This window comes from Drosophila tropicalis, unplaced genomic scaffold (assembly GCF_018151085.1).
Source record: "Drosophila tropicalis isolate 14030-0801.00 unplaced genomic scaffold, ASM1815108v1 contig_593, whole genome shotgun sequence".
Classification (NCBI taxonomy): Eukaryota; Metazoa; Arthropoda; class Insecta; order Diptera; family Drosophilidae; genus Drosophila; species Drosophila tropicalis.
This window is the reverse complement of record NW_027173070.1, coordinates 21,764,498-21,887,244: the sequence shown is the minus strand read 5'-3', so window position 1 is coordinate 21,887,244 and position 122,747 is coordinate 21,764,498. Positions and strand designations below refer to the sequence as shown.

The window sequence follows — 122,747 nt, the reverse complement described above, 5'->3', positions numbered from 1 at the left end:
GTGTTGGTCTCGTGAAATTAAAAGTGTTCAATAAGATGGTTTCTTTTTCTTTTATTAATAATTAAATAAAAATGATAAGCTAAGATACATACATAAAAGCAAAGTGGTGTGAAGTGTATATTTTATTCTGGTCCAGTGGACTCAGCCTTCCTACATTTATGTAAACGAGTTTTTTATGCGAATTTTCTGCATTAAGTATGCGCATTTCGTTGAAATTTTACTCTGGTCCTGGTTATTGGTTGCATTTTGCTTCAGAAATTTTTACTTATATTGAATTTTAATGAAAATAATGGAATTATAAACTTTGCAACAACGAAGATTTTAAATTTGGAAATGTTGCCATTGGGAAATGTTCATTTTCTTTGCTTTTGGGAAACCCGACATATTAAGCTTAATTTACAACGCCTGAAACTTATAGATAATGAAAATTTTTAAAATTTGAAATTTGGCTTAAATAACAATTAATTCACCCATTGTACAGAAAAGGGGCGCCAAGAGAGAGTGAGACAGAGAGCGCGTGCTAGAAAGCTTTTTCATCTGTTGATTGGTATGCCAGTATGTGTGTGTGTGTGTGTGAAAGAAAAGAGAGTGTAAAAGAGAGCCTTTATGATGTGTCAGCTGATTAAAAATCATCTTTTGATAATAGAAATAAAACTTTTTATGAAGGCGAATATATACGCACTTTGGGTTCAATTTATCAATTCACCTTCAATTTACAACTCAAAAGTAATCGAGTAAACGCATCTACATAACTGATTTCAATTTCAAGGATCTGAGCGTTAAATTCAAAAATAAATACTAAGCACACGTGTGCGAATTTGGCGCACATTTCAAAAACAAAAAAACTTAAAAATCACTTTTTTCAATTGCATATACATAGATAAATATTAAAGCAATTAAATAATTTTTAATGTTCAAATACTGAAAATAGTGCAAACACGAAAACGTGTTGTGACGCCTATTTTGATCTATTAGCATTTTCATTTGTGTCTGTCTAATTTTAACATTGTATGTAGATTTCCCCTCCCGATTGCTAAGCCTAAATCAAGCGTCCCTGTCAAAGAGATGAGCCGCATCATATGGACAACAGCATGTCCTGTTAAGCCTTTAACTCGCTAACTGGTGGGGCGTCCTTCAAAAAAGATGCAGATTTCGTTTCGATATTTGACCAACATCGACGGCTGCAAGCTTTTTGGCCTATTGTCTTATCTAGTCTATAAAAAAAAAAAGAAACTATTTACATGCATTAAATAAAAATAAAAAAAAATGTAAATTATAAAAATAGATATTAAGTAACTATTTTTAATTTCTTTTTTTTATATTCTGAATCGAAATGTTTATGAGTTTAAAATGACAATTGACAATTTTAAAAGTAGATTATTTTATATATATTGTTTTTTTACCTAATAGTGGCTTTTTACCAATGGTGATTATTTACCAATTATTTTTCTTATTTGAGGAGCGAATTCAAGTTTCCCACCCGTGAGTGCTCGAAAACACGCAGCGAATATTACTCAGAACTCATATAAGCGAGGCGAATTGCAATTTCATACACTACGGGCATCATATAAGCGAAGCGAACTCAAGTTGTGTTTTTTTTTAAACATATGGAATATTTTTGGTTTAAAAGTGCGCTTTCTTCCGATTTTTTATGAAATCAAATCAAGTTCGATATATCACCATCGATAAATTTACACCGATCTATCGCACTATATAAATTCCATCGATGGATTTCCCAGCTCTACCGCTAACATTTTTAACAACATAGGACCAACACCGACGCGACGCGTGCATTAGTATTGGTGTATCCTTTGGCATTTCTGCGAGCTTGGTTAGAGTTGGACGTGTGTGGCAAACGAGATAAAAACGATAAAAGTAAACGCGTAAGCTGCTGCTGCTGCCAAATCAAAAAAGCATAAACAAGTGCAAGTAGTTGTGCCTTTCACAGTGTCAACTAGAAAAAGATAAAAGAAACGCGAAACTAAACGTTTCCTAATACAACCAACTAACTTAAGTATAAGCAGCCCCCAAGCCGCCGTCGCCGCATTGCAATGGAGAAGAGAATAGAATTGGAGCGACGCGCACGCAAAGCAAATCAGGTAAGTTTATTTTGTGTGCTTGTGTGTGTTTGTGTTTTTGTTGTTGATATTTTTTCCTTTTGTATGGAAAGTATACGTAAAAGTGGAGAAATATGTGGGAAACTAAAGGGAAAAAACGCGCAAAATGTTCATGTTGTTTTTTTCTTCTCCCATAGCTTTTCTTCTGATTACACAAATTTTCTTTCTTAGCAAAGACTATGTCTTTGTATGTGAGTTCAGCAGCAGCGGCGACTAACTACGCCATCATGTAAATCTAGTTTCAATTTGTGTCGTCGACGCCGCCGCTGCTACGTATGTATAAAAAAATTGATCGCCATAAGCAAATTCTACACACACACATGTGAGATTACATGCCCCTCTGCGTGTGCCCGTGTTTGTGTGTGTGAAAGAAAGAGAGAAGAGTGAGAGGGAGTGCGAACAGCGTTGCCATGTGCGCGCATTTTTGCGCTTTGGCTTTTGTTCAAAATTTTGCACATTTTCCGTTTTTTGCAATTACCAATTTTTGCATATAATAGACATGAGTTAGAAACAGGTGAGACGATCGAGAGAGCGAGAGAAAGAAGAGACACAGAGGGAGGAAGCGAGACAGCCCGATGCTTTGGCTTATTCGCTTTGTTTTTGTTGCTGCTAATTCAGCCGGCCTTCAATTGTCACAAATAGTGAGTGTGTATGTGTGGCTGTGTGTGTAGTACGTGTGCTGCATGTTGTAATTTCAGGTTATTTGATACCAAAATGTATCTATAACAACATTATAGCGCGCGCATCATCATCCATACGCAAGAACCAAACACACACACACACAGTACCTCATATTCACACACTCACATGCATACGCACAAGGGGCAGCCCAAAGGAAGAAAAAAAAACGTATGCACAAAATAATCGACACATGACAAGAAGGAGGGAAACAACACAAGACCAGACCAGAGCACAACATATTGACTGCGCAGTCATAATACCCTATAACCTAACGCCGCCGCCGACGACGACGCCTCCACTAACAGCAGTAGAACAAAAAAAAAAAAACCGGCCCTGGCCTCCCCAAATGGCGGACTCTCTCTTCAAACCCCCTCACCCCACACACACTCCAACTGTTTAAATGCAATGCTCTTTCAGTGCCCCTCTCTCTCTCTCGCTCTCACTTACACTCCCTCTCATCAGCAAAAGTAATGCAAAAGAAGATGGAAAAGAAAAAAGACAAACATCCGCTCACTTTGCCTCCTTACTGATTAATAAACATGCGCTCTCTTCTTGCACAAGGCCTACTCAATCAGTAGCCTACCGCGCTCCCTACTCCTTCTACTCAGCCCACCCACCCACTTAACCGCTCAGGCATCTCTAAGCCTAACGGAACTCGCCACATAACTGTTTGTGTGAGATGGCAGAGAGAAAGATTGCGAGAAGGCAACGTGACATTCTGCCCCAATACAAACTCATAATTGGGTAATCAAAAATCAATCACGACCTCTGCGAGTGAAGGCGGGTGGGGTGGGGGCCGCTAAGAATTCAAAAAATCACAAAAACAACAAACAAATAAATGTTGCAGCAGCAACAGCAAAAATAAATACCTACATATAGGCGCAACAACCCAACTACGTCACGTTCAAACATGTTGCCTTTTGCCGGCTTGTTTTAACCTCACAGCCACCCCCAACGGCACCCCACCCCACCACCTCTTCTTTCACGAATTGCTCTTTGTGCTGTTACACGACGCACACAAATACACACACACTGGAGGCGGCACACATACATACATACATACTGCATTTGCACAGATACAAAAAAAATTCTCTGGGCCACCACTTTTCATATATTTTCTTTTTTGTTTTCGTTGTTGTAGCTGCTCCTTGTTACGCAATTTGTTTGCAACATTTATAACGTGTGTTTTGTTGTTTTTGTTGCTTAACATTTAGCATTTTCTTGGTTAAAAAAAAAATTGAATGTGGAGAAAATCCATTTTGTTTCTGCCATTGATTTTTTGGCCGCCAGTGTGACCATAAAACGTTAAATTTAAAAAACTAAATACAAATTTATTCATGGTTTTTCTTGGCCATTTTTCAGATCACAGAACTGAATTTGGATAATTGCCGGAGTACAAGCATTGTTGGCCTTACAGATGAATACACCGCCTTGGAATCGTTAAGTTTGATCAACGTGGGTCTGACCACACTCAAAGGTTTCCCCAAATTACCCAATTTAAAAAAATTGGAATTATCCGATAATCGTATATCCAATGGCCTCAATTATCTGACAACCAGCCCAAAATTGCAATATTTGAATTTATCTGGTAATAAAATTAAAGACCTGGAAACTCTGAAACCCTTGGAGGAATTCCAAAAATTGGCCGTCTTGGATTTATTCAACAACGATGCCACCCAAGTGGAAAACTATCGGGAAAAAATCTTTAAGATGTTGCCTTCGTTAACCTTCCTCGATGGGTGAGTTGCACTATGATCGTTCATCTATATCTACATATTCACTAATTAATTCTTTTCATTATCAAGATTCGACTGCAATGATGAGGAGGTGCAATCGGAGGGTGAAGATGACGAGGAAGTGATTAATGGAAATGATTCAGATGAAGGTACGTCTCTCCAGGGTATCTTAAATTTCTCATACGCATCATTATTAAGGTGGCAAATGCATTAAACATTTAATGGAAGGAATTGTCAACATCTTCCTTGCATTATTATACAGGGTGGGCCATTTAAGGTGGAAGCATCTGGCAACCCCATAACTTTTGACAGAGATGTCAGATTAACAAATGTCATACCGAAATAACTTCTCAATACGTCGATTATATGCCAAATTTATATCGTCTGGTAGTGTTCGTAATGCCAGTCATCTGTCCAGACAACGACCAAGACGTTCCGGCGAGAATATGGATGCCGTTCGAGCCAGTGTTGCAGAGACTCCATCGACATCAGGTCGCCATCGTTCGCAAGAGTTAGGCATCGTTCATACCAAAATTTTACTTTGCTATTGCAAAAACAAATCCATCCACTTTAAATGGTTCACCCTGTACAGTAAAGGAATTACTGAAATTTAATATGAGAGAGGACACTCAAACGAGTATGAAACTTCAAAATTATGTTGCCTGATCCTGAATATGATCATAGACATTTAAACTTAAAAAGTTACAAATCAATTTGCTATATCCGAAAAGGATATACATAGTTCCAAAAGAAATTACAGAGGCCTTATGTTTAGGCTTATGATCAGATTTTTCAAACATTTCAAGACAACCTAGAAATACATAACTCATCTGTTCTTGTGTAGTTAAGGTGAAGAGATTTTTCGCTTTTTTTTTTTTTGAAAGTGTATGTATTTACGTTTATACGAGCACTTTCATGCTGATCAAATTTGTTTGAATTCCGAACTATTCCTCTCATCATCTCTGGGTCCATTTAAATTCAATAAACCGACCACATTGTTAAACAGAAAAGTGATTTACAGAGCTAAAGAAATGTTTTGGTGTGCAATGCACCTCATGTACATATACATTCACATTTATTTATATAATTTATCTATATACTGCTGTTGTTTGTCCTTCAATCAATTGCCTGCAACTCATCACACCAAAGCACTACTTTCTGTTGTCTGTCGCCTTTCAGATAAGCGAAGCAGCAGCAATGCCTTCTGTTTAAATGGTTTAGAATTCGATTTAGACGAACTTGAGATATTGGAGGAGCGAGTTAAGGCTAAGAAGCGTTTGCAAGAGGCAACCGATGAAACAAAAGCAGATGATCATAATCATGATCCTGGCAAAGGTGTTGGTGATGGTGCTGGTGCTGGTGGTGATGCTGATGAGGTTGACGAATTAGATGAATATTTGAAAGAATTGCAATTGAGAGAGACAACAACTGTACAACAGCTGCAGCCAGCAAAAACAACGACAACAACAACAACAGAAACAACAAATCAAACCATTCATTTTACAATTTTACTATATTGGTTTTTAGGCATATTAAATCTGGCTAATGCGTTATATTGTAAGCATTTGGATAGGATCTTAAACGAACAAGATTTTATTCCCATTCTAATTTGAAAATTGCTATTTTGCTTCATTACAGTTTCAAATGAAACAACAGAAGGCGAAACCGATGACAGTGATGAAGAGGATAATGGGGATGTCTCGCTGTCGGAAGTAAGTTATTTTCGGCCCAAGATGAATATGTAAATTAAAATTTCGTTTATATTTATAAAAGGTATACAACGATGACCTCGAAGAGGATAACTCCGATTGGGAGGAGGGTGAAGGTGGCGCCGGGGATGATGACGAAGATGAGGACTCTGATATCGATGAAGCCGATGGCGAGGCAAATGAATCAGCTGCTTCGGTAAAGGAAGCTGGTGATAAGCCAGGTAAATACACAAGAAGCTAATTACTTGATAAGTTTCTTTTTATTGTTTGAGATTAAAATGGTTTCATATTATGACAGTTTAACTATTAGTTAGATTGATCCCTTTTAATTTTAAAATCACTCGTCGTCAAATTTGTGCAAAAACGATTTAGTTTCATTGAATTTCTAAAATTTACCTAGAAAATATTCGTCATAATTATAACATAATAAGTTTAAAACAGACCCAACACAAATTCAATCAGTTTCAATCTACGTTTTGTCTCATTCTCCAATTGAATTTCTAATACCAACATGTTACCTTTTTTATATTTTTCAGATGAGTCGCAAGCTAGGGGCAAGAAGAGAAAGCATGATGGTTAAAAGAACAACTCCCGATGGATATAACAAGTTCTAAAATTTAAACAAAATACACACACACACACACACACAAACACACTTACATACATACAAGAAAAAACAGCCACATAAGCATCATATTTTGATAGAAAAGAGAATTGATATGAGAAAAACAAAAAAAAGAAATAAATACTGACAGAATTTTGTTTTTTTTTTTTAACTGTAAGCTTATAAATTGGAATTCCAAAATCAATACACACAACACACAAACAGATAGAACCAGAGAAAGTTATAATCAAAAAAATCAGCGTTAATTTTAAGTCAAATAACTAGAGAAGATGAAAGAAAAAGGCGATGAGATATTTAATTTAATCCAATCATTTCCCAAAACAGAATTTACACACACACATCTTGGCAGTTGTTTTTGCGATTATGGCAAAATACATTGTAAAATTGCTTAGCCTTAAGTTCAACAAAAGAAACAAAAACAAGTGAAAAACATTGTAAAACACACACACGAACACATACATATAAGCCTCTGTTGCTGTTAAAGAAATTTTTGAAATTGGTTTTCAGTCTCTTATAAAAAATAAAAAATTAATAAAATATACAACAAACAAAAAAACACAGACACACACACACACAAAGAAACAAATAATTTAAATGCTAAGAAGAAATTTTAACTTTTAACTCTTAAGTCATTCCTCTTTATTATTTTTATTCTTTCTTTGTGTAATTAATTAAGTTAAGCGCAAATTTTTCTTCATTTTCCTATAAACATAGTTTGTGAGTATAGAAAAAAGCTAAGGAAACTCACTTTAATTACATTATTGTTACGCCCACCTCAAATCTATATCTATCTACATATTTTCAAAAAAAAAGATGAGCAAATTGATTCAACTCTATTTGATTGCTTAATTTTAAGTATCATTATTAGTTATTGCTCGTGTTTTAAACCAAATTGTTTCTTTGGCATTTTCTCTAACAATTTCTCTTCAATGGCAGTAGCAAGTTTTCCATTAAAATCTATGGCAAGATTGTAAAACTATAAAAGAAATACAACAATTTTTAGACAAGAATTTTCATTTAATAAAAAAAAAAAACAATTATGCAACAACTATTATAAAAACCCGAAAATGAGAATGTATTACATTTTGGTTGGAAAATACAAATTAAATGGTTACTAGACCAGAGAAAGTAATTTGAATGTTTTAAATTATAACGGTTACTCAATCGATAGACATGTTTCTCAAAAAGGCGATAACGATACGTAGTTAACATCACGATGTCCCACTCAAAAATGTCGATACCGATAACTCCACGCACCGCAACGCTGTATTTCAACCCGCCAATGCAACTTAAACAAACAAAAACAAAAAACGACGCACAAAACGATCGGTGAAGTTTTATTAATAAACAATTTTTAAATAACAATATGTCGAGTGATATAGAAAAGCTATTGAGGGGTACACGTCAAGATATAAAAAACGCTGCCGAAAAAATCGAAACACAGTTTAAGGAATTGAGAAAAGGCAGCAGCAAGGATGGGGCCTACCGGGCGTTGCGACTGGAGCTGTTAGTAATGCGGCAGATATGTTTATCACTGCAGGAACAAAAGCATGCAAATGCGGATATATATTGCGATATAATGAGCACAATGCTACCCGTAGAACCGCAGGAAGGACAATCTAGACTGTGGAAGGCACATTTGGACAGTGTGCGGTTTATTCATCATCATTTCGCTCATCAAAATCTCATAGAGAGCCAAAGGATCTACAAATTGATAAATCAAGAAGAGTGTTGCCTGCAATCGGAAACGGACTACATAATTTATTTAGGCATACATTTGACGCACTTTGAGTATCTTCAGAAATCCGCAAAAGTCGCCCCTTCACTTGTATCAACTATGGAGGAGATTAATTTTTGTGTCCAGAATGTTGGTCGGCTCTTTGATGTTATGCTTAAGCAAGCGCATTTAAACTATCATAATCTGATAGTGCAATTGAATGAGCTATTATTGATAAAGCGTAGCTCCTCCTTTCATAAATCTCTAGCCACTTTGCCTCCAACAGTTCTCGAGAAGATGGTGAATCCCATGCTGAAATTGCTCGCAAATGCCAAGCAATGTCAACCTGATTTCTCCGAGTATTTGGGAGCATTTCTAGCTTTACTACAAATTGATTTAAACTCGCCCAAACAATTGGAGCTGCAATTTGGTTTGCAATTATTACGAATCTCTCGAGATCTTTTCAAGACTCATTCAACACAAACTTATGCGATAGAATTGCTCTATTATTATGTGAAATTGTTATACCTAAAAGAGCCACTGGCGAATTTTCATAGCGTGTATATTGATATTTGTAAGAAATTTGTATGCTTCTTGGAGAGGAAGATCACAGCCGATCAGGCGAAAGAGCAATGGTTTATGGATTTCATAATCACCATGCAGCGAATGCAAATGCATTTGAATCAACTTGATAGCAAAAAACCTAGTTTTCCCACATTTTGGCAACATTTCAAAGAGGATGGGTCTGCGGATTCATATGCTGGTCACTTTTTGCTCCTACAAACGTGCGTTCGCTTGGCTGTTAATGTCCAGCGGAGTCCCTTGGCCGGTACATGCATCAGTGAGGGCTGCAAAAGTGTCAGAAGGCATTGCATTATCTCTCTAGTCAATAGTGCTCTGTGCTCTTGCGCCACTTGGGAGCCAAAAGAGGCAGATCGTAAAAATAAGGTGAGCCTGTCAAGATTATTTCTTCGTTCTCTAATCAAGTCATTATTTTACATTTCAGTCCTACCACAAACCTCTGGTGGAAAACCTAATTTATGGCATGGAAATAGCCAAAGTTATGAAATGTATGGGACCCGATAGTCCAGATTTAATACGTTTTATACGTTTTTTAGCATTTTTAGTCAGTAAAGTGGCCGGCCCTGAACAGTGGTGCCTTATCCAACCTCTGTTGGAGCCACTGAAGCCTCTTCTTTCCTTAATAGGAGCAGAATACCTGCATTATCTCTTGCGACGCTTGGCCAAGGCAAGTTTGGCTTTCTGTCCAAAGCCGGAATTGGCCATTTGCTTGCAAGCCACCTACATAGCCAACCAATCTAACGCTTTGGCCATGCGTTCGCTACTGTGTTTGCAGTATCAATCTGCAAAATCGGGTCCCATAGTAGACAAATGTCTATATGAATGGTACAAATTGAATCCCATTGCCCATCTCACCCGACTCACCGAAGCTCAACTTGAACAATTCTATGATATGAATCTGTCGGTTATTTTGCTATTATTCTCAACACCACCCTCAACCCTAGCACAGTCGTTAATACGTTGCCGTCGCACTGATTACCACTGGATACTTATTGCCCGTCATATGCGCTCGGACAAGGATATGCTGGTCCAGTGTCAGGAGCTATGCAACAAATCCCGTCGTGCCACACTCACTGGACAGAAGCTAAGCCGCATGGAGAACTTATGTGCGGGTCATGCCTGTGCCCATTTATTGCTCGATGCTTTGGAGGCCCAAAAGATCAAGGCCTCCATAAGGGACACCAAGGAGTTAGAACTTGCTGCTTTTTTCATTAAGAACAATCTAATGGATTTCAATATACAACGCGAAAGTCGCTTGGTGGAGCTATCAGTGAATGTTGTCGAATACTTTGGTGCATTCTTCAGGAGGGTAAGTCAGCCGTGTCTTTGATATGTGGATAAGTATATAGAAATATTTATATTTAATCGACCTATACTTATAATTTCAATTATTTGCAGGCAGATGCAGAACCATTGGAATCAAACGAAACAGCCATTGACTGGGAGGCTTTGATTGATGATGGTATTACGGCTGCCGTCTCTCTATCCAGTATGGGCTACATGACTCAAGCGGATGATGCCTGGTTTTTGCTCTTGGAGATTGGAAAATTGCTTGATGATCGATTTACCTATTTGCGCGCCCTCACTTACTTCTTGTCATTGAATCGTAATAGCCATGTGTTCCGTCAGCTGCAAATTGCTGAAGAGCTGGAAAAATCTCAGGAAATGCTCGATGATTTGTGGCCACAAATGACACAACGATTCTACAAACGTCATCATACGATTGTGATGCTCTGCCTTTGCCACATGGCCTATTATTATGCTAAAATCGATTGCAAATGCCATGCCCAGTTGCTCATCATGCTGGTAGAGGATCTCCGAGAGGAATTTCCCGAAAGACAAGACAAAAAGGACATCGTTTTGATTACACTACAAACAGTTAAATTTCGCATAGTGAAGCATCAGAAGCAGTGTGAGATTATACCAAAAATGTCGCCATTGCGTCTTCTCGACACAGTGCAGGACAGCGTATGCAAGTTTACTCATTTGTCCAGTGTCGATTTGGGTGCACTGCATTTGCTTCTCGGAGATTTGGTCAAAGAGGGTACCGAGTGCTCATCTAATCGTCTGACCGAACGTTTCTCCTTCTCCAACATTCTGTTAAATGTGTCGATTCAAAATGGTCTGGCCTTTAGGGCAGTTGAGGTGTTAACCTCTTGGCTGTGGACTAATCTGCAAATGGAGGATCTGGATCGTGCCCAGGTGAAACTTAGCCTAATTGAACATTTATTGGGCATTAAGTCGCTAAGTAAAGATCTTGAGCAGCCGATGCAAAAAGAAATACAGAAAAGTAATCTCAAAATGATTGCCGATGAGTATATCAAGAGTCAAGCGGGGGCTATGCCCAAAAATCAAATAATACCCATGATGCAGCAGGTGGAACCAATAAGAAAACAAGCCTCTTTGGAAATTGAGGTGCGTGACTAAAGTTCTTCACCTACAATTTTAATTTCATAATTTATTCTCGCCTTTCAGGACACTCATCATCTGCTGAAGGAAACTCTGCCACCCACAAAATACCAATTACAATGTTATCTCAGTCGATCGGATAAGCTTTTGATTCAAGATTCCGAGCAGTTGCAGTATATATACTTTACCATCGGTTGCCTACATGCTCGTTTGCTGTTCCTCAAGCGTGAGAATTACGAGCAACTAGACTATTTCTATGAGCAGGCCAGCATTTGGCTAAAAGAGCAACAATCAAGACAGCAGCAATCCCTACACAGTCTGCCGCTCATGTTGCACATGCAGAATATGAACTACTTGCGTAAGAGAAATAAAATCCAATTGGCTATAGCCTATGGCAACGAAGCCATCAAACTGACCTCTGATCAACCGCAGAATTATTTAATTGATTTGAATTATAGTCATAATCTGTTCTCCCAGCTAATGGGAGCCTATTCGGAGTTAAGACCACCATCACCCTTACCAGTAGCGAAAATAAAAAAGGTAACGTTGAGACGTGCCTTGACTTATAACATTTCCCCAGAGGAGAAATTGAAATCCCTGACCACTTTGAATCCAAAAACACCAAAGTTTACCATCTACTCGGAGCAGAAAAAATCGCCACCATTGCTAGCATCTCCAGAGGGTGAGGATGATCTCGATACTTGTCAAATAATAGAGATTGCGGACACAAGTGATGAAGAGAATGCTGTCCCCTTGAAGCCTACCAAATCCGCACCTGTTTCAACGCGAAAAGGTCGTCCACCGACACGTACACCAATTAAACCACAGATCGTTGTAATGGAGGACAACTCTCCTCCGAAGACCGAAACTAAACCAACAAGAAGTCGAAGTGCTAAACCACAAGAGGACAGCAACGAGAAGTTATCGTCTAGAAGTACGCGCAGTCGAAGTGCGAAACCATCCATTGAAATTTGTGAAAAACCACCCAGCACTCGATTACGTCGAAAAGTGATGGGAGAACAGGGACAGCAACTGGAGCCAATAAGCTCAAGACGTCGGAATAGAGATTTATAAGTCGCATCAGTTTATTCTTATTTAATTTGTAGTGTAATTTGTTTTTATTTTATTTGTCTGTTATCGGAGAGGCATAAGGGAACTTTTGCATATGTCGCCCATCCAATTCCCAAGTTGTACGCGCTGACCAGAACTGTCCAGATGATAGTAGAGGCCACTTCCCGATTTGCAACCCTTCTCAAATTCACCTACGTAGCGATTACCATTTGCTGTAAGAAATTATAAATGGAATGGAAAATTATATGCTGTGTTTAGTCTAAGATTTTTGTTGTATTTAAAAAAAAAATAATAGAATTTTTCTATATCCTAAGACCCACAAATATGAAATGTACGTTTAGTAGTGGAATGTGTTTTAAGTATATATTTATTATGTTGGACAAGTGTGTGTCATTTTTGTAAATCTATGACAAAAATAAAATTCAAATCAAAATTAACTCACTCAGAAACACATTTCGAAATATAGGCAAAAAATATGCCCCTGACTTAAAATATTTCAAATTATAACTATACAATAGTTTTCAAATAGGTAGTACATTTGACATTAAATAATATAACGATTTGAAGACATCGATTCTGCCAAATTGTTTCCCTTTTTTTATGTCCCTCTATAAAGATTGCAAGTATATTACGTATTTCTAAATCCTTTATATAGAAACTTTGCCAAATCCATGTTTTCTGTCATGGTTTAAAAATGCAAAGTTCCATCTTATAAAACTCAAACTATAATTGTTTGTAAAATTAACAAAATTCGCGATATAAAAATATACATATTTTTCCTATAACTTCAAAACCAGTAAGCCATTTTACTTCTTTTTGCGGTTTAGTCTTGTGATGGCGATATAAAAGATTCAAGTTAAATTCCCCTAGTTAATACAGTTATTTATACATATGTACATTTGTTTTAAGATTTATCCAACTTTAAATGCGACACTTGGATAGTTTTCTATGTCACTTGTTCAAAATCTATGTAGTTTATTAAGTAGCGACTTGTAATCAGCTGCTAGTAAACACGTTAGTTCAATTAGATCAAGCTATCACATAAAAAACCAAGTGAACCTGTCGATGTTGTTTGTTGAGATATCAGACATGATAAGATTTTATGTCTAAACATTATTTCCGGACTGTATTGATATTATAATTCAACCCGTATGTCGCACTATGCAAAATATTGTCCTATTGCCTCTGATACCTAATATCTTATACCTACCCGAAAATAGCACTCCCTTGCCATGCATAGCATCCTGTTGCCATTCACCTATGTAGATGCGTCCATCGGAATACCAGTGTATGCCACGACCATGCCGTTGATTCAAATCCCATTGGCCAAAATAGATAGAGCCATCGTCATAGAATTGTTTACCCTCGCCACAGCGTTTATCGCTTTGCCATTGACCCACATAGATGCGTTCACACACTTGGGAAGATTCGCGTTGCCGCCGCAGTGTGCCATAGCCATGCCGTTGTCCCTTTGACCACTGTCCCTCATAGATAAGGCCACGTTTGGTGGCTTTAACACCGAAGCCATGATGCTGATTGTTTAACCATTTGCCTTCGTAGCGAGCAGCACCACCTGGATAGCGGAGACAGCGAACACCACTAGCCACACTGCCACTCGTATGGCACGACATTGTGTCGGAGACTAAAAACCGCAAGCATGGAGGATGACATCTTTTTCGCAAAGCTACATCAGGTATTACCATGTGCCAGTCGCCAATATGGGAATAGAATGGAATGGGATGGCTTGGATTGGATTGGGTAGTCGTATCCGTGCGTGCGGTGTCGCTTTTCTAATCAACCTACTTAACATGTCTTCATTTTTTCTTTTGCGGCGGCGGCGGCTCTACTTGTTCCTGGCACGCAAACTTATGGTTTATGTTTCGTTGTTGTTGTTTTTTTTTTCATTTCAAGTGAAAGTGACTTGAATGTTGTTTTGTTTGGTCTAAAACATATGTAGAAAAATAGTTCGATTTAATTTTTCATTAGCATTACACAAAGCGAATTTTTCACTTAAACGCTAACAATAATACAATTTTAATATACATATATGTAGTTGGAAGAGTTCTTTTTGTTGTTGTTGTTATCTCTCAAGAATATAATATCTTTATATAGGTCTAGGTCTAACACAAAGAAAATTCATTAAATTAACATATTGTAATATAATTATAAATATAAATTTTTTTGTTTCATCACATTTCGACCAATTAATTGCATGGTGATGGGAGATTTGTATTCAATTAAACTAACTTATAAAAAATTTATTGAATTATTGTTTAAAAACAAACCACATACTTTGATCACACATTTGTAGTGGAAAGGAAATAAATTACTTTAAAAATTTCAAACTAAACAAAAAAAAATTATTGCTTTTCTCTAGGATGGATGGTTTCTTGTTAATTCTCCGGAACACATTAACAATGATGAAAATTCCAATATCGGAAAGAAATTTCTATTGCCCTATGCGTATCACAAGATGCATTGGAGATTTGTATATAAAGAAATACACTGCTTAATTCGATATATGGAGATAACGATTTAAAAATACATAAGGCTCTCGATTTTCAGTGTCCTGAAGTAAGTCTTAAACCAAATGAACAGTGTCCTTTCTCTTTGATCTCGTTGATTGCATCAAATTTACAAAATTTACAATATACGTATATATATTATATAGTATGTATTATATATTAGACGATACATACATAATTTTAAGTCTGTCGCTGTCTTTTTCCCATATGAAGATTGCAATTTACAAGGATTGGCAATCCGCTATCAAATAAAAATTCTTATTGCTAAACAATATCGCCAGAAGCTCCATAATGTAAACCATTATTGCGCGTATTATTATGATGTTCCAGGTGATCCTGTTCCATTTGCTCCTTCAGCATCTCCAGTTCACGTATTCCAGAGACAGTCACTTCGTATTTGTGCGTCACCAGGGATCGATAGAAGTGCACGGCAAAGGCCAGAAATATAATCATTACGGGTATCAGGACAATGCACGCAGACCAAGCAGCCGGTGGACTTAGGTCATAGAATTTCACCCAACAGAGTATGGCTATCTCCAGTAGGAAGAGTATCAGACCCAATAACGTGGAGAAGGCCCACGCCGTCTCAATGTACCAGTGTAAACGTTCGTGCGGGGATTCGTGGACCAGTGAGATGCTATGCAGATTGCAAACTGTCTCAATATTTGGCAAGATGCAAGTACTGATCATTAAGGCCAACATGTGAACGGCCACCAACATGGTGGTGCAAATGGCAAAGGCGACGAGCATTCCATTTGGGACTTTAGTATCGTTGTTCAGCTGCACCTCCACCATGGCCACCTGTGTGAGAGCGAGGAGAGAACAAATGAGTATAATTTCATCGTACTAAATGCTATGTGTTTCTGCAGTGTCTTTCCCCCTTATTAATATTATTATTAGCCATGTTTTCTACATTTTTTGGCAAAAGCAATGCTCTATCGCTAGCTAATTCTCAAAACACATACATCTATAGTATATTGTGTATCTGTATATGAAGATATCTATAGTACATGTGAATGGGCTAATTTATTTGATCTGTGCCACCTTCCTTCATTATGTTTGGCAACTAAAATCACGTATTCGACTATTTACATGCCTATTAATTAGAGGTCTATAGCCTGTAAAAAACCTAAAGTTTATTAAAATGCCATTCTAATTACTTTAATTACTTGGTTTTCTAAATATTGTATGGAAGTATCTATTTGGTAACAATTTGGTTTTATTAAGGGTATTATAGATTGAACAATTTGCTACTTAAACTTTGTTTAGGTTTCTAAAGACTTCTATAAGATTATGTTGTTCTAATAAAGTTTTTGTAGCATCAATTACTTTACTTTCTTAAAAAGCAGCGGAAAATTTTCGAAGGAAATGTGTCTCTTACATATTTTCCCTGAAAAAACTATATTTAGGAGTATAAAATTTACATGTCCAAGAACAAATTTCCCCCAAAGTCTGCCACTTCCATAAGATTCAATTCCAACACTCTGTTTCGTTTTTTAAATCTCTTTTTTATAAGTTATTGCTTTTATTGAAAAAAAAACATAGGCGGAACATGAAAAGGTTCTTTTGTTGACCAAAGTAACACGCGAGGGGATTACAACTAAAAACTGGTTAAGGTTCTCCTAACAAACATTTTTTTGGGTTTCTCATGGTTATAAAAATGTTGGGCAAATTTTATGTCTCAATATTGTTTGGAAATTTTTTATTCATCGATCAAAATAATAAATAGTTTAATGTTTTTTCATATTGTATTCCTATAAAAAAAAAGAACATGTGGTCGGCAATTTGTTTAAGGGGAGAAAACAAACAATATATATGTAAATGTATATATATGCTCTTGCGTGAAAATCTTTTGTTTTTTTTTATCGTCTACCAACTGGAGAACAGTATTCACGCCACCACGACGGCTATATATGTACATATATTCTTTAGCGATAAACTTTTGTTTTTAGCTTTGTATTTGTTTTTTTTTTTTGTTGCTAGTGGTTTTCTTGTAACTTACCATGGCAAAACCACTGAGTAGGGCGGATGTTTTGCTGGAGGCCTTCAACTTGGCTCTGCTCAATTGTAATTTGCGCCACGACAAATAGGTGGGTGAATGTAAATCCTCGCCAGATTGCGACATACTGCTGCTGCCGGTGCGATGATGACGGGGCTGAAAACGGGATACTTGATTTTGTTGTTGTTGTTGATGGTATTGTTGGTGACGTAAATGATAGGGTGGATATCCACCGCCCGATGAGGATACTGATTGCTGTGCTATGGATAGAACTGGTGGTTGAGGTGGTGTGGCTACTACTGCTGTTGGCTGTGGCAATGGAATTTGTACTGGTTGCCCGTTGAACCGTCTCGAGCCCGCTTGCGGTGAATTCGAATTGAAATTGTGGCCAAGATAGCGCGACGAACCGATATGGCCCGTATGCACGGGTCGACTGAGATTGCTGTGACTATGACCGTGATAGTGTTGGTGGCTATAACGTAACGGGCGACACGAATCACATAGACTATAATCTGCTACGGCTGCTTGTGCAGTGGCTGCTGCCGCATAAGCATCAACGCTGGCAGCTAACTTGGCTGTGGCATGCAACGCACTGGCCAGGGCCGAGGGCTGCTGCTGCTGTTGAAGCTGATGAAATGTGGTGCTGCCGCCGCCTCCGCCGCTGCTGCGTGACAACAGACGTGTGGCCGCTGTTGTGGGAGTATTATTGTGATGCTGGTGGCCCCTTCTCGTGATATTCAATGGCACATCGAGCGTCTCACTGCTCTCAGTGCGCTCAGCTATTGAGGCGGGTGCGCTGCTGCCATCAAAAGAGTTTTGTTGTTGATTCAACAAGAGGCTGCTATGGCTGAGATTTGTGCGAGCATAACGAAGATTTGAGTACATGTCAGCAGCAGCAGCGACAGCGGCAGTGTCAGCAGCAGCAGCGGATTGGGGAGTCGTCTGGGGTGGCAATAGATGTTCGTTCTCCTCTTCTGTCTCTGTTTCTCCGCCAACGGCTGTTATTAGTTTTAGTTGTTCTCGTTGTTGTTGTTGTTGCTGGTTATGGTAGTGGTGCTTACGTCGCGGCGGTTTTAACGGCACCTCCTCGTCGTAGGGATACGTTGATGATGATGAACGCATGTGCAAGAGAGCGTCGCGTTTGCTTAATTAATTATTTATTAGGCCTTGCCAACACTAACAACAACAACGACAACAACAATGTCAAGAAAATGTCTATAAAAATTTGCAAATCTTCACTGTCTCCTCTCTTTGCCTTATCATTGTAGCCGTAGTCTCTCGTAGGGCTTTTTGCTCAGCTTGAACTGTACTTGATCCCGTAATCTCTCAAGCTCTCTCTGCCGCTCTCTGGCGCTCGCTCTCTCACCCACACGCTCTCGTGCTCTATTCTTTCGCTGTCTATGGCTTGTTTTTAATGAAAATTAATTTCCGTTTCACTTGGTTGATTTTGCACATGACAATTGATCAGATCAGATCAAACAACAGTAATTCCCGTACGACTCCTCCTCCTCTTTTTATTGTTAATGCTGCTGCTGCTGCTCCTCCTCCTTTTTCACCACTTTTTCGTGTCAATTTTGTTTTGTAGAAATATTTACTTTTATTTATTTATAAATATTTTTTATGATTCCGAATATAAAACAAAAAAAAAACATGTAGTGTAAATTTAAGATACATGTGTCAATAAAAACCGAAAAGAAACAAACAGAAACACGCACACGAATTTGGAATACGGGTTAAGTTCACGAACGTTGAGAGAACGTTGCGGCGGCGACGGTCGCTGCCAACGCAGTTTTCTGTGTTTTTTTGATGTTTTTATCTAAGTCTTTTTTGCCACCAACAACACTTCCGTGCGCCGTGGCGTGCCGCAAAACAACTAACAAGAAATTGAAATTGAAAAGTAATTCGCTTTTTCGACACATTTAATTCATGTCTTCTTGTATGTATATTTTCTTTTACACTCGGTTCTGTTTCTGTTTCCTTGGCTACGCGCGGGCGACAAGCAGTAGCAGTAGCAGCAGCGACGACGACGACGACGACAGCGACCGACGACGACGTCAAGTTAACAACTAAAAACTGATACCGCCGCGCACACACAGGGCAGAGACTTTTGGGGTGCGATTCGTTGTGTGGGTGGGAAGGGGAATGCGGTTTGTCGGTGGGGAGATCGGTGACGATGATGACGACGACGTCGCGACGTCGGCAGCGGTGCGATATTCAAATTCGACAATCAATTCGGCGAACAATAATAACAACAACAACAGACGAAAACAAAAAAAATGGCAATCAAATTACTAATGCCATTTGAATGAAAGCATTTAGAGACATGGGCAAACAATAGGTAAGAGGACAGTAAGGCAGGAAGAAAGAGACACTCTCAAACCCACTAAAAGCAGAGAGAGCGAGAGTGAGAGAGAGAGAGACAGAGGTAGAGAGAAAGATATTGATTGCTTTACGATCGAACGAACGATTCGGTTCACTTGAGTTTGATGAATGAATGGGGAAATGATTTGACGACCCGCAAATTAACAAAGGTCAAGGTCATTAGCAACATAACCAAGTAGTCACTTGTTCTTCTTCTTATTACACCACCACCACCTGCCATTATGTCTTGAATGAATTTCACATGTCTATATACACTGCTAAATGCAATGGGTTAATAGCCAATGCATTGCGATATATTAATTAGTCCGCCCACGCCTTAGAGTACGTTGATCGGACTACCAACATCTCCCTGTCACATGGGACTCCAAAAATCCAAACTAACTGTGCGGATCGAAGGATTCGCCATATTGTCTTACACAATATTTCCAAATCAATGGTCAGTAATTCATTGGAAAAGGTTCCATGCTGGGAAGGGGTTTCTAATAGAGTTGACCCTCTTACCGGATACAAACGTCCCCAGCCTATAGTGCGGAATCGCGTAGGCCTGTTTTTGAACTTAGCAAATATTTCTTAACTTCAATAAGCTGATTTAGCAAAGGCGTTGATAAACGTTCGATTATTCCGACTGCAACAACTAAACTTTTATGACCCTTAGTGGAAGTTACTTGAATCTTGGAGACGACACAACATTCCAAAGTGATAACCACCAACCAGTGAACAAAAAGCCTACACAAAAATGGTTATCGCCCCAATAAAATAAACGATGTCCCGATCGTATTGAAACCACATGCTGGATAGCCTTTAACATTGCACTTTTCATAGGATTTTTTGTTTACCTTTGGTATATCTCCGCGACAGGTAAAGAACAACATGAAAAGGAGGAGGAGGAGCAGCAGAAATGTAGTCATTTTGTTTTTTCAGAGACATTCCGGTGACATTGATGATAACGACAAATGCTTCGATTTCTTGTTGGAAATCATTATAAAATTCTCGAAGAATCTCACAACAGCTGTCTTTAATTCCATGGAACAGGAATAGAGATAAGTCTATGTAGTAAATGTTAGAAATAATACACATACATACATACATATGTACGTTAATTATTAATCAACATGACTAGTGTTCCAACTGATATCGGAAACCACATGGATTTTTGTATAGCTTAAGCACACGAACGAGGCTAAACTTTGACACATTGTAATCATTATTAATTGCATAAAAGTTATAAACTTTGAAGAATTAAAGTACTAGGACCACTGAGACAATAAGGTGAATTTAGTTCCCCAAGAACAAAATGTGACATACTGATTGATTCTTATTGATCAGAAAATTAGACAAGAAATTAAAATTCAACAAAAGGAGGACTCTTTTTATACTTTTGCAGGGGGTATTACTGGACATTTCTGACCACATAATTTATATATATATACATATGTATGTATACATATGTATGTATATTCTTGAGTATTAGGATTAGCCGTGTCGATATAGTCATGTCCATCTGTTATGCCATGCTTAAACCCTCAACTTAAGAGGTTCTGAGAAGAAACTTGGTATTCATGCTTTTTATTAGACAAACAGCAAAGGAAAATTGTCCGGATCGGATGATATACATATAGTGATTTACGAGAAATCGGTCAGAAAGTTTTTCTACGAAGTTTATTATTTATACAGTTAACAAAGGTTTATACAAATTCCGAGACACTTTTCCAAAGAAAAGTCAAACAATCCTAAAAATAAAGCAACTTGAAAAATCGAATAATTGAAATACTTCGTCTTGACGGTTTATATTTGTTATATAAAGCTAACTACCGAGAAATTTTTGTCAATTGGCCAGAAGGTTTTAAAGTTGCAATTTTCATAAATGTGATTTGAAGAAGTTTACAACATGTTTTTGGGTTTTTTTCGCCCCCGACTGAAAATCTTGTTATCTCGAAAGGTTTTTTTTTTAATGTAATATATATTTGGTAATTGACTTCCGCTAATAAAAATCATGCATTAACGTCGGGACAAAACGAGTGCCGCAGAAAATAATAATAAAAAAGAGGTGTGAATGCGTGTTCAGGGAAGAAAGGTGCGAATACGATTGAGATTGCTTTTAGGGATTGCCCAAGTAGGCGGAACGAACGAACCAAATAAGACCCAATTTTAATTTTTGTTGTTGCTTATGTTCTTTAAACAAATTGATAAGCAAAAATGCAAACAGAAAGACAATGTGGGCAAGCTAGAAAACGTTGAAAAAATGGGCAAAACGAAGAAGGAAAGGGGGTTCCATGGGCCATGACGTCATGGCGAGATCAAAAAAGTCAGCCAGTTAGCCAGTGATCAATAACAATTCCAACAGGTAGTTCAAAAACAAATGTTTACGCAGAGACAGACAGAGAGAGAGTGAGTGAGAGAGGCAAAATTGAGTGTGTGTGTGTGTGCGTGTCTGAGGTGATCTTGTTCGACTTGAAACTGAGGTCGTATTTTCTCTCGATTGATTGCCAACGCGTCGTCAAGCTTCCATTACACAGAATTTCAGTTTTTATTTGTTTTTATTTTTTTGGTTATATGTACATATACATATATATAAATGAAAAGCAGTTGTTAATGAAATGAAAGCAAATGGATGGTGGTGGGTGGTGGGGGGCGTGTTTGAGAGTGTTCATAAACTTACCTTGGGAAGATTTTGACCCGTGGAAGAGGGTGGCGGCGGCGGTGGGAATTGTACTAGGGAGTTGCTTAGGCTAGAACGCTTGAAGCCACTGTTATTACTGCTCGCCGGACTGCTCGAGTGACTGCAATTCTGATGATTGTGTGGGAAATTTGAATGCGCCTGGTACTGATGGTGCTGCTGGTGATGATGTTGACCGGTAGCCACTGAGGTAGCGGCTGCAACAGCTGCGGCCACAACGTGCTGGAAATGTTGAGTGGTTGTCGCTGTACCGAATGATGAGGTATTTAAGTTAAAAGTTCCTCCTCCGGTTCCTCCGCCCACGCTATTAAGTTGTTGGCGTTGTAACAAGACAGCGTTAAGGGTTTTCGGTGTATTTGTATTTGTTGACGGTGTTTGTCTCGTAGTGTCTAGGCCAGCCGGGTTTGTTGTTGTTGTCCAGACAGACATTTTGGCAAGTTTATTGTGACTTGGAGTCCTTGCAGGGCAACATGGAATTTTTGGGACAACATTTTGGCAAAATTTACACACAAAGTTAAAACAAAAATATAAATAATTAAAATATGGACAGTAACAGCAACACGACAAACAAATTGAAATGTGTTTTTTAGGTAAATTAAGTACGTGAAACGACAAGCATTCAGTCTTTGATTTCAGTTTTCAACCATTGTGTTGTTGTTAAAACGTCAAGAGTTGCCAGACTGAGTTGCTTTAAGCCAAAACAAGAAAGTAGATAAAGAGACGCATGTAAAAGGCTTATCTACCTAAGCACATTGATCTAAAACTAAATATTTTGCCACTGAATTCAAAGAGTAGACTTTTTTACCTAAAAGTTAGAAACCCAATTTCAACAAATTTTTTACATATTTTCATATTGCCGATCATTTTGACATTTTTAATAAGATACAACTTTTTAGAATATGTTGGATTTGCCTTTTAGTATTCACACACATTTGCAGAAATCTCTTTTGAAAGAAATTCTAATTTATTATAAAAAAAATTTTAATCATTTACGTATGTATACATCTAAATCTGGTAGAAATTCATATTTATATGACTTGCCGGTACTGTCAATCCATTTGACACATGTTCAATATGGAAGTAGATAAAAAGATGCATGTAAATAACTCATCTCTATCTGTATAAAGCTAAAAATTTATCGATAACATAAAAAACGCGCCTATTAATTTCAAACTCAAAATCATGAACTAATACATTGAAACTTTTAGTGTAAAATCTTTTCCACTTTCTGCCTCTTAATTGTTTTTAACGGATTTTCAACTATTTCAAATGCGAGGGTCACTATTTAATATTATAGTTGTTTTGTTTCACAGCAATAAATCAAATACACCCCCGCAACATAAAAATTGCACTAATTAAATTTATTTATAACACAAGTTAAGTGCACTCTTCCCCTGGCCACATCCACAACAGAAGCAGCTGTGACATACATTTGTTTATTTTAGCTTCTGCTTTTTCGTTACAGTTTTGGTTTTGCTTTTGTCTTTTCTTAGAGGCCTCTAACACTTGCGCATCGCCTTGAACTTGCATTGGTGTGTGTGTGTGTGTGTGTGTGCCTGTATCTGAGTGTGTTTTTATGTTTGTGTGTTTGTGCAGGTGTAAGTTCGCGTAGGTGACAATAGCTTTGGCGGTTTCGATATTGATACCCTACATTTAAGGGGTAAATGGGCATTTTACAAAAGATTTTCCAATTATTTTTAATTTTAATCCATTTTGATAACTAAAATGATTTGGTGATTAATATGTTCATTCATTTTTATTATTTCTTCAAGTTTTTTTAATCAGCTTGCAATAAATTTAAAGAATTACAAAAATTCGTCAAATTACATTTTCCCTTTGACAGTTCTGCGATTTTTTACTTTCTTTTGGGCTGAATTCTGGGGTTCCCCATAATGTGTGTTTATTTTCTTCTTGTTAATATGTGTGACAGAAACTACATATGTATGTGAAAGATAAATGTTTAAATAAACTAAAAGTAAATACTCAAAATAAAATTTACAAATTTGTTCTTACATTTCTCCTACATTAAATCGCAAGATAAATATAAAAACAAACTTCATGTAAATATTAATAATAAACTAAACTGTTTGTGAAAATAAATTTGTGATAAATAGTTGCCTCTGTTTCTGTCCTAAAGGGTGTCGATATTGTTGTTTACATTTCATTTGTTTGCTGCCTGAGACGTCAAAAATCTATTATTAGTGCTCAAATATTTACCTCATAGTTGGCTGTAAAATGTATCTCATTATTGCATTTTCAATATCACGTATTTGTGATGGCATTTCTGGTGTCACATGGGTCAAGTGGTAACTAAACGTGCAAAATTCATGTGACTGGGCAACCCTTGAGCCCTGAAGGGTATCTTGTAATCGACAATCCCAAACTTAAAATAGAGAATTTTTTTTTTTTTTGAGGGGATTTTTTTTTTTGTTTTGTCTCTTCTTTTGCGTATGTACTTTTCTTTCTGCTTTTTGCCTTTTCGGTTTTTTGTGAATTAATTGAGCAAACAAATTGTATGGCCATAGAGTTTCGTGAGGGCGATAGATATCAGGCTATATACAAAGAGTCATGTGCCACGTTTATCGGTTGAATTTATTTATTAGATACAGAGAGATACCTATAGGTACCCACACCCATCTTCCCATTCACCCTCCCGAGCACACCTTGAAAAAATTGGGTGTATTTTCCGTTACACTATGCGAAGGTGTTAGAAAGCCTTATCAGTGTGTGTGTGTGTGTGTGTGTTTGATTGTTTGTGACGTGTTTTGGTTGCCATATTTGTTTATTTGTTTGGAAATTCAAAAAAAAAAAAAAAAGAAAAAGGTCCCGTCTAGGGGTCAAGCAAAATAGTAGTAAACTATAAGCTAGTGTTACCCAACCTCCCCTCCTCCTGCTCGCCCTCACCCTCACTAATGATCGACCATTGCGCCGCATGCCAAATACTCGTGAATCGCAAACAATTCTCAGTCTCTGTGTGAATGCGAATACTATAATTAAAGGCAATTGAAATCAATAAATGATCGAGTACAGAAAAAGTACAAAAACAGTAATCCCTATTCTAGCAATTGGGGCAATCAAATGGTGCGGTGGGGGCGGGGAAGTTGGCTTTCAGCCGTCAGTTCGATGGATCTCAGCTCTGATTCTCAGCTGTATTTTGTTATGTTCCAAAGACGCCAAGTCATGGGCTATTAATAAACCTTTTCTCAGAAAATTTACTTTCGATAACAATACTAAGATATATACATACATATATGAACATATATGTATTGTATGTATGGAATACATACATATGTACATATATAAGCTTCAACTTCAATGCTTTGACTTTGCCGTTGTCGTTTGAAAAAAAGAGGGGTATGTAAATATCTACTTATATGGCAAATGAATTTGTTTGCCATCGTAAACTCTGCCACTGGGCGTAGTCTTGAAACTTAGTATATGCAAAGGGTTAAGTCTAAAAGTCTTTGTTTTCTTTTAATTGAACCGGGGGGTTCGGGTAATTGAGGTAATATCAAACTTTTTGCGCCGTGCTTGCTGAATCATTTCTTGGCAGTGGGAAAACCACAAATTAAAGATAAACAATTCAATATCGAATTTGACCTTATGCTTCATTTACCTGTTTTTCAAGGATGGTCTTTATAGGAAATGTTACAGAGTGGGGAAAGTAATGGGTTTGATAATGAGTAATTTAGTTTATGGGGATCTTTAACTACTAAGGGAGGCCTTTTATAAGGCACTTAGAGGACTAACTTGACTGAAATACCAATTTTTGATTTCCCATTATAAGGAATCTAAAGGAAATCACAAAATTTTACGTTATATCCATTGGTTATTCGTTATATCCATTGGTAATTTGTTCTCATTGCCTTTTCCAAGGGACTTAATGACTCTCTATATTGAGATTTTTATTATAGCGAAGTTTGTTATACCGAAAATCCCACATTATAAAGTCAATCTGATAAAAAATGTCTAGCTTAGTTTATTATATCATTTTGTCATTGTTACTTGGAAAATTTTGATATTAACTTGCAATTTTCCCAATAAATATTTGAGGAATTTGCAACAGTTCACATAGTTTTGGAGAAACATATTTTAGTTCATTCAGCAGCTTTATCTTTTCGGGCTAGCCATGTTCATTCTGTTCCACGATTCGCGAGAAAAGGGTCTTTCAAAACTCTGCTACGCCCCTGCACTTGAGGAGTACAAATGGTTCAAATTTGTTGTTGCCACTTTGACTGCTGATGCCAACTTACATACAAATGAACATTCTATACACAAATGTTGGTATCTTTATGGGGCCACATTTGTGGTATATTCAATTTTTAAATAAATATTAATTTAAAGCTAAAATTCTGTAGCCAATGAAAAACAAGCATAATAAAGACTTGAAACTTCTTTTAGAACACACAAAACTCAAATAAGTTAAATCTGAACCGATTCAATGAGGATTATTAGAAGTCTAGAAGTCATATCTGAACAAAGAAACAGAAGATCCGATTTTCGATGGGAGGGCAAGAATCGAGAGATTATTTGAACTTCTTTCCCATGACATACAAAAAGAATGTGGATAAATTTGCAGAGTTCCAAATGGACTTAGGCTCTTTAATGCTTAAATAAATAGAATTAACAATAGTTCAAATACAAGTACATATGTATATATAAAAGAGTAAACAGTTTGCTAAGTACGCGGCATTACTAACATCTAATGGACAAGATCAACATCACAAAAAATTTGATATAATCAACAAAATTTAAAACTAACTAAAAAATATAGATAATAGTATATAATAATCTTTGTCAGCGTATCGTCTGGCCAATGGAACCCATGGACTGTTTACGCTGATTATTGACCTCGAAACGCTCCATAATTTTGGCCACAATCGATGAGGGCGGTTGATCCGGATTGCCTGTTAGACCACGATAGCCCAGAACACTGGAATCCGCCAGGGAGCTGGCCACCGTGAGCCTCTTGACAAATGCCTCCGTATCGATGCCCGGCACTTGAGAGGGTTTGAGAAAACGTTTTGGAATACGCGAAAGCATGTCCTCCGAACCGACAGCAGGGCCGAAACCCAAATTAATTAGAATGGCCTCGGGATCTGGTTTGCGTGACTCCAACAAACTGTCGACACTCGAGTAGCGGCTCGAGTCCGATTGTACCGATGTGGAGGAATCTCTGAGTAACAGGCTACTAAACCGATGTTGCCGCAAAGCCTGTGGACTCAGCTCGGGAGCTGTGCTACTACTGCGGCAGGAATCAAAGGACTCTTCATGACGTAGACAACGTCGGGATATGTGTCGTTGCAGAGCCAAGATAACATTTTGACTCTGCTGTGGCAAGACATGGGCACAACGGGCATGAGTAAAGGCATTCTCCATCTCTGAGGCGTCTGGCTCTTCCTCGTCTTCCTCTTCGACATCACCAGCATAGGCCAGACACTCGCATTCGCTTTTCCTCTGGCCGACAACGTGATCATCATCACAATTATCATATTCATCGTCCACTTCAATGGCCAATTGTTGGCGTTGTAACCTTTTGCGCTTACGCAATGGTTTTGTGGGGGAAAATGCACTTCCATTGACTGCAAGTTGTCAGTGCTGCCGGCCAGAGTCTGGCCCTTAATGGGAACTGTGGAAGCCAGAGACGAGGTTGCGGCTGCTGCTGCTGATGCTGCCGCTTCAACTGACTTGGCCTCGAAATTGCTGCAACTGTGTGAACGCTCCATGATGGCTAAAAGTGTCTGTCTTGAGTTTCGGTCACGGCAGCTTGAGTTACTTTAGTTTGTTAGCCGAGTGTGTGCGTGTGTGTGGGGCTTTTGCTCATATTTGGCTTTAAAGAGGGAAGTGGGAACTGGTAACTGGCTTGCTTCTCTATATATATATTATTTAATGTTATTTTATGTTTTTTTATTTAAACGTTTTTCTCTTGAAAACAAAAAACAATAAACGTGTTTTGCTAAATTCCGTTTTGTGTGTGTTTTTCGTGTTTGTTCGATTGTTTTTATTTTGCCGTTCGTTTTACGCTTATTAGAGGAATTGTAGCTGGTAATCAGTCAACGATTCGTTGATTCGACCGTTTTCAATACGAAATTCTATGACCCCGGATTTAAAATAACAAAATAAAGTCGTTTCAGGCACTGCCACTTGACATTGATGTTATTGATAGGTATCGTTTCCTTCTGCAATGCCTTCACTTAATTCATTTATTTGTTATTTTTTGCGGTTGAATTCCTCCTCTCACTCTCTCTCTCTTTGTTATAATTTTCTTATTTAATTATATTTATTTATGTATTAAGTACAACTTTGGGAATTAATCATGTATGGACGAGGCGGTTCACAGAGACTGAGACAGTGGAAATATAAAGAGAGAATATCGTTGAAATTCCAGCGAACTGTTTTTCGTTCCGTTCAAAGTGATCTTCAAAACAAAACTGAAATCGCACGAAATCGCCGAGCCGAAGTCAAAGCTCCAAAACGTTCCGTTCCGTTCGTTTTTACTCTCTTGGGGGAGGGGGAGCAAGTTAAAAATTATTTTGCGGGGCCATTTCCTCAAGCACGACAACGAGCGAGAAGCGCGCCAATCTATTAAAACTTTTGATTAAAAGCACAGTCACAAAGAGAGCTTCCCCACACTACGCCCCCAGCTGGAAGACCCAGTGCGTGTGTTTACTGAGGGAGACAGAAAGAGAGAGAGAAAGAAAGAAAGAGAGCGATCAGTGGGGGAAAAACCTTCGTTAACATGCAGATTGGAGCATTCTTATACCCTACAAGCAAATGGTAAGTGGGTATACATAAGATGATCACTTGTAGAATTGGTTATAACAGTTCAGCGCACACTGAAAAGTTGCCTACTAGAGGTAGAAGACTATCGATAGTGTAATTGATAGTTATTTATCTAAACAAGCATATAATCACAGGGTGTTCCTTATCAGCATAGAATAGAGTGGTACTAAAGACGAGAAAGTATCAATGGCAATTTCACCAAGTCGATAGCTTTATCGACATTTTTCCACCTCTAGGTGATACGTACATTTGTACATGAAGATCACTTGTTGCTTATCAATGGAAGAGGGAGATCTATTCTTACTGAGAAATGTTTAAATTACTGAAATTTACATTTCGATTTTGTATATGGTTTAAAAATTCATCAAAGAATCCATTATTATAATAAGGTTCACAGTTTCACAGGGTATCCAAGAGTCAGCAAATCAATTTGTAAAAATTTATCACTTTTATTTTTTGTTACTTCAAACACGTTAAAAGAGATCTTAATGTGAGAGTGCTAAAGTGCGATATCTTTAATATTATTGGCACGTTTGTTTCTTCTTTCTTGTTCTTTTTGTGTATTGTTTATAACCATAAATGTGACTGTGCTCACACATCTCGCAATGAATCTTTCGGGTCATAAACATCTCTTTAGCTGATTAAGCTGCAGCGGAATGCAATTTAAGATGGTTTAATTGTCGACTCTTTTGATGTTCCACAAGTTGAGGGCATGCGGAAGAATACGAAATCGAAATTGAAACCGAATCAAATTCAGCATCAACAACAGAGTCAAGTGTCGATCGTTTTGCCACACTGTAAACAATTTCATCTTTTTAATCTATATTGAATCGATTTACAGAAGCTTTTTGGTAAAGCTTATTACAGCACAGGTAAACAGCTGATGAAGCTTTCAACGGTAATATTGCAAAGCTTAGACTAAACAACCGTAAAACGTAGCACGTACCCCAAGCACTCAATTTCAGACTCTTGACACGCTTCTCCCATATATGGATTTGATCACACATACGTACGATCGGCCGTCTGGAAACACGGTTGGTTTAACAGCTGTCGCACACACAAAACAGACTCAAAAAGTTAATTGTTTAGCCATGATATACATAAATGAGGAAAAACAAATTTACACAAGTCTTCAAAAGATTGAATTCTGATAGGTGGGTACAGGTAGATCAGGTAGACTGCTCATAAATATGCCTCACAAAAGTGACTTTCGAAAATTTGTTGTTGCCAATTTGATTGTACATATTTTGTTGTTGTTTATTTTTATTCTTTAATGAATTCTAATAAAAATTTGTAATTTTCAATTTGTATATACACACACACACACACACACCTACAGGGAAAACAACAACAACAACAGCAAAATGCCATAATCACGTTGTATAATTAACTTGAAGTTAACTTCAAGTCCGCCGCACTCATCAATAAGTACAACAACAAATAAATGCAACCCGCCACCAGCAGTAAATCTGAATTGAGTAATAGGTTATAACAAATCAAATTTGATTTATAAGTGCACACGAAAAAAAAAAGGAAAAGGTAAAATAAAAAACCCAAAAACAAATATTGATTCGTTCGCAGGTCCGGAAGGGAAATTTTAAAGCTGTTCAATCCACACTACGAAAACTATTTTGAACCGCCCAAAGCCGGTTCTTATTTAGAAACAGATGTAGAAAATCAGATTAGTCAAAGATATTTTTCCATTAATTCCATTTTACATAATATTTCAAAAAACATTTCAATATAATAAGATTACAACACAAGATCTGGTGAAAAATTGCATTATACTATGTATAATCAAATTAGAAATGGTCTTTCAAGATTTCGAGTATTATATTTTAGATAGTTATGTAATAAGTTCCTAATCTTAAAATACACTGAAACTTTATTTTGATTATCAAACAATTTTGCTAAACATTCTAAGCAAAGGACATATCAATACTATATATACTATATACTGAAATATATTGTTGAGAATATTTAACAAATATTTTCCATTTTAAAACAAAGATGTTAACTGACAAAATGTTTCTTTTTCTTCTATCTATAGACGTCTGAAAAGAAGTCACCTATTTGACCTGCCATTTAGACCAGAAACGGACTGCTGATTCCACCCCCGATTCATGATTACCTTTGGCAACATTTGCTTATTCTCCATTAAGGATAGATCGCAAATATATCAAAACAATTATTCTCTCTTTCTGGTTGATTTTAAAAATCTAATTATATTCTTGTGTAAAAATATATCCATGTCCATTGAATCTCATTCTGGCCAGGAACAGCCAATGTCTCACAAAGAAAGAAAACAAATTATTTAAAAAAAAAAACCTAAATATGTAATTAGACCAGGAAACAATTTATAATTTAATTAAAAAAATGATGAATTTAACTCCCTTTGTCTTAAAAGAATTTTCAAAAGTTATGAAAGTTAAAACTAATTTAGAAATTAATGAATAAAAAATAGTTGTTTTATTTGATTAAGTGAATATTTAAAATAAATATTGCTTTGACTTTGTCTTTATATTTTAATTTTCCTTTGTAGCCTTGATGTTATTTTATGCAAGTGGCTCAGAACAATCAAAATTTAAGTTATAATTAAAACAGTCAAAACAGAGCCAAAAAAAGTAACAATACTTTCTGCTGTAAATTTTTAGAGTTAACGTAAGTTGTCTCAATTTTAATATAACAAATTTCAATTTTAACTTCACAAAGTTAATATATATAAAAGAGGGTCTGTTTCAGCAGACTTTTTTTTCGTTTTTCTAGGGTGAAATGGTATATTAAAGTCGCCAAAATGTATGTAACAGGCAGAAGGGAGCTTTTCCGACCCCATAAAGAGTAGGTATATGTTGTTGATCAGTATCAACAGCCGAGTCGATATAGCCATGTCCGTCTGTATAAAGCAGCAGATCTCGGAGACTATAAAAGATAGAGCCACCAAATTTGGTATGTAGACTCGTGTAGTATGTAAATTGGTCAAGTTTATTTCAAACTTTTGCCACGCCCATTTCCGCCCCCGCAATTATAAAAAACATTTGTCTCAAAGACTATTCTAGCTAGAGACTCCATATTTGGTATATATATTTCCTTAGTAAATGCGCACATTTTATATGTGTAAAGATTTTGCCACGCCCATTTTCGCCCCCGTAATATGAATAAACTCGATTATCTCCGGTAATTTTTTACCTCGTGCAATAAAATTTGGCGCCCTTAAATTTAATACTAATATACAGCAAAATACCAAATTTGATCAAAATCGGACAAATGATAGTCGAGTTATGCGTATAAACGGAGTTGGCCGTTGGCTGGTGGGGGCGCTATGGTGCTCATATGCTTTTTTTTTCAATTTTTTTTTCAGATATTTAGATATTTTCATAAAAGTTCTCCCATTAGAAATAAATTGTTCTATAAAACTGAATTCTCTTTGAATTTTTATCGTCTTTGATTGATAGAAATGAATAAAAGAATCTGAGCACTGATTTGGCTAATATTTCATAATCAAACAGAACTAGAAAGAACAACTCACACAACTTTTCTCAGAGTGTATGCTAATTACTCCTTCAACAATGACTTTAGGGTCCATAATCGTGATGGATCGGTCGTTCGGTAACGTTAGTTAAACAACCAAATTGACTTGGCTATCTAATAGTCATATACATGCAATTAAAAAAAAAAATACTTGCACAAATAATGATAAGAGTTAGTTAGATACTCGCGTCAGATTAGCAATTAATTTTCTTTAATTGCAAAATAAAGCACAAATTTTTTGATTAGATATATTTTTCCACAGAATCAGAGACACGGAGGCAAACAGAGATTTCTTTTTTTGCGTTGCACAACGTGAACCGTGAAATATGAAACACGAATTGGTATAGAAAAATAACAGTTATTAGTTATTACACACTGACACAATAGAAATTACACCCACAACACAAACAACAACAACAAAAAAGTACACACAAAATAAATGAAACTATTTAAAAAAAATTACCACCAGCGATCCGAAAGCTTGCGTGCCGGGAATGTCAATGAGCCTACACTATACTAGATATATATATATATACACATCAGTGGATATAGAAGTGCATACAAGCGAAGGGGGGTGTGTGTGGGGGGGAACACAGCCTTGATCTGGCTGGATGGCCCTTTTCAATTGGTTGTAATTGGTTTCAAATCAAAAAGTTATAAATAATACATAAAGACTGTGTAAGGGAAAGTGTCAATTGCAATTGCAATGTGTTAAATGTAATGCATACATCGAATTCCGTATAGAATCTGAGAGGCATATTGACTTACCTGTTCAGCGACAACGACAACGTCTCAATCACTCAATGTGTGATGTAAATTTTTTGACTGGGCTCGTCCTCTCTCCCTCTCTCTCTCTTAGTTTCTAATGCACTTTCTACACTTTACCTTTCTATGGTAGCTTAAAATTCTTGAATTGCATTTGAGACGGCGACGCAACAACGATATAATAATTTCACGACCGACAACAGCAACACAACGGCAGCAACACGGCATCAACAGCAGCAACACGGCATCAGCAGCGGTAGCGGTAGCGGTAGCAACAGCAACACACAACCGGCACGAATCACTTGAGGCAGAGAACTGGTAGTGCTGAATGGTTTTTCACTTGGCTTTTGTTATGATTATATTATAATATATATCCCACCTCTCTACACTTTTTTTCTCTTCTTGTTTTTGTTTTTTTTTTTTGTCTCTGTGGCGTACACAAAAAATTTGTTTGTAAACTGTTTTTAGCTGGGTTTTCTTCACAACACGGCCACACAGTCTGACTTTTGTTATCTATTGTGGCATTTTGACATTCTTTTCGGATAGCCGATCTCATTCAGTCTGGGGGCTACATTTATCTCTGTTCATATCAGCCTAGTCAGCGCCCTAAGCGTCAGTGCTTAGTAATTGTTAGTGAAGAATAAATATAGTTGATATATTTGCGAGTTCTTGTTCTTTTCATTCGTTCAACGTTGTTTGTAGTTTTGTATTTTGTTTCATTAGGTAAATGTTAAGGCAAGTCATCCAAAACAGAGATTCAAATATACGACACTGGCGTGGCTTTCGGTGGGTGCAAAGGTGTGATCAACAGCAGATGCGGGTCTGAAACACGTTCGAAAGTCTGCCAGTGGCTGGCACACTCTGTGAATGAAAATGCAAAGTCAAAAACCACTATAAACCAAAAGTCAGACTCAAAGCCAAAGTTAAAACTTGTTGTTGCTGCGGCTGCGGCTTTGGCTTCTGCTGCTGTTGCAGCATAGGCATCTGGTCCAGCAGTGATGCCAATATTTTTAGCTTTTTTCTGGCCGCATCATAGAGTTGGAGTCATTCTCATTTTTGTTGGCAATGAATTAGTAAAACTGCGTAAGCAATTCGAATTAGAGCTTTAATAAAAGAAACTTCATGAATATTCACTTTTTTTTTTTAAATTAAAATTTAAAAAATTGTTTTAATATTTTGAGGGATGTCTAAGTTTACTGTTTAAAACACGGGAAATGGGTTAAGCACTCTGTCAATATGTTCATATAAATTGAAAGGTTAGGAAGTCTTTACAAGCTACGAAAGTCTAATTAGAAAACATTTACGACTGAGTTATAAAATTACAATGCGTTAGTTGAGTTTAAAATTGTAATTGAGAATAAGAAGAGAATATGTTAGAGAACAGTCATGTCAGACGAAACTGAAAGTTTCTTTCCAGTGCAATTTAACAGACATTAAAAAATGTTGAGTGTATTATAATTCAATAATTATTGGCTATGATAAAGTACTCAATTTTCAGGAGATTTTAACTCACTCACAGTCAATCACTTGTTCATTTGTCGCATTACTAACAATAAGTAATGATAACTTGTTTAATTACTCACCTGTTTGTGATCAACTGATCACTGACTCACTTGCTAGGTTTTAAATCGTTCACTGGCTCATGACTAAATTTTACGCTTCTTCTACTACAAAATGGCATTTTAGTGTGACACACTTACAACAGCTGTACAATTGTAACAATCTTTAATCAGATCTGTGAGTGGTACATATATATAAACATATAAGCATACATATATCGGACAGCAGATGGAACAAGCAAACATATAGATACCTCTTATCTTTCAATTTTTTCAAGGTTATAGAAATGTTATTAAAAATGTGCATGAATGACAGAAATTTCAAATCAAAATCGAATCGAAATGAATCAATTGATCGAGGGTGAAAATCTAGTTTGATTGATTGAATGACCTGAACCATATTTAAACGATACAAAAACGAATTCTTTTGAATGTAAGTTGCTATATTTCGAATGCATTCAAATCCCAATTATGATATTATTATTTGTTTTACTGTATATTTTTTAAAAATATGTGGTTACTGTTTTCTAAAGTTGATCTCGTCGGTGGCTCAGTTGAGATATATTCAGACTTTAATACTGAGTATTCTACTTGGTTCCAACTTATGAGACAATACTGAAAGTTGCGTTCCATATGATAGTGAAATAATCAAGATGGAGTTTAATATCATAGTCATATTAGTTTTTTTTTCTTAAAAGTTAGTCAGGGATCAAGTAATTAAGTGAGCCAGTGTGTAAATTAACGCGTAAAAGGTTATTAAGTAAACTTTTTTCGAAACATTAAAGTTAAATATTTACAAAGCATCCCATGAAAAGTCAAAAAGTTTTTTCTACTTAAACAAGACTCTGATCTAATCATTCGTTAGCAACATTTTCAAACTTGATGAAAATATAATAGAAATAAATAAAGAATATTTATTTCACAATTTATAATTCATAAATTGTTAGCCAGATTATCTAAAAGCTTTTTAAGGCTAGTGCAACAACAATAAATTTTAAAAACTAAATTACTAAACCGTAAGTTTTCACTAATGGACAGTTGTTGCTCTTATACTAAAATGTTGATAAATATGAAAGTGTAGGATCATCTGCCTACAGCAGGGTAGCTTAGGCTCTTTACGTCACAAATGTAATGAGAAAAATGGTGTTGAATATTCCAATCCTGCCAGCTTTTAAATATCACTTCGAGATTCCATCTCATTCCAATCTGATAAGTTAACTATGTATGCATGTAAAATCAGGCTAAATGTATTTTTATGACTGATTTTATTTATAACCCTTGACAGATAATAATTAAACCGGTTTCATGTGGTGCGGTTCACAAGTTCAAGCAACTCGAAAATAAGTTTTGAGGTCAGAAAATGTAAATGATATTTTCTATAAAAACATTTTATTATTTATTGCAACTTGTTAAGAATAAAGTGTGTAGCATACTTTTCAGCGCCTCGAATAATAGAAATGCCATGAAAATTCAAATTGTCAATGAAATGGCTTAAAAACTGCACAAATATCCAGCTAGAAGTCCATTAAAAAATGTTTTTTAGTTCCAGATTATATAGCTGTAGCCTAAGACCCTTTAAATTTGTTTTGAACGACATTAAATGTTTATTTTTTACTATTAAATACTCCACTTTTTAATCGAGTTCTAGTTAATTGAAGCTGACCTTAATAATGCAATAATACAAATTCATTTTTTTTTTACTTTTTGTTCTTTATTTAAATTTTGTGTATTCATTACGATTATATTGTACAATTTGTTTTTTTTTTTCATTTTATATTTTTCCACTTGTTTCTGCTTTATAATCAGTATTTTCTTTTCTATTTTTCGCGGAATTCTTTCCAACAGTAACAAAAAATAAATTATTGGCTTTTGTTTTATGTCTTTTTTTTTTTTTTTGATGTTTTGTTTCGTTTGTTTTGTGTTTTTTAAATATATGTATATACGCATTCTTGTATATATATATAGATATATAGAGACAGAGAGCATAAAACTTATAAATTAAGAACTAAACATTAAAGATTCATAACATGTGGGCAAGATTTTTCGATTAACTCTTTTCAATCATCATCATAATTATCATATTTAAAAGATATTTTGTATTATTTATTATCATTAGGGTTTTGTTTTTTTGTCTAACACTAGAAACAAATTGTGATTGTACAACACTACAAAAAGTGAGAGAGAGAGTTATGAGAGAAAGTGTGAGCCAAGAAGGTGTGAAAGATTCAAGGTGAGTGGCAAAAATAGTTTATTAAAATTAAGAAAACAAATTATAATTATAATATTGAGCATTCAATTTAAAAAGTATTATTTATATATGTGTATTCATATATATTTAAAATGTATTTTAAAACTTGTAGCAATCTGTTGCGGAGTATTCGTTGTGTCTGACATTACAATTAACATTTAAATGGAAATCTCTACTATGGAAATTGTACAGTTTCGTTTCGTTTTTTTTTTTTTTTGTTCTTTCTATTCCCCCCGTCAGCTTTTTGCTGTTTTTTTTTGTTGTTGTTGTGTTACGTTTTTTTAATTAAATTAATCTGTTAATTATGGCAAACAAAGATTGTAAAACGCTCTGGCGTTATGCTATGCGATTCTATATGTATCTGGATAACTAACTTCTATGATCTGTCGTCCTTCGACTTCTATATGTATTTTGTGGTGCTGCAGATTTCCCTTTCTTCGTTCTTCCTTCCTTTTTTTTTTTTTTTGTGGAGTTTTTTTGTTTTCATTACATTTTGTTTTAAATCAACAAGATTTGTAGATTGGTTTTGTTTGTTTTACAACAAATGCACACAATTTTTGTATGTTCTTTTTTTTTTGTTGTATCTTGTATGGTTTGCTTTTGTTTTTGTTTTTTTTTTTTTTGCCTTAAACTGGTTCTTAATTTTAAAGATTTATCAACATGTTTTTATTGCAGAGAGTGTGTCCTTATATATATTTATGTATATAAAGTATAGATTTATTAAAGTAAATAATTATTTTGTTTTTTACCATTTTTGTTTTGCTCATTTTTGTAATTTTTTTGTTTTTTTGTTTTTCATCAATCAGAGATCCTAAACATATATTTATATATATTTTAAATAGCCAAACACAATAAAGAGATTGAAAAGAGAAATATAGAACAAACGATTTGTGTGTGTGTGTGTGTGTGTGTGTGTGTAGGTGTAGGTGAGTGATAATAATTTTACAAATTTATATTCAACAATCAAAATGCTTAAGCCAAATTTACATAAGTTTTACAATAGAGTTATATAGACATTATTTATATATATATAAAGTAAGTATAAAATAAGTAATAGTTCCAATTAGATTTAGATTTCGATTAGAAACTTGTTTAGTTTAATCCAACTGTGGACCTAAGGTCTCTAGCATAGCGCAGATGGAAAGTAAAAGCGGAAACGGAAGCCAACTTATGTTTTACTGGACAGATGTTTTGCACTATATTCGATACATATACATACATAGACGATATACATACACATATAGAGATAAATTAATTCAAGGCTTATGCAAATATTGTGTATTCAAGTTAAATGTTTAAATTTGATCAAACAATTTCAATTGATGTAATCTCATTGTAGCTAAATTACTAAACAAAAACGTGTTTAATATATGCATAAAATAATAATCTTATGCCTTCTGCTTGTTGTTCAATTTCAATTAAAATAAAAACTTAACAACTAATTGAAAATGGCTTATTGAAACAACTTCACTTAGCGAAAATTGTGTCCATAGATTTTGTGCTTGCTTGGTTCTTGATTCTTCCTCTGTGTTTTGTCTGCTCTGCCCTCGCCTATTGGTTGGGCAACTCCGTCAGCGTCACATCGTACAGATCATCCTCAATCTGTTGGACTTCCAGCAAAAAGATATCCTCATTGCAGTAGAAGGATATCATATCATCATCAATTTTCGCCGTAATCCTAGAAGAATAATCAAAGTAAACATATTAAGTATCACCGACTAAGGCTGAGAGTTTCAGAACCGAACCCAAACCTAAACCTTAGGCCAATTAGAGATTATTATATCAAGTTGGTTTGGGGGAAAAGGGTTTATCGGGTAGGCATTTCACACAAGGCACCCAAGTAAAATAAAATTACATAATTAGCTCACAATGAACGCAGGTTAGTTAAGTACTAAATCAACATGTAAATGTATGATGGGGCGGAGATGGCAGAGTCTCAGAAGATCTTCCATATTGATGGGTATGATGGGAATTTTGATAACACTTTGTGTTTTCTCTATGTGCGTGGTGTGTTTGTGTGTGTGGGTGTGCGTGTGTGTGTGTGTGTTTGTTTGGCACTTTCATCCTTCTAAAACTGTTTACTTACCCCTTTTTATTTGTGCGATAAATGTTATTTATGCTCGTTGTTGAGATTTTGTATTTGTTTTCAATCTGCAATTGAGAAACAAGAGAAATATGATGTTTTTTTTGTTGTTGTTTTTTTTGTCTGTTTTTGATTGTTTTTCTTTGGTTCTTGTTGTTGTTTCATTTGTTGTGTCTTTTTGTTGAATATTTCTCTGATAACTCTGATTGGATGTAATTTTGTTCATTTTAATGCCAATTTCGATTGCAACTAACTCATACAGTTGGACTAAAATGCTGGTGGGTACAGTTGTGCATTTTGTGTGATAGTGTGGGAACTCTTAAGTGCCGTTTTGCAACACTAATATTTGATGGACATATGCATGACAGATTGTGATTTGGTATACAATAGTTGTGATTTTATTTAATAAACTGAAGATGTTTATTACAAAAGATTATCATAATATTTCTCTGCAAATCTTGTCTGCTATCATATCTAGTTTTTCTCTATAATCTTTACTTTATTTATTCAAAATACTTTGTAAATCCCTACAAAAAGATTTTTTGTGATCCTCAATACTTTTACTACAACATCGTTTTAATTAATAGTAATTGCCTGATTATATAAGTCTTTCCTTTGTTTTGTATCATTTTTGAATCATATAACTTTAGATTTAAAATAGTTCTACTTGCTTTTTAATAAAGAATTCTAATTGTTATAAATCGTTTTCCATTTTGTTGGTTATAATACAATAAGTAATGAAATTTTTATTTAAACTTTGTTATTTAAACTAAAAACTGATTAATTTTTATTGTTTTAAACACAATAACTTATTAATGGTCTTATTTAAAGTCTAAACAATGTTTTCCTAATATAATATAAGCAATTAATGCAAGCCTTCTACTCTAAGGATAAAACTAGTTGGAAATTATAACTTTAGAAAGCAAAAAGGGGGAATCCATCTAAATTCTTTGCAGGTCGAAAAACTTTTGCAATTGTTTTGAAGTATTTTTTTAATTGTTCTACAAGTATTTTGACCTCGGACCCGGGCTTGAGCCAATCTGAGGTTTTAGAACTTCGTTTTTACTAAAATCTTCAACAAATAAAGATCTGTCTAAGCTTTTATGTAGCTTCGTTTTGCATACTTAAAGTGGCAAATTTACCTCATTTTATTGCCTATGGCTGAAAATGTGTTATCTGTTCACCTGTTAAATCCTAAACAAGATTTCCCAATTGAATATTGTATCAATTGGAATTGACTACTGAATCGATGACAAATTGAATTTTTGTTATGTTTTCTTGTTGCTTGTCTGGATATTTGTTTCATTTTATTTTCGGGTATTTATTGATGAGTTATGCCAGAGCCTGATATTATGATCTTGGATGGTGATTATAGCGCTTTCAATTAGTTTTCAACTACAATTATCGTTATCCAGTTCTTGTATTTCGTTTGGTTTTGGTTTTTTAATTTCTGTATTGGCAGTATTAATGTGATGAATTTTAGTTTGATATTTAAATAAATATATATATAACACGATTTATGTGAATTAATCTCGCTTTTGTTTGGTTTGTTGTCATTGAACATTTTGGCATTTGAGTTAAATTTAATTGTTTCCATTTTGGCGACTTTTTCTTTGTTTGTTTTTAGACCAATTTTAGACCAAAATGAACAAAATTACAATAGAGTATTAGAGTTTTTAGACAAATCTCGGAGGAGGAGTAGTTTAGAGGTAAAACAATGGAGGGAAAGTAAAGGGTAAAGAAGAAAGGCAGTCTCTTATTGCCCAAACTTACCGCATTCAGCAGGCCGATTGTCGTGGGTGGCACCACATGGAGCGGTGTGTAGACCTCCTCGTTCTCCTGCCGCACATATAGCATGACCCTCTCCGATGTGGGTGGTGTCATGCGTCCTCGCTTCATGGGCGGACCAAAATCACTCATCGGTGGTGCGCTGGTCAACATCGTCTGATCCAATATGTGATCCTTTTTGTCACTACGAAAAAAGGGAGAGAAGAGACACAAAACAAAAAGAAACAGAAAAAGAGCAAGAGAAGAAGAAAGTTTAGTTTATTTCCGAACTGGGCAAATGACTGGGGGTTTCATTCAGTGCATGATGGAATGGATAACGATATTTTTACTCACGTCTGCATGTCGGGCGGAAAATGATTGTGGAATTTGAGCGTTGGTGTGGCAACCTTCTGGCCGTGCAGCAGGAATGGTGATGCCCCCTTCAGGTCCGGCGAGTCAGTCTCATGGCCATAGAAGCTCTGCAAGGGCGAATGCGAGTTCGAGTTGCAGTTCGAATTCGAATTGTAGCCGCCCATGGGTAGTGGGGGCTGGCGTTGACCACCTACACCTACCTTCTCCATATCCTCGGCGGGTGAGAAGAGTACCGGCGGCTTGGCAAGATCCTGCATGCCATAGAACTCGGATCGATCTGTAACCGGGTGATAGAGCTCGTCCAGTTTCTTCCGCCCGGTGGCTGTCATCTTCCGTTTGGCTGCACGTCTCTCCTCATCGCGTGTCTTGCGCTCGGCGCCCTGCAAAATACACACAAAAAAAAAATAACAAAATTAAGTTAAAGTTGAATTCGAAATGGGTTTTAATTGCGGGTTAGCTATCATTCAGTTGCTCGTTGCTGCCAACGATTACGAAAGTTGTGTGGGGCTCAGTCTCAGGTGTTTGGTTGGCCGACTCCCAGCCAGAGCCAGCGTGTAATTAGCAATCAATCAAATGCATGGATGCCACCTTTTTTGATATTTCTGCATCGCATTTTTCCTTCTTCTCTTCCCCCTCTCTCTCTCTCTCTCTCTCTCTCCCTCTCTCTTTATACATTTTTACTTATTAATTAAATTCGTGTATGGCTTCGAGTGCCATAAGCTGGCCCCACTGCAGGACCCCCTCACTGCTTACCAAGATTCGTAAAAAAAAAGAAAACAAAACAAGTTTCTCGCCTGGGGAACTCTGCGATTTCTGTGCCATGTTGTTTTGTCGCCGACGCAGCCTCCGCCACCAAACACCAACCAAATATCTGCACAGTGTACCATAAGAAACTTCGAACTATTTGCAAATTTGATTACTTGGAAAAGAAACTTCCAAAAGAAGTTGTAATAGAACAATGTCACAACTACTTTTGCTTAGTTTTTCTTTATCTAAACTTGATTTTATGATATCGGCACCCTATTATAGTTGATTAGTTGGTACAAATATTAAAATTCAAATCCCATGTATAGATTTACGTTTTTTAAATTAAATTAATCTGTTAATTATGGCAAACAAAGATTGTAAAACGCTCTGGCGTTATGCTATGCGATTCTATATGTATCTGGATAACTAACTTCTATGATCTGTCGTCCTTCGACTTCTATATGTATTTTGTGGTGCTACAGATTTCCCTTTCTAAATATTCCCCTAAATATTAAAATTCAAATCCCATGTATAGATTTATAAGCCCTAAGAAAACAGTAAACAAAACAGGAACTCAATAAGCTTAAGTTCTTAAGTCTCATGACTTAATTTCTTTTATAAATTATGCATAATTTATAATTCCACAATAATTAGTCAATGGTGACAATAATAATGAAATCCTATTGAAATTAGATTTGAAAACTCATAATTTAATCTCAGAACTGTTAGCATATTACAAATTGTCTCTCTATTTTTAACCATACTTGCCTAGAAGTATGTGGCAGATCTTTATAGTATAGAATATCTATAATCTAACTACATATCCATATCTATAATTATATCATGGGAGTTTAGTTGGCTAGTTCGAAAACTTATTTTAATTGATGTTAAGTTGCTTTCAATGAATTCTTTATTAACATCTTACATTGTCCGTATGAGTTATACTTTTAGTCAGCTCTAACTGGTACTAGATTTGTAATTTGTAACTATCTATTTGGCTATTAACTTTATGGTAGATAATAATCAATACATTAAAAGTTTGTTTCTAAGCAATTGGAGGTCCCATGGAGTCTGATTAGTTTAGAGAAGAAATTTAAAAAGAACTACAATATTAAAACTATTTCAATGTTGGTAATTACGAAAAACTTATATGTGTCTGCTCAACACTTACTTTAAACCTTTTCTTCGTTTACTTAAGCTCATTTCTTTATTGAATTCTGAACTCTTTTCAATATCTGGACTAAGCATCCTTACAGTTTTCTCCAAGTGCAACTTGGACTAATATTTTTCTTGATTTTGGTAAAAACCATTGCCAGAGCACTGTGCAGAGTTGCTAAATTTTACATTGCAATTGGCCTGGCTCTGTCCAGACCCGAAACAAATAGACGGACGGACAGACAGACAAGGCTTAGGCATGGCGACTTTGTAGTTGGTAGTAGGCAATTGGCAAAATGGTCTACACCGTTAGGGTCAGATATTTTTTTATATTTCTTGTGCGCTCCACACATTTGTGAGCACCGAAAAAAAAAATGATTATAAAATACTTAGAGATTCAACATAAATATGCATACATAATAAATAATGCGGCGGCGCCCGAAACCACAAGCGAACCGAAACTATGGAGGAGCAGGCAAGGCTAGTGCAGCAGCCAAAGGCAGGTAAGGCAAGTGGCAGTGGCAGAGGCATCATCTTGGTCTGGCCAGCTGCCCACCTGCCCGCTTGATTGCACACACACACACAGGGAGAGAGACAAAGAGTGAGACTATAGATGGATATGTTTGTAGGCATATATACAGACACATATGTATATATATAATATATAGTCTGGTGGCTACTTTGACCGCCAATGATTGCTAGTTTGCGTGTGTTAGCAGATTCTCTCTCTGCTTACCCCAATCCACTTGTTGCTGCACTTTGCATTTGTAATTAAAAATCAGCAATTGAGCCAAGATGAAGATGATGACGACGAGGACGGCACAGGAAGTGATATTCTGTGCGCTTAACTGATGGCTTCGCAATCTTCTTTCATGGTAGTAGCCATATTATGCAAGGATGTAAATGCGTGGAGTTACCCCTACCCCCTGGAGCCACCTCTTTGTGTGTCTCTCTGCCTGTGATTTCACAGTTTAGTTCAGTTTCAGTTTGAGTTTGAGTCTTTGCCATCGTCTTTGCTTATCACAACAATTTTGCCTAGAGCAATGCATTCGCTGTACATCATCTGCTATGTGTGTGTGTGTGTGTGTGTGTGTGTCGGTCTCGGTGTGTGTTTGTGTGTGGCATGTAAATAACTGTATTTTATTACTTTTATTTTATCTTGGCAAAAATATCGCCAAAGTTGCGCAGGCACAGCGCATCGTCCCAATCTCCTCCTCCTCCTGCCCCATTCCCATTCCTGTCTCCTTTTGCCTTCTCCGCCATTTGCGGTCAATGTTCGCCTTTTGAGTGTCTTGATGTTGTTGTTAATCGACTTCAAAGTATGACAGAGACAGAGAGCGAGAGAAAGAGAAAGGGGGGAGGTAGAGGCAGATGCTGCTGCTGCTAACTGGCCTCTGGCTTGGAGGTTAGACCGAGTGGGAGCTAATTTCTTTAATGTTTGCTGCTAATGACATGAGACATGTCTCTCTCCTTACCCCCTGGCTGAATGTGTGTTTCCCTGTGTGTCTCTGTCTATCAATTATTATCAATAACAACAACAAAAAGGTGAATGAAAATTGCATTAAAAGAATTTGCATGGGAAACTTTTCGATTGCCTTCTTACGGCATACTTATTAAAGTTGAATGCGTAATTGCAGCAGTTGGGTCTACCAAATATTGACAATATTTCGCTTGATTATTGATCAATTTCCTCAAGCACTCATATAATTACCCAACCGGCCAACATAGCCCAGAAAAACCCAAAAATGGAACCGAAAGGTGCCAAACGACAGGGCAGGCAACTCAAAACTTGCAATTGTAAAGTGAAATCACACAATTCTTTCCCCCAACTCCCCAACTCTTTGCCTTCCTTCGAGAAAACAAAACAAAAACGAAAAAGAGGAAACGAAATGAAATAACCTGGTACGCGAAATTTAATTGATACATTTACCGATAAACACAAGGGATGGGTCCATGTGAAATATATACATATATATATGTATGGATACCGTATATAATATATATGTACATATGGACGTATGTATGTAGGTACAATAAGCCGACTTGCCTGATATGAGCAGACAATAAAAGGCTTCGGCCTCAACCTCGCCTGACCATGTCCATCTTCTCTGGGCTCTGGCCACGGCGAAAACAGATTGAGGAGGATGCGATGGCAAGCGAGTCGCGACGCCGCCGACGAAGAAGTGTAATGATATGAGAAAATTAAATTGGAAATCCACGAAATGATTTATTAATAAACCCCATCAAGCGCAGAAAAAAAGTGAAGGGTTTCGCGAACGAAACGATACTCCATACAGAGCCCCAATGCACAAACTCAAAACAAGGGCATAGCAGGGCAGGGAAAGGATGCCGTTCCCTGGCCCTGTATGATCCATGCATGTGTGTTGGCCATTTACTTTTGTACGCGTTACGCTTTCCACTGACTGACGAACAGGAGGACAGTTCGGACAGGCTGCTGCCAGGGACAAAAGGAGAGGAAGACAGAAAGATAGAGAGAGAAATAAAGAGGATGCCCCCAATTCGGTACAAGTTGCTGCTGACTGCACACTTGTTGCTGGCCACGTAGACCTCTTTTATTGCTGCTTGCTTTTTGGTTAGTTAGCTCATCAACCTGTTGCACGTGGCAGAGGTTGCAAGTCCAGCCCAAAGCTCAAGCTCTGCGTAAGAGAGGGGACACACAGAAACCAGCTATTGCGAAATGAAATCACTTACCTTATCGCAGAAGACCTTTATCTGACAGTAGCCACGATGAAAGACTGTGGCATCTCTGGGGTCCTCGAACGTATCGATTTGTACGTGCAACGGCAGACCCTATAAAAAAGAAAGAGAAACAAAATTTGAAATGAATATCGAAAAAATAAAATGTTATTTGGTATCATAGACTATGCAATTAGCAGAAGGCTTCACTGTACCAACTTCATTTTCTACCCCATGTACATATGTACATATGTATTTTCTGTCAATGAAATATCAGACTTAATGTACGCATTACAACTCAAGGAGAACAGAACAATCCGCTTTAGAGCAGCAAAAGAACTGATGATACAAGGGGGAAAAGGAGCAAGACAACGACAACAACATCGTCCACATCGTCGTCCACATCGTCGTCGTCGTCGTCGTCATCTCTTCCTACGTTCATATGTATTTTATAATGAAAGAACCTTGTCCATCCATTCGCAGGAGAGGCTGTTGACTCTCTTTTACATTCTGTTTTGATTTGCCATTAACAAGTTGGCATTAAGAAATCGCAAATAGTAACATATACACACAAAGACAGTGTGAGAGAGAGATGAAAAGAAATCTTTAAATGTTATTACCATTAAATCGTAATATTTTTCGGTCTTGTCATGGGAAAAAAATATCGACAAATTGCATTGAAAATTTGGAAAATTTATGATGCAGTTCCATAAACTTGGTTTAGTTTAGGAAAACAAAAACCCTCACAGAATTCTTATGTGGGACAGCAAAATATTTAAACAAATAAATTATTATTTATGACAATTTAAGTGCCAAAAAAGGTTTTTATGGAACCAACAAAGAGAGAGAAGTGACAGAAAAATTGCAAGGAGAGAAATAACAAAAAATATAAACAAATATTATTCACGATTATGTTTTATTCCTCAAACTTAAAGGTTTTCACAATGACATAAAAGTAATTGGAAACCGTGGGATGGTCTTTGTGGTAAAGTACTAAAAGACTTTCAAAATTTTGAATGTTGAAAATGTTGTTGATTGAAATGAACTTACCTTAACACCTTTTTGACTGCTAAAATCCGTACTCAGGCATTGCACCGCAATGTTGATCTGGAGAAGAAAAATAAAAGGAAAAAGATGATGTTTGAAAGATGAACAGATAAATGTATACAAATGTAAACAATTAAGACGAATCAAAAGAAATTATGAGACAACTGAAAAAAAAAAAACATAAAACAAAAAAAAGCAAGAGACAACAACTGAAATGCGTCTGGTTATTAGAAGGCAATTGTTTTCTCTCTATTAAGTCGATGTCCTCTTTATGCCCACGACAGTTTAAAAAATTCCAAACGACACACTCACACACACTTGCACACACTCTTATGAGTTGCATGTAGGGGCAGGCATACGCTCACGCACGACAATAACAAGGCAATACACAGAGGACCAAGCCAAGTCCAAGTCAAGCTTCAACATTCGACCATCGATGGTTTTGGCCCAAAGTAAAGACCACAAAGACGACAACTCCGACTGAGACTTTGTATTGCATCCAATTCATTTTTAGTTCAACTTCAATTCAGTGTCTCTGGCATTTTAAGCATGCCACCGAGAGTCCAGATGCAACAGACAGACAGTCGCAAAAACGAAAAAAAAAAACCACAAAAAAATAAATAAATAAAAAAAAAAAAATCCATCAACGCAAAAATACCAAAGGAAACAATCTTAATGGTAAAAGTGCAGCAGCATCGGCGGCAACAGAGGCAACATCGGCAGACACTGAGTGAGATGATGTTGCCCGCAGAAGAGACGTTGGCTACTATGGTCGCTGCTGGACGAGCAGTATTTAATGTGAATAATTAGCGGGCGCGTACCATATACGAGTACCATGGAGTTGGAGACGTCCGAAGATGCGATGATGCGGCTGGGGACGAGGAGGGAGACAACAGCACCTGCGTGTCGGTGCGTACGAAAGTTTTTTTTTTTTTTTTGCTGGGAAAGGCATTGCCAGCCAAGCCAAGCCAAGCCAAGCCAGGCCGGGTCTGCCTAACGGCATAAAACGAAATCGACATTATATGCCAACTTGGAGTTGGACTCTCTCTCTGTGATGTTGCTGTTGGACATTTACTTGGTGCTGGTGCTGGTGCTGGTGGTGGTGCGTCCCAGACGATGTCTTTTGGCTGGATTAACATCTCAGCGCGTAAACAATTTGTAAATAAAAAGCTCTATCAAATGCAGTCAAATGCAGTGATTGGAGGTGCATATACATACAATATGAAGGCAGGGCAGGTGCAAGGGGCAAGCCAACAGCCACATATGCCAGCACTTATGGCCATTCCCAGTCTCAGTCTCAGTCGAGACAAGTCAAGTCAACTTGCCATCAAGTGAGTCAGTTAATAACCGACGACCAATTTGGCAGCTAAGCAAGCAAACAGAAGTCACTGAACTTGAATGAAATTCAATTCAATTTAATTCAAGTCAATAATTTTTTTAATACCTTTTTTTTTTCTTTCAAATGACACAAAAAGTTAAAAAACCAAAAACATTTTTAATTGCTATTACTTTGCTTTCTACTCTACAATTAGAGGTGCAATAAGTAGAAATTACTTCCTCTAATATAAGAACTATCATATGAACTAATTTGCATAGATATGTTTATTTAAAGTTTAGTAAACTGTTTTTTTTTTTTTTAACTTCATCACAATAAAATGCTTGGCTCTGATAAATATCTTTTGTTCTTTATCTTTTTGACAATTTATACCATTAAATTTTATTTTTTTTTTTTTTTTTTGAGGGTTATAAAACGACTTGATTTTGGCTGGAAACCGGATTCACTTTTTAAGTATTGTTAAATTTTGGCTTAAAACAATAAATAATATATTGTTATTGTGGGGAACGGAACGGAACTGAACTTTATAGGTGACATTTTTAACTGGATCTAAATAACATGAGCTAATAATTTGGTGGAATATTTTTTGATTGAATATCGTATGATTTGAAAGAGATTAGAATTGAAATCGCAAAACAAACTAAAAATATATCTACAATAAAAATTCTTTAATATGAATTGAATACGTATAAATTTTGATAATTTAGTTGATTTCAGTTTTGGTTTTTCCACTTCAAATGCATAAAAAATGAATTGCCGTTGACTTTCCTTTAGCGGGGGGTCTCTGAATATGAAATGGTTAGTTAGGGATTAGGCTAATGCCTTACGATAGATTGTTACTGATGGGAAGGGGTTGCAAGGGGATCGATCATTCATATGGCGCTTGGCAAATAGAATTGCAAATACTTTAGCAAGCAAATTAAAATTGCTGATAATTGCTAAATTAAACGCGGTGGGAGCTCACCAGACCGACAAACAGGCAGACAGACAGACCGACAGACACACAGAAGCTGTTGCAACAACTGCTCCAGCCATAAAGTTAAGCCCCGCCAGCAACATTCGACATTTCGCTTTGAAAATTGCCAAGTAAGTGATTAAAACTAAGTGTCATAAATAAATAAATGCATAAATTATTCTTCTCTTTTTGTTAAGTGAGTGAGAAAGGGATGGCTATATATATCTGTGTTTGTAGAATTTGCGTTTTACTTGCAATTGAAAATAAATCAGAAATTAATTCTTATAAACACAGAGACAAATACACAGATACACACACACACATACGCTAAAAGATAGAGAGATACAACGCAATCGTCAGTTTATTTGTCTATCTCTTTCTGTTGCCTTAATTGAGGCGGCGCTGGCATATACTAAAGGTAATACAAAATGGTGTAGCCGCCTCAGAGAACTAACTACACACACACACACACAGGCACACATATAGACTAGTTGAAGTTGGACTTACTTTGGCAGAGCTCTCCAATGGATTCCAATAAACGGCAATGGCATTGTGTGACACTTCCTCGATGCAACCAACGAGGCCAACTGAGTTCTTTGTATCTGCGAAAAGAAAAAAATAACGAAAGAAAGAAAGAAAAATGTAGCAAACTTGCCAATGAAGAGGCATAAGAAATATGTTTGTATTAACAATTAAGGAAATTTTCTGCTTGCCAAGTGACAAGTGCCTAATGAGTTATGTTTGATGGGCAAACCAAGCAACTGCAACAGCCACAGCAACAGCAACAACAACAACATCCAGCTGCTGCTGCTGCAGCTCAGATTATCTGCAATCAAACAAACGGAGCGGCGTTGCAGTGCGCGTTTATCAATGTCATAACTCTGCCATTTCTGCATTGCGGGGTTTTTTTTTTCTTCTACAACTCCAACTGCTTCATCCTCCCCCCACCTTCCTCAGTTTTTATCTTTCTTTCTTTATTTTTTTTTCAATAAAAACCAACAATTTACTGCTAGAAACACTAGCAACCAGGCGGACCAGGGGCAGTTCCCCCAGCACTGCTGGACTTCATCTTAAACTCCAACTTCAACTGCAACTGCAACACGGCGACTTCGTCTTTGGTTTCGTTTTATGATACGTACACTTACATATATATATATATGTATATATACTTGTGTAGTTATGTATGGGTACGCACCTGCATCCAAGATTCTTTGCTTCACCGAATGCTGACGACTGTGCCAGAATTGCCAGGCCTTTATCTCATCTTCGGGACTCTTCTCCTCGCGAAACATTAGCATGATCACACTCTGTTGTGGGAGGGGGGAAAAACCAAAAAAAGAAAAACGAAAGGTTCATAAAATTGTTTAACTTAAAACTGTGCTAAAAGCTACTTAAATCGAAATCATTTATACTATAGCCTATTCACATTTGATTTGAGTGCATCACTCGAAAGTGAAATCTCAACATGAATTTTTTTTATTATTATTTTAAAGGATTTCCTTTTTTGTGGCTCTCTTGTGGACTTACTAATTACTTTACTTTAATTACTAAGACTTATTAGTCGACAGTTTGTATGCCGAGGGGTATAAGATCATTTACTTATATTAGTTAGCCATATTATTTTATGTTTAGAATGATTAATAAAGATCTACTTGTATTTTAATTCTAATTAGGTTTATATACTTATATTATAAAACTAAGCTCAATCCGAACTCAAGAAGATAACTAACAGAGCTAATATATAATATATTATACTTTGTTTTGTCTTGATTCATAAGTTATTTAAAGACATGAGCTAACACAAACAAATATCTAATGGAAATCATATTCTACACAACTTCCTTTTTCCTTCCTTTGACTTTTAAGTGATTAACTATAGAAAGAAAGAAAAAAAGTCAATTGCCACTTTTTCTGTGTACTCAAGAGTCTTGAGTCGTAGTTATTCAATGTTTCTAAGAACTTTTTTTCAACTAATCATGTTTCCCACATAAGAAACAAAGGACGGGAAAACATAGGAAAATGTTAAGTGCCCTAACCATTTCTACCTGTGCGAGAATAGGAAACATTGATAATGTACACACATCCTTTAAGTATTGTTCGCAATAAAGGACTGTAACTGCAACTGAAGGTTTAGGTTAAACTCCTGCTTGAACTAAAAAGACAACGATCTATATTTAGTAGAATAAGTGAGGGTAAACTCCTATAGAGGGTAAAACTTATAATCTTAAAGAAAATTGAACGAAAACAACAAAATTTGTAATGAAATTTTCAGAGATAAGTTCATTGACAGTAACTTATTGGTGTTGGGCATAAATCCACATTGATTAAGGATTTTGAATTTTTGATTAGTGGATGTTGCCATCGAAACCAACTGACATATATTCGTTGTGACACTCAACTTCACAACTTGCAGCACTCACGCACCCTTCGAACCCCGACCAAAAGAATCCTGGGGAAGAGGAAAAGTCAAAGGGATTATGCATATTGAACAAAAGGACGAATTCGATTTAGCAGAAAAATATCTAGCACATTTCGTTTTTTGTCTTCTCATTTCTTGGTTTACTTCCCAAGATACATTTGCATTTGCTTTACTGTCTCATCATTTCTTTTTTTTAGATTTTGAATAATTATCCCAGTTGGGAAGGTAAGGAAAGGAAGCGCATAGATAACATGGATTTTGTTTCTTTTTTTTCCGGGATTCCAAATACAAATTGCAACCCTTTTTGTCTTGAGAAGAAAAAAAAAACTGAAACTGATTAGAGCATAAATATTTTTGTATGTTTTTTTCCACTTCTTTACATATTCATGGGCTAATCAGCTCGTAAATTATACTCGACAGTTTCTTCTATGTCTTTTTTTTTTTTTTGTTGAATATTTCCAAATTTTCATCAACGTTTTCTAGCAGATCAGTTTTCCCGTTAGAAATGCAAATGTAGTCTTGATTTTTCTTCATTTCACTTAAAAAGAAAAAACCAAAAAAACAAAAAATGAAAAAAGGGCGCGCTACTCCGTCGGAGGGCTAAACAAATAAACTCGTAAATTAATTTTGACACTTTTTTTTCCCTTTTGCAAAATTATGGCAGTTTTATGGTAATACGAGAAGAAGAACTTGAGACGGAGACAATTAAGGTGAGAAAACTACTAAGAAACGGAGACAGAGTGAGAGAGAGAAAGACAGAGTAAAAAAAGGACATACATAGAAAGAGGCAAGAGCTCTCTGATATCTAAGTAGATCTTGCCTTGATTTCATTTCCTTTTTCGTTAAATTTGTATTGTGGCAAAAAAGTTTCTCCACTTGGTTATGCAAATGACATTTTCTGAAAATTCTCAATTGTTGTTTACTTAGCAGACACAGCCATCTATGGGCACTTCCACTTTCCCATTCACTTCAATTTCAACTGTAACTTTGATGTCATTCTTCGACTCTCAACGGTTCAGTTTACAATTTGCATTTCCAGTAGCAGACGTCATTTAAGCTTATCTGATTGATGATGTTGAGTTGCGAGATCCTTAAGATCCTGGTCCTGAACAAACACCCAAGCACAGGGCACATATGTATGTATGAGTGTTCGCCAAGAAGAATTGAGATCTGTTGAAAGGCGCCTTTCCCCCATTTGCATTGAACGGCGTATTCAAATTCTCATAAAGGATTGCGCCCGTCGTATCATTTATCATCGCCCATCGCGTATCCTGGATGATATGCCCAAGACGTAGACGCGAACGCAGACGCTGAAGCCGGATGCGGCGCATGTGTAATTGAGCAAAGGGTGGCGAGCTGCCAAACTTTATTAGCGCTCAGGCCATTTGACAATGTCCTTGTCTATGTCCTCGGGGTGGTAGTAGGGTCCTGACAAATAGCCTACCTAAGACAAACATTTCCAGCCAAAAGGGTTTTTGTGAAACGAAACGAAACGAAACGAAAGCAAAAGGGGTAATAGGGAAATGAGCATGGAAGTGAAAGGAAAGGGGTTGGCCCAACGTGATGTTCGTGGTGTTGATGGCATAAACACAAAACAAGTATTAATAAGAAGGAAAGAATGAAAGAAAAAAAACCAAGCCGAATGATTGACAAAGCTCCACACAATGTAAATTCTGTTTGGGCCCACATTGTAATGCCATGAGATGTGTCATGCCTACAGCCCAAGGCCGTAGATCTTTGTGAAATCCTTCAACATCCGACAGCTATCGGTGGGCTATGATATCAAGGATCTAACCTTAAGTCCTATCTAATCACATTTGCTTGCTTCTTAGAATTCTAACAAAAACAAGTAGAAGAAGGCAAACTTTGGGACTTGCCTTCAAGAACAACCTACCTAACGTATTCTGTTTTTTAAACAGATCTATTCAAAACTTTTTGCTATATACTTTCAAAAAGGTTTCAGAATCTTAAGAAAAGCATATATAGTTTAACTTATATGATTATCTTAAGATTCTTTATAAGTAGACTTTAGTTTGTAGTAGGAAAAAATAGATATATATATGGATATGTATGCATAGATTTCTTCTATGTTTCTTCTATGGACAATTGGTAAAAAGAAATGTAATGCTTCATTTTTAATAAAAGCATTAATCTAGCTAAGAGTTCCGATAAAACAACGAATCGAAATCTGAAAATCGAAATCTGATAAAACATAAATAGAATCAAACATTGTCTCTGATTGAAACTGATCTAACTGATCTTCAAATGAATATTTGTTGTGTAATTTTCAAAATAATTAGAGTTTAGGGAATATAAATTTAGCCATAACTATATTAAAAGATACATTTTAATGTTAACTATAAAAACCTTTAGAAACCTGGACATTAAAATGTTAAATTTAAAGCAAAACTTACCTTTACTGTTGTATTCTTAATGGGTTTGTCGACATCGTGCACATATTCCAATGTTATGCCATAGAACTGACCCTTATTGATATAGGTAATGCGATCATCCTCGCGCCTCTGCGATGAGCTAATTGGACTCTCCAAATGATAACGGAAGCCCACATTTGTGAAGCTTTAAAAAGGAGAGGGAGGAAACAGAAATAAAAAAGAGAAATATGAATTAAAGGAATCACTTTGCAAATTCCTAACTTAAAGGAGTTTTGTTTTGAAGAACTTACATTTTTGGTATTTGTATTTTGTCGGCATCGTTTTGTCGTCCAAAATCATGCCAGGGCCTTGAGCGAGTTGAGCCATTTGTGCTTGTGTCTACCAGGGAGGTGGTTGGACTATTTTGGCTGCCATGGACCACAGTTCGTTGCTGCTGCTGTTGAAGGCTATTGACCGAAACGGGAATGCTGCCATTGGCATCGATCAAGGTGCCCGGCTGGCATAATTCCGTGTAGTCAAATGACTGTGGAAGAGCCAGAGGAGGAGAGATATTTTGCATCGCCAAATTAGCATAAAATAATGTAAATGTATTGAGGTGAAAAATGTATAAAAACATGCATATAGATTAGGATCAATATTTAATGGACACGTCACGCAATTAGTGCTGGCTACTACATATACTAGGCTACACTTAACAGGTTACTTAGGTTCTATATATTTTTGGTAGGTTGATGGTTGGAGGGGTTTTGAGGTTGGATGGGGAGGAAATAAACCGACATTAATACTTGGTTTTTGGTTGTGTAAGTGAGTGTGTGTGTGTGTGTGTGTGTGTGTGTGTGTGTGTGTGTGTGAGTGTGTGTACCTGTTGAATGTTGGTCTGATCCCGCGGCGTAATAGCATGATCTGTACCTATGCCAGAGTCAGGACTCGGTAAATCCACTGTGAGTCCAGCAGCTGTAATGGCCTTGGCATAGATTGGAGTACTTTTGCCTGGATCCGATTGTTGTTGCTGCTGCTGCTGCTGCTGTTGTTGTTGTTGCTGCTGCTGTGGATGTTGCTGTTGCTGGTGTTGATGCGGATTATGATGATGAGTGCTGGTCAGCACTGTGGTTGTGGTTAATGGGGCGGTATTGCTACTAAAGCGTCCCTCATAGGTTAATACGCCTCCCGGTTGGGAGGATACGCTAACATCCTCCCCATACAAACTGCGCGTATAGCCACCCTGGCCATCGGGTGCAAAGTATTCCCTGTAATAGGGCTCAGCAGCTATGAATGTGGTACTGGTTGTGGGCGGGGGACCGGGTGGTAATCTTGTTGCCGTGTACATGCCATAATTATCGGCTGTGATATATGGTCCCGGACTGGGACTCTGTGGTTGCAATGAGCTCTGTGCTGCTGCTGCTGCTGCCGCCGCTGCTGCTACTGAGGCTGCTGAGCTGTTGCTTGTTGTTGTCGGATGTGAGGTCTGCAGGTGCAAGTTTTGTTTGTTGATGATGATGATACTCCATTCAAGTCTTCCTCTCTCTCTCTCACTCTCGTCTCACTCACCTGTAGGTAAATCTGTGTGCCGCCCGTGGTAGCATACATCGCTAGTTCTAGATCAGTCGTGGCTGTCTCTGTGTGGGGACTAGTTGGTGGTGAATGAATTGAATCTGACTCTGACTCCGCTTCTGTTGTGGCGTCCACATCCACTTGCAAAATCTGTGAAATTTGTTTGGGGGTTTTTTTTTTCGGTTGGTGGTTGTTGTTGTTGGATTTCAATTTGTTACAAAATTTTCAGCAAAACAGCTCAAAAATAACTAAATAAACATTCATGTGCCTTGATAATTTTAGCCAACTTAAAAGCCAAAAATAATTTTCCCCAACTAATACCTTATTGGCATTTCCTAAACCACTTCTGATCGATTGATCATTGCCTGAGGATTGAGATCGTATCTGTTTTTATGCAAATTAAATGATTTCTGTAAACAAATTAAACTATATAAACTATTTCCAATCGAAATTGGTTCATTAAGAAAGCGGCCAACTGAACCTTTAGCCATCGCATTTTACATTGATTGATCGATCAGTGTGAAGAGGAAGGAAACGCACGTGCATTGACCAGTTGGACCAATCGACAGAGAGACAGACAGACAGACAGACAGACAGTCAACTATATTTGACCAATTCCCTCTGTCATTGTTGAGGCTAATGGTAGCGAATGCTATTTGGTTGATTGATGACTGATTATGGCCAAGGAAGGTCAGCGCCAGAGGAGGCAGAGAGCAGTCAGAGCCAAAGCGATCGACCATAACGAGGTGACAAAAACTACTACAAAAGTGCGTATGCGCGTTGTGTGTGTTCTTGTATGGCTTTTTTTTTTTTTTTTTTTGTCTTTTGCTTGGGGTTTCTTTTTATACATTTTATTTTTTTTCTTCTTATTATTATATTATTATTGTTTTTGGTGTTTTTCTCAGTCTGATTCATGAACAAAAGGTAAGAAAAAAAAACATATATGTATATGTATTTGGATATGACCAACAACAGAGCTTATTGAAAATATCAACAAGTACAGTTTTTTTTTTTAATAAAAAGCTATAAAATGAAACACAGCCCGTGCGACAGTCGACAGTCGACAGTGGAAAGAAACCAATTAAAAAGCATCGTGTCGAGAGCGCGAAAAAAAAAATCACCATTTATATATACCCATATTGTACATATATAAATATGTAGGTATATAAGTATATATATATATATGCATATGTTAATTATCATTGCTTTTTTATTGGTCGCCCAAAATGTCAAACGTTTTTGACTCTTTCACGGCAACGACGACGACTACGACAAAAAGTGAGGTAATACACCCGAAGCATATTAGTGATACTAAGGCAATCGATCGATCTATAGATTGCTGCCACGCCCTGCCTAGGTCTAGCAAATAAATTAGCAAGTTAATGAATATTTTGTGGCTTTAAGTTTAGGTCTCTGTCTCTGTCTTATACATTTTTGGTGGAGATTTTTGGTGGCAAAGAGAGGAGGAGGAGGTGGAGGGCACATAAAGCCTCCCGTTTTGGTCTAAAGAAAGTGAAATCAAAGTTATACCGCATCAGTCAGACGTCACAAATATCGCAAAGATACAAAAACAAGATCGAAACGAAATGAAAAGAAAAGAAGATGCTTACATTTGTTGTTGTTTCTGTTTCGGATCGAAACCGGTAAGGGGTATATACACATGGCTATGGGGCGTTAGAAGAAGTTGGAATTGACTTATTGATATTGACATTATCAAGAAAGCGACCATGTTTATTCAGTAATGAGGGGCTGGATTATGCCATATATAGTATAGACATGAAGATTAAAGTTGATTTTTGATTTGTCATTGGAATTCATCTATTTGTGTTATCGAGTTCTCAAGTTATTGATAACCAATTGCAAAAAGGATACTTTTTACTTGTATTGCAATACCGAAACTCCTTTGATTGTTGGGATATGCTTATCAAAAGTCTTAAATACTTATCAGTAAACATTTTTATGTATCTATCTTTGAGTTTCCCTAGGAAAAGTGAAGCCATAATCCAATTAGGAAGTGTTTCAGGCCATGAAATGTGCAAAGGGTATTGGAACTTCGGCTTTAATTAGGCCCTCGAAGTTTGCATTACTTATTGGTCACTTGATAGCAGCAGGGTCAGTACATTTGCCTGTAATAATTTATGGTATTTACTTTTGGATTCTGTATAATTTTTCATGAGTTGCCTAATTTTTGTCGCTTGTTTCTGTGACACACAAAAACACATTTGTTGGGTGTCTCTTTTGTTAGTGTTTCTTTGTTGTTGTTGTTGTTGTACTGTATAGTATATCAAATTTAAATTTATACTAATGCTTAAACATTTTTGAATTGTTTTTTGTTTTTTGTATAATTTAGCATCGATTTTGGACTTTTTTTTTTTAAATTCTGTTTTATTTTTGGTGGTTTTGAGGTTTTCGGTTTTCGTTTTGGTTTTTTTTTTTTTTTGTCTTTTTTTCCAAAAAGATTCTAGCTGCGAGCTAATTAAATTTGTTCATCAAAATCAATTTGCATTTTAAACTTTTGAACGTGCAACGTCAGAAAAGGCCTTGGGGAGACAAAAATCAAAGATTTGTTTTTTTTTTTTTCGTGCGTGTCTTCTCTTTAGGTAACATTTTGTCTTTGTCTTTGTCTATGTATGTGTCTGTGTGTTGTATTATAAAATGGCATTTATCTATGTATGTGTGTGCTTAGTATAGATCTCTATATATTGGTTATGATCAAGTGGCTTTAGAATTATGCTAAACAGAGGCAACTGACTGACTGCCTAGAGATGCCCGCTGCCTGCTGGCCTGCCCGTCTGCCCGCCTGGCACATATTTATGTATGAGGAAGAAATAAAAAATTTAAATAAAGCCAATTAACTATTTTAATGCCTTTGGATGATAAAAAGTGAAACTTCTTTTTTTTCTTCTTCTTCTTCTTCTGTTGTTCGTTTTGTCATCTTGTTATTGTTGTTGGGCTGGCATTTTATGAATATTGTTAATTCTCGGAAATAAAGTAACGAAAGAAAAAAAAAAAACCTTACAAAAAACGTCTCAACTAAAGAATCATTTTTATAAGTTTATGTATTATTTTACTTTTTGTTTATATGTATGTATATGGTTTATGATTTTGTTTTTCATTGTAAAAATTAAGACATCAATGAGTCAGAATGTGAAGAAATTCCACAAAATCATCACATGTAAAAGTTAAAACTGGTTTAATTCCCAAAAAGAAAATCAATGGCAAAACATTTTGTCCATCAATGAATCAGAATTCTTAAATATTTGGCAAACAAATACCAATTTTAATTAACAAAAACTTTAGACTTTAAAATAGATTCTATTCTAATGGAAATTTGTTAATTTTTCCAAGGTTTTAGTTTTTAAGTGTCTTTTATCCACAATGGAAGTGATAAAAAACACACTCTTAGAACATTAAGAAAAATGCATTAGACATTTGATCATTAAATTAAAAACATCTTTAAATATAAATAATCAAAACTATTTTAGTTAGATATCAAAAGAATGCAATTGGGGATCGAAGTAAATAGGATTGTAACCTGTGTCTAACTATTTAGTTAGTTTGTACTCCAAATCAGAATTAGAATTTTCAGAATCTTTCAGAAACTTATGAGGGAAAAGTTTTGTATTACTTTTTAAAGAAAATCATGAAAATTTGGCTATAAACTACAAAGTAGTTGTTGCAGTTTCCTTTTCTTAGGGCCAATAAATAAAAGATATTTAAGTTTTATTAAGGCAATTAATGACATTTTTATATACTTTCAATTAATACAACTTGAAAAATAATTACTAAAGTCATAATCTTTCAATTTAAGGATAGTAAATTTGTCACTTTAATATAGGACTTGAATATTTAAATAAGTACTTTAACTGACAATGAATCATAATGGAGAACTCTGTTTGAATTCTTTCCATCCAATTGCTTTTATTGTCTGGTGATTAAAACCTTTGAAGATTCTTTTCAACATCTTGAGTTATCGTCTAACTAAAATGTTTTATGTCTTTTGCCTCCCGTTGTCTCAATTTTTCTTTTCCTCTTCATTGTAATCACTTGTTGTCTTTATACGAATATGGTTGTTGACGAAATAGAGTTTTGGTATTTCTAATTGACTTGGTTAGTACACATAACGATTATACACTTTCCGGTCGAGTTTTTAGCCATAGCCAGAGGAAAGCAACAATAATAAATTGCCATAACCATACGCGATTCTGATTTCTGTGCCATAAATTAAGCCACCAAATCGCCCCCCTCATCTCCCGCGCTTAATCTGTCCCACGTTCAGCCCCCCAAGAGAGACAGACACACGCTGGCGAAACCTTAGACTTTAAACTATGCAACTGTCTCTATGCTTCTCTTTTCCTCCCATACGCTTCAGCCTGTCGCTGTGTATGTAAATTAATAAGACAAATATTAAGAATAATTAACTGTCAATGCAAAAAAAAAAAAAAGAAAAATGAAAAAAATCTCTACATTTATTGTACGATAAATTAGAGTGCAATGCTAATTTTGTTTTATTTTTTCTGTATATATTTTATAAGCTGAACAACAAAGTTGGCTAAACGTAGGCAACCTTTTTTTATTTTTGAGCTGGCTAACTGAATCTTGTGGCCAAAACGAAATTGAATATGTATCAAAATCGAAATCAAAATCAATAACAATCAGTGTAGACAAGGCAAGAGTACAACAAATAGTTTTGTGTTTTTTTTTTTTTTGTTTAATTGCTGTTATTCTTGTTGGGGAGCATTGCGCGCCAAACAAAAGACTTAGAGCACAAACTTGTTGGTTGCGTGGGTGTTGCGGTTCGAGCTGCACGCCCACACAGAGACCAACACACTCACACTCGCACACACACGCACATACAATCGGTTTGTTGTTGTTGTTATTGGTATGATCATTGAATTCTGTTTGTTGAACGCGCATTGCAGGTGTTTTTCTGTTGTTGTTGTTGTATTGGTAATTCGTTATCTTTCATTTTGGTTGCATTTGGTTGGTAGGGCGCCCACTCATGGCAATCAAGCGGCACTTTTTCATATATCATATATCATAATATAATATGCAAATGTTGACATATCAAATTCGGTCACACACACACACACAAACACACAGACACCAATTCGCACTTACATTCTGAGAACAATCAATGTGTAACTGATCTGATCTGATCTGATTACACTTATTGTATCGAAACTTGAAATTGAATTGAAATTTGCTATATATTACGACACGAACGGAACGAAACGCATACGCAAAACGAGAAAACGGTGGTGCGTACGTACGGAGTGGAGATACGAAATGTTGAGATACGAAACGATCCTACTCCGACAGCGTGATACAACTGACTGAGGCCAGAAGTATGACAACAATGTTGACAGCGGCAACGGCAACAGCAGATCGGACTCGTACTCGTACTCGGACTCGGACCTCTACCTCACTCTACTGAGACACACACACAGCCAAATACAACCACCTCACATACCCATACAGATGAGAGTTACTTTAACCACACACACACACATACTTAGGAAGATGAAATATATATACGTTGATATCGCCGTTCAAAATGGTTGGAATCTTAAAGGCTGTCGCAATATTCTCAGCCGGACGGACAGGGCGTAGCAACAAAAACAACACAACAAAAAACTACATACATACATAGACAGATATCTATGCACTTGTTTCATATCTCATAATTAAAGCCAATAGTCTAGGCAAAAAGGCAATACGTATCGATCAAAGGAAGAGATGTGGAACTTATACGACCGGAAGTTGGCACTTAGCTTAGGCCAATTGTCGCTCTAAATGCAATTTCCCACACTATGAACATTGCAATTCGTTGTTGTTGTTGTTGTTGCAGTTTTCTTATTGTGCAGCAACATTTAATTATAAACTCAATCGAACTTGCAACATGCAACTCAAACATGACTTGATCTTAATAAGTGCGAATGAGAGAAATATATACAAATCACATACGCTCACTCGCACACACAAACACACACACACACAGAGGCAGAGGAAAGACGAACACGACGACGAAAACGACGACGACGATCAGTTCGTATAACAGTTGGGCGGCAGTGGTATAACAGTTTCAATGCAAACTGTTGTTGGTGGTGGGGTTGGTTGGTGTTGCTGTTGTTGTTGTTGTTGTTGCTGTTGCTGCTGCGGCTGCTATCAAATAGAACGAACGACGAGAGCACAACGACGACGACGGCATCGACGACGACGACGACAACAACAACAACTTAGCTGATTCGTATTGGCTGCAACCACTAACAACTCATTGCTCACTCACACAAACAATTGACAGACCAATTGCAGGTCTGTTAGACAGATAAAAAAAAAAAAGCAAAAATAACAAAACAGCAGCAGCGGCCACGACAACAACAACAACTCTATGTGTACATAGATATCTATGGCTTGTTAATTGTTGTTGTTGTTGTTGCTGGTAGTGATGTTGCTGTTGTACGACAGGATGAAGATGCGTAGTAAGTAGTAAGATGAAAAAAAGGAGGTAGGATGATGGTACGTGATGATTCGGAAATGGGTGGTAAGGGGAGTGTAGGGTAGGGTGATCTTATTCAAACTTGATTCTGGTTTTTTTTTTTTTTCTTTCTTATGCGTGCGTGTCCATTAATAAAGTTTTACCTAAAGCTTTTGGGTTTTGCCTACCTTCTGCGTTATGACCGAACCCGCTTGGCCTGCTCCACCTGCTCCACCATTGGCTGCATTCTTGGGATCCTTGCGCAAGTCTTCGGGTTCTCGTTTGATGCTAATTAGCTGTTGTTGCTGCTGCTGCTGTTGCTGTTGCTGTTGCTGCTGTACGGCCGTTGAGACAATTGAGCCTGCGCTCCCCACGCCTGCGGCACTGACAATATCGCCGGGATGTTGCTGATGTTGTTGCTGCTGCTGCTGCTGCTGTTGCTGATGATGCGAGATTGTTGTGGTGGAGACAACACCAGTTGTGGTGGCAGCCGATGATGATGATGATGAGGGGTGTGAACCAAGCAGAAAGCCTTGAATTTCATTTTGCGATAGGCCAGAGACATCGATAGGTGTGGTCTGGCCATTCAGTTTGCCCGAGCTATTGGTATTGCTGCAAAAATATACAAGAGAAATCGAAGAGAGAGAGAGAGAGATGGAGACCAAAAGAGACAGATAGACAGAGAGAGAGAGAGGGAGAAAAAGTTGTAAAAAGATAAAGAAAGAGAAAAGGAGAGAGAGAGAGAGAGTGCAGCGCAAGGCATTAGTTAAAAATTCATAGACTTAATGATTATTAAATGCTAATAGTTAATCAACACCCACAGATATACATATATACTTATCAAATCAGTGTCGGGAATCAGAGCAGAAAGAAGAAATTTCCTTTCTGGCAGGAAAAACCACCTGTGCCTGTTGCCAGTTAAAGAACCTGTGGGGATTCCATACTAGGCAACAACAAATTCCAATTCAACCGAACCAAACCAGATTCCAGATTCAACGCATCAAGTGCAGAAACAAAAAAAAAACAACAGAAACAAAACCCGCCACGACAACAACAACGACGGCAACAACTTTGGCCAGTTGGCAACAAATTTGCACGAATCGAAAAGAGGAAAAAGAAAAGCAAAAAAAACAAAACAAATCGCAATGAATGGTCGTGAGGAGAAACAACACCATCGAACGGTTAAAACTCCCCCCTCCCAGCCCCCCTCGAGGCTGAACCTCCTTGCATCGATGCCATCTTATCGCTTTATCAGAGACATATATAAGAAACTCTTAGTTTTGCTTTGCTCTCTGACTGCAACAGTCATAAATTAGTTGTGTATGTGTATTGATAATCGAATATCGATAACTTTGTGGCACAAACACGACAAGAGACAGACACACAGAGGTAGATAGTTGAGAAAAGGAGAGACGGTTGTCCAGGAGACGACCCAAGGTCATCTTAAACCAAGTGATCCTTGCAGCTGCAAGTTTTGCATACATATCTCCATAGGGATGGCAAACCGGATTTCAAATGAATTGTTTCTCTTATTCATCTTCCTCCTCATTTGGGTAACTTACAATTAAAGCAACCCGTAGAGGAACCAATCTACATATTCAAACCGCCAACAGGTTCTTAATTACATTCGAATTTGATTCTAATTTTGATAACAAAATTTGTTCTCTCTTGGTTAATCAGCAATCGGATTCTGAATTATCCATGACCTAAATGAGAAAGCTTTGAAAATTAACTTATTTTGTTTGGTTTTATGTATGCCTTAAGGAGAATCCTTTTAATATTTGTCCTTAAATATGATAGTCAACCATCAATCTCCTTTAGATGTGTCTTAAACTGTTTAAACAGTTACGTAGGCAGTCTATTTCAAAATCGCCTTCACCAGCATATGATTACCAATATCGAAGGGAATTAAAGCCAAGTCTATTGATAGCAACAGATTTTCTTAATACCTTCTTCTAGCTTATGTTTAATAGAATTTTGAGTGTCCTTACAAGTTTATTGAGCTCTATCATAATCATTTCTTCAAGTTAAACACACACATTTCATCGTTAATTGTCTTGATTAACAAAGTGATCAAGGGCGGCTTTGAATATTTCGTCCCTACTAACATTTGTTATCCTGCTAAATAAGGATTTCTTCTAAACATGTTTACGTAGACAGGTGACTAAAATCAGAACTCTCTTAACTTCTCTCTTTAATCCCTATAGATAGTAAGTATAACCAACTCGGTATAAGTTTCAATAACCTTTTAATTGCCCAGTTTGGTATTGGTATTTTTGTTGGCTAATTGTTTCGGTGTTTTAATATGTGAATATGTAAAATTATATACAAAATTTTATTACTTTGCTAATTTGTTTATTAGCCGATGCTAAAAACCTAATTTGGAATTCCTATTACATACATTGATTTGGTGGGAACAGGGAACAGAATGTTGTATGTATTTTTCAACAATGTTTCCTTAGATTTTTGTATTTAAATTTAGGTAGAAAACCTTAAAAATTATTATTCAATTGATTTAGTTTAAATTGAATAACAATTTGTATAACCTTTGCCATTTAAAGCTTGTTCTTACATTTAGATCTCCAATGAAATTCTTTGATAATTCTGCACCTTGTCCTTTTGATCAATCTACAACCGCTCCCAGAGTTGTCTATATTGTTCGTTTATGTGTGTGTGTTGTGTCAGTGTCAATTCTGCCGTTAGTTAGCAGCTGTTGCAAGCTCTTGTTTTTCTTTCCTACCACTTTGTTTGGCATTGCTCAAGTTGACAGTTGCAGAGATTGCGACGATTGCCCCATTTTCAGGTCTATTTCTTTTTTTTGGTTCGTTTTTTTTTTTTTTCTTGTCCGGTTTTCTGGGTTCTGGGATACGTTGCGATAGCTAACCCATGTCCCATGTTGCATGTCCGGTGTCCAAAATGTCCGGTATGTCGGTACCGTTTTCACCCGAAATTCTACGCGCCAAAATGACTTTGTGACCGCCGCCGAATGTTCGCGGCGGACAACGACATCGACATGAAAATTTTGTCTCTTTTTTTTTAGTGTTTGTCTGCAGAACATTTCGCTATTAAAACCAAAGAAAAGAAACCAACAACAACAACACACACACACGAAATGACACTCTCGATGTGCACAACATATAAAAAAATTTTCGTAATATGATATGTGTCTAGTAAGAGATCGTGTGTGGTTGTTGTTGTTGGTTGTTTCTTAGGGGGTTTTCTTCATATTTTTGTTTGGTCGTCTTTTAGGGTCAGGCCGTGTAAATCACGTAGCGGCTAACATTTATTAGATACAACGAAACGAAATGGCTCGGTTCTTTGGGCTTTTAATTGTGTTTCTAAGCCAAGTGACGACCTTTTCACGTGCCCCCTCAAACGAAATGACGATGATGATGATGATGGTTTCGACAGCCCCATAAAAAGAAATAACAATAATAATAACAACAGCAACAACACAAACCGAGAAAAACAAGCAGAGAAAACCATTTCATAATCACACACGGCAGATTTCCATAGAATTTTTGGCAAACTCAAATGCCCAAAAACAACTCTTACCTCCATACCAGCTCCTGGTTCTCCTCAGTGTTATTATTGTTCTCCTTTTCATGCGGATGATCGGCTCGGTAGTAGGTGTAAACGGGATAGGAGGGGCCATTGGCTGAGGACTGTTCACTCAGTTGGATTTCAGCTGCCACTGCCTGCATGAGACCAGCAGCGGTTAGAGGTAGATGGCCATTATCCTGCTGCTGTTTGGATGATTCGTGGTCATAGTAGCGGGGCGGGGAGTTCGAGGAGTGTTGACCATAATGGGAAAGTTGCTCTGGTTGTGCATGATGGTGCTGGGACGGGGGAAGTGTGTGTGGATGTGATTGCTGTTGGGGCTCCAGTTGATAGCCGTTGGAGTCTGGTCGTCTGCTTGTAAAGGCATCATTGGGTCAGGGATAGATGGGTTTCAAGGGAAAATTGTTGTTGGTGGACAGACGACGCCCATGTTTGGTGACAGGGCAATGTCTGTCGCAATCTCCATTAACATTTTCACTTGTATTTACATAAATAATTTTATCTTATACAAACGTTGCAGGAACGGATCAAAGACATATTTCGGGGGGCCCCAAGATCTTAACTAAACTTCTAGCAACAATTTGAAATTTCCTTCATTAGAAAGATCTGATTTTGGGGAATGAAAATTTTTCCTTTTTAAACTAAATTTTGATGAGCAAATTTATATTGTCCTTTTAATATACAACTATTAACTTTCTTAAATTATAATATCTTTTTGTTTGTTGAATAACTTCCATAGATTTATCATCTCTTTTCCTATAAAGATCACAAATACTAAATATATAAATCAATCAACTCATGAAAATTTATGAAAACAAAGGCATTCTAGCTATTTTAGGTCAAAAATGAATAGTTTAATAATTAAATATATATATTTATATTTTTCTTTAACAAAAACTGAACCATATGTTGATCTATAAGAACTGTTCTATTGTTTTATATAGAAACTTTATTTTTAATTAAATTATTTTTGATTAGTTAAAGCGTTTTGGGTTAATCTATAACTTTTTTCAAGAAATGATGGAATTGAAAACTAAATTTTTAAGATCTATACTTATTTTTGTCATTTTAGAGTTAATTAAAAAGTTTAAATAACTAAAAATCTTTCATATAACTTAAGCTTGCTTTAAAACAAAAACTTTTAACAATTACCTATCAATTTTCAATTTCTAAATTTTCTCAATATTCTTCTAAATATAAATATTTTATACTTTAAAAAATTTGGTAATTAAATTTGTTGTTTACTGTCAGCTATTTGGATTAACTTGATATAATTGAAAACATTTGCCTCAGAGTCCGCCCACATATTGTTTACAATCCGCCCCTGCATTTGTTGTGTGTGTGTGTGAGATTTGCGGCATTTTTTTTTATATATTTCGAATTTTTTTATATTTATTTTTATGCCAACTTCGTTTGGGCATCAAAATTGATTCGTTTAGCGCTATTAGCGCCATTAGAGAGGCGGCAGCCACAAAAAAAGACCGAAAAAAGTAAAAAGTAAAACAAAAAACCAAAACAAAGAAACAAAAACGAGAAAAAAAAAAGAGACGTCAACTTTTTGTTAACACTTTCGTGGCATCCCCCCACCAACCGACCATCACTACTGCCGGTCCACCTCTTCTTTTGTTGTTGTTGTTGTTGTTTCGGGGCTCTGCAAGTGGTCCCTTAATTAATTACATATTTCCCATGAATGCTAAGTGCAAAAACCTACACAGAGAGAAAAAAAACTAAGTGTAAGAACATTTGCCGGCGAGCCTGTGATTAGGCAACACAGCGGGGGGGCAATTGCAACAAGTAGCTAAGAAACAACAACAAGAACAACAGCAAAAGAGTAAAGAAAGTACAACCCTTTTTTTTTTATTTGGCTACCCTGTGGATATTTTGGCACATGCAGCGCATTAGCACCTGAAAGCCAGGCCAATTGCAAAGGGGCCGAACTGTGGTCGAAAGACCAGCCTGGGAAGTGCTAGAGGGTCCGGGAAAGAATCGCGTCGCATCAAATGTTAAACCGGTTGAATTATTGAGAAGCAGCTGCTGCTGCCGCCGATTTTGCCGGGCCTGGACCGTTACCCAATGGGCTCTATCTGCCTCTAATCATTAAATGTACAAGATAGAGTGGAAAAAGGAAGACAAAAACCTAAAGCACTAGATGAATGCGATCCGCTCGGACAGCGTCCAACTTGGTACGCGATCCTGTCTGGCTGTCGCTGTCCTGCTTACCCTGCTGAGATAACAAAAGCCCTTCATTTGCATAATGCTTTCAGCCAACAAATCCGAAAAAGGATTCACATGGTCGTCTGTGTCTTACAATTTTCTACGGTCGAATGAGTCGCGGCAAGCAAGCAAGGCAAAGTCCTAGGTCTTCTTCTCCTTTATGTGTGTCATTGTTTCTCAACGTTGGACATCGCACCTCAAATACATCATCTTCAACTACAATTCCCCTGCTGTCCGTGTCCGTGTCCGGCGCACCTAAACCTTTTTCCATTTAACTATGCCAAGCGGACAACCCCTTTTCTGCTTTATTTTTGTATTTTTGTTGACGGGCCAACGTCCTGCGGACACGCATTTGCATAACGATACGAAACGAACCCAACCGAACCGCTGGACGAAAAGTTCAACCCCCTTTTCCTTACTTGGCTGGATAGGGACACGGCGGTAAAGCTGTGAATGCCCATTAAGTAAGAACATATCGAGATTTAAAAGAAATCCTTTTCTTGTCCTTTTTTTGCCGTTGTCTATCCATTTCTTGCTGCTGCTGCTGCTGCTGCTTTGTCTTGATCACAAACAATAACTGTGAAGACCGAGGTCCATTAATTTGTCCACAAAAATGCATGGAATCCTTTTGACCAACGGCAACGCGACGGTGTGAGTGTGAGAATCTTTGCCCAAGCGCTTTTCTCTGATTGGAATTGAGGTAAGGAAACTGTAGATGCTGCACGATGCAGCTGCAGCAACGACCCAATAGAGTAGGGGCGGGGTTGAAATAAAATCAGAAGAAAAAACAAAAAAATGAAAAGACAAAATTGGTAAAGTGGTCGCGGGGAATTGCTTGTGTTTCCAAGCGTTTCGATGTCATTTGGGTTTTTGGTTTTGGGCCTGGGCATTTACATGATCATATTTTATGCAAATGTCCCCACTCAGAGGGAGACACACAGAGACAGAGAGAGAGAGAGCGTCTCTAGAGCCAGCAGCGGTTTTTATTTTTCTTAACGTTTTTTTTTTTTTTTCGGGGCGTGGGCAATAAATTTCTCATTCGTATCGCATTAATTACTACAATATTATCCAAGCAGCAGCAGCAGCAGCAACAACAACAACACCAAGATATCAGCAGCGGTTCCAGCTGCCATATTGAAAATGCAGAGAGACCAGAGAGTGGACCCGAAGAGATAAAGATTGAGGTAAAAGCTTTTGCTATTAGCTTACAAAAAGTTACACAATCCTTAATAAACACACACGTGATCGCACACACACACACACACGAGCAGATTTTGCCTTGATCCTTGGCATGGACGTCGTCTGTTCTGTTAGCCTGGTTATCCTTTTACCGTGATTCCGATATCCAATCCGTATACGAAATGGCAAAGTGACTTGAGGCATCCTGCATGACGAGAGAGGACTAGTTGTAGGATACCTTTAAAAGAGGGAGCTGTTTTGCGGTGGGAGGGGACTTGGGGCTAGCTGGACTAATCAAAGCTCCATGTTGTCACTGTGATTGGGTTCTCCGGTTTGATATGCATATCTTTTTGTCGAGTACGTTTCTTAAGCGGATTACGCGACGCGTAGTTCAAATCTTTTTGGCGCGCCACTCGATTCGTCGTCTCGCACTGGCTTATTCTTATTCTCTGATACAGATTCTGCGTTATGTGTATAAAATAATATACTTATTTTCTATATACTTTATGTACGTAGGTAGGCTATATACATATATAAACTTGATGGCTGTTGTCGACCTTGTGGCTTTTCGATATCAACTGAAAACCACTTTGAGCGTTCGATAAACTTGTAGCGCCAATTCAGAGTTTTGGATTGTGGAGTGTGCGGTATGTGTGTGTGTGTGTGTGTGTGTATGATGTGTGTTGTGCGGAGTGAAGTGTGGAGAGTAAATTGATCGAGCCGAGCGAGAGACAAAAATAACAAAAACAACAACAACACAACAACAGACGACAGTCAAAAGCGTTCGACGACGTTGAATTGTGTTAACATGTTTCTTTCTTGTCTCCTCAACGTCGTCGTCGTCGTCGTTGTCGTTGTCGTTGTCTTTGGATGCTGTTGCTGGTGTTGTTGCTGCTGCTGCTGCTGCTGCAGGTAGACTGCGCAGGTGAACAGGTTTGTTTTTGTATCAAAATAAAAAAAAAAAACACAAAAAATAAGAAACAACAACAAGCAAATATGTCCAAACGCTGTTGCACCTTTTAATATTAATAATAATAAAATGAGAAGCAAGAAGAAGAAAAATATATCACCAGCTGACCAAAACGGCCACTCAATACCCTACAAAAACCAATTGCGCACAAACCATAAGTAATCAAAAATGATTTATATTGTATAAACTAAATTCTACTAATACAGAATAAGAAATACTAAGTATTAGCACAAGAAATGCTTTAAGAACTAATGTAGCCAACTTGAAGTTTTTTTAGTTACGATCTGATCTTAAACCTAAACAAAATAATAAATAATCCATACATTTCAGCTGATGTATACATTCCGATACTTAGCCATAAATAACTGCCAAAACTTTAAGCCAATATATTCCAACTAACTTGAATAAGTTAGCTTCTATAAGTATAAAGATCTTAATACGAATGAGATTAAGAGTTTAAGACATTTCAGAGTTTTCTCTAAAATAACATAAAAAGTATCTCAAAGAAAGGCATAAAATTCAAGAAGAATAGTCTCTATATTTTTATTTAAGTACTTTTATTCTAATATCACTTAAGATTCTACAATCACAAGGAGAGAGAACTCTAAGTATTATCCTGACTTTTTCCATCCCCTTGTTCTTGTTTTAGTTTAGGTCATAGATCACAAATATTAATTTAAAGGATTCTATATTTGTATACTAAATCATTTTAAAGGACTGCTCTCAATTAGCCACAAGTAATTGGTTATTTATGGTGAAACTATTTCTAAATCTTTTATTGAAAAACATAAATCAACATTTTATATTTTCACCCTCGATTGGAAACTATTATGCAGTGAAATGAATGAAGCCAGAATGCATTTTAGAAGCAATTCCATAAAGATAATATGCAAGTACCTAGATATGTATTCTTGATCAGTATCAGAGTTTATCTATTCTCTCAACTAGAAGTCATATAATGTAATAGCTAAAGATATGAAATCTGTTAGCTGCTTTATTTGATGCCAATTTTCGCCATACCCATTTCAATTTTAGAAAATTTAAAGTATTGTACTTAGAATTGACACAAATAAATATCAAAATCAGATGTTTTGAGTTCTGAGTTTTGTTTCCATTTTCTTTTTACGGGGGAGCTAAAGTGCCAGTGCTCTTGTATGAGTAAGATAGATAGCTTGCTATTCGGCCACTTCAATAACTTTCAATAACTTATGAATAGTTGTTTGAACTGGTGCATGGTATGCCGAAGTCGGATAGAAGAGAGAGAATTTGTTTTAGTAATCATTTTAAACTACCTCAAAAAGTTTCCAACAAACGAAATGACAAATTAGAATGGACTCGAATTTTGTGTATGTTTTTCCAAAGAGTATGAAGTGCTCCATTTGCCGTGCGTGTTACATGTGAGTGTGTGTGTGTGTGAGTGTGCGTGTGTGCCAGGGGTTTGTCAGATCAGAGACACAGGCAACAACAGTAAAATTATTGAAATATTGTCAATCAGCGTGGTACTCAAAGTCTTTAGCCATAAGATCAGACAAGGTGCGACTATATTCCTGACTCGTACTGTGTAGTAGAGCTCATGCACACACACACACACTGGCACACAACCACCACATATGTAAATGTATGCATATATTTTGATTGTATTTTATCATGGCTAAAATGTCATATTAAAATAAAATAAAATTTCAGGAAAAAAAAAAACAGCAACAACAACAACAAAATGAAAAACATGAGGGGGAAAAAACCGAAACATACAAAAACGAGCAAAAAATATGTTTTGCAACTCAGAAATTTAATATGATCACTAAAGTGAAAGTAAGCAATATACATACATACATACATACATACGTATGTAGAGGTGTGCGAGTGTGTGTGTGTGTGTGTGTGTATGTGACATGTGCATGACCGCGTATGCCCCTCAGAAGGCTATCATGAAGGGCATCCTTATACGTATGTATGGAAATTTCATAAAAAGCATTCATTTTTTTTTTTTCTTTCTTTTTTTGAGAGGTTTCCGCATTACAACAACTAAATCTACTTGGACACTGGACAACAAAAGTGGGCATAACTAAGAGTTAGTTAAGAAAATAAATAAAATTTACAAACAAATTTAACATTATGTTCATCAAATGTAATCCATCAATTTTGTAAGCACAATTATGGGACTAATTGGGAAAAGGCAATGAATTTTGGCCATACGATTTCCATTTAAGGACATTGTTGGATAAGACAAGTCCTTTAAATAAATCAACTTCTTTTACTTGATTATATATATATACTTCTATCTTATAATACTTCTTTCAAAAATCTTTTATAACTTATCAAATCAATTTTTAAGTGCCATTTTTTCGATCCATCTATTTTGCAACGTTTTATTTTCTCTAAAGTACAGACTTTGCAGAAAAGAAGAAGAAAAGATAATAGTTTTCTCAATTCGTAAACTTTTTATTTTTTAAATCTTCCAAAATCGGCCAGAGCTCATGATTTATAAGGCTCTTATTATTTATTAGCTTTTTCTTGTTAAGTAGATTGAATACTAAAATTAAGCGATATTTCAAAATTGGATTAAGAGCTTTTTCAGATTCCTTGTCTTCAAAATTGGACAAAGAATGTGGCAAGGGAGAAGAAAGGTGAACATTGAAACAATGTCCGTTCCATTTAAACTGGGAATCTTTCTAAAAGGACTATTGAGCGACTTACTCTTTGGATGAAATTGCTATTAAGCAGTATCCTATACCAAAAAAATAGTTTTCCAGACTACAATACGCTAGTTGATCCATAAGTCAACTTTTTTTATCAAGGTGATTTATTTTCACTATGGTTTCCTGTTCATAATCGTAAAATCTATGACTCTATATACATAAGTAAAGCAATGATGATCCTTCTAAGTACACATATACAACACAGGCCAAGAAAAATGCGTCAAACCCCAGATCAAGAGATCAGACTACACTTTTCTTATAGATTATAGTAAGCTGAATCCGAATTCGTGGTCTAAATAATCAGATTGGTTCTGGCTTTAGGAGATTCTAATTCATAGGAGGAAAGGACCTTCTAATTAGCTTGCTGAGTAATTGGCCTCCCTCTCGAGGAATGCAACTTTTCAGCGTCAGTTTCACTTTTCACGACTGCCCCAATTGATGGGCTACAAAATATTATTAATTTTTTTTGTTTTGTTTTTTTGTGTTGGCAAAATATCAAAGTGGAAAATTGAAGTTGAGAATGTGCAATTTGAATTACTATATTACAACCGAAAAAAATTTGCCATCTGTGTATTTATGACATCGACATTAAATGCTTATATAATGTTTATTATATTGTTTATCACATTTGAATGGAATAAAATAGTTAGTTATAGGTGCATTAGGTGTATGTGTGTGTGTTTGGTTACAATTGCACAATTCCTTGTTTAGTTGCATAAACATTAAAATCATTTTATTGACCCTCATGGGTAGCCATAAACCATAAACCCCATAAAACCGTAAACATTGCTTTGCACTTAACTGAATAATAATGTTTGTTTCCATCGGGGGTGGCGAGGGGGTGGTAAGGGGGGCCTGGCACGATCAAAGTACATATAGCTCCCATATAACTCCCATGCATATTGCCTTGACATTTAATCAAATGTCAAGCTTTTGTGGGGTCGAAGCTTTCCCCAAAAGCTCTGTCTCCCAACAAAATGTTAAAATGAAACCTGTAGGACAGTGTTGATTGAAATATGTAAATGGTAATGTTTTTTTCGAAAGGATTTCATGCAAAGGAACACAAAGGTCAGACGCCTTGTCTTAATTTGCCTTCAATGAAAAAAATAAAACCAGGTGAAGCATGTCCTCAGCTTTCAGCTTGATCATTAAGACGAAACTAAAACTGTATATCACAAGAGACAGGACAGAAGAGGACAGTGGTGAGCGGGTAGGAGGGGGAGGAGAACTGTATGCCAAGGTGACGATGTAACCTGGCCAACACGCAAGGCTCCCTCTGTCTCTCTGTCTCTTTCATTGTGTGTTAGAATTCAAAGTCAGGCAACATCAGTTATTGCTGTTGTTTTGTGCCTTCTCGCTTTGGCTTCGTTGTTGGTAGTTGATTCTTTTCTTTTTAGCCAAAACGTCAAAGCCAAAAGAATCTGAGGAGTCCCAAAGAGATGTCTGAGAGAGTACATGGCGGTTGGTTGGTTGGCTGGCCAGCCATATGCGGAAACGCAATTTTGTCGTTATTTATGGACCTTGCCGCACATGCAACATGCACGCTGACCGTAGCAACTGATGCTGTTGCTGTTGCTGCTGCCTCCGCTATAACAGGATGGAGCTAAAGTTCTGTGTCTATTTTTCTGTGTGGTGTGTGTGTTGGTTGCAGATGCAGATGCGATGCCGATGCCAAACCAATGCCGATGCCGATGCCTAGATGCAGATGACTTAGTTGTGCAGGCAGCAGCAGAAGAAACAGCAGCACCTTGCCTCTGGAGGTGCCTTGCAACTCACTCGCCTTGGTTTTGGCCTGGTCGTCGTAACGGTTCTCTATTAGATTAATTTATATTCAAATTTTTATTACTTGCGCATACCAAATGATTCCCTGGCATCCATGTTGTTGTTGCTGCCGATGATGCTGCTGCCGCTGCCCATGCTCTAAAATGAATTGCACATCCGCGTGGACGATGGCGGAGGCATTTGGGTACGGGTACGGGTACGGGTACGGGTTGGTTCGGGTGTTATTAGCTCGCCTACTTGCACATTCGATGCACGCCAAATGCTGGAGCAGCACCAGCCACCAGCCATCAGCCACCATCACCAGCCACCATCAGCAATAACGTATAGAAAGAAACAGTTACAACGGAAGCTGTCATTCCACTGGGAATGGTGTGACTGAAAGGGGGAGGTAGGAGGTAAGAGGAGAACCCAGAGGATGAGGAGGACTCTGTGTGTTGGTTTTTTCTTTCATCTTTCTTTTTAGCTTGGGGAATGCGAATGCGCTGGCGTGGTTTGGCTTGGCTTGGCCTGGCCTGGCCTATCGCCATAATTAACAGTAAAACGACCAAGCCAGCGGTTAATTCAAAATGCATGAGAAATGCAAATGACAAACGTTGATCTGAAAGGACGAGGCCGAACTAAAAACTAAAACGAAATTAAAATAAAAACACAAAAAACCCCAAGATACAACACACTTTAACTGTGCCAATTAAGATGTTGATGTTGTAACTGAACGACCAGGTGCACGCCATTGCCGCAATTAGTCAAGATTTATGTTAAGAGATAGTCAATGGTAAAGCTACATAAACATAGTAAAGCAGACTTCAACAAAACTCGGATTCCACGAATTATCTAACCCACATAGATTCTGATTTACACGAAACGAAATCATGGATACCAACTTGAATAGTTTCAGTGACAAAATGCCCTTGATGTTAACATGTAACAAGCCAGACAATATTCTATGGTTTTAATCTTGAGTAATTTTTAACTCTACAAAACAAGAGGGTAGTTAAGAACCTACAGTTTATTTGAAAAGTTTTTGGATGTCTAGATATATGAGCTTGCAAAAGTCTCCACTTTCTGAAATGGAATGCATTTACTTCTACCATAAAAATAGCATCATTCAAGAACGTTAACTTAATTGTGTTTATCAAACCCTAAGAATGGCTTCTAAGTTCCTTTTTAGAAGTCTCCAGAAACTTAAAAACACATTTTGAATCTTCTTTTTCAAAATAAACATAATGAACAAGTTTTCTCTCCAAGTTCTCAAGTACACTACTTGAAAATGCCTTCAAATCTCTACAAGTTAGAAGTACATCCCAAATATTCTTATTGAAAAAATGGAAAAGTTCGTTGCTTGAAAATTGAGTTTGCTTCAACATCTAAAATGTCTCCAAATCTCTACAGAAGTTTCCACAAAACAAGAAGTAAGAGTAACAATAAAATAATGAAAATAATATGTTATTATGAAACTAAACAGTGAAAGGTCTCCACAACTCTACACGTGTCCTTAGGCTTTGAAAAGTCACCACAAAGAGAAAACACGAGGTTAAATGACATTCGAATTTGATTTAACATCAACTCTCAGTCTCTAAAGATCCCCCAAAGTAGGCAAGACAAAGTAAAGGAAAATCCATGTTATTTGCTCTTGTGATTCCCAACTGATTTTGAACAAATATTTCTTAGTATTTAGAGCAAGAATAATTTTAGAGAATGTTAATTTTCGCTTCACTTACCTTTGTAAATGCTCCTCGACTCCCGCTGGCAATGCGCCATCAGACACTATATATACTGGTTGACCGGTGGCACTTGTGGTTGGGGCATATGGCAGACCCGCTTGGACCACAACTTGACCATCAGAGACCAGACTATCAATATCACCGCCCGAATAGATCTCCAGTCCCTTTTGATCTGTGGTCGAGTAGATCACTGTTTTGCTTCCATCGTTGTAGATCAAATCGATATGTTTATCCGTCTGATACAGATCCGGATCGAGCTTCTGTGGCACAGCTAGATGTGGCAATTGCTTAACATTGACATTGACCCCACCATTCGGATCAGAGGTGGTGTAGATTATGGAGCCAGCGGCACTGGCTGCCGCCGCTGCTGCTGCCGCATGCTTCTTATGATCCTCATAGATATCGGCCTCAGTCTTGATCACATTATTATCGTTGCTATAGTGCAGAACAGATGCATCCAAGGGCAGGGGAGACGTCTGATAGACAGCCTGATGATGATCGTTATTCAGCTTCTGGGCTTGATTGTACATGGCAATGGCCACAGCATTGTCATTGGGCATCAGTTTCGTCGGATCGTTGACAATGCGAGTGAGTATATGCTCGCCGGCCTCATTCCGCGACAGGATGTGATGCTCTCCATTGATAATCTCACGTGAAATAATCTGCTGCTGTTCGCCATTAGGTCCCACAACACGAATAATTTGATTCTCATCGAATTCGATGCGGGCCAACGGTTGATTATCTGCCTGTTGCTGCTGTTGTTGTTGCTGCTGTTGCTGCTGCTGCTGCTGCTGCTGTTGCTGTTGTTGTTGCTGCTGTGAACTGAGCTGGGCTGCAATTCTAGCATCTATAACATCATCTGGACCACCACCGCCTCCTCCATCCGCTGGCATTACCACTTTCGGCGTTTCATATATGAAAACTGCCTCTTTGTCATAGAGTTTGGATGAATCTGTATGCAAGTCCAGGACATTCACATTTGTCATTGTGGCCAGTTCTGGTTGCGGGCTGTCCGGAGAACGATGCATGGTGGTTAACAATGGAACGCCGTTGGCCGCCAGTGGTGAACTATTGCTGCTGGTTGCCACAATATTGGCACCGCCTTGCTGTATGGGCGAGAGTGAGGCGTCACTTAAGTGACCAACAACTCCGACTCCAACGCCGACTCCGACTCCAACACCGACACCCACTCCGCCACCAATACGACTGTGTGGATGTTGATGCAATGTGTGGGCGTGTCCGTGGGCGGACAACGAGAGTTCGTTGGACGTGATGACACTCGTTGTGGCGGTGGATGTGGACATATTATATATATAAAGAATTATATAGAAAAGGCGATTTGTCTTGTTTCGCTTGCGTCTTGCTTAATGAACTAATTTGAACTTGATTCTGGATTGCACTCGTTCAGTTTGTTATGGAAATGAAGTTGATGATATTTGTTGTTCTTCGTGTTGTTGTATTTGTTGTTATTTGTGGTGGTGGCGGTAGTGGTGGCAAGTTTGTTGTTCTGAGTATAAACATAATAATATCACTTAAATGGTTTTCGAAGGCACTTGGATCTTGTTGCTGTTTCTGCTGCTATTGTTAGGCTTTGTGTTGCTGTTGCTGCTCTTTCAATATCGTAGTTTTATGGCACTAAGGAACTTGCAACATACACAAACTCCGCTCCACTTTTGACTTCCTCTTTCGTTGTAATTTCAGCCCAACTGCAATAAAAGAAATACATAAAAACAGGAAATATGTTAATAATGGCATACAAAAATTAACGAATTAGCCAAGGTAACTTAAATCTAAAGCCAATTTGTTTATATAGTTTTTTATAAAGCAAATATAATAAATTTTAATTGACTCAGTCTACAGAGTTTTCAATGATTGAGTACACTAAACTGTATGTGAATAATAACAAGAACCATTTGTTTACACCTATCAATTGACCTCTCTCAAGTAAGCCAACCTAATTCAAATTGTAATTCTCAACCACTTTTAGCCTTAAAGAATTAGCGATGCAGTTGGAATTTGCTTTGGTTTGGTAACTAAAATTCTTGGTAGTTTCCAAAACTAAGTTTTTATTTAATAACATTGTTTTCTATGTTCGAAATTGAATACGTAAATTTCTTAATACATAGATCTTTTCTATTAAAATAATATACATATAATAAGGTTCCATTGATTTTCCTCTATTTGGGTCGAAAAATATTTTCCCAGAATGAAAAATATCGATCAAGAAGTGATAGTTCATTGAAGCTTAGCTTTATATTCTGAATACATGTGAACCCCCAATCCCTATTGATCAAAGGACCCACTAAAAAAGAAAGCTAATTTGAAATTTAATTTTGTACATTCCTTTTTGAATAAAACAGAATTTTACACAGAGTGGAAGAAAGAAAATATAAAAAAATTTAAGAGTACAAATTTAGATTAATTCAATTTTATTAGAAAATCTAACTAGAAAACAAAAGTTAAGCAAACTCCAAACAAAACTAGATAAAAGTTAAAAACAAATTTTAGGTCTAAATTTGATTATGCGGAAAACCGTTTAGATAAAATGCCGAATTTCCGCGAAAGAACGACCTACACACTTGGCCGTTTTATATGGTTTCGTTCAATATTATCTAAATTATAGATTATTATGTCCGAAGACTTTTAACCTAAGTTTTGTGACAATTAGAGTTAAAGAAGAAATGTTTTTCTGAACATAATTATTTTTTAAATGGTAGTCCCTATGATGCTGTATGAAATAGTCATTCGATAAAATTGAAATTTTAAACTAAACTAAAAGACAACTTAGTAATTTATAAAAGTCACTAATTTCGAACCTTTTCTCTTAAGATTTTGGTGTAGTCGTTAATAGGTATATAAAACTGTCATTTAATACCTATGTATTATGCCAATAGCTTTCAAAATAGCAAAGTTATTAAAAAAAAAATTGAACTATTCATGAATTTGCCGCTTCTATGGAAGCTATATTTATGATATAGTGATCCGATATGTGCAACCTAGAGTATAAAGAAGCCTGCATGCAAAATTTCAACCCCTCCAATGGTCTAGGAGAAGTTTGCGTTGATCCAGACGAATAGACGGACAAACATGGCTATATGAACTCGTCTCCTCGTGCTGATCAAACACTCTAGAATTGAAATTTGCAAAGTTTCTTGGACTTTTAGTAAGAACTTTCTGTTTTTTTTCTTGAAAAATATATTAAATTTACTTAAAAGCAAAACAATAAAGTTCTAGAAATGAATTCTTTCCAAAAATTAATTAATTGAGATTATGGATTAAAAGTTTTGATTGTCTATGTCTAAGTGTTTGATTTCAGACACTCGATAATTCGTAATATTTGTCTCAAATTTCGAGTTAATTCGGGTCGATTGTTTAAACTGAATATCAATATTAAATAGCCATCCACGAGTATTCTTCATTTGCCTAAAGGCGAAAAAGGGCTAAGAACATTTTGGGCCAGTTAACATCAAAACTAAAAGCCATTATTAATGGATAGAACAACTTGGTTAACTTTCTGATGTGTCCCTTTATGCAGAATAAGTTTGGCACTTGATCCCAACTAAGAAATGCGATGCTTATTACGCCAAGTGTCACAAACGACAGACTTCTTCATTAAATAAATAATTATAAACTATGATAACAAACTGGAAATGCAGCCTGCTTGGCGCCTTTTTTTAACGAGTTCAAACGTCACCAGCGTCACCGGCGTCCAAAAGCGAGCAAACATGCTTACACACATACTTATATACAAATAAGCAAACAAACAAACAAACAATCAACTGATATGGAAACAGAAACCGCTAAACTGGCAATCAAGTTAGGCGGGTGGCGGATGCGGAAGAGGCAGTCGGACGGCAGACAGACATACATACAGAGTAGGCAGACCGGCAGACGGCAAAAAAGGGGCAAACAAAACCCAGACACAGACCCAGACCCAGAGCCAGAGTCAAACCGAAAACCAAACCCAGACCCAGATTGGCCCAAGTCGGCGTCAACTGGCTGCGACACGTGCCCGTCGAACTAGTTTGACTCCTTCGCAAATGTCAAACGTGTAACTGCATAACTCAACTCATCACATCAACAACAATAACAGCAGCAGCAGCAGCGGAGGCAGCAACAACAGGTGGAAGCAGAAGCGGCTAAAAAACAAACGCCAACATCGGCATCGACGCCGACGTTGGCAGCGCTGTCTACTTTGCCTCTTCTCTCTGCCTTATTTGTGTGCGATGTTGTTTTTTGTTTACAACGGCTTTTTGTGTGAAATTAAACAGCCCCCCCCACAACACACAACACACAAACACACACACACACACACACACACTACACCACCAGCCCACCACCTGCCCCAGCAACAACTAACCAGTCAGTCCATCAGCTGTTAATAGTCCAGAATCTCTCATTCTGACTTAGTTTTATCTGCTTCTGCTGCTACACAAAACATGTTTATGAGGGATTTTGAAACGAAAACCAAACCAAACCAAACCAAACGAAACCAAACCAAACAAACAAAACAACATCGACACCAGCAACAAGTTGCTGCTGCCTCAGAACAGGTACCGGTAGCCATTCCCATGCCCAGACAACAACAACAACAACCACAGCAACAATAAGCAACCAGCGCCAATCCTTGACCTAATCCAGAAGTTGGCCTGACTTTCTGGTTCCTGGCAGTCGTTTGGTCAGTCGCTTGGTCGGTCGTCCAGGTCCAGGTTCAGTTTCAGGTTCAGGTTGTATGTAGTATTTTCTTATTTGATGATAAAGCCCCACACACACCAAATTTGCCGCTGCCGCTGCTGCTGTTGCCTCAGCAAAGTTCATGCTGCCCGCTGCCTTTTTGTGCTGGGATGTGGATAAACTTGTTTTGTTCCTCGTTGATGTTGCTGTTGCTGCTGCCGCTGCTGATGCTGGTTTTGTGTCGGGGGTTCCGTTAGTAGGTGAGGTCAGTGTCATGTGGCGTGCTTTATAGACTAGTTTTTGGCACACACTCACATTATTTTGTACACAAACATACATGATGCACCATCAGCCAGTCAGCCAGTCAACCAGCCAGCCCGCCAGCTGCTGAAGCCGACTGCGACGCCGAACCGGTCAATATTGCTAATGGTGATGATGATGATGCTCATGATTTGCCATCGCATTTACCTTTTGCCCAGCGCGTGGCATGCAAAAGATTCTCAAAATCCGATTAGACATGCCAAGAGACTCTTTCTCTTTCTCTCTCTCTGTATCTCCGTCTCGCTTTGGTAGAAAGTAGAAAAGGCAATTAGGAAACAATTAAACTAGTAGAAGTTGATTCCAATGGAATTGAGGTCAATATTATTGGATAGTAGTTGAAAGACGATGACGTATCTAAATTCCCTGAGGGCCACTTTAGAATTGGATTTGAAATTAAAGTCGATGGTGGATATCTTTTGTGCTGGACCCTCAGGTGATTATTTGCATCAATGAAAGAGAGTGGCCCCCAGAAGATTAATGCCATCGTGAAACAGAGACAGAGACTGAGGATAGAGTTGAGCGGAAGGGAGAGCAGCCGTAGTAATAAAATAAAAGAAAACAAAAATAATTTCATTCTATTATTCCTAAGAAAGCATTTATTTAATTGAATTTCGTTAACAAAATGAATTGGCAAACTCGATTCCTTTTTTCGAAAGGCGAAGGTAACGATGTTCTACAAAAAAAAACAGTTGTAAGGTTTAGTTTAAGTCTCTAAGACTCTTAGTCATTTCCAGCTTTAAGGCTGAAATTCTTCATAAAAAAATCATAAATATATAGCTGGAAAGTAACTATTTCCAATTCGAAAGGTAGCAAATGTTCTAGATGGTATTTACTAGGGATATAACTATTTAGAATCCCTTCCAAGATTTCTAGCCTAATAGATCTATAAGATCTAAACGATATTCTAACATATATTCATGACTAATAGATAACAATTCAATACAAAAGAGGTTCTCAAAAAATTCAGTCAAACCTCCTCAATGAGGAAATTAATTTTGGCCATTTGAATTCACAAATCTAGGACCCTTTCTGACCAATTTTTCCAATGGACATTAGAAATGAATTTGATGTAATAAAAATTTAAACTTTTGTCATAAGAACTATTTATTTTTAACATAATTTATAATCTACTAAAGTAGAGAAAACAACTTTAGCAGTTATATGGAGATATCAATTATCTTTTCCATTCTATCTATCGACAATTGTATTACTGATTACTATTAGGCTTAAAACGGATTATAGAAAGTTTTATAAATCTGTTATAAGTGAGAATTTGATCAAGAACTGTTAAGCTACCGATTCTTAGTCCAAATAGTTATATATTAAGTACAAATCTGATTAAAATCAAAGTAAATTTTACAAATTAGAATGCATTATCTATTGTTACCATAAAAACAATTGACTTGAGTTATATATTGCCATTAAGCTAACTGCTTTTCTATATTATATATCACAGATTGATCAACTTGGAAGTTTGTAATAACAATTTAAAATGAATATTTATTTATTAATCATGACTAGGCCTTCGACTTATAGCACAATTACCCACAGTACCCCTTGAGCATATATAGACAACGCCTACGATAATTCTATTCCCCCCTCTACTGTCATTCTCACACACACACACACACACATACACAGAGACAACATTGTCTCAATCAATTGAAGTCTTCCTATTGCCTATTCTTTCTAATTTTATTTTTCTCTGTCTCAATCTCTGGGCATATCATCAAAGCAATGGAATATCATTTCAAAGCCCATTAAGATTTGACATAATTTAATCAGCCATTTGATTTTACCATATACCCTCAGCCCAACAATCATTGAGGGACCCGAAAAAAAAACACAATACAAAAACAAAAAAGAAAGAAGAAATGAGCAAACGCAAGGTAACCCTAAGCCATCAACGGTCAAAACCTGGGCATCAATAAGCCAAGTTAAAGGCAACCAGCCAGCCAGCCAGCCAACCCCGGGACAAAAAGAGTCTGAGCCACAGTCTCAGTCTCGGTATCGGTCTCGGTCTGGGTCTGGGGGAATGAGGCATGGGGAATTGGGTATGGGGTATGGGAATTGTATGGGATTGCAACTGAGAGTCAAAAAGGTAAGAAACGAAGAAATGAGAAGAAAGAAAAGAAAAACAATAAACGTTAACACGAACACGAAAATAAAATAACTCTCTCACGACGACGTCGACTACGACGACGTTGAAGTTCCCCCTTTTGGCGGGGCTTTTGTGTGTGGGTTAAAATGTATCTGTGTTCTCTCTCTCTGTGTGTGTGTGTGTCTCTTCTATCTGTGTGTGCGTTTTGTATCTTAAGATGTGTGCGTGAGTGACGACGACGACGACAATGTTCATTTTACTGTACCATAATCGCACAGCACTAAATTGATCACCATCATCAACGTGCGGCCACCACCAACAACAACAACAACAACGAAAAAACCCCAAAAAAAAAACCGAAAGGCCAAAAAAAAAGAACGTAAAATAAAAATAATAATAATAAAAAGAAGAAAAGAACAACAAGAACAGCAGCAGAGGCAGAGGCAGCAAAGAAAATGTAATCAGAAATACATGGGCCAAACATCCATCGATTTTCGAGCAAGAATCAGAAGAAGAAGAAGAAGGAGGAGAAATGAAAGAGGCAACAGTAAGAACAACAACAACACCTTTTGATACCTTTTCACTCCCGCTTTGTGTGACTCTGAGCCTCAAAATGCTCTCCCTCTAACCCACACCTATACTAATGCGCCTTTACCTGCCGCTGCCGCTGCTGCTGCTGTCGACGTAGCTGCTGCAGCGACGTTAACGTCGTCGTTGGCCACAAAGAGGAATGTGTGCGCAAAAGATACCAGCAACAGCAACCACCACCAACAACAACAACTACTACCATTGAGGCTGCTGTTGCTGTTGTCTGTTGCCTTACTAAACATACAAATACAGGGTGCTCTTTTCATTTTATGACTCTTATGGGTCTGATCTGTATCTGTTTGGTTTGTTAGGGGACCTTTTACCCAGCCCATGCCCAGAGTTGCATTTGATGAGTTTATAATTACTTCTGAGTAACTTAGTACTTACATTTACTTACATTTTGGCTTAACAGCTGCAATTCGTACAGGTAAAGTTCGTTGGTTCGTTGAAGGACTTTTTTTGAGTTGTTTGTTTGTTTCGTTTTTGTTTTTGGCACTAATCGAAAAGGATTGAGCTGGGATCTATGGCACACGATCACGAATCACACAAGATTGCACTTATCACGTGTCCCAACTGGAGCCAGGAGTCAAAGAGACAGACGGAGAGATATAGAGTGAGAGGGAGTGATAGCTCGAGCTCAACGCATGCCAAAATGCCAAAAAAGAAATATATACACACACATATGTATATAATAAAACACAAACACTAAGAAAAACCAACGAACTAACGATTGCAAAGGCTGTTGCTGCTGTATGTTGCTGGTGGGTGCACCTTTCGCCACTTTGTGCTGCTGTTGTTGTTGCTGTTGTTGCTGCTGTTGCTGTCTGCGTCTTGGGCTTATGGCCTATGCTTTTTTTTTTCTTTTTGGCTTACACAATGGCTTTGAGTTTGGCTTCTAATATCTGTAGATATTGTGGTATGTGAAGCTGTTGTTGTTGTTGCTGGTGTTGCTGCTGCTGTTGCTGTTGGTGGTGTTGCCGTAGTTGTTGCTGTTGCTGGCGGGCGGGCATAGGTTTGTGCATTTTGGAACTCACATTTCTTAACATTTGTTTTGCTTTAGGAAAACGTTGATTTATTTTTGTTGTTTTTTGTTTTGTTTTGCTGTTGTTGTTGTTGTTTAATTGCCACGAACACGAAATGAAAAGGAATAAAATAGAGGTAAATGCGGGGGCATATTTAAGTATTTTCTCTGTTTAAACATTTTTCATAGTATATATGTGTGTGTGTGTGTGTTTGTGTGTGTGTGTGTGTGTGTGTGTTGCCCTGCCATGTGTATGCTCGCTGGCGTCTCTATGTATCTGTGTAGTAGTAGTTTAATTAATATACATATGTATCTTTATTTGTTGTTGTTCTTGGTTTGTTATTAATCACTATTTTTATTTTGAATTTTTTATTATTGCTTTCAGAGCTCAGCTTTGATGGCGTCTCATTTTAGCTCACACGCACACACACGCAGAGACACATTAATACATACTCTCACACACACTCACACATACACAGAGGCATAGAGCTATATTTTCGAGCAGAGAGACCAACACAGACACACACACTCAAACACACACACACACACTGTTGCTTATACGAACGAATTTTTTCGACGTTTTTTTTGCTGCTGCTTCTTCTTCTTCTTAACTGAAATTTTTTTTTCTTCTTCGTATTGTTTTTACCAAAAAAAATATATATATGTATGTATGTATATAAAAAATGGAAACACAATTTAAGCGCGTTTTTATTGTTTGATGTTTGTTTGCTTTTATGGCCCAAACACAGACACACTCACACCGACACTCACAGATTGGTTAATATCATATATTTTTCGCAATTCAGCGATGCTTTTTAATTTTAATATTGAAATTATATATTTTTTTTGTTTAGCGAAAAACTTGTCGCGAATGAACGTTGAGTCGAGTCTCGGTCTCGTCGGTTATAATGCCCAAAGAGTCAATTGGAGATTGTTCAACTGTTGAATGTTGTGTGAGCCGCCGACGCTGACGCCGACGTCGCTGCTGACGCTCAGTTCGGTTGCATTTGTAGTGGTGGGGCAATGTGCCTGTTGCCTGTAATACGGCCACAGGTGAGTGATTGTCTCGGTGTGTGTGTGTGAGAGCATGGTGAGAGCGAGCTCTCGATTATTATTGCTTTTTATGGTTTCATCTCTTTCGTAACTGATATTCAGAGAGAGCGAGGGAGAGAGAGAATGGGAGAGCGAGAGCTAACCGGGAGAGGGATTGGAACTGAAAATTCATCGAATCGATGATGTTGTGTCTACACTCCCGAGGCAAACACACAGACACACACACACGCATGCATATAGAGGGAGACTGGTAGCGACTTATACAGGTAGATAGGCCATCTGTCTGTCTGCCAGTCCGTCCGACTCTTAAGCCATGTCCGTTGGTGCAGGCACCTGCATATTTGTGACCCTTAGCCTGAACAGGTATGCATTCGTCTGTGAGTGAAAGAGAGCGAATGAGTGTTAAAATCAAAAGACTTAGGCAACAAACTTGCCGCCTTAACATCGATTTACTTTTGTTAATCGCTTGCCTTCTACCGTTCTGTGTCCCGAACCGTCCCTGTGTGCATTGCCTTCTTTTTTGTTATTGTACTTTTTGCGCTTTTCATATATATGTGTATTATTTTTCAGTTCTCTCTCTTTCGTTGATTTGTTCGTTCGTTCGTTCGTGTGTTCATTTTCGAACATTCGAATTCGCCTCTACCTTTTTGCTTCAGTTTTCGAAATTTTCGTCGTCGTCATTTTCTGGCTTACAGCTCTGAGCCTGATGTGTGTCTCTTGTGAAAGTGGTAGTGGCGCGGCGGCGTCGGTGGTGCTGCAGTTAAGCATCAGGTAGAGACAGAGAGCATGAGACAGAGAGCGAGATCTTTGAACGCATACCTCAAAGACACACTAGCACACACACACACACAAACACACACACATATACAGATATACAGAAAATAGTTATTCACGTACCTCAAGCACACACAGACTCCGACTCTGATGCCGATGACGCTGACTCCGACGCCAACCATAGCTTTCAGCTTTGGCCTCAACCTCAGCTCCAGAGCTCACCTCAGCATCGGTCGGCCGTTCGGTCCGTCGGTAGCGACGGCAATCAACGTTGTGGGTAAAGGGTGCCTCAAATATACATACGTTCCTACAGTATCCACTTGAATACGCTCTCCCCAAAAGGAAGGGGAGAACACAAAAGCAAAAGACTCAAGTGGTAATTCAAAGAAAAACCATAGAACTCTATATCAAAACTCTATTTCCATTTCAATTTTGGTCATGAGAAAAGTTTGTCATTTCGTCCATAAGAACACCAACATTTTCTTGTTGGTTCAATTGGATCAACTGGACCATTTCACACAGTTTTCTGGTTGTGCAATCCTATAATACGGACCAAGTCATAATTTCCTTCCAATTTCCATATCAAAGAGGTTTTCAGCAAGTCTTGACTGACGTGATTCATTGCATTGATTCCTATTGCAAATTTATTCATTTAAAAGTATTTTGTCTAAGTTATCTTAAGCCTTTACATGATCAAATTTTCAAACAATTGCATTTCCCTTTTGGCGGTTTTTGTCAATGAATTTCAAGACCTCCCAATTTGCGGGAAAAATGATTAATTACTATATTTGAATAATAAAATTCATAAAATATATCCCAATATATCTCTAGTCCTAGTTTGAAGATGTCCTAGTTGAGATATACCAGTCGATCTTTCAGGTTTAGTACTAACGAGACTTAGTTTTTGAGATGAAAAGTTCACGAATAAATGGAAAAAGTATATTTAAGGAATCAAGGATTCTGATACAAAACAAAAAGGATATTTGTATCATTAAGTAAGCTTCAATTTTATAAGACAGGCTCTTAGTGATCTGATCCATTTATTGATTAAAAGGAAAATTAAGAAAATTCTCTCCTATATTGATTCGATCCCAACGATTCCGAGTTAAACTGTTTTAGTAGACAAACTAAAAGTTGTGTGTACTGCAAAGAGTTGAAAATTTACATAACTCATAAATTAAGTACGCGACTAATTTGGTCGGCTGCTTCGTCAAAGATCCGTAGGGTGTCTTCGCTCAGTGTTCTTCCTACTGAGATGGTCGTTAGAAAGGCGGCTAATTGGTTTATATGGCCGCTAAAAGAATCGTCTGCCACTTGTTGATCTGCTCCCTAACCGTGGCTATTTTACGGTCAAAAGCAAATTGGTATTTTTAAAGAGTTTTTGTCCGTAGCTTGTCCCTAGACAGGGGGCAGCTGGAAAACAAAAAAAAGGAGACAGACTTTCTGTTTTCGTCCTTCTTTAACTAAACTCAAATACTAAACTGGAATATGCTTAATTCTTTAATTACTTTTCTTTGGTTTTCTTTTAATTTGAGTTTTTATTTTCATGTTTGTTTATTATTGCAATATATATTAAATATTTAAAACTAAATTTAGGCTTAGTTTAGTTTAATTTCATTTTTGTTTTTTTTGTATGCATTTTTATTTTATATTTAATTTGTTTTTTTCCTTCTTTATTTTAAATATGAAATCTCTTGATTTTATGTTTTGTGTTTTTTATTTGTAATAAATTAACTTTTTTTTGGTTTTTTAACTGGTCGAAACTTTTCACTAATGCTTGATTACGTTTTTTTTTTTGTTCATTTGTTTGAATTATTTTTTATTTTTATATACATATACCTCTATATATTAGTTAGTATGTATGTATGTATATATGGTAAGTATGCAAGAGTTTTCATTTAGTTGTGTTTGTGTCTCTGTGTGTGTGTGTATCAAAAATTAAACGTTTAACATTTTCATTTATTAAATTTACTTATAACGATTTATTTCTCATTTTCTTTATTTCTTGTGTATTTAAAAACAAGTCTTAATTATTAATGTTTTTTTTTTACTTTTTATTCTGCAAAAACAAAAAACAAATTAAAACGAAAACAATAAGCAAATAACACAACATTTTATTCAGTGTCCTAAAATTAATTTAACAAACCATGGAAAATGTAACTACTAGTCGAGTTACATATATTCACTTTGTAGTATTAGTTTTCTTCTTCTTCTTCATCATTTTTGGTTTTTATTATTATTAATAGTATTTAGGAAAATTGTCGAATTTTCAATTCCATGAAGCAGCCTGAGTGACGTAGTAATTTAAGTTGCGAATAAACAAATTGGGTTTTTTGTTTTTGGTTTTTGGTTTTTGTTTTTGTTGCTGGCATTGGTGGGTGGATGGATGGATGGATTTTGAACTGGATCTGGTTCGTAACTGGGTAGGATTGAAATTTGCAACTGGAAGACACTTAAACTCTAGCAAAGTGTTTCGTGTATGTGTGTGTGTGTGTGTGTGTGTGTTAGGTATATGTGGTTTTAAAACTAGGCACACCAACTAACTAAGTACTACTAAATAAACATTCTCTCTTTCTCTCTATTTCTGTTAATGATCAGACCAACCAATCTAGGTTCTAATACAAACTTTGTGCTTTCAAAAAATGGTTATGAGTGTGTCTTATGTGTGTGTGTGTGTGTGTGTGTGTGTCATCATCATTATCCTCCAGCTCCTTCAACACTACGTCACATTTTTATTTTTAAGGGGATTTCTTATTGGTTGTTAAAACAAATGTTAACTTTTGCTTATATTTCGTTCACTGTTTTAGTTTTTTTTGTTTTTATATTTATAATAATTAATTCGACAACTTTGTTTTTGTTTTGCTAAAATGTAAAGTTAACGATATAATTTTGTTAATTTCATTTTCTTTAAGGTAATACTGCTTAATGAAGGAGAGTAAATGAATTTCCACTGTGTAATAGTGTGTGTGTGTTGTGTTGGTGTGAATGATGAGGATGAGTGAGGGTGTGCGAGTGTGTGTTTGTGTGGGGAATTGAGGAGTCAATTATTTGGATTTTCTTTTCGTATTAAACGCATCTCTTTGATATATACACACATATCTTGCAGAGCTTTTGTTGGCAGTGATATTGCGAAACGTTTTCTTTTGTTTCTATATGGTTTTTTTCTTTGTTTTCTTTTCACATTGAAAAACTTTAAAATATATATATGTATAGTAGTAGAGAAAGTTTATGAGAAAGGGTTTTGGTTAAAATCTTCTAATTTCGTAAATGCCTAATGGGCAATATAACCTTGCATTTGGTTGAGATTTTCGCTTCGTTCAATGCTAAAACTAGTTGAGAATTGCAACGAAACATAAAGAAAATGGAGATTGGGAAAGCTTCAACACATTTTTGTCAGACAATACTACTGTATATAGACACACAAACGGGAATTCTGCAAGGATATATAATTTTCGGCATTGCCGAAGTAAACATCGTGATCTTTGGTTTTAAAATCAAATCTATATAGGGAAAGACGTGTTCATAGACGATGATGGTCACTCCACATATACATACTATACAGTTCAATAGCTTTACATATATATGTATTATATTGTATGTGTATGTGTCTGGTTTCAACTGTAGGTGAGGCCATCCAAATACTTGCAAAATATTTTAGCCCTCAGCTATTTATTCAATTCTAGACTTTACCACATTTGCAAGTATTTAGATAGAAAGTTCGATTGCTATGTACTTTTTTCTTGTGGTTGTTGTACTTGGATTGAGTTTAAGTTATAAACATTGTCTTGATTTATATTTAATGATTTTTATTTTATATTGGTTTTTAATTAAATCTTTGTGAAAACTTGCTATATTTTTAAGTTTTTGTTTTTTTTTTTTTTTTGTTATGTTGTTGTTCTGTTGTTGTATTTACAAAATGCTTCGATGTCGTTACTCATATGTATGACCTAAAACGTTTTCAAAACTAATTAAGTTAGATATATATATACATATATATATATATAAGTGTATATATACGTTAATATAAATGTATGTAATACGTTTTTTAAAAATGTTTGGTTTTCGGTTTTGCAAATTTTCCTTTCTTTTGGTTTGTTTTGTTTGGTTTTTTTTGTGTTTGTTTCATTCAATTTGATTAATACATCTTACGAAACTAATATTACAATAGATGCTATTTGTGTTTGCTCGTTTTACTTGATCGCTTGAAAAAAATGCTTCATCTTCTTCTATTTCCTCAAAATACTTTCAACCGAATTTTGTATTTGTTTTATATTTTTAATTAACAACTAATTCTTGTTTGTTTTTTTTTTTTTTGGGGGGGTTTTGTAAATCGCCCAGTTACGTTATTCTTTGGTTTGTTAACGACTAGAACATACTTGTAGTTAGAAAAGAAGGAATCCGTTTCACATTAATCCAAATATATATGTGCCTAAGTTCTTGGATTGTCTCCAATAAGCCGCTTCTGCATGCAAAATGATTATATGGATTCTGATTCTATTGAAAATGACTGGCTACATATTGCTTAAATCACTCCAGAAGCGGCTTTCGACCTTTTCTTTGGAGGCAATCCAATAAATAATACTCTAAGAAAAACAATAACAAAAATCAACATATCGCTATCGTCAACATCATCATCCCGACTATCACCAACCAATCCTCTAAGTGGGGCTATCCGCATTGGATCCAGCATTCGAATTGTCTTGCATTTGAGCGAGTGTCTTGAACTTTTGAGAGTTTAGGAATCTATCGGCAAAGAAATTTTAATTAGTAATCCGACAAATGCATATATAGAAAAGTTTTTCCACTCACCTCGGATATGAGTCTCTGTGCATTAGCGTATAGATCTGTATTTGAGCTTCGTCGAATGTGTGCGTCGTTGGCTCAATCATATTGCGATTGACTATTTCGCGTACTCGCGAATCCAGTGACACTTCGCGCGGTGACAATATCGATATATAGTCCTCATATATCAGGCGCGCCTTTTCCTCGACCACTTCGGCGCTGTTCTCCTTCTTAAGGTCCTCACAGGCCAACCAAAATAAAATATTCTCTTCACTGAATTCGCTACGCAGAAAGTCCCTGAAAACCTTACGGCCAGCTGAAAGGAAACAAAGAGTTTTGATCATATCTATTTCACATTAAATAATATATTGAATACGCACTTGAATTCTTCATTAATTTGTCAAAGCTTTTGCCCCAGCTTCGGATTTCCTCTAATGTTGGTCTATAAATAATAACAATGAGTAATTAAATAGACTAAAAAATTCATTCCTTGTAGGAGAAATACTCACTGTTCGCCATCTAAGAATTCGGAACTAACGAGATCACGTTTGGTCGGCGCATTTTCATCGGCATTTTTAATGGCAAGACTGCAAAAAAATAATCAAACAGGTGAATATAAACAAAAGATGTTTCATAAATTAAGATATTAGTGAGTTACTTAAAAATAATAGTTTATCAGTGATTTTTTCTAGCTATCTAGTTTTTATAAGATCGAAACAAAAACCATCAATCGACCGAGTATACTAATTAGAAATCTGCCATTGTAAAAAACTCAAAAAGAAAAAGTAAAATAATCAAATACAAAACGTAATAAGCACAGCTCAAGGAAAATAAATGAAAAGACAATTTGTTAGCATACTTCTTGGGATAAATATGAAATAATTAGTTTTATTTTAGCATCACTTTGGACCATTAAAATAATGTAGCATACTTTTCGGGCACACTTTAAATCTTGCATTAATTTGTTAATTAATATCCAAAGCAAACAAAAATAACAAAATAAAATAAATCTCCAAATGTTTTGGTTTTTTCTACGTATTTCTAAGTATTTTTAAACTCATAAAATTTTTTAAATTAATTCACATTAAATTAGAAAATATTACAGATCGTTTGGTTTAGCTCACTTAGAAATCAGAATGTCTGTCATATTTGTCCTATGAACTTTAAAATATCTTTTTAATTGAGAAAGAAAGTAATGAAATTGTTTCAGAAGTAGTTAAAGGTCACCGAAAGTTCTTATCAAAGATGATATTTTTTTGGGAACCCTTCTGTCTAGATTTATATACTGTCCGTTCTGGTTCACTCTAATCGCAAAAGGTTCCATAAAAATATAGATTTGCGGGTGTATATCATATCGTCGTCGAACTTGACAAAGCTTTGTTATCTGTTTGCCCATTTGCCCAGTTATCAATGTGCGGCTACATATGTACATATCAATGTGTGTACATGCAAACATACAAACATACATACATATGTATGTGTATGTATGTACTTATGTATGTATGTAATTTGTGAATCAAATGACATGACCAACTCCTTCCCATACATACATATAGAAAGGCGCGAGGGCAAAAAAAGATTCATTCACCAAAAAACTTGCAACACGCGGCGAGGTGGAAGAAGCCTCCACGAAACACACACACACGCTCGGACACGAACCCATACATATGTATGTATGTATGTACATAATATATACTTGAATTTGATTTGATTTAAAAAGTGCCCTTAGAAAGCTTTCTTTCTTATGATTACTTTTTTTGCCGTTCTTCTTAGCGCTCCCGAAAATTGTGAATGAATTCAGAGAGAGCCAAGGAAGAAGAGCGAAAGCTTTTCAACCATACACAATGATAAAAAAAAAAGAAGCTGAACTTACCACTTGGCCCTATTTTGTTCGATTGGATTTGGTTTTGGATGATGTTATTGCGTTTCCCATCGAGCGGCATTAGAAAATAGATAGGAATTGATTGTTGTTGTGTTTTTTGTTTAGTTGAGGGTTAACTGAAGGATAATTGAGCCAACACTCACCAGGAGCAGGAGCAACAGCAACACCAGCAGAAGCAACACGGTTTCTGTGATTGCTGCCGTTGCAGCGGAGCATTCGATTCTTGCAATACATTTGAGGTGGCAATGACAGTTGTCACAGTGCCACCGCCACCGCCACCACCTCCTCCAGTCCCGCCCGCTACTGTTGTTGCAGATGGACCACCGCTGCCACCGTTGCCACCATTGTTAGCGCCATTATTGGAGGCAGCTGTCTGTTGTGATGATGCAGTCATGCCGCGCAGACGACAACCACTGGGTAGCTCGGATACAGTGCAGGACATGCTACAGGAAGCGACAGAGAGACAGACGGTGTGACAGAACAGAATGCTGAGTGATGATATTTTCCTTTTTAGTGTCGTTTTCTTTTCAGCTTGAAGTGCCTTTCACTTGACTAACGCCACTTACCTGCCCTCCCAAAGTTCGAGTTGATGTTGGCGTTGGTGTTGCCACAGCTGCTAGACCGCCCACTGCCACTGACCTACCGTTTGTCGTCGTGGTCGTCGTTGTCGTTGTCGTCCCTCGCCCACACACTCATATACACGCTCACTTGGTGGTTGTGCCTCTTCCTCTCTCTTCCTCTCTCTCTCTCTCTCTGTTTTGCTCACAGCAGCAGCAGTAGCAGCAGGGCAGGCGCGTTTGTTTATAAGCTCGCAGGAGAGTGCCAGCTAAGTACCGTTACGTACGTATTTATTGCTCTCTCCGCTCACACTCTCTCGCTTTCTCTCTTACGCTCACTTTTCCTGTTGTTCTTTTAAATATTTTTTTTTTTCGTCTTTTTTTCTCCGCCTCCGTATTCTCAAAATGCTAAAACTCCGTTACGATTTTACTTTGATTTTTCTTTCTTTTTTCCGAACTAAGAGCAATTACTTTTGCCTTTCGTTCTTGCTTTGGGGGCGGGGATGCAGCAGCGCAGGGCTTAGGTGGGCGTAAAATTATTGTATTTTCCTTTCCGTTTTTCGTTTTGTCGTTTTTTGTGATGTTAAATGCAAATGTCACGACATAGCCTCCGTTTTGCTTTGTTAAAGTCGCAGTCCTAGAGGTATTTCGTCTTCCTGTTTTGCTTGCGTGGGCTGGGGGGGAGGGACCTTTTGGCCCGATTTACATATTCCAATTGAATCTGTGGCCCTGCACCAGGGACAACATTACGAAATTTATGAGCAGCTGGAGCTATGTAGTTGTTAAATATTTTTTGTTGTTTTCTTGTTTTAGTCATTACACACACACACAGACATATTCGCGCACACACACATGTTGGCTGGCATATACGATTGGACACGCACACGACCACGCACACACACACGCACACGCTCACACACACGCACACTGAGGCGCTAGCAGGCACCTTTCAATTGAATGGCTGGCGGGGCGTATGCGTGATTTTTCTTTTTTTTTTTGTGGTTCAGCCTTTTCCGTTGGCCTGATGGAGCTAGTTACTAGTTAGGATTAGCTTAGTTGTTGCATTTATCATAAAATGTATCTCGAATTATTATTGTTCACACACACACAAACACAGTTACGGACACACACACACACACCTATTGACTCTAGTGTGTGCTTTGGTTTTTGTCGGTGGTCGTCGTCGCCGTCGTCGACGTCGTCGTCGTCGTCGTTTTTGGGCGGTTGGGGGAGGGCGTGTGGGTGTCTGTATGTATGTTTAGGAGCAACGAGTACATACGAATTTTTGCCTGCCACTGCCACTAAAATATGTGTATTTTCTTCTTTTTCTTACTATTATATTTGCTTTGATTTTCTTGGATTATATTCGTCGTTACTTCGTTTATGATTATCGGATACTAAAAACTACACGGGAATTTCGCAAAAAATATTTCTCTTTTTTCTCAAATCATTTGACTTGATTTTTGTATCTCTTTAGCCTTTCATTTAGCCATATTTTGTGTTCTTCGGGCTCTGCTTTTACCACACATTTTCACAAATTCATATTTTACCTAGCTTTTCCTCTACATACACACACGCACACACAAACACACACTCAACCACTCACACACATTATTTGTTTTCAGTGGTTTTCTTTATTTAATTTCCTTTTCTTGGTTGTTTCGGTAATTGCCAAAAATCGCCTCACTAAAATCCTCGAGCACAAGTGTTTTATTATTTTTCTTTTAATTATCTTCTTTTTCCTTTATTTTTAATTTTTCTTCTTGTGTGTGTGGTATATTTTACTTTATTCTATTTTGTGGGAGAACGTTTTCTCTTTGCTCTTGGGGCAAAGGCAGGCCACGGACTGATTTTCCCAGCCGTGGCAGCATTTGATTTTTCCAATGCGCGCGCTCCTCCCCAGCGAAGCAAAAAAAAAAAATTCAAAAGATCTAGAACGGGAGAGCGACCGATATGGCAGAGAGCGAGCGAGCGAGAGAGAGAGAGAGAGTAGGACGGCAAAATGGAGCCATCAGATGAGTGCAAAGGTGGACACGGAAACATTACGGAGAAAGCTTTCACAAATAGCTATACAGTTAAGTTGGGGGTAAGTGAGTGGGAGGAGTGCCTAAGCTTTCGATTGCCAGGGTTGTATTCAAAGGAGAATTCAAAACAGATTATCGGGACGGAATGAAAACGTTTTTGGCATTAGCCATTCAAAAAAAAAGTAATAGAATCTAAAATATTTACACTATTTCTTTATTTCAAAAGTCCAAGAAATATTTTGTGTCGGAATTGGAAGCGGAAGCGGTAGTTGATCTATAAAAGTTTGAATCGTTCCCAAATCCTTTGCTAAGAGCTCTTAAATAACATAGATTAATATTGGTATTTAGGAATAATAATTTTATTTATATAATTTAATTCAAAAAATCACAAATAAAAATCAAATAATAACTTTAAAGTGTCCTTTGTGTCGTTAAATGGAAATTTTTGATGAAGTTTTATTAAGATTGACATACAAAATTAAATTTATTTCAAGTTTAAAACTCGAATATTTGTGCAGCGCCGTCAGTCCTTTGGAAGATCCAGCGTGTGCCTTCTCTTCAGTGTTCTTCTGTGTTGTCCAGCAAGTTTGAAACTAGCAAAAGAAAAATCAAGGTGATCAATTATTAAAGTCTAAGAAATTATTGGCTTAGTAATCGATGATTTGTTTATTAAAACAATTTAAATAAGGAACTTATTTTACAGCTCAAAACTATAAAAACTTTTCTTTGATATCATTTTGTTTGAAATTTATTCTGTTATGGCCCCATAGCGACAACTATTATACTTTTTTATATTGTCAATAAATTGCGTCTCTTTATTAAAAACAAAATATGTATGTTGATATTCATTTAAGAATTTCAATTAAAAATTAATATTTATTGTTATAGTTACTAACAAATTTATATAAAACATAACGTTATACAATTTGCTGTCATCTATGTATACAGTCGTATTGTGCAATCCGCTCCAGTTGAGAATACCCAAGGCTGTACAGGATGCCAGCAGACATCCAGGACACCAAAATCATCACGTTTCTCATGAGTCTGCAGTTTCTTAAGAGGCACAATCAAAGGATTTTGCAACAGATCGCTAAAAACAAAGAAAGCGATTAGTTTATTTCTATAATTGGAAGGTTTAAACTTACTTGTAGACCATGCCATGGGAGACAATGACCGCCTGATCATCACTACCGGAAGCAAAGAGCGGATAACGTAAATGGAAAGCCACACTGCGCACTGCATTGCGATGCAAGCGCATGGTTTGATATGGTTTGGTGGACAAATCCAAATCAAACCACAACATTTTCTTATCATAAGTGGAAACCAGTAAATTATCGCCTTTGGGATGTATAGACATGCCCGATATCCATTTGGAATTGGTAAGCAATTTCTTGATCAGCTCCTGCTTAACCAAATCATAGATGCGTATATTGTGCTGAGTCTGAGGAAGTAACAGAAAAGATAAATGCATGGGATTGTAAGAATATACTTTCTAGGCCTGTTACTTACGGCTACAAAGAAGCAGGGTTTCACAGGATGGAAGAGCACACATTGGATCAGGCCCTTGCTCTTCGAGAAGGGTATTTGAGAGCGTCTCTTGGACAATTGATGTATGAGAGCCGAACGATTTGCTCCCTCAGGCATTACAGTGGACAAGTAATCACCACGTCCATGCCAGGTAACTTGACGTATAGGCTTAAAGTGATTAATTATAACACGAACACCCTTTTCCTGTTCAGCGGCTTCGGCCGTGGACCATTGCACAGCCGTCTTGATCCGTTCGTTGTCAATGATATCCTGATTGGAAGGTTCCTCGGCCAAGAGGTCGTCGGTCTTCTTGATTAGTAATTTGTCACCCACTTTCGGATTAACCAGCAGCAGGCGACTGCCAGTGGCCACTGCAATAATCGACAGTTTGGCATTGGGACACCAGGCCACACAGCGTACCACATCGTCTGTTTCAATTGTTCGAATGCAACGACCGGTGGCAATTTCCCAAACTAAGAAAAAGAAAAACAAATTATTATAATTGCATTGCATATGCCATCTGTTAGACTTACTCTTCACTGTCTTGTCATCGGAACCAGAAACCATGTACTCGCCCTTTGGCTCAACACTAACAGATCGCACCAGATCCGTATGGCCACGATAGACCAGACTTTCCACAGTGGGGAATGGCTGCAAATCTCTGGGTGAGGGCAGTTTAGGTATAAGGTATTCCGCATCAATGTTAAGCTTAACTCGCTTGGCACGTGGACATAGATACAGATCCAGACAGCGAAGGAATCGTTCACGTAGGTAACGTGAGTATGCGGGAACCTCTCGTAGGGATTTAAACTTCTGTGGCATGAAATGCAATTTACGTTTATGAGGCTCGTCCTTAAGCTTAAGCCATTGCTTGGTCTCCTTTTCATCGAAAAGATATTCCGGAGGTGGGTTGTAAGATTCGGCATGACCAGGTAAGTCTCGTTTGGGTGCCGACACGGGATCGTGAATGCGGCGCATTTGCTCTCGTCCAGTATCCGTTTCCCAGAGCATATAGAATTTCGGTCCACGTTTCTGTTGCTTCTCTCGTTCCACTTCTTCGGTTGTCTTCATCCAGCCCATTTTTAAGGCGTGGACCATGCGCGACACACGCTTCTTCTCGGACACTGAGGGCAGAAAAGATCTCTTGTGATCCGGAACATTTTTAATGGGCATTTTCTCCACTTCCGATGTGAACCATTCGATCCAGGGTTCATACTCTTCGTGCTCCGCATTCGGTATGCGAGCGGAATTGATGCGTTTAATTAAAGCTATGTCGGCATCGCTGAGTACAACTTCTTGACCTGTCTGTGGATCCTTGACTGTGCGCCAGAAATCTGGATCCTCAATTTTTCGTAAGAAGTCATCAATTTGATCTCCCTTAATGGGTTTAATAATCTTGTTGCCATCCCAATCATAGCCAATGTGTTTGTATTCATCATACCAATGCATTGGTATGTTGCCCACTGTATTACGTATGTCCTCTTCATCTGAGGTATCAGAGTCCTCATACTCCTGCTTTGAAGGATCGCGTACCGGTAGTGCCGGGAGAGGAGCAACTTTATTATTAGCCTCGGCTTTAGAGCTAGTTGTGGGTTTCTCCTCTACCCTACCCTCCTCTACATCATCAGCATCATCATCTTCTGTATTTTCTTCCTCCTCTTCGTCAACTTCTTCTTCATCTGAACTTTCTTGTTGCCCTTTCTTTCTGCCCACATAGTTGCCTTCCTCATCACTTTCAAACTCCAAATCCTCACTACTATCTGACTGATATTCCTGGTCTATACCCTCGTCGTCTGTGGAATCCTCACCAGGTTCTTTGACGGTTTGCAACAAGTCCTATGAAATCAAAAATTAATTTCAAATTATTTTGTATTTTCTTGATTGTTTACCTCTTCTTCTGCATTGTCCGATTGATCTGACCCGGAAGCCCCTTCATTAGTAACCTCATCCTTTACTTTGCGTTTTCTATCCTGTTTTTTGGTCATCTTTCTTTTAAATTTAGATAGAAAAAAAAACAAAACTAAGTAGCGCGGGTGCACGTGTTGGTGGGCAACTTTAGTGATGGCAAATCCATTACCTCGATAACACTTATCGGGGAGTCCGCAACATTGTAGCAGTCATGTTGGACGTATTCACACTTACTTTCGGTTGAGTGGCAACGCTGCATGTTACTTGCGTGTGCATGCAATTTGTTTATAAACAATTTGCATATTTAGTTAAAATCACTTGCAAAATAAATATCACATGCTCTTGGAAACAAGTGTTTATACTCTCTACTTTTGAGCAACAAAATCAGGTTTTTGATAATTAGCATTGTGTTTGGCAGTGTGAATACGTTTATTGACTATCGATCACAAAATATCTATTCGTATTATTTGGAAATTGGTGCAATATAGAAAAATATACATAATATATCCTCACTCACCCACACATCTTGCTTGTAAGATTAGCTAAACAAATATCGATTCGTAACGCAGCCGCGAAAATAATTATATTAGTCACTCCAGCTGGAAATCCCATCGATTTGCAATCGGAAACAAACACCCCCGCATCCCGACCACATCCACACACGTACAAACATACATACACATACAATACATTGAGGGCAAAAGAAGGAAAAAAATAAAATAAAATGACTGCACCACGACGTCTCCGTAAGGAATTAAGTGATTTGCAAGATAGCACAATAAAATCGTTTCGTGATATCAAGGCAGATGACGACAATCTGCTGCGTTGGACAGGGCTTATTGTACCCGATAATCCTCCATATAACAAAGGGGCCTTTCGGATAGAAATCAATTTCCCAGCCGAATACCCCTTCAAACCACCAAAGATTAATTTCAAAACGAAGATCTACCATCCCAATATCGATGAGAAGGGTCAAGTGTGCTTGCCCATCATTAGCACGGAAAACTGGAAGCCGGCAACTCGTACGGATCAGGTTGTTCAGGCACTGATAGCCCTAATCAATGATCCCGAACCGGAGCATCCACTTAGAGCCGAATTGGCTGAGGAATTTCTCAAGGATAAGAAAAAATTCATGAAGAATGCCGAAGATTATACCAGGAAACATTGCGAAAAGCGTCCGGCAGATTAATATAATCCTTCGTCTTGAGACATGGTCGTGGAGTTAGTTAGTTGCTGATCAGGATGCGGAGCAACTTATACACACACACACGAACACACATACACCCTCTAAAAATCAAGTGAAAAGTGAAAATTATTTACTTAAGAATGAATATAAAGTAGAGAAAATTGTTCCGAAATGTTATTAACAAATTGTGTTTTAAAATTTCTTAGATATTATTTAATTTATATAAAGAAAACAAAAAAAAAAAAAAAATTGTGTAAAAAACAAAACAATTCTGTTTCATATTTAATTTTCCCCCAGATTGCTTATGTAATTGCATTAAATGATATAAAAAAACAACAAAATTTCAATGATGTCAAGAAATGTACGTAAAATTAATTATAACAAATCTGCTGAAAACTTTGCAACTTTTTTACTCTTCTTAGTCCAAAGCTAGAAGCACACACATACATATGTGGTCTATATATATAGTTCTTAATATCATTTTAAAAAGATAAATTGCAAAAGTTTTTTGAAAAACAAAATTATTTTATTTCACTATGTATATATCATAATTACTATGAGTTTGCTGAGTTTCTTTTTATAATTTTAAAATTATTTGATTTGAAATTCATTTTATTGGTTTCACTTGTAAGACTATTATCTAATGTTAAACTACCATGCTTAGATTGGTCTTAGACTCTACTGATGCAGTGTTAGCCGAGGGCCTGGGAAAGGAATCCTCGCCGAGCATATTTCTAAAGCAGGCCAAAAGCAGATTATTATTATGCTGAATGAGAGCTTCGCTAAATTGATTCTTTTGCAAATATGTTATGTCCATAAAGCTGTGAATGGCTTTTCCATCATTAGTTTTGGTCTTTAACAGATTAAGCAATTGCTCTGCAATGTCCAAATCTTGTTTCAGGCCATTTAAAGTAATGGAAGTATTATTGATTAGCATTTCATTGAATATCTTTTCTCCGAGGACTAACAACAGGGAAACGGCATAATGGCTAAGAAAAAGGAAATTATCAAAAACAATTGTCATTGGCTTTTGATTTAAAACTATTTCTATTAGGTTAACAAAAAACTTTTGCTGGCCTTGGTGGAAACTTTCGTTCTCTTGGGGCGACTTGTAGTTGATTCCAGTTTGATCAGTAGCATTTAGCAAACATATGGAATTAATTTGCCAAATCGGATCCATTTCAAAAGTGTCCAGAAGACGGAGTCGTAGAAGCAGAACCCGTTCAGAGGCAAAGAGACTGCTCTGCAATTGTTGGACAGGTAGACCCCAAGAGACCCTGAGGGATCCATTGAGGGATTCATGCTTATAACTAAAAATGGCATTTGTGTTGGGGCACTTTTCCAACTGATTCAATTCACGACGCAGGCAATACATTTGCTGGAGAATATCGCCCTGTTGGATTTTGGCACGCTCTGTATAGGAACCACCATAGAAGGGTACAAATTGGCCAAGAGGCTTATTTAGACTCGCCTTGTTCGCCACCAGACACAGATCCTCGGCCAAGGGACGCACTTTGTACCGATTGTAATACATGGATGAGACCAAACCGCGCAAATCATGCAAATGCTGTGTATATACCCGATCATTGGACTCATAGGCATAGATACTTCCCTCAATGGCATCCACCTGGAGTTTCATAAACAAACGGCAAGCAATCTCGTGTTGGAGTATAAAATCTTTGGGTATATCAGCTTTGGCAAACAACGGCATGACCATAGCATCTTGAGGATTTGCCAGTTTTTGAAGCATTTCCTCAAGCAATCGGGTTAAACCCAAAGCCTCTTTTTGATAATCCAAACAGATGACATATACTTCGGAATTACCACGCTTCGAGGTGGCTGGTTTGTAAAGGTTAACATCCTCGAAGACGCAATTAAGCAGGTAAAGCAATGAAACACTGCAAGCCTCGAAGAGTGTAAACATCTTAATGACAAATGTTCCACCCTTTTTCAAAATGCTCAAGGCAGTAATAATCTCCGCAATGAAGAGACGCTGGACAATTTCTTCTTGGGATTCAGGTTGTTGAGCACAATCGATAGAGCCATCGGCTGTGATGAGATCCACCTCCTGGTCTGGGAAATCTTTTATACAGCGTTCAGTCATTCCCTTAATATTGGAAACATTTATTAGATTTCCCGTCAAATCTTCATGAAAGATCCAGTGATTCAAAGTGTGGAAAATAAAGCGATCGTCGGTGACCATTTCAGTTAAGGCATTTCCCTCATAATAAGGATTAAGAGTAGTTGAACGCCAATTCCATTTGATCTATAGGAATAAAAACTGAGAGTTACATTTGTGGCCTGAAATGCGAATATTTAGATACTCACCTCATCCTTCTGATATTTGGAGTGCAAATAATGATTAAGAGCAGCTATAAAGGCGCCAGGCGCTTCGCAGAGATGCACCGTGTTAAGCTTTGGCTGGCTCACCACAGGATAACGATGCAGAACCTCAAAAAATTTGCACCACGCGACGGTTACGAATTCTGCTTTTGTTTCATTTTTTAAACGCCAGGACACTTCTCCGGAAGGATCTCGACGATTCGTATGTGAGCTCCATTCCTCAACTCCATAGTCGTTGAGTTTGCTCTTCACGGCATTCAAATTATCTTTGAGCGCCAGCAGAGTCGGGAACTGATAATATTCTCCAAAATGGGGATTTTGCTTCTGCAATTGCCATGCCGGTGCATCTGCCTTTGGTGCTTTTGGTTTTTGATACTGAAATTTCTTGCCAAATATTTGCTCAATTTCTTGGTGTAAACTTAACTTTATGGGTGGCATCCTCCACCGAAGCACTTCCTTTTCGTCGAAGGTGGGTGGCCAACGAGCGAATTGTATGCAATTTTTGTTTTGAATTTCAATTCTTGTGCGTTTCCCAGGCATAGACCACCATGTCAATAGCAGTGACCACCCTGTGAACTCTGAAATCTGGTCACACTGCACACACCCTGTGGAATAGTCCGAGTAAAACCTATCGAAAATCGACATTTCGGAGCAAAACCTATCCCAATATTATGCATTTATCGATTGATCGAGTGATGCTGGGTCTACCATTATTTTTACTTGACTACCACTATTTTTTTTGCTAACATTTAGAGCCACTGAGCCGAATACCTTTTCGGACCAATGTAAGATTTAACAGCAGATTAATCCGAATAATGTTTGCATTTGCCATTCAAATCGCCAAAATGACAACACAATTTTTAGGACAACATGGAAATAAATAAACAAACAAGTTGTATGCGAAACGTTTTTTAACAATGTTCCCAATGTATGCTTTCAATTTCAGTAAAAAATTCCCTAATTTCTATCAAAATGGTCAGATGAATTAAGCAAAAGCAAGCTAATCAGATCAAAATAAAATAATTTCAATTGCAATTCGACTCTGATGACTCCGAAATTTCAGTTTCGACTCCGAAACGAACGGCCACATCGTGATGGCCATGTAAAACGTAAAAAACGTGTCCCGCTGCTGAAAACAAATTTCGTACGTTTTGTGCTAACAAAAGTAATTAAATATTGCAGAAAACGCTGCAACTAATTCAAATTAAGTGAAAAACAGCAAATTCCATGCATAGCTAAGCTGTTTAATGCAATAAAAGTGCAAAAATTATGTGCGTGAAAATTTTTTCATAAATCGATTTTCTTGTTTGCTTCGGTTTCGGAGTTGACGAAAAATCGGACTACCAAGCCGACACAAAAAATCGCGTAATGAACGGCGTTGGCCCATGAAATGTAAAGGCCAATCAAAACAAAATTTATTAACGGCGCTGCGGAGCATTACAAACAGAATTGTTTATTCTGTTTGTGTGTGCAAGTGTGTGTGTATAAAATATAATTGAACAAAAATTATTTTAATCAATATACCATAATTAGTTTTATTCAGTAATTTATGTAGTTGTCTATAAAAATAACTAAACACGGCGCCAAGCCGCCGAGCCGTAAATAGCAACGCCGTTGCTGTCGCATCAGTATGAACGGCCTCGCACTCTTCGGCGTCGTCGACATGTCTTCGGCTCGGCCGCCATTATTGCTTGCTTCTTTCCAGCAAAAAACCACGCTATAATTCGTGAAATTTTGTGTAAATTTTCATGGGAAATTATCAAGCAAATTTAGCTTGCAGGTGTGTGAAAAGTGTCGGAAATTGTGTAAAAAAATCATCTAAACGCTAAAGTGGCATTGAAAATGTAAAATGATTAAATAATTGTCAAAATAAAAGCGAAAAACAAAAAAATTCACATGAGAGCGAGAGAGAGACTGAGTGAAAGAGCGAGAGAGACAGTGTAAAGAGGCGACGATGGTTTTTTTTTTCTTCTCCTTCTCGTCGTGTTTTGCGCTTCGTCTATATATGTATCGCATTTTTTTTTCATCTTAAATTCGCCGTATATGTTTGAAAATGTTGAAAATCGCCGCGTGTGTGTTTGTTTATGCCGCCTTTTTTTTTGTGTGTGGCATTTTTCAATTTTATGCGAAATTTTTGAATTAAATGTTAAAATAAAAAGTAATCTTTAGAATTGTAAGAAAGTGTAAGGAGCATGGAAGAGATGAAAAATGACGAAAATGCAAAACAAACAAAACAAAAGACATGATTGTTTTTCGCGCGCGGTATTTTAAAGTTGTTAGTGTGTGTGTGCATGGTATATGTGTATGTGTGGATATTTTACCTATGCATTTGTATTTGTGTCTTGTTTACTCACTAGTTTTTTCCTGTCTCTTTTGTTGTTTTTCTTGCAGATTTTTATCAATATCAAAGATAACGACAAAACAAAAAATAACAACAAACCGGAAAACTATATAAATCAGTATCGGCAGTATAAAAGAAGCAGCACAGCAATAATAATAACAACAACAACAACAAACAAAAACAAACGCAAACAAAAAAAAATATCCTCAACTCTTTATTATATTTAAATTTTCTTCGAATTCACTCCCCCAAAAAATGTTGATCCTAAAATTGAAATGTTGAAATTGAATCAACGTAATTATGCCAATTTACATAATTTTTTCGATTTCAAAGTGAAAAATGTCGTCGACACAATTGCTGCTTGCGTTATTGTTGTTGCTACCACTGCATTATTGTTGTTGTCGTCGTCTGCTGCATAATTGCCAAACTCTAATCTCATTGGTCATCTGTCTGTGGCTAACAGCAATCGGGCCAACCCACCAAGAACTGCTGGAGGTGGTTGAGGAGGTGTTAGAGGGGGAGCAAAAGCAGACCCAGGAGAAGGAGTTGAAGCAGAAGAACCCGAAGCAGCCGGAGAAGAAAAAGGACGACCAAAGACAGGCCGAAAAGTATCTGGAAGAGCCACCACCGTATATAGCAAAAAAAGTTGCTTCTAAACGGTCGGCGCCGTCGTCGTCACCCTCTCATTCTCTTCATTCCCATCAAATAAAAGTCAGCCAAAAGAGCCAAGAGCTTGAATATAAAGCCAGCAGCAGCTGCAGCAGCAGGAGTAGGAACGGCAGCAGCAGCAGCACTACGTACCGCCCGGAGGCAGTAGGCACAGGGGCTGCGTTAATCAGCTGGCAGAGCCGCAGCCACAGTCACCGCAGCCCCGGTGCACAGGCCCAGCAAAAGCAACAGCAGAAGCAGCAGCAACCACAGTCTTTTGGGCTGTGTATTCTTAAGTCTAGCATAGAACCTCCTCCATCCATAGGACAACACTCCTTTATTAGTAGCAGCAGAAGCAGCATCATCAGAAGAACAACGAAACGAAATTGGAGTACCATCTTATTGCCAGAAGTAGGAGTAGTAGGAGGAATCCAAAAAGTAAAAGAGTTTGAAAAAGTAGCAACCAGTAGCTACTATTGGTTAGCTGCTTTTTCATCATCTGTAGCCACTTAAGAAGCCGCCACCCAAAATTCCACTTAAACAAAACCACACAAAACACAAAATAAAAAACAAAACAAAAACAAAACGTTCCATACACTCACACACAATAACAAAAACACACAAGATGTCGAAGTTATCGTTCCGTGCCCGCCACTTGGATCCGTCCAAGCAGATGCCCATCTACTTGGCCGAAGAGCTGCCCGATCTGCCCGAATATTCAGCCATCAATCGGGCTGTGCCGCAAATGCCCAGCGGCATGGAGAAGGAGGAGGAATCAGTGAGTTTATCTTATTTCCACAAAATGTATTAATTGTTTTTAATAATAATTTTATTCTTCCCACAGGAGCATCATCTGCAACGAGCTATCTGCACGGGTTTGATCATACCCACTCCCGAGGTTCTTCAAACAAATCAACCCTTCTATGATGCCTACTATCCGCCGGATTATAAAATGCCACGCCAAATGATTCATATGCAGCGTAAGATCAAAAATAGTCTTTTAATCCCCTCTCGATAAGAATATCGAATTAATTGCCTATCTTTGTAGTGCTTGGTTTGGATACTGAAGTGCCGGACTATGATATGGATAGCGCCGATGAGGAATGGCTAAATCAACAACAGCGTCTGGATCTAAACGAACTTAAATTCGAACAAATGATGGATAGGCTTGAAAAGAGTTCGGGACAAACTGTTGTTACCCTCAACGAGGCGAAGGCACTGCTGAACATGGATGATGAGACAAACATTGCTGTCTATGATTATTGGCTCAACAAACGGCTAAAGATGGTAAAAGTCATTCAAATACCATTTTGATGTTACTTGTGAAAAGAAATTAACATCCACTTTTCATTCCACCTTCCAGCAACATCCCCTTATACTCACTGTTAAGACAGAGAGTCGTCCTGGCGCTAGCTCTAATAATCCATATTTGGCATTTCGTCGACGAACTGAGAAAATGCAAACCCGCAAAAATCGCAAAAACGATGAGGCCTCCTATGAAAAGATGCTGAAGCTAAGGTAACCCAAATTAATGCAACTTCTAAATATAGTAGCTACATTTTATGCCAGTTTTCATTTCGAAAGTTTACAATTTTGTATTAAAGACTGCTTTTGTTAGTTTTTTAGTTTGATTAAGTTTATCAATTAAACATTTATAAATAGTAAACATACTTCTATAATAGATTTTGGAAGTTTTTAAACTTCAAAATTTTTTTTTTTTTTTTAGACGTCGTAGTACATATGTATAAAACAATGATTTGTGTTTGTTTTTTAAAAAGAATTATAACATTGTTGAAATGTTTACTATATCTAAAATCAAAATTTTAAACTTATATTCCAGCAAAAATTCATAATTTTTATCTTTCTTAAAGTAATGTTTCATTTTTCATAATGTTTCTCCTTTCCCATTTTCTTTTTCATAATTTAATTTAATTTGCTCTGAAATTTTTAACCTTTGAGTCATTGAATAATTTTAAATTTTGTTTTATAATACTAAATAAATTTCGACTTGATTACGAATCGGAAACTATGTAGATGTTGTAGAAATAGATTCAATTCAATGCCTTGTACAATGGAAATTTATTTTTTAACCCTTTTATAAACACAATTAAATAATTTGTTTTTTTTTTTCTAGGCGTGATCTACAACGTGCCACAACCATATTGGAAATTGTGAAATGTCGTGAGGAAACCAAACGAGATCACTTGAAAACGACAGTGGAAATATTCGAGAAACGTGTAGAATTGCGTGACTTCAATGGTGCTGTGTACAATGAGCTGAATGCTCAATATAAGAACTCGAGGTGAGTCCAAGTAAATTGTAATTAACATTTGATCTTAATTTATGTACTTGCATTGTTGCAGACCCGCGTATAGTTCAATGTATACGAATCAATACTCACAAGGCTCACAAGTAGCAGTTGGAGGAGCAGCCTGTGCTGGGCAAACGTCAACGGGTGCTTTATTGGCTGCAGCAGGAGGTGGCGCCATGGGTGTCCTACCGGCAATAGCAGCAGCGGCATCGCAGTACCTGACAGCGTCTAATATGACAATGGGTAATAATTACATTAATCTTTTACTCTCTAAACGGATCGTAATTAATGCTTAATTACATTTCGATTTTTTAGATAACATTAATGCTGGCAGTGGAGGAGTCAATCATGGCAGCAGTTCCCGCAAGGAGAAGAGGCCGTATAAGAAGCGTAAACATAAATTGCCACGGGATAAACATTCTCATCAATCGCAGCAACAGCAGCAGCATCAACAACAGCATCAGCAGCACCAGCAACCTCATAATCAACATTCACACACACAACAGCCGCATTCACAACAGCAGCAACAGTATTTGCCTGGTTTGGCTCAATCTTCGAACGCATCAGGCGCCTCCCCTGCCCATCATTTATCGCATTTGCATCATTTGAATCGTCAGAGTGCATCACCAGCCGCTGGCATCGATTCAAATGTTGATAGTGAAGAAGATGATTATCTGGGTAGCGGTGGAGGTGGAGCCACCAATGGCAATCGCATGGGATCCGAGAGTGAGGATGAGGCGCCATTTGCATTTAGACGCAAGCCAACTTGTAATTACCTGCGGGTAAGTACATTCTCGACACTTAAAATATGTAGCCTTCTTTAAAATAACTCTCTTTTACTTGCTTTTATTAGATACGTCAGAGAGAGGGCCAATGGCCCTGGGAAACACCTGATGATGAGCTGGAGCCGAAGGATATTGTGTCGGCCGATGCCAAATATCGTTATACGCTTACATCTCTGAATTATCCCAGGTATAAGGAAATAGGTCGAAAGGGATTGTTAATAGCTTTTTAATCCGCTTGCTTTTTTAATCCTAGACCCCGCTGCATTGGATTTGCCCGTCGACGACTTGGGCGTGGTGGACGTGTCCTCTTGGATCGCGCTTCAACGAATTTCGATGAATTTTGGTCACAATTGGACTACACCGTAATGGAAAGTGTAGTTACCGACAGCTGCAGTAGACCGAAGCAGGTGAAACATGAGCGCGGAGAGCAACAGCTGGCTAAGCCGTGTTCGCCACCCACAGTTGTGGATCTGGTGCCTAAACCGGCCGCTCTGAATGAGAGTAATAACCAATTGTTGTTGCCGCCTGATCTGGTTAAGAAAGAGGCGTCAATAGATGCGGAGAAACCTACCCTGCCTGCAGAATCAGTTGGGGATCAGAACAAGAACGTTGATCAATATGAGGAGGAGGAAGAGGAGCTGGAACACGATGAGGATGAATTGCTCACAGAAGATGAGAATGTATCCCGTTTGAGTATATATAGTTCGGCTGTGACGTTGCCACAAAGTCCTCATGATTTGCGTCTAAAGAGACGACGTCGTCTGCGTCGAAAGAAACAACAAATGAGAGAAATGAATGCTGCTAAAAGGATGAAGGCTGCTGCTACAGAGGATACAAATGGATTGGGAGAAGGAGCGGCAGCTGGAAGCATGAAACCTATATTAAAACCCCTGCCCAAGTTATATTTACATCGTTTGCTCATGGCAATGAATTCTTTTGATCGTCAGCAGATCAAGGAAGAAAATGACAAGGAGCAGGAGCAACAGCAGCAAGCAGCGACGACAGATGGTGAAACGACAAGGGATTTAGCTGTAGCGGATTCTGTTAATCAGGATTTGGAGTCAGAGATGGTGCCGCGTGTTAATCATCAGCATCAACACCATCACCACCGTTCCAATAACAACAACAACAACACCGTGTTGAACAACAACAATAGTAGTAGTAATAGTAATATGAATAAGAATGTTAGCATTAGCGAAAAATTCAATGTGATAAAAATGGAGGCCCAGGATGATGAGGATGAGGATGTTAATCAGCGGCATGATCTATCAGAGGCAGTCAGCGGTAGAGATTCTGCTTCTGTGATAGATGAGCAGCCGGTGGCCTCCACATCGGCAGCAGCAGCAGCCGCCAGGGCGGCAGAAGCAGCAGCTGCCGCTGTTGCTGGAGCAGCAGTTTCCGCTGGCTCTCTGGAGTTGGAGGAAGTGGCCAAGACGATAAAACGTGAATTAATCGATGCCGATGACTCCAATGAGCCATTAAGTAGCATAAGAACACTAGCCACCGGTTCCGCCTCGAGCCAGCAGACAACATCTCAAACTCAACTGGAGCCTGATTCTGATCCCATGGACGATGAGGCCGAGGATGATGTCAATCTGGCGCAATTGAGTAACATAATTAGGCATACGGCTGTTAAAAAGGAACTGCAGGCTCAGCAGCAAAAGCAACAACAGGAACAGTATCACCGGGCTCAGGCTCGGGAACGTGAGGAGGATGATTACAAATTCACATCATCCTCAACAACATACAATCAGATGCCTGATGTTATACGCTTGAGAAATCTTCGAAATGCCAGGCACTTGCATATCGAGGCCCCGACTCCTCCCATTGAAGATGTGGGTCTCGATATGGACTACCTGGGTGGACTGTCACCCACCTCCAGTCAACGTTTGGATATCTGCAATGAATTACTATCTGAGATTCGTCGAGATTGGTTGCACTTTCGACCGAAAACGCCCACAGATGAGCTATCCGATGAGGCGGAGACCGATGATATGGACAGTAAAAACGTAAGAGTGGTGGATTGGACACAGGATACTCCCATTAGCGTAGAGCTAAATCGTCTTGTCGACGACAGACGTATCCAGGACGCGGATCCAGAGGCTGGCTCCTATTTCCTGACTAGCGCATTTAAGTTCACAGATCTCGATTCAGATGTACAGCTCCTTCAACCGGTAATTGCCGGCCAGCAAGATGATGCCCGTGGCAGTAGTAAAAGTCCCAATTTGTCGGGTTCCGGTTCCGGTTCTGCTCTGGAATTCAATCTCAGTGGCGGGGACTCGCTTAATGATATCAACAATCTGTTGGGCGATGCCGATGAAGATGACACTGATGAGCATATGCTGGATAATATTCTACAGGAATGCGCCATGGATGATCCCAAGGCTCTTAATCAGGCCACTAACTTTTGGAATGGCATTTTGGATGGCGAGGCTGCTGTCGATGAGGTGGATGAAACAGCTGCGGATCAACTCCTCGATTGCATGACGGAAAAGAAACACAAAATTGGTAATGGTGGTGGTGCTGGAGTTGGAGAATCTGCATCCAGGCGCGCTGGACGCCAGCGAAAAGCAAGATTAGCAAATAGCCCAATAGGTAGTTCTACATTCACAGTATGCCCAACGGTGAATTCTCTTCGAGAGAGTGAAATCTTCTTTAGCCAGGTGAAAGAGGTCACCAAAGAGGAGCCAACACAGGCCACAGAAGAAACGGTGGTGCCATCTTTGGCTAGTATGCTGCCGGTTAAGGAAGAGAAGGAAGAGATTACTACATCGGATGTAATGGTGCCATCGACTCCATCCTCTATACCCGTTGTGGCTACTCCTGTTGCTACAGTCGTTCCTCCTCCGCCCCCTCCATCACTTATTCACATACCCGCCCAGATTATTAGCCAAAAACCAACGCCACCGACGCCAACAAACCCATCTACACCAACTCTCACTGCAGTTTCAGTTCCGGTTCCAGCTCAACCTCAGCAGCAACAGGTGACTCAATTGCTGAATCAAATTGCGCCTCAGATTATAGCCCGAACGGAATACAGCGGTGGAGCAGCTGTTGGTGACATTGTAACCATTACACCTCATCTGAGTAGCACTCCTTTGACGACATCGTCATCCTCTGCGTCATCGTCCTCCTCTGCCACTCTGACGGCTCAGCAGCAATTGCAGCATCAATTGGCTCAGGCTCAACTTCGGAATGTAACTGTGCAGCAGAGACAAGCTACGCCCCAACAGCAGCAACAACAACAATCTGTCCAACAGCAACAGCAACCACAGCAACAGCTTCTCTTCCAAATGCAGCGAGAGATTAGCACCACACCTATGATCACCTCGTCCACACGATCCCTGACACCGCTCAGTGCTGGCACTGGCAATCATATGATCTATACCACCAGCAGCGGTGAGCTTATCTCGACCACAAACTCTGGCCAAAAAGTCACCTACGCCATACAAAAGGCGACACCGGGTACTGTTGGTGGCGGAGTAACTGCAGCCGGCAATGCCGTTGGAGGAACCACAATTGGCCCTAACACAGTGATAACTTTGTCCAACGTAAAGCTGCAGAGTGAGGATAACACGGTGGTTGGTGGTGGAACTGGTTCTAGTGTGAATATCATCAATACGGCCAGTGGACAGCAGTTGGCCGTGCACAGTATAGCGGGAATGCAGCAACAGCAATCGACTCCACTCATGGTCACGGCTCCAACTCGAAATAACGTTCAGCAGCAGCAGCAACAACAGCAGCAGCAACCCCAATTGGTCCAACAACAGCCAATTGTGTGGCGACAAGTGAGCGGAACGAATACCGCTGTGGCCACCACAGTTGTGTCCACCACACAGGATTCATCATCGCCAGCGGCGGTGGGCAATAAAATTCTATGGACAAGTAGACCCACCGGCCAGCAGAAGCGCCAAGTCAATGGACCTGAAAATACAGGTAAGTCTGGGAAAAAATGGGGAAAAAAATGCCAGAACTAACTAACTTTCTTTGCAGACATCAACAAATTGTTGCTTAATCGCAAATTCTCTCAGCGCAAATTGGTTACACAAGCCACCGGAGGACAACAGGCGGGCCAGCAGCAGATACAATTGACAAAACAACAACTGCAGCAATTGGTGCAGCAGGAGGATGATGATCTAGTAGCCACCACCACTGGGACAGTGGGTGAGGAAGTCGATATTAGTGCACTACTTCACACATCTGAAATGTACGATCGTCAGGGAAGGCAAAAGATTATCAAAATGTCTGCCAATTCGGCAGCAACCATTGCGGCAAATCACAATTATAGTTTGCAACCGGCTCCAGCTTTAATAACCACCTCTCAGGCGGCACCCGGCCAACAGGCCAATAAAATATTCCTTACCAGCAGCAACAGCGGAGGAGGGCCCCTGGCCATTGCCAGTGAGTTGCAATTGGTGAAACGTCACTATAAAGAGCTACCGCTGCCCAATTCCAATCTCAAGTTAAATTTCATGAGCAGCAGCGGCGGAGTCGGTGGCGAGACAACAACAACTACATTGGTGACCCAAGCTCAACAGCAAGTGGGTGCTACTACAGTCCTACTAAATAAGACAACAGGAGCTCAGATACAGGCACAGCAGCAGGCAGTGGCAGTAGGTACTGGTCCGCATCAAAAGCTAAAAATGGTGACCACTGGGAATTCCCAGACTGGTGGCGATAAACGAGTCCTCTACACCAGTTTGTTGAATGTCAAGCCGCTGCACAAGAACAACAGTGGTCAGATGCAAATGCAATTGGGACCAGGGGGCTTGCAACAAGTATTGCGTGGACGAATCAATAATTCGGCCATATTCACCAGAACGCTTCCGCTGGGCACCACAGTCAATAGCACGGGGGGTGGCAATGGTGGTGGCGGAGCAACGGCAACCACAATAAGGCAATTGGTTACCACAACCTCCACAAATAATGCCAATAATGTGAGCTCCAGTGATGGCGCTATCATCAATGCCAAGGATATGGGCAAGACTCTAACTGTCGAACAGGTGATAGCCAGCGCTAATAATGGTGGCGTAGTTCTGCCCACCAATCAGGCAACTAACAACAACAACAATAATAATAATAACAACAACAATGGCGGAGGAGCGGGCGGAGGCGTGGGTGTCGTCGATGTTGGTGGTTCGGCAACAGTTAGTTCCACCACAAGCAGCAGCAATGCAACGGTCGGAGGAACTGGAGCTGGAGCAGGAACACCAACAGCAGCAGGAGGAGGATCAGCTAGTCAAATGACATCCACCATCAATAGATGAGACGAGGAAGCTAGCTAACCTCGAGTTTGCTCACTGAATTTACCCTTGCCCAGCGGCTCATCATCGCTCAATCTGGCCAATAGTATGCCATGTCTGATGTTTGCCCTGGATCAATTGCTAAGGCCTCAATGCTGTTGTGCACTCTGTACGGTTGGAGGCAAGCAGGCTAAAGCCTGAAAAAGGAACCCAAAAGGAGGAACACACACACACAGAGAGAGCCCGGAATCCCCCAGCATCAACCACCAACAATTATGTAGATTATAAATAGAATTTCATTGGAAACTCTCCATCTAAATATGCTATCCAACATTTATTTATATATATACATATATAGGTATGTATATATTCGGTGTGAATATGTTGAGAAACTACAAAATTCAAATTTGAAAATAGAAATTCTAAATAGAGGCGGGACGGCATGAACTGTGCCGGATCGATCACTTAGTTGGGCCGTCTCACTTGCCGGTGTGTGACAACAAAACAAAAAATGAAAATTCCTTTTCGCACTGTAGTAGCCGCATGATTCGTCGTCTACTTTGCAAAACCTAAACAAAAAAACAATTTTAATTAAATTTCTTTACCCGTTTTCTATATAAATATATATGTACAGCGCAAAGAAGTAAACAAATATATATATCTGTATATAAAGCTCTTTAGATCTTATTTTTCAAGATCGCCCATGATAAGACGAAACACCTTTTGGCCCAGGCAAGAGATGGCACCTAAGCCCAACTGAGAGACTGATGGGTACATAGATTCATTGCCCTCTATCCTCTTCTATGCCACCTAGCCCCTGCCCCAGCAAACTACAAAATAAAAATAAATATATATATAAAACTCATGTGTTAAATAGTAACGTGTATATATATACGATTAATAATTAATGATAATATTAATTAAACATAATGTTTAGTAATATAAATTAATGTTAATACTTAAAAGAAAGCAAACAAAATTTCGGTCGCATTGATGAGGCCGTTTCAGAATCACACGCTTTAGCAGAAACTGGCCTAAAGCAAACAAAAAAAAAAAAACATAAAAACTAGGCCAGACTGCAAAACAAAAGAGAAAAGATAAAAAACACATTTTTCAATGTACGTAAATTTAAATTAACTTATCTTGTAATTTAAACAAAACACAAACAATGTCCTCCTCCCCATACACACACACACATACTTACACACACACACACACACACGAACATACATTAAACTACATTTAGTTATTTTAACTATCAAATGTGAAGCAACTTGAAAAAGATACAGATGAAGAATGCAGGATGAGAGAAAAATTGAGGGAGGGGGCAAAGGAGCGAGCTACTAGCGTGGGGAGTTTCTAGGGTAAGAAGGGAACGACAGAAGAAAGTTGGGGAGAGAGTGGTGTAGTGAAGGAAAGAAGCAAAAACACTATTATTATTTTTTATACAAGGTAATACTTTTAATTATAATTGCAAGAGAAACATGCTTATGATATGCAACCCATTATAATAATAATAATAATACTATAATTATAATAATAATAATATTGAGTAAATATTTTAAATCCGAAACATTTAAAATTTATAAAAAGAAAACTATTTGTAGCCTGTACTTTTTAGTATGTAAAAAAAAAAAAAAAAACACAAAAACATTTAGTCACTTAAGTCAGCAGGAGCGATAATAAAAAACAAGTGGAAAACAAATTGCAAAAAACTTAAAACACTTAAAAACAACATACACAGCAACCAACAAAATGCAAATCGATTTAATAAAAAAAAAAAAAAAAAAAAAAAAATATTTTACGGCGATTTAAAGTAAAAGAACGAAAAAAAAAAAAAACAAATAAAAAAGAAATGTATTTTTATTTCAAAAATTCAATTCGATCTTCATTTTGGATTACGATTATGATTCTCATTTGGATTATGTTTATATTCCTTTTTTTTTGTTTAGGTTGAATTTCAAAACTTTCTTTCAGTTTCTCACAAATGGCAAAGCTTTACGAAACACACACAAAAAGAAAACATAACCGAACTTCCGCTATTGATAAATACAGATAGATACATACAATTACAATTACACATATATCCCATTTTTAGATATATGCCCATGTCTATATAGTTGTATAGGAAATGCATGTTTGTACCTTGACTTACATATGTGTATAAAAAACGAAATTTAATAACGAAGAACACAAAAAAAAAAAAAACAGAAAAAAAAACTATTATGAAAAGTAAAAACCAAGCAAAGAATTAAGTAGTTTTGGCATAAGAACACTATCGTATATGGAGTTATATATGTAGAACTTTTTATGTTTCATGTCGATATATAATAGAGTTCAGGCGGAACGCCCCAATGCATCAACATAGTTCGTTAATATAAGATTGGTGTACAAACGATTTAAATTAATTCATTATCTACTGGGTCTAATACGTCGGGTCAGTATATAACAAATCAAGAGCCATGAATCCAGTACCCTTAAATGTTGGTTTTTTCAAAATAGTTTGCTTTTGAAAGTATTTACAAATGATTCTTGACTTTAGCCAACATTTTCCGGCTTTGTTTTTTACTCAAAATTAGGAAAACGGAAAATGTTCATTAAAGTTGTGACTGTTTTTAATCTTTAGTTTTTCCCATTGAGTAAGCGACAATTTCTATATCGATGTTATATATCAACTGCAATATTGTTACTCAGTTTTTCAAAGCTTTAAAAAGTGAATGTATATAAAGCATGTTTATTATACATAGATTTGTATTGGTGTTCAATAACTTGAAAACATTACCGAATCAACAAACAAACTTTCCAACTTATCTTAGACCGAGCGAACTATCTTAGATCAAGAAACCGATCTAGGGTTACGAGTAAGAAACTCTATTATATATAGAAAGTAGTGTTTTTATTCTTTTTCCTGTGATGAGTCCAAATGGAAAATATTGAATCTATCTAAACTTGGTATTTTACTTTCGAATTAATTTTTTAAAGTCTTAAAAGCAATTACGGGTAACAAAAGAAAAAAGAATCTTGAATCTATTATATATATAAAGAAAATTTGTATCATATTATATGCAGACTGTCGGAATTTTTTCGAAATCAATATAATTCATTTCTCAGTTTTTTGTGTAAATAGATTATCATATTTTTTTGTTGCGCATCGTATGTAATAATATTAGAGTTTTTAACATCATCTCTATATGTATTGTGTATATATATTTATTTTTTGCATGCATTTGAATCTAAATATGTATGTATGCCCATTTATATGATAGAAATAATCAAATATTAATAAATGTGAAATTGTTTACAGCGAAACCGATTTAAATAGAGATCATCTACACAAGAAATATATATGCATATATACATATATATAATATATAGAACAAAAGCAATTAATAGATCCAAATCCAATTTCGAACCCGTTTCCATTCAAACAAACCGTCTCCCTCTATCCAAATCCTTTATAATGCAATAATGCTGTCTCACTCTAACTCTAACTGATGAACATGGAAAATTACCAAACGAGTATTAATAGCTTAAACGAACATATGCATATATAGTCTGTCTCTCTGTATAATACCAACAAATGAAATCTTGAAAAATATATATTTAAAAACAAAAACCTATCATATATTTTGTGAATTTTCAATTTTAATTCAAAAATTGCAAATTCAATAAAATATTAAATGATAAATCATGAAAAGTAAAAATAAAGACAAATTCTCTGTATTTGTTAGTTAATCAAATAAGTCAACTGGAAACGCTTGTTGTGGTAATTAAGACCGAAAAGAAAACGAAAAACGAAACAGAAAAAGATGAAAAAAAAAGAACAGTATAAATTATAATTATAAAACTAAAATTATAAATTAATCTCTAACTTGGTATTAGTACACTGTAAAAATAAAACTGAAGCACAACATTATTATTTAAATACATATACATTGTGTGTAAAAGAAAAGTAAAACCAACAAACAAGAAATATGAATAAATAAATTAATGTTTATAAACAATAACAAACGATGGCATAAACGATTTTAACAAACAAAAAACCACTAACTAAAGGCAAAATAAAATTAATGCAATTAAACAATGCATATGAACACTACGACATTAAACAAAAACAAAACAAAACAAACTTCATTTACCGCAACTAAACAAAATTCAGGACTTTGAACAAATTTTGTAAGTATGTAAATATGTTGCATAACTTGAGGCGCTGAATTTGCTCTGTTTTCAGTTAAAGAGGGCAAAGAATATTTGTTTTTATATGGAATTTGAATATTTTTGCAAATAGTAAGTAATGGTAATTGGAAGTACATATATGTATGTCAGAGTGTAAGTATGGACCAATGTGTATACTCTTTAATCACTCTTAAAGAAGTTATACTGGCCAACAATTGTATGCTTCATGGACTCCTGGTTAAGTTTGTCCACCATACTTATTCATTATGTTATTCATTATGTCGTACAGATGTTTGGTGGTAGCATTCAAATAAAGAAAGGACTTTTCGAATGCGTTATGTAAGTAGTGTATTAACCATACTATTGTCAGATTAATGTGGATCTAACGAAGAAGAAGAACTTTTTCTGAAAAATTTCAAAAAAGGTTAATTCCATACCCTTGTTATGTTTCGTAAGAGTAATTGGTTTTGTAAAAAATTATTATTATTATTATAAATACAGGATATAGTTGTAAACTATCAACCCTAACTATTTTTACAAGCACTGGCAACTAAGGCCTTCGGCTTAGACGGACAACATCCATACACTAGCCTGGGATTCTAGCCCGGGTCCTCGTTGTTCAGTTGCCCAAATGACTGGGTCACTTATTGTCAGACAATTTATCTACCGAGGAATGCTCGTAGAAAATTATAATAAGGGAATCCGGGTGTCTTAATTAATTAAAAACAGATATTTTTATTACATGTTTAGAATACGATTTTTTAAAACTTTAGTCGTTTGGTGATAAAGCGTAGCCCCTTTAGAAAAGTCTACTAACGATTGAAACACCTTTTCGTCCTGCAGTTGAAATTATCTTCTTTTGACCACTAATTGGCCTTAATGCCTTTAACCTAACAATAAACATATTGAAAAACAATTTATATAAGAAACAAGTGCTTTTAACAGTTTGTGAACACAATTTGGCCAATGATAAAATGAAATCATATACTTTAAGTTCAATGCTTTATATGATTTCCATAATAAATGCAAATAACAAATAGTTGTGGTTACTACACAAGAAAATATGGCAAGAATTCGAAATGAATCTACAAGTACTTAAACTTTGTGTCGCCTTTTCTTCATTGGATTAATATCAAATGTTCACTGGGTAATTGAACATGGGACTAGTTGGAATTGAAATGAAATCTAGGATTGCTGACTCTGTGGATCTATGTGCCACACTTTATTCCTTAAGTTTTTCTTCAGATTTGTTCAAGGAATTATTTAGAGAGAGAAGTTGAAAGTAGGGAGATAGAAACCAATTACTTTTTAAAGAGAAAGAAAAAATTGCATTGAATGACGAGAGACAGAGGTGGAGGAAAGGTATCAAAATCTTCAGACAATTGAAACATTTTACGCAACCAGCATCAAAATTGAAATAAAATGGCATATCTAAACAAAATAGTTAAAGAAATAATATTGAACACATCTTGACAGATATAAAATAAGAGAAACTGTTAGAAGAAGACATTTTTACTTATCTAGACGTTTGTAACGCTTGGAAGGATTCCATTTTTTCATCATCTGGAGTCAATATGGTCAAATCCATCCCACTCCCAGTAAACAGTAACTGAAAATTTAGAAATATAGAAAACCCTTATTGAAGTAGGATCATACAGAAAAAAGATGTATAATAGATAGTTAGATAGACTTGTCGCAGTCAAATTAATCTTTTTGTTAATTACTTTCAAAGTTATAGGCAAATTTTTGGTTTTAACTTAATTTCAAGAATGTTGAAAGATTTGGATAAAAGCTTAAATATATTTAAAGGAGTTTTCTACCAGCAGAAGGATATGGCATTTCGTAACTTTTATGAACAATTTGTTTGGGCAAGTCCCAAACTAGATCCGAGTGCCTTATGATAACTTGATATGCATTTGGGTTTGGGTTTGTTTTTATATCCAACTTGACATGCACTTCCACGATTTTGAAACGAAGTTGATGTTGGAGTGTTTGGCTTTGCACCTCGTTAAATCGCCAAAATCAATTAAGGCGGCTCCGTTTGACAAAGCCCCCGAAAGAGGGAGGTGTAGCGATGCAGAAGAAAAGAGACGAAAAAAGAACCAGCTAACGTATATACGAATAAGAGGAGGGAAGGGAAGAAAACTGAAACTCAAATTGAGTTTAAATTGGCATGCGAATAAATGAATGCCAAACTGGCTGCCTGGTCAAAATCAAAAAGGCAAGTTTGTCTGACCAACATACAGGCGGAACTCTGTGTGAGATCAAATAATATGATGCAAGTATGGGCATGGTCGAAGCATAGCGATGCTTCACTGTACCTGTGCTGCTCAAAGTGTTCGATTTCGCATGCATTTGGTGCGTTATCGCCCCGGAGTTTTGGCTGGCCTTTTGGTGTTAAATATTTGAAAGCAATGCCCGTTGCAGTTGTCACTCTCACAGACTATTTGCAGACTCTGGGTCCTGCTGCTGGCTGCTGGTTGCTGCCGATCTCCACAACAGAAGCTCATTTTGTTGTCATGTCTTGGTGTCATGTTGCAATGTTTTGTTGTTGTTGTTTTTGCCTGCTTTGGTTGTTACCCAAAGCCAAAGTTGCACGGGGACCGGGACAGTGAGAGGGAAATTCGTTAACGTTAACGGTATGTTGACACTTTCATATCAAGATGTGTCCCAGAGTCATGTAAATCTCTGACCTTTAGCTATTTAGCATATTGGGCACAGAATTGATATCTCCTCCTTTGAGTCTCGAAAATTCCTTTACCATATGATCACATTAGTCTGCAATTAAAGATGCTGCTCCCCTGCTCCATCTCCATCTCCATTCCACTTAGCTTCACATTCATGCTCTGAGAAACAGAGCAAAAGTTTTGCCTAATTTGATTGCCTCGCTTAGATTTGCTTTCGATGCCTAGACAAAACGTGACCAGGCCGCACCTCCTCTGGCCAACTTCACTGGCGTGCTGCATCCTTTTGAATCTCAGCTTTTGTAGAGGAGCTTGTCGTATTTCGTTTTTAATTGGCTACAACGCTCGTTCGAGCTGAGCTTAGACGCTAAGTAACATGGATTCCCGGCCAAGCTAAAAAGTCTTACCCAGGTTTCTCTCCCAGTTCTGTTTCTCTGCGCCATATTTTGCACTCAATTCCAGGTGCTGACTGCGGTATCCACCTCCAGCTCCAGCTCCAGCCTCCATCCTCCATCTCATACTCTTCAGCTTCAGCTCCCCGGCCATTCGCCGCTGTGTTAAGGTGTCGTTGCTCGATTTTCAGTCGTTTGTTTTGTTTGTTATTCGCTGACTGCTTCGTTAGCATTGTCACTGAGTTAATTTAAGCCACTTTTTTCGATGCCTACCAACTGACTCCTCTCTTAGCTTCTGCTTTTGCCACATAGTCTTCTCCAATGGAGACTCAATGTCTGTGTTGTTAAAGAAACGAAGGACTTTCCTTTTGGTTTATTTTTTCTTTTTGACCTTTTGGCTTTGACATGATGTTGTTCCAGCGTATAGGGAGAACAGCATGAGAAACAAATTCACAGTGAGGCTCGTTTAAGCTCATTAGGAAAATGTGTTGAAGTTGTCAGCCATTTACCATATAAGAAATGATATATGTCCAAACTAATCTCTCAAATTTCAAAAATGATACAAACTCAAACACTTATAAGGCATTTGCTTTTGAGAGGAGATGGTAAAAACTGAAGGGGATGGAATAAGATAAAATCGATCCGGTAAGTGACTGAACTTAGTATCCTTTGAAAACTCCTAAGTAAAGAACAAAATTTGAAACATTGTAACATTTATAGCTGCTTGGCCCTCTCCCCATTTTACGCTCTCATTGAGAGTACGAGCGTTCGGGTTTTCCCGAAGTTCTCTGGGGTTCCATGACTAGGCTAGCGTCTGCAATCAAAAAAACATGAGTTTGTCCCATCTATGTGTTCTATGGTTAGTGCAGTTATCTTTTCCGAGTTATCAGTGCAATTTTGTAAACCAAACTCCATTCGGAAGGGCTGAAAACTATTTTTAAACCGAATGAACAAGTTCATATACTCATTCACTCATTGATCTACCCAATTGTTCACTCACTTATTCAGTTGACTTACTGAATCACTTTTTCAGTTGACTCACAGACTCTCGGGTGCAGTTCTGCATTGGTTTTTAATGAATCCTTATTCTAGGTGTTCAATGACTCAAAACTTATCTAGATGATATTAAATAGATATACCCTTGGAATTTTTGTTTTTGTAGGTTTTGTGTAAAATAGGACAGACTT

The 122,747-nt window shown here is 37.4% G+C and overlaps 10 protein-coding genes and 1 long non-coding RNA gene across 33 annotated transcripts; 4 read left to right on the top strand and 7 right to left on the bottom strand.

Annotated features, from left to right (window-relative positions):
* Positions 1 to 1,627: 1,627 nt before the first annotated feature.
* On the top strand, positions 1,628 to 7,936 carry Mapmodulin (acidic leucine-rich nuclear phosphoprotein 32 mapmodulin). Of its 3 annotated transcripts, XM_068290416.1 has the most exons (7): positions 1,628 to 2,099; positions 4,161 to 4,537; positions 4,604 to 4,683; positions 5,714 to 6,091; positions 6,173 to 6,246; positions 6,308 to 6,464; positions 6,780 to 7,936. In XM_068290416.1, exons 1-7 carry the CDS (start codon positions 2,052 to 2,054, stop codon positions 6,821 to 6,823), a joined length of 1,158 nt encoding a protein of 385 aa, XP_068146517.1. In that variant the 5' UTR covers positions 1,628 to 2,051; the 3' UTR covers positions 6,824 to 7,936. The 3 variants fall into 3 exon arrangements, with proteins under 3 accessions (XP_068146517.1, XP_068146518.1, XP_068146519.1); XM_068290417.1 differs by lacking the exon at positions 5,714 to 6,091 and having other exon boundaries at positions 1,681 to 2,099; XM_068290418.1 differs by lacking the exons at positions 1,628 to 2,099; positions 4,161 to 4,537; positions 4,604 to 4,683 and adding an exon at positions 4,966 to 5,026.
* A 189-nt stretch (positions 7,937 to 8,125) lies between these two features.
* On the top strand, positions 8,126 to 13,084 carry thr (three rows). Its single transcript, XM_068291376.1, has 4 exons — positions 8,126 to 9,533; positions 9,592 to 10,476; positions 10,566 to 11,582; positions 11,643 to 13,084. Exons 1-4 carry the CDS (start codon positions 8,235 to 8,237, stop codon positions 12,648 to 12,650), a joined length of 4,209 nt encoding a protein of 1,402 aa, XP_068147477.1. The 5' UTR covers positions 8,126 to 8,234; the 3' UTR covers positions 12,651 to 13,084.
* On the bottom strand, positions 12,656 to 14,403 carry LOC137577826 (MORN repeat-containing protein 3). Its single transcript, XM_068291382.1, has 2 exons — positions 13,858 to 14,403; positions 12,656 to 12,859 (listed from the first exon to the last, which is right to left on the bottom strand). Exons 1-2 carry the CDS (start codon positions 14,348 to 14,350, stop codon positions 12,711 to 12,713), a joined length of 642 nt encoding a protein of 213 aa, XP_068147483.1. The 5' UTR covers positions 14,351 to 14,403; the 3' UTR covers positions 12,656 to 12,710.
* A 209-nt stretch (positions 14,404 to 14,612) lies between these two features.
* Positions 14,613 to 33,602, bottom strand: Orai (calcium release-activated calcium channel protein orai). Of its 3 annotated transcripts, XM_068291379.1 has the most exons (4): positions 33,310 to 33,602; positions 22,213 to 22,687; positions 17,175 to 17,327; positions 15,370 to 15,973 (listed from the first exon to the last, which is right to left on the bottom strand). In XM_068291379.1, exons 2-4 carry the CDS (start codon positions 22,657 to 22,659, stop codon positions 15,437 to 15,439), a joined length of 1,137 nt encoding a protein of 378 aa, XP_068147480.1. In that variant the 5' UTR covers positions 22,660 to 22,687; positions 33,310 to 33,602; the 3' UTR covers positions 15,370 to 15,436. The 3 variants fall into 3 exon arrangements, with proteins under 3 accessions (XP_068147478.1, XP_068147480.1, XP_068147479.1); XM_068291378.1 differs by lacking the exon at positions 33,310 to 33,602 and having other exon boundaries at positions 22,213 to 22,909; XM_068291377.1 differs by lacking the exons at positions 22,213 to 22,687; positions 33,310 to 33,602 and having other exon boundaries at positions 14,613 to 15,973; positions 17,175 to 18,763.
* Positions 26,803 to 29,118, bottom strand: olf186-M (Ki-ras-induced actin-interacting protein-IP3R-interacting domain olf186-M). The gene is given in 2 exon segments (XM_068291380.1): positions 26,803 to 27,788; positions 27,791 to 29,118. Coding segments are annotated over 2 exon segments (927 nt in total). The 5' UTR covers positions 27,957 to 29,118; the 3' UTR covers positions 26,803 to 27,027.
* Positions 29,986 to 31,331, top strand: LOC137577827 (uncharacterized). The gene is made up of 3 exons (XR_011032489.1): positions 29,986 to 30,167; positions 30,353 to 30,552; positions 31,064 to 31,331. It is a non-coding gene; the product is annotated as an uncharacterized lncRNA (long non-coding RNA).
* A 4,890-nt stretch (positions 33,603 to 38,492) lies between the features above and the next one.
* On the bottom strand, positions 38,493 to 85,841 carry grh (grainy head). 14 transcript variants are annotated; one of them, XM_068290141.1, is made up of 17 exons: positions 85,716 to 85,841; positions 84,311 to 85,024; positions 76,237 to 77,945; positions 62,302 to 62,725; positions 55,633 to 55,785; positions 54,947 to 55,549; positions 54,375 to 54,607; positions 54,106 to 54,268; positions 50,468 to 50,579; positions 49,780 to 49,874; positions 46,985 to 47,041; positions 45,950 to 46,048; positions 41,536 to 41,715; positions 41,318 to 41,442; positions 40,970 to 41,168; positions 39,200 to 39,264; positions 38,494 to 38,791 (listed from the first exon to the last, which is right to left on the bottom strand). In XM_068290141.1, the coding sequence occupies exons 3-17, from the start codon at positions 77,541 to 77,543 to the stop codon at positions 38,665 to 38,667; spliced, it is 3,942 nt and encodes a 1,313-aa protein (XP_068146242.1). In that variant the 5' UTR covers positions 77,544 to 77,945; positions 84,311 to 85,024; positions 85,716 to 85,841; the 3' UTR covers positions 38,494 to 38,664. The 14 variants fall into 14 exon arrangements, with proteins under 14 accessions (XP_068146237.1, XP_068146238.1, XP_068146240.1 ...); XM_068290136.1 differs by having other exon boundaries at positions 38,493 to 38,791; positions 41,318 to 41,715; XM_068290137.1 differs by having other exon boundaries at positions 38,493 to 38,791; positions 41,318 to 41,715; positions 84,321 to 85,024.
* Positions 85,842 to 91,092: 5,251 nt separating this feature from the next.
* Positions 91,093 to 95,959, bottom strand: Dhit (Double hit). Its single transcript, XM_068291068.1, has 7 exons — positions 94,002 to 95,959; positions 93,579 to 93,923; positions 93,427 to 93,435; positions 92,063 to 92,140; positions 91,934 to 91,995; positions 91,581 to 91,869; positions 91,093 to 91,514 (listed from the first exon to the last, which is right to left on the bottom strand). Exons 2-7 carry the CDS (start codon positions 93,875 to 93,877, stop codon positions 91,430 to 91,432), a joined length of 822 nt encoding a protein of 273 aa, XP_068147169.1. The 5' UTR covers positions 93,878 to 93,923; positions 94,002 to 95,959; the 3' UTR covers positions 91,093 to 91,429.
* Positions 95,960 to 96,872: 913 nt separating this feature from the next.
* Positions 96,873 to 99,621, bottom strand: LOC137576315 (ribosome biogenesis protein BOP1 homolog). Its single transcript, XM_068289339.1, has 5 exons — positions 99,433 to 99,621; positions 98,077 to 99,379; positions 97,526 to 98,016; positions 97,162 to 97,457; positions 96,873 to 97,106 (listed from the first exon to the last, which is right to left on the bottom strand). Exons 1-5 carry the CDS (start codon positions 99,526 to 99,528, stop codon positions 96,953 to 96,955), a joined length of 2,340 nt encoding a protein of 779 aa, XP_068145440.1. The 5' UTR covers positions 99,529 to 99,621; the 3' UTR covers positions 96,873 to 96,952.
* A 190-nt stretch (positions 99,622 to 99,811) lies between these two features.
* E(Pc) (Enhancer of Polycomb) lies at positions 99,812 to 115,881 on the top strand. Of its 6 annotated transcripts, none has more exons than XM_068289336.1 (11): positions 104,032 to 104,124; positions 105,372 to 106,747; positions 106,814 to 106,949; positions 107,018 to 107,256; positions 107,333 to 107,487; positions 108,104 to 108,271; positions 108,333 to 108,523; positions 108,596 to 109,062; positions 109,134 to 109,252; positions 109,319 to 113,001; positions 113,059 to 115,881. In XM_068289336.1, the coding sequence occupies exons 2-11, from the start codon at positions 106,595 to 106,597 to the stop codon at positions 114,330 to 114,332; spliced, it is 6,585 nt and encodes a 2,194-aa protein (XP_068145437.1). In that variant the 5' UTR covers positions 104,032 to 104,124; positions 105,372 to 106,594; the 3' UTR covers positions 114,333 to 115,881. The 6 variants fall into 6 exon arrangements, 5 of the variants coding, with proteins under 5 accessions (XP_068145437.1, XP_068145438.1, XP_068145436.1 ...); XM_068289337.1 differs by having other exon boundaries at positions 104,083 to 104,145; XM_068289335.1 differs by lacking the exon at positions 104,032 to 104,124 and adding an exon at positions 104,185 to 104,458.
* aft (adrift) lies at positions 101,142 to 103,564 on the bottom strand. The gene is made up of 2 exons (XM_068289165.1): positions 102,966 to 103,564; positions 101,142 to 102,903 (listed from the first exon to the last, which is right to left on the bottom strand). Exons 1-2 carry the CDS (start codon positions 103,518 to 103,520, stop codon positions 101,284 to 101,286), a joined length of 2,175 nt encoding a protein of 724 aa, XP_068145266.1. The 5' UTR covers positions 103,521 to 103,564; the 3' UTR covers positions 101,142 to 101,283.
* Positions 115,882 to 122,747: the final 6,866 nt, after the last annotated feature.

What these genes read in the sequence shown, in the direction of transcription:
- Mapmodulin (XM_068290416.1), top strand. Translation starts at nt 2,052, where the DNA reads ATGGAGAAGAGAATAGAATTGGAGCGACGCGCACGCAAAGCAAATCAG. An exon ending in TCGTTAACCTTCCTCGATGG is followed by an intron (nt 4,538 to 4,603) that starts GTGAGTTGCACT and finishes TTCATTATCAAG; the next exon opens with ATTCGACTGCAATGATGAGG. An exon ending in TGGAAATGATTCAGATGAAG is followed by an intron (nt 4,684 to 5,713) that starts GTACGTCTCTCC and finishes GTCGCCTTTCAG; the next exon opens with ATAAGCGAAGCAGCAGCAAT.
- thr (XM_068291376.1), top strand. Translation starts at nt 8,235, where the DNA reads ATGTCGAGTGATATAGAAAAGCTATTGAGGGGTACACGTCAAGATATA. An exon ending in AGGCAGATCGTAAAAATAAG is followed by an intron (nt 9,534 to 9,591) that starts GTGAGCCTGTCA and finishes TTTACATTTCAG; the next exon opens with TCCTACCACAAACCTCTGGT. An exon ending in AAGCCTCTTTGGAAATTGAG is followed by an intron (nt 11,583 to 11,642) that starts GTGCGTGACTAA and finishes CTCGCCTTTCAG; the next exon opens with GACACTCATCATCTGCTGAA.
- LOC137577826 (XM_068291382.1), bottom strand. Translation starts at nt 14,350, where the DNA reads ATGGTAATACCTGATGTAGCTTTGCGAAAAAGATGTCATCCTCCATGC. An exon ending in CAAGGGAGTGCTATTTTCGG is followed by an intron (nt 12,860 to 13,857) that starts GTAGGTATAAGA and finishes AATTTCTTACAG; the next exon opens with CAAATGGTAATCGCTACGTA.
- Orai (XM_068291377.1), bottom strand. Translation starts at nt 18,293, where the DNA reads ATGCGTTCATCATCATCAACGTATCCCTACGACGAGGAGGTGCCGTTA. An exon ending in TACTCAGTGGTTTTGCCATG is followed by an intron (nt 15,974 to 17,174) that starts GTAAGTTACAAG and finishes GCTCTCACACAG; the next exon opens with GTGGCCATGGTGGAGGTGCA.
- grh (XM_068290136.1), bottom strand. Translation starts at nt 77,543, where the DNA reads ATGTCCACATCCACCGCCACAACGAGTGTCATCACGTCCAACGAACTC. An exon ending in GCACACAGATTTACCTACAG is followed by an intron (nt 55,550 to 55,632) that starts GTGAGTGAGACG and finishes TTGCACCTGCAG; the next exon opens with ACCTCACATCCGACAACAAC. An exon ending in TTTCCGCCCGACATGCAGAC is followed by an intron (nt 41,169 to 41,317) that starts GTGAGTAAAAAT and finishes CTTTTTTCGTAG; the next exon opens with TGACAAAAAGGATCACATAT.
- Dhit (XM_068291068.1), bottom strand. Translation starts at nt 93,877, where the DNA reads ATGTCCTGCACTGTATCCGAGCTACCCAGTGGTTGTCGTCTGCGCGGC. An exon ending in CAAATTAATGAAGAATTCAA is followed by an intron (nt 91,870 to 91,933) that starts GTGCGTATTCAA and finishes GTTTCCTTTCAG; the next exon opens with CTGGCCGTAAGGTTTTCAGG. An exon ending in CACAGAGACTCATATCCGAG is followed by an intron (nt 91,515 to 91,580) that starts GTGAGTGGAAAA and finishes CTTTGCCGATAG; the next exon opens with ATTCCTAAACTCTCAAAAGT.
- LOC137576315 (XM_068289339.1), bottom strand. Translation starts at nt 99,528, where the DNA reads ATGACCAAAAAACAGGATAGAAAACGCAAAGTAAAGGATGAGGTTACT. An exon ending in CGGACAATGCAGAAGAAGAG is followed by an intron (nt 99,380 to 99,432) that starts GTAAACAATCAA and finishes TTGATTTCATAG; the next exon opens with GACTTGTTGCAAACCGTCAA. An exon ending in AACCCTGCTTCTTTGTAGCC is followed by an intron (nt 97,458 to 97,525) that starts GTAAGTAACAGG and finishes TTACTTCCTCAG; the next exon opens with ACTCAGCACAATATACGCAT.
- aft (XM_068289165.1), bottom strand. Translation starts at nt 103,520, where the DNA reads ATGCCTGGGAAACGCACAAGAATTGAAATTCAAAACAAAAATTGCATA. An exon ending in CCAAATATCAGAAGGATGAG is followed by an intron (nt 102,904 to 102,965) that starts GTGAGTATCTAA and finishes TTATTCCTATAG; the next exon opens with ATCAAATGGAATTGGCGTTC.